The sequence below is a fragment of the Ambystoma mexicanum genome, chromosome 14, assembly GCF_040938575.1.
Source record: "Ambystoma mexicanum isolate Mex_15411 chromosome 14, UKY_AmexF1_1, whole genome shotgun sequence".
In the NCBI taxonomy this organism is placed as follows: Eukaryota; Metazoa; Chordata; class Amphibia; order Caudata; family Ambystomatidae; genus Ambystoma; species Ambystoma mexicanum.
In genome coordinates, this window is record NC_090940.1 from 423,616,690 (window position 1) to 423,760,868 (window position 144,179).

A 144,179-nucleotide genomic window follows, 5' to 3' on the forward strand; every position below is an offset into this window, starting at 1 on the left:
TTGTTCTCTTTAAGGTACTGCAACGCCTCTCTAACTTTGGTTAAGTCCACTCAGTATTGCCAAATTGTTTTGTCTTTTGTAGGTACACCATTTACCAGGATACTCAAAGATTTGTGTATTGGCTTTGCACTCGTAGAGTGTGTACATTTTCTTTCAGATTTAACGGTAAATAAACTACTTTACACAAATGCCTTTGAGTAATTCGGTGGGAGGTAATTATGCAGTTTTTGGTTGAAGACGTATTCATTCTTGAAATGGGTGCACTGTTGTATTATAATGCTCTCATACAAATTAAGCTGCTGCAGTGTGTTTGGCACTGGAAACAGTTCCAAATTATTACTAATTGCACGTGAAGGCCTTTGGTTATTGTTAAGTTTTTAAGTGCAGTATGTGCACAGTATGGAGGTGTTGGTAATGTCGTACTTGTTTTCTGCAAGAAGGTACAGAGCTAATTGAAATCATTGGGATTCCTCATTGCCTTTTATTTTCTGAATTATATCAATAGTTTTGGTGCTCTTTTTATAGAAAGTTCTATGACAACACACACATACTTGGTTTGGCATTTCAGCAGAACTGCTTTTGAACGTTTGTATTTCTTTTGTGTACGTGTGATGTAAAAAGTTGATAGTTTCACTTTTGTCAGGATTGTTGGCTGACAATGTTGCAGTCGGTAAGTGCTCTTCAGATTCACAGTATTTCTTTAGGATGTGCTCAATTTCATCCCGCACTTGTTTGGCTGTACTGTGTAGGAGAACATCATTTAAATGTTGGAGTGCTAAAGCTGGAGTTCTTGCATAGTACAGTTTGTAGACTAGATCTCTGATTGTTGAATGGTGGGTTGCTAACATTTTAATATGGTGGAAGGTGCTTTTGCAAGATGCTCCACAAATGCAGGCTAAGGAATGTTTGCATATTGCAGTGTACTTGCATTTTTCTTTTGTTGGTGCCTTTGACATACTGATTGAGGAATTGCTGCACATTTTTGATTAGGCATGGACGAATGTTGCACATTGATGTGCAAGAACATTTGTTGGTGAGGCGTGTTGGTTTGGTGGATTGCAGGGTGCCATCTAAGTTTGATGGGGATATTTGTGAAAGAAGTGTTTCTTCTTCCATTATGGTATTGACTATCTTTTCATATCCTCGTCCACTCTGATGTAAGGCAATTTGGTTAGTTAGTTGTTATTTGTAGGATTCTTCATTGAAGTATGGCTCTGTGTTGGTGGTGTGACTCCACTCACCTGTACATATGTGGCCAAAGGTATCTATGGTGACATTGTGTTTGTTTTGTAGTACTGCTTGTAATTTACAATCTTTTTAGTGGTTTCATTCTCTTTAAAGTTACTATAAACAATTTCCGCTTCACACTTATAGCAGTGTCTACAAGAGCTTTTACGATGACTTTTCTGTGGTAGGTTTTGAGGGTTGAGCAGGATTTCTGTCCTCTACTTGCAAGGTTGTGAAGGGCTCTGTGGTGGAAATTTGTTTGTAAAATTAGTTTTTTTGAAGGATTGCTTGTGATTACACTACTATTTGTACGTGCACTTTTAGAAGTAGTCTGCGTTGGACTGTATTTTGTGGTTTCCTGTACATTCTCACATTTTGCCTTATTACCTACACTGTCTTTACTGATAGATGGATTTGTTTTCCTTAATGCCTGAATTAACTCTTCTCCTGAACCTTGCTGTTTACGTTCAGATTGCAGTGGATGGGTACTTTCTGTGTTTGTAGGTTGCGTGGCTCTCTTTCTGCGTTGCTTTCTACAGAATTGCCATTTGGTAGGCATTGTGTAGTAGCTGTTGCGAAGAAAGGGAAGTGTTGGTGTGCACATTATCACATGCATATGTGTACAATGTGCGTCAGTCGGTGAATGGAGGATAGGCAGCTATTTAAGTAGAGTGTGTGGCTGATTGAGGAATTGCTGCAAATATTTGATTAGGCATGGGTGAATGTTGCACATTGATGTGCAAGGCCATTTGTAGGTGAGGCGTGTTGGTTTGGTGGATTGGAGAGTGCCATCTAAGTTTGATGGGGATATTTGTGAAATAAGTGTTTCTTCTTCCATTATGGTATTGGCTATCTTTTCATATCCTCGTCCACTCTGATGTAAGGCAATTTGGTTAGTTAGTTGTTATTTGTAGGATTCTTCATTGAAGCATGGCTCTGTGTTGGTGGTGTGACACCACTGACCTGTGCATATGTGGCCAAAGGTATCTATGGTGACATTGCATTTGTTTCGTAGTGCTGCTTGTAATTTACCAATTAATTTTATTAGGGTTTCATTCTCTTTAAAATTACTATAAACAATTTCCGCTTCACACTTATAGCAGTGTCTACAAGAGCTTCTAGGATGACTTTTCTGCAGTAGGTTTTGAGGGTTGAGCGTGATTTCTGTCCTCTACTTGTAAGGTTGTGAAGAACTCTGTGGTGGAACATTTCTTGTAAAATTCGTTTTTTTAATGCTTGCTTGTGATTACACTACTATTTGTACGTGTTCTTTTAGGAGCAGTCTGCGTTGGACTGTATTTTGTGGTTTCCTGTACATTCTCACATTTTGCCTGATCTCCTACACTGTTTTTACTGATAGATGGATTAGTTTTCCTTAATGCCTGAATTAACTCTTCTCCTGAACCTTTCTTTTTACGTTCAGATTGCAGTGGATGTGTACTTTCTGTGTTTGAAGGTGGCATGGCTCTCTTTATGCGTTGCTTTCTATGGAATTGCCGTTTAGTAGGCATTGTGTAGTAGCTGTTGGCGAAGAAAGGGAAGTGTGGGTGTGCACATTTTCACATGCATATGTGTACAATGTCCGTCAGTGGGTGAATGGGAGGGTAGGCAGCTATTTTTTTTAAAACTGTTTTTATTAACTTTTACAATGCAATCAAGACATAAGACCCAGAGGGAACATAAAAAACAATTAGAAAAAACACTTAGCAATGCTCCATTAAGGGACAACAAACCCTCCACCCCTCCCCTTCCAGATTATACATTCATGTAACAATAACGCGTCAATATACCCTTACCGTAACAAAAGTCTCACAATCCATAATACCCTCCCACTATAACGGATAAAGCCCCATAAAACAAACCCACACCAAAATTTAGCCCCTAGCCAGTCTTTGGGGCCGAAGACCCCTGACGTGATGCAGGAGTATCCTCCATGTTATCTTGCGGCAATGAGGCGTTCTCACAGTTCAATTCACTAGACATGTAGCTCCTGAAGGCCAGCCAATAGTCCCTAGGTCTGCTATTAGGGGGAAGTGTTTGATTGTACAGCGTCTCCCTCCGTTCACATATCGACATAGAATTCACCCAAAGTGTAGGAGCCGTAACCGCACCCCATGTGTGTGCCACTAATGTTCTAGTGACAACAGAGGCCATGCCAACCAGGCGTTTATCACTATATGATTGTAATTCCACCAACGTCAGCAACCAGGTTTCAGGAGTGAATGGAATCGGGTCCTCCACCATCCCCTCCATAACTTCTGCAATGGCCACCCCAAAGGATTGAATATGAGAACAGGACCAGGCCACATGGTAGAAATCAGCTGGGGTTTGTTGATATCGCTTGAAGCCCGTGGACCTAAGTGGGAACAGTTTGTGTAGAGAAAAAGGAGAATAGTACAGTTGATGTAGAAATTTAAAATGGATCAGACGAAATGTATTATTAACGGAGATCATTTTTGTCTGAGCAAGTATGGAACGCCATTGGGCCTCTGACAAAGAACGTGCCATACTGTCTTCCCATTTGACCCTGTATTGAGACAAGGAAGGGGACACAAGCAATCGAGCCAAGCAATACAGGGAAGAGATCGCTTTTCCAAGGGGTGTCAGGGCAACGACGTACTCCAATATTGGGGAAACCACAGGGGTGTTTGGGAAGTCGGGCCACCTTGATTTCAATACCTGCCGGAGGCGGAAGTACAGCAGCAAACTGACCGGGGACCATTCGCCCATGGCCTTAAGATCTTCACATGTTATAAATTTGCCAAGCGGTGCCACGTCCCCTAATGTGTAGATTTGCAACTTCTGAAAATGTTGAATAAAGATGTGCTCATACGTAAGAGGAATCCCACGGACCCTATGCCATCATGGGAGAGTACCACAGACCCAACCCGGCCCATTTCGCTAATTGCTCCCAAGCCTTGAGCGTGATCTCTAGGGGTTGGACCTACGCCCTCAAGTGCCGCTTGCGAGCGGCCCGTAAGTAACCTCTAAGGTCGTCAGTTTGAGCGATCGACCTTTCGAGGTGTGAATGAGGAAAATTATTCATAGGGGACCACCACCAGATTGAATATTGGATCTGGGCTACCAGATAATAAAGGACAAAATTGGGGACCTCCAGACCCCCTTGAGCATACAGAGAGCACATTGTGTGCAAAGAGATGCAGAGTCGTTTCCCTGCCCAAATCAACCTAGACATCAGTGACTTTATGCGGTTCTAGAAGGAAACGGGGGGGCTTAATCAGAACTTTATTGAAGATGTATAATAGTTTCAGTAAAATAACCATTTTGGATAAAGAGATGCGGGCCGCTTGGGAAATAGGGAGCCGTGTCCGTGTGTCTACTCTGTGCTCCAGGTGTTGCAGGGCTGTGATACAGTTCTCCTCAAGTATGTAGGAGAAGTGGACACTCTTATAACCAGATAGCGGATTCCCTGTGGACACCAAGCGAAGGCTTCCCCCACATCTTGCGGGGCGACCCCTGCCGTGAACGGAGCACCTCAGATTTAGACCAGTTTATTTGTAAGCCAGACAGAGCACCAAATGTGGTTATCTCCTCCATCACGGGTCGTAAATTGGTCCAAGAGTGTTTTATGTATAATAACATATCATCCGTGTAGAGGGAGATGACAGATACATGTGAACTAATTAGTACTCCACGTTGAGAGTGAAATTCTCTCAGGGCACAAGCCACAGGTTCAATGGCCAAGGCAAATAAAAGGGGGGAAAAGGGGCAACCCTGCCTAGAGCCTCTAGTTGGATAAATAGGATCTGATTGAATTCCATTTGTATACACCAGGGCTCGTGGGTCTGAGTAGAAAAGCTGGATCTGGCGAAGAAACGTGGTACCTACGCCAGTGTGTCAGAGGACCTCAAACAGAAAAGGCCATTCAACGGAATCGAACGCCTTCTCCACGTCCAAAGCTACCACCGCCACAGGAACGTCCGGGTTCACATTATGTATCAGGGTAAATAATCTTTGCAGATTATTTTGAGTAGATCGTCCTGGAATGAATCCCGCCTGATCTGGGAGGACCAGAGAGGGCATATGGGGAAGGAGCCTATCCGCGAGCAACTTTGCAAAGATTTTATTGTCAGTATTTATCAGTGACAAGGGGCAATAAAATGAGCATTTTTTAGGGTCTTTATGAGGCTTCAGCAACACCGTGACCAAGGCTGTCTAAGTGGATTCCGGAAGAACCGCAGAAGAAGCCGCCTCTTCGAACATATTACATAAATGGGAGATAAGCAGATCAGGGAAAGCCTTGTATAGTTTGGCCGTAATCCCGTCTGTTCCCGGGGCCTTACCATTTGGGAGTGACTTTGTCACTTTACAGAGTTCATCCTACATAGCGGGATCGTTAAGGAGCACCCCAATCTCCAAGTCCAGCCATCCCAGAGCGATTCTATCGAGGTACTGGGATGATATCGATATCATCATGCCCCGGCGTACTATGGTCAGTATACAACTTCTCGTAATATTGGCAAAATACCCCATTTAGCTCCACAGCGTCCCAGGTAGGCCCTCCCACCGGGGATCCACTTCTAGTATAGGTTCTAAGTGATTCTCCTGTCTAATAGTCCAAGCCAGGGTTTTACTCGGACGATCCCCTTCCCCATATCTCACCGCCATAATGGGGTCGCCCAAAAATCTCTCCTCCCCATCCATTAGAGAGCGAATTTCCCTTCTTTTCGCCGACAGGTCGGCTAGCAGCGAGGGGGAGTTCGTCCTTTCCTGAAGGAGCTCCATATTTTTAATTTCTTTCTCTGTAAGGGCGATTGCTCTGCGGATACTTTTCAGGACCCCTACCTCTCGCGACAAGCACCAACCCCGCAAAAACACCTTAAAAGTTTCCCATACAACGCCTGGACTAGGGACCGATTCTGCATTCAGCTGGAAAAATTCCACAATGGCCTGGCGCAGATCCTCCCGAGATGCTGTGTCTTCCAGAACCCGAGCCCGAAACCTCCATCGGAGTTGCTTGGGAGGGGATGGTGGGCCCTTAAATTTCACTAGCACTGGGGAGTGATCTGATACGGTACGGGGAGAATCACCGCCCCCTCCGCCACACGTGACAGTTCTAGAGACAAGTGGACATAATCAATCCTGAAGGAACTCCCATGTACATTAGAGTGAAAGGTGAATTCCTGAGTAACAGGGTGGTGCCTACGCCAAATATTGAACAGGGAGTAATCTGATGCAATGGATTGCCAATTTTGGGCTGCACGGGAGGGAGGCCTCTGGGCCGGTGTAAATCTATCTAATATTGAAGAAAGGGCTAAGTTAAAATCTCCCACCCAAACCACCTCATACCCCGGGAATGTTCGTAGGTGTTCCGAACATGCTTGAAAGAAATCGGGAGAGTTATAGGACCATAAACGTTTATGACTTGGGGATAGGGGTGTTTTAGGCTTTCCGCTTGGCACCCAGGTAGGTGCACCCACACATGTGAGGTATCGTTTCCATCGGGACACCTGTAGGAACGCAGGATGGTAGGCCATGTGTTGTTGGCTGCGTGTTTCGGTGGTTGAGCTGAGTGAAATGTGCGGAAATTGGGGTTTTTTTGCCACATTTCGGATATTGCCGGGGTTTCTAGGTAATCAATTCTGGGCTGATTTGCGCAAGTCAGACCTCTGCGGATTCCCACGGATGTCCTCTTTTTGGAAATGCATGGGGTTCCTTCTTTTCCTTGGTGGCTTGGACACCCTAGGCCCATATCTGTATGGTGTGCCCATCTGTAAAAATCGTGAAATTCAGCTGTCGGAAAAGACTTGGGGTTAAGGACGTTTTAGTCTTTCCCCTTGGTGCCCAGGTATGTGCACCCACACATGTGAGGTACCGTTTTCATCAGGACACCTGAGGTAACAAAGGACGGTAGGCCATGTGTTGTTGGCGGCATGTTTTGGTGGGTGAGCCGAGTGAAATGTGCAGAAATTGTTTTTTTTGCCACGTTTTGGACATTGCGGGGGTTTCTGGGTAATAAATTCTGAACCGATTTGCGCAAGTCAAACCTCTGCGGAATCCCACGGATGTCCTCTTTTTGGAAATGCATGGGGTTCCCTGTTTTCCTTGGTGGCTTGATCACCCTAGGCCCATATCTGTATGGTGTGCCTGTCTGGAAAAATTGTGAAATTCAGCTGTCAGAAAAGACTTGGGGTTTGTTTGTTTATTTTATTTGTATAGCGCTCCAGACCCATGGGTAGATGTGCGCATAAAGAGTTCAGTTGCAGGAATGAGGCATGCATTATACATGATGCAACAATTACAAATTATAGCAATTTACATTATTTACAAAACTTCAGCAGGTTCATAGGAGATTCAGAGGTGATCGCTACTCTTTGGTCAGTAGCCAGCGAATAACCTGTTTCCTAAAGATTGGGAAGGACTCAATGGTTTTGATATTGAGGGTAGGGAGTTCCAGAGAAGTGAGGCAATCACTGTGAAACTGGAGCCGCCTGCTCTATTTAATGTGAATCTAGGCACTACCAAGCATAAGGAGTTGGATGACCTGGTGATTCAGGGAGCGGATTTCATAGTGAATTTGTTGGTGAGATATGGTGGGGCTAGGTTGTTTAAGGCTTTGTAGGTGAGGCAGATGGTTTTGAGGTCCATTTTTTGTTGTATTGAAAGCCATTTGCATGCTTTCCTAGTTGTGGAAATGTGCTCTCGTCTTGGGATGTTGATTGCTGCGCGCAATGCGTTATTCTGGAGAACTTGGAGTTTGTTAATTATTGATTGGTTGGCACCTAGGTATAGGCTGTTACAATAGTCCAGTTTGGACTGTATGAGTGCTCTGGCAAGTGTGAGGCAGCTATGGGGCGAGAGGAAAGGTCTGCAGGCTCTTATCAGTTTGCCAGTGTAGGCGGTGGTTGATGCGGTCATATTAGTTTGTTTGGTGAGGTTGGTGTTGGCATCAAAGTAAAAGCCTAGGGTTTTCACACTATTAACAATGGGGATGGTGTTACCGTCGATAATAATGTTTTTGTAGTGAGGACTGAGTTTGGACAGGTTGCTAGGAGAGCCGACTAGGCGAAGCTCTGTCTTCTCATCATTTAGACAGAGGCCGTGCGTGACCATCCATGCCTGAATGATGGAGAAGATTTCATTGATTCGGTGGCGTCTGTGTTGTAGTTGTCTGAGATAGTGAGGAGTATCTGGGTGTCGTCTGCATAGTTAGTGTAGGTGACACCCAGACGGTCCAGTTTGTCGAATAGTGGCTTTGTAAATATGTTGTACAAAGTCGGGGAGACACAAGAGCCTTGTGGGACTCCGCATGTGATAGGGATGGGGTCTGCTGCTGATGTGGTGGAGAAGACTCTCATGGTTCTGTTTGCTAGGAAGGATTGTATCCAGGAGGTGGCTAGGGGGAGAAATGTGCTGCGCTAGATAAGTGGCTGCAAAGGATTTCGTGATCGACTAAATCGAAGGCTGCCGAGAGGTCTAGTAGGAGTAGGATAGTGGCCTTGCATTTGTCTTTAATTTCATCAATCTAGCTTTGGAGGTCCACAAGGGCAGTTTCTGTGCCATGTAGAGGTCTGAAGCCAGATTGATCTATACCTAGGAGTTGGTTGGATTCTAGATGCTCCTGGATTTGGAGGTAAGCGACATTGTCCAATATTTTTAGCAGGAATGGGACAGTTGTGATGTGTCTATAGTTAGTGGGTATGACTGGGTCGAGTGATTGTTTTTTTAGCAGGGGGAGAACCCAGGATAGTTTTAGGTTGCTAGGGACTGAGTTATTAGCGAAGGAGAGGTTGATAAGTTTAGTGATAAAAGGGGAGAGGTCTCTGGCTGCATCTTTTATTATCTGGGCGGGACAGCTGTCCCCTTTGCAATTGGATGGTTTTAAGGAGGAGATGATTTTTTGGACTTCTGTAGTAGTGACTTTTTTAAAGGCGAAGCCTGTATTAAGATCGGTGGGTGAGGATGAGCTTGGGCTGGTAGACTTACTACTAAAGAGTTGTTGGCATTTGTCCTCAATTTTAGTTTGGAGTCCTATGATTTTGGAGTTAAGGGCGTTCTGGATGCTGATACACCAAGGCTTGTCTTTTATGCAGTTGTCTGCGGGTGGATTTGGGTTTTCTAGTTCCTTTAGAATTTTGAAGAGTTCTTTAGTGGAAGAGCCTGCCTGATCTATCCTGACGTTGTAAGCGTCTTTTTTGGTGCGAATTATCTCCTTTTTGTATAGGGCCGATGTATTCCTGAGGTTGGATTTGTTTTCCACTGATGGGTTAGTTTTCCATATGAGTTCTAGTTTAGCTTTCTGTTTCCTGAGTAGTTTAAGTTCTGGGGTGTACCACAAATTTAAATGGGCTATTGGTTTACTTTTGCGTAGTTTCAGGGGGGCAATGGTATCGATGGCATTGGCCATGGACTTGTTGAAGGTGTCAACCAGTAGGTTTAGTTAGTGTTTTAGGCTTTCCCCTTGGTGCCTGTTAGGCCAAAGGGCTACACTCAGAAGTGGTGGCTTGACACGTTGTGAAGCAATTGAGCCTTTCTGACAATATACCCCAAATAACAATGGGGATCCTGGGAGACTCTCTGCCAGACATTAGTCCTGGTTACAAAAGCCTTACCCAGAGTCTTTAGCTCACTATCTTTCATAGAGGAGAAACATCCCAAACATATCAGTCTCTGTCCTGCCCTGGGGCAGTCCAGCACCGAAATGCTAGGCAATTCTCCTCTGAACAAGAGTACCAACAGCAACCCCAGACACGTGTTTCAGTCTGGCTGAACCTCATCAATAGGGTGTAGCTGTGCCTCTCTAAGAATAGTGAGCAAGGGGTCCACGTCTGGATTCCCCTAGTAACTTAGGCTTGGATGACCTGGTAGATGGCATTGATGGCGAGAGAGTCAGCTGTGTAGTCACCTGAGATTGGGATTAGTATCTGGGTGTCGTCAGCGTAATTGGTGTAGGTGACACCCAGATAGTCCAAAATATCAAATAGGGGTTTTGTGAACAAACTATACAACGTGGGTGAGACACAAGATCCTTGTGGCACACCGCAGGAGACAGGTGAAGGTGGGGCGGCTGCTAGTGGAGAGAACACGCGCATTGATCTATTGTCTAAGAAGGAACTAATCCAAGTTGTAGCTTTGTCGGAGAAATGTGCGGCTGATTTAAGGTGGTGACATAGTATTCAGTGATTGACAAGATCAAAGGCCGCAGAGAGGTCCAAGAGGAGTAGGAGAGCAAGTTTGCCCTTGTCTTTTAAATCTTCGATATGTGTTTTAAGATCTATAAGGGCAGTTTCAGTGCCATGGCGTGGCCGAAACCCAGATTGCCTGAGTCCCAAAAGTTTGTTGGATTCAAAGTAATCTTGAATTTGTAAGTATGCGGCTCGGTCAAAGATTTTTAGTAGAAACAGGACCGTGGTGATGGGCCTGTAGTTTGTAGGTATGCTAGCGTCCAGAGTTGTTTTTTCAGGAGGGGTATAAACCATGCATCCTTTAGGTTGTCAGGTACAATCCCAGAACTAAAGGAAAAGTTGATGAGCGTGGTGATGAATGGCGCTAGATCATGAGCTGCTTCCTTGATAATGGGCGGCGGGCAGAGGTCGCCTTGACAATGGGAGGGTTTAAGGCTAACGATGATCTTATCCACACCAGTAATGGAGAGTGGAGAGAAGCTAAAGGGCGTCAGAGAATCAGGGATGGAGTGGTTTAGAATAGGGAGAGGGTTAGGTTGTAGGTTGGATTGTAGACTAGTTTGTTTATTGTTCATTTTGATTTGGAGAGAAGCAATCTTGCCAAGGAGAGCCTCTTGGAATTTGGTGCACCAAGTACTATCTTTTGTGCAAGTGTCTGGTGCCATGACAGGAGTTTCAAGTTCTTTTAGGATTCTGAAAAATTCTTTGGTGTTGGATTTGGCTTGTTCGATGCGTTTGTTATAAGTGTCTTTTTTTGCCTGGAATATGGCTTCCTTGTAATTAAGGGTGGCAAGGAAGAGGCAAGATTTGTTAGCTGCGGACTGATTGCTTTTCCAGTGTGATTCTGCAATTCGTTTTTCTTTGCGCAGGGTTCTGAGCTTGGGTGTGAACCAAGAATTGAGGTGGGCTCGAGGTTTAGGTTTTCTCAATTTGGATGGGGCGATGGTGTCTAAAGCTTTTTGCATAGCAAGGTTAAAGGTGTCAAACAGAGCAGTGGGGTCAGAGCATGTACGATCCTTATCATTGAGCACTGGAAGGATAAGAGGGAGAAGTCTGTCACAGGTAATGTCACATTTATTACGTGTGGCGATAGCAGGTGCAATAATTGGAGTAAGGCGGATAGGTCTGGACAGAATGTTAAAGGTAATTAAGTTGTGGTCAGTCCACGCACATGGTTGGTAGGAGATAATATTGATGGGGCAGTTGTGAACAGCTAGCCAGTCAAGGATTCTACCCTTAGCGTGTGTGGGTTGGTTGGTATGCTGTGTGAATCCTGCATTCGTGAGCATGTGATCGATAGTCCTGGCCGCAGTGTCATTGGGATCCGTAAGGCCAAGGTTAAAATCCCCTAGTATCAAGATTTGGGAGTTAGTATTAGTATTGTGGGTGATGATGTTAGAGAGGTCCTCAGCGAAGGTGGATAGTGGGCCTGGTGGCCGGTAAAGTAGATGGAAAGTGATGGTGTGGTTAGGGGTGACGGCTAATTTGGCTGTTAGTGCTTGCATAGAGGAAATTTGATGCACAGAATAAAGGTGGAAGTTGCGTTTTTATAGATGATGGCAATACCACCCCCTTTGGACTGGTTTGAGTTGCGATCATGTCTGATAATGTTGTAACCTAGAGGAATGGCAAGAGAGAGTAGTGGGCCAGAGGCAGCATGAAGCCAAGTTTCGGTGATAGCCATGAAGTCAAGGTCGAGAGTTAGGATGAGGTTGGCCACTTCTAGAGCGTGTGCAGTGAGTGATCTGATATTGATTAACACTGCCTTAATATTGCTGGTATCAGGGAGGTTGGAGTGTGATGTGGGTGAATGTGGTAGGGGTGTGGGCGAGGTGGTAGTCTGAGGGTATTTGTTGAGACGCACATGGTGGTGGGAGGCATGAGTGAGTCGTGAGCCAAGTCTGGCATTTCTCATGGTGATGGAGCATGGTATGTTAGGTGTAGGTCTGGATGCAAAGTGTTGGAGCCATAAGGCAGGGTTATTAAGGTATGGGTTAGTGTGGTGAGCGATGGAAGGCATAGTTATGGTGTTGTGAAGGTAATGGTGTAGTATGGAGTCGGTGGTGTAGTTGAGTACGGGCCCACCAGTGTAGAATGTGAGGTAGAGTAAGATAAGCAGTATTAGTGCAAATAGATTAGAGAGGGGAGTCTGAGGCGAGTGAGTGGCTAATAAGTTGCTAAGGGGGAGCATATTGGCATAACACAGGCCTAGGTAATACAGATGGCAAGATTCCTGATGTTGGGTAATTAGACAGCGTAAGTATTGTTCGATAGTGGCATTTGCCCTCTGTGTCTGCCCATCAGTTTCGGGATGATAAGCAGTGGAATAACGTCCATCAATACCCAAGGCAGTGACAAGATGATGCCAGAAACGTGAGGTGAACTGTGAACCTCAATCTGTGATGATGATTTCTGGTAAGCTAAAGCGACGAAATACATGATGTAAGAACAAGTCCGCTAGGACCGGAGCGGAAGGTTGGCCTTGACAAGGTATGAACAAAGCCATTTTAGAAATGTAGTCTATGACTACCCATATGGTATCACAACCCATGACAAGGGGTAATTCAACCACAAAGTCCATGGATATCATAGCCCAAGGTTTCTTCTGAATAGGCATGGGTTGCATCAAACCCATAGGCTTGGAAGTAGTACCTTTGCACTGGGCACAAATCGAGCAGTTCCTGATGTAATCCGACACATCCTTAGTCATAGAAGGCCAAAATGCCCATTGTTTTAATTGTTCAAGGGTTTTGCGCCATCCAAGATGTGCTGCCATTAAGGCATCATGACTCCACCAAAGGGCTAATAATCGGGTCTCGGGAGTAGGGATGTAAAGTTGCCCTTGTACATAGGGAAAGGAATGTAGGATTTCCATATCATAATCATGGAGTTCAGGAGGATTAGTAGCCGCCCAGTCATGGTTTTCAGGGAGGAATCAAGAGTACAGGAACAGATGAAATGAGAAGGCTGTAATACCTTCTCTTCCCAGGAACGTGACTGGTCATCTCCGTACAATCTGGACAGGACATCCACCTTGGAATGCAAACTTCTGGGACGGTAGGTGATTTGAAAATTGTACATTGAGAAGAATTCATGCCAACATGTATGACGGGCTGTGGTACAGCGTACAGACTTGAGAGCGAGAAGATTATGGTGGTCAGTATATACCTGTACCGGGACAGCAGTGCCCAACAGATGATGTCTCCAAACCAGGAAAGCATTGCGCACTGCTAGCAGCTCATGTTCACTGATAGTATAGTTCATCTCATATTTGGTAAGTTTTCTTGAATGATAGGCCACTGGATGAAGAAGTCCCGTGTCCTCATATAAATGGCAAAGAATAGCACTGACAGCCTGATCAGAAGCATCAGCTTCTACAACATAAGGTCGTGCCTAGTCAGGATGCTGGAGCACCGGGGCCTAAGTAAAGGCTGATTTAAGCGTGTCGAACGCCTCTTGAGCCTGATCCATCCAAATAAAATAACTCTTGGAGCTAGTTGGAGTCGTCAAAGGAGCTGCGATAGCTGAAAAGGAACGGATGAACCGTCTGTAGAACTTAGCAAACCCCAAAAAGGATTGAAGAGATTTCACAGACGTAGGGACAGGCCAATCCAAAATCGCTCTAACCTTGATATTGCTCATTTTGACACCCTCACTGGTGATGTCGTAGCCCAAGAATTCCACTTGATCAGTGTGAAATACACATTTTTCCAATTTAGCATAGAGGTTGTATTCCCGCAATCTCTGTAGGACAGTAGAGACGTGCTGGACATGTTCTTTGTAGGTAGGGGAATAAATGAGAATGTCATCAAGATAGAAAACCATGAAGCGATCCAGTAAGTCCTTGAACACATCATTAATGAAATACTGGAAAGTAGCTGAGGCATTACATAGGCCGAATGGTATGACCAAATATTCAAAAAGACCATACTTGGTCTTGAAGGCTGTCTTCCATTCGTCACCTTTTCTGATCCTCACCAGATTATAGGCTCCTCTTAAATCCACCTTGGTGAAATACTTGAATGAACCGAGTTGATCCAACAGAACTGACATCAAAGGAATGGGGTACTGGTTCCGAACTGTGATAGTATTCAGTTCCCTATAATCAATACAGGGGTGTATGTCTCCCTCTTTTTTAGGAACAACCTGGAAGGACGGATGAATCCCGTACTTAGTGCTTGATCCAAGGACTTCTTGAGAATGGCATCCTCTTTTTGCACAAGCGAGTAGATTCTGCCAGAAGGAATTTTAGCTTCTGCCACTAACTCGACCGGGCAATCATAGGGACGATGCAGAGGTAATCTTTCCACTGCCTTCTTGTCAAAAACATCCCTGAAAGAATCATACTCCTTAGGGAGGACCATTGTCGTGATAGCCCTGATAATTGAGGCTGCATCTAGGATCATGGAACTGGGATTCCCTTGTTCAGCATTAGCGGTATGACAAGACTCTTGACAAAAAACAGAGGCAAAATCCACAGAGCGTGATACCCAATCAATGACCGGGCTGTGTTTAGTCAACCAAGGGAGACCCAGTACGAGTTTAAACTGTGGAGCAGAAATGACGCAAAACTGATGATCTCGGAATGCATGGCACCAAATGATAGTACGAGATCAATGGTTTGTTCAGTTACCAGACAAGATATCAGAGCAGTGCCGTCCACTGCATTGACTAATTCTGGTATGTTTTTTGGAAGCAGTGGTATGGTATGGTCAAGAGCAAATTGGGCATCCACATAATTTCCTGTGGCACCTGAATCAAGAATGAGCTCAACTGACCAGGGTTCTTTTGAAGGATAGGACAAGGTAGCCAAAACAGAGAAGGGAACCGAAGCTCTAGGGCCCATAACGACTTGACTCTACAAAGGGACCCCTTCTATTGTCGAGCTTTGGCGTTTCCCGCCTTCTTAGTTTTCTTGGGAAAGAATTTCAGGAAGTGTTCAGATGACCCACAGTAGAAGCATAGATGGTTTGGTCTACGGTGTTCCCTTTCTATGGGGGTAAGCGGGCCTCTTATGGCACCGATTTGCATTGGTTCTGATGTCGAGGCAGGGGTTAGCATAGGAGGAACAGATGGGGGTGTTCTTTTTTCCCCTTTTCGTCTGCCTTGCGGGCGTCTATTTGCAGTACAAGGTCAACCAACTCAGGAAACCCTGTAGGTACAAGAGGTATTGTTGCTAAGACGTCTTTCATATTCTCCGAAAGACCCTTGTAGAACATTGCTGCTTTCTTTTCATCCGGCCAGTCAGTCTCAGCTACTATCTGATTGAACTTTTCCAGATAACCCAAAAGCGAAGACTCTCCTTGTAATTCCAAATCCGTAGCCTGTGACTTATATCGAGTATCAAAGACACGTGTCATGGCTGTAATCAGTGCTTCACTGTCATAAAGTAGCGGATGACTTTGTTCCAGTAGAGGATTGGCCCATACTGCAGCAGTGCTACCTAGGTTCAACAAAACGAATGCTGCCTTTGTGGTGGCATCAGGAAAAGACGTGGGTCTACACAAGAAATATAACCGTCACTGATTGATAAAGGTTCAAAAGGTTTTAGGGTGCCCTAAGAACCTCTCTGGAAGGGCCAACGGAAATTGTGCTGCAATGTAGACAGGGCCTGACTCAGTTCCAGGTTGAGCCCTTCCTGCAGCAGAATCCGAACCGGAGGTTGATGCTCCAGCCTCTGATTGCAAGCCAGCATGTAACTCATTAATACGACGTTGTGTAGCATCATGTGCTGCTGTCATATCGGCCCTAAGGTCTGCCACCACTTGGGATAAAGCCGTCAGATGATCAGCGGCTTCTTCCATTTTATAAGGCTTCTGAATATGTTATGCCCAAGGGATAAACTCAGAAGTGATGGCTTGACACGTCGTGAAGCAATCGAGTCTTTCTGACAATATACACCTCAAGAGTACAAAAGGACAGATTGAGGTGAGTATTGCCTGAAAATATTTGGTACACCCTGGTACCCACACAGCTGGCTGCAAAAAGAAAAACCAAGGATTAATGTATTGTTCAGAGCACCAAGAAAACTAAACAGTAATTGAAATTGTTACTCACAATCAAGGAATGAGTGGTTTGACTACTGTATTCCAAGCTAGTTTGATAAGTAACCCTGAGAAAATAGAAGCAGAAATTACTGAAGGAAAACAAAGTAAGAAAGAACTAACACTGATGCAGTAGCCTGCTTACCAATAGAAGAATTTTATGTGCCTTGGGGTTTTCTTGTAGGAATATTGCAGCAGTATGAATGTTAGTTCCGGAATAACAATGTTGATCTATTCCCGCCGGCACGAGGACGCCTTAACACAAGTACTTGATCCTTGCGCCATTGCGCCAATGTCCCCAGAGTTCTTTGAAGGAAATCCGTGACAATCCAATAAACGTTCCGAGTTGGCAACAGGTAGGAGGAGCCTGGCAGGGGTAAGCGTTCACAGTCCAGTAAGCGTTTCGAGTCGGCAACAGGTAAGGGCAGAGCAACAGGGAGAACCGTGACAATCCAGTAGGTGTTCCGAGTCGGCAACAGGTAGGTGAAGCCTAACGGCAGTAAGCGTTTACAGTCCAATAAGCGTTCCGAGTCGGCAACAGGTAAGGGAAGTGCAAGAGGGAGAACCGTGACAATCCAGTAAGCGTTCCGTGTCAATCAGGTAAACAATGCAGAAAAGAATCAGAAGACGAAGCAAGGGTAGCCGAAATACAGATCAAGAGTTCAAGACCAGGAATCAAGGTAATTAAAGATGTAATGAAGCTTTCAGAACAAATTCAGAAGCAGCGCCGTGCAGAGTAGGCAGAGTTTATATTAGGAACAGCTGACTGCACGCACAACGCGCCGCCGTAATCCAGGAGGCAAACATCTATGCAGTGGAAGCCAGGTAAGGGAAGTGCAAGAGGGAGAACCGTGACAGTCCAGTAAGCGTTCCGTGTCAATCAGGTAAACAATGCAGAACAGAATCAGGAGACGAAGCAAGGGTAGCCGAAATACAGATCAAGAGTTCAAGACCAAGAATCAAGGTAATTAAAGATGTAATGAAGCTTTCAGAACAAATTCAGAAGCAGCACTGTGCAGAGTAGGCAGAGTTTATATTAGGAACAGATGACTGCACGCACAACGCGCCACCGTAATCCAGGAGGCAAACATCTATGCAGTGGAAGCCAGAGTTTCCACTGCAACCCATAGCGTTCTCTGAAGGAACGCAAACTTCTAGATGAATGTGTTTTCTGAGGGCTTAGGAATGGATGTTTGAGTCCCCAATTATCAGGAATAGAGGCAGATATACTGGAGGCATGGGGAGGTTTCTTTTTGTGTGTACCTAATCAAAGACGTGATGAGGAAGAGCGGAATGGAACCCTGATAGTGCCCAGGTAGGTGCATCCACACATGTGAGGTACCGTTTTCATCGGGACACCTGTGAAAATGTAGGACGGTAGGCCATGTGTTGTTGGCGGCGTGTTTCAGTGGGTGAGCCGAGTGAAATGTGTGCAAATTGGGTTTTTTTCGCCACATTTTGGACTTTGCCAGGGTTTCTGGGTAATAAATTCTGGGCCGATTTGCGCAAGTCAGACCTCTGCAGATTCCCACGGATGTCCTCTTTTCAGAAATGCATGGGGTTCCCTGTTTTCCTTGGTGGCTTGGACACCCCAGGCCCATATCTGTATGATGTGCCTGTTTGAAAAAATTGTGAAATTCAGCTGTCGGAAAAGACTTGGGGTTAGGGGTGTTTTAGGCTTTCCCCTTGGCACCCAGGTAGGTGCACCCACACATGTGAGGTATCGTTTTCATCGGGACATGTGTGGGAACGTGGGAAGGTATGGCATTTGTTGTGTTTGTGTGGTTTTCATAACGTTTCGACCCATTTGCTGGTGCCCTTTGTCACACAGCCCTTTCATTTCCCAAATGTGCCGTACATTTAGTCGCTGCTTTAGGCACCATACACTTTTTTGACTGCCACAAGTCACCTACCCTTGAAAAGGTCTGCCTGTGCTCTTTCAAAAAATGTATGCTTGCCATTCCTCATCACATTGATTTTCCTGATTTACACATTCTAAGTACGTCTGTTCAGGCCGTAAGCATAAAACTCCTGTGTACCATGGCTCAGTATTTGGCTTGTGGTATTGCTTGTTTTGTGAAACACTACAAAAAATGTGCGCTTTCCTAACTGCAAGTCAGGGGAATGTAGCGGAGCATTGTTTTTCTCAAAATTCATAGAAGCCATTGCCGTACTAAGCCAACCATGTCCACCACATACCTTTTTTTTCAGTCATTTTCACGCTTTTTCCCCAAACTATGGCATTTTCCCCAACCTAGTTGTTGCCCAAACTGTGCAATTCACCCCTTCCTAAACTTGGAATTTTGTCTGCTTTTCAGAAATGTATGCCTTTCTGTCCTCCAATTCGGCTTTCCTACCCTTTTCTTCCATTCTGTCCACGCATGTCCAATTGGCAAAAATGGCCACAATCACCTAACTCTCACAAAACAGTTGATAACCACATCAAAATAATTTATTTTGATTTCCACTCAACCTGTTCTTGAAAGCCAGGAAATTGGGGAATTCAGCACAGCACACCATTTATTCCTAGCTCTTACAAGGAAAAAACCACAGGCTCCTTTGCACATCATTTTATTGTCATTTTTTGTAAAAACACAAAATATTCGCCCTTTATGGTTATTTTCTCTGACCCCCTACAGCAACCTAGGATTCCTGGGTGGCGTTACGACCGCCTACATGTGGGAAAAAAAGGGGCCAAATTTGGCTGAGATATCTCTTGTAACAAAAAGTTACAAGGCATTGAATGGCGACATACCGAAATCACCAAAAAAGGCTATGGCACTGGGGGGGAACCCCATGACAATTAAAGGTTTAAAGGGGGCCCTCGGTCTAGGCACAGTTGTCAGACCACACGGTCAACCCATTACAGGTCACGCAACCGATACCCCTATGCACTTTGTTACACTTTCTGTATTCTTCTGGCTCGTGCCCATACAGGTTTCTGTCACACTGCGACCCTGGAAGCTGTGGAAAAGATGGAGGTTCGGCAATTAGCCTCCTTCAATCTCTCTTTGACGGATCAGCCTTCCGGCGTCCAGCCAGATAAATAGTAGCCATGCCCCCTGCTCGTAGCGTTGCAACTTTCCAGTTACTGACACTCGAGCTGCTCACCTGTTACTCAGTGGATCTCTATACTTCACCTCCTTGCTTCTCCGCTAACTTTCCCTTTTTGTTCCGCTCTGCCCTCCCTGGACTCTGTTTACTCTTTCTTTCCTCCTTAGTCCTGTTGGTGAGACTGCTACTCCGAGCCTCTGTTCCTTTCATCATCGGAGCCGGCTCTGTCAGATCCTCCTCCTCCTCTTTGCGGGTACTTTGTATATATTTCACAGTCACAGTGACGGCCCCTCTCGGCAGGCGTTTATCGGCGTCAAGAGTCTCATCTGTTTGGGGACGTTTTGTTCCAGCTATTTTAACTCCATTTTCCGCTTCGTTTCCCCATTCTATTCACTTGAAATACAGAGCGTTTGTGTTTTTCATTTATTTTCTCCCTCTCTCTCTCCCCCCCCAATTCTCCCGTGCTTTGCTCTCCGAGCACCTACGTTGTACTTCAGACCCCTTTTGGTGACCATACTGGTTGGCTTATCTTTTTTCCCGCATTCCAGTCCTTCTGGTACATACTTATTCACTGTCTCTCGTTTCACTACACTGACCTACAGCTCTAAGTCAGTTGATCAGTTGATCCAGTCTTCCTCTACTTAGATCTTGATTCTGACCCCTGATTTGTCCTCAGCTCCACGTACATCCAGCCACTGTTGCTTACCTCCATACGAGCTCCTGGAGGGTACTGCATCCTTCACATACCATACAGCGGCACAGGGTTTTTCTGCCTATTAAGGCGTTTTCCCTGTTTGGGGGCTGGCTCCTCTAGATACCCCTTTGGCTGTGTCTCTGTTACGGTCAGGGTGGCCTTTGGAGGGGCTTGTCCCTACCTTCATGATAGGAAGAAGGAGAAAAAGAATAAGAAGAAAGAATCAGAGGACGAGGAAGACTCCAGGAAGACAAGAAGAAGAAAGAAGACAGGTCCTCCAGACAGAACCTCTGAGGTCTCAGGTGAGGAGAGCCCAGGGGAGGAGTTCTCTGAAACTGACTGTTTCCTCTTAACCTGCAGTTCTTTGAACTGCTGTAGCTTTTGCCAATACTTATTTTCTCAACCCATACCCTTTTTGGTATTCTCTTGGCTTTGCCAAAAGTTGTGTCTCAAACAATTAATTCCGTGGTATTTACTACTTGCATCACCTTGCTTTCACTTCGTTCACAAGTGCTCATAACTTGCTTTTGCTCTGTCAGCATTCAAAAGTGCTTACAATGTCTTTCAGTTTGTTCAGTATTCAAAATTACTTGTTTTGGCATTCCAAAGTGCTTATAACAACTTGCAGCTTGTTCAGTATTCAAAGGCAATTGTTTCGGCATTCAAAAGTGCTTATTACAACTTTCAGTTTGTTCGGCATTCAAAAGTGCTTATTTCCAGTCACCAGAGCGCCCCGGTATGAGTGTTTCTCTGTTTTCACTCACCGGTTGCATACAGCAGCTCCCTTGGGTTTCTCTCCACTCTCTGCTCTTCTTCCTGGATTTTAATAGCTCTGCTCTTCCCTTGAGGCAGCCACAGAGAGCACCGGCTGCTGTCCCGGAGTCCTTTGGCGACTAGAAGTCTTTGGTGCACCAAAGCTCCTGCTGCGCGCACCTAAAAGGGAGGGCAGCAGGATTTCCAGACCCTCTCATGGCCAGCCTTGGCCTCAGCGTCTCTTTCTCTCCTGCTCGACAAGGATCCTCTCCAGCCTGCTGCGGCTCTTCAGCTCTCTTCTTTCACTCCAGGCCGTGTCTCTCCTTGTGTGGAGCAGCCCGCATTTTTATACACCTGGAAGTTGTTAAATGACTGCAGGTGTGGGTCATTGAGTGCAATTGCCTGACCATTTTGAAACCTATTAGCTGGGCATGCCTAACTATTCCAACTGAAATCCTCCATAGCCCTCTTCCTCGTCTCAGAACCAGAGTGGTGTTTGGGGAGGTTTGAATTAAAAAAAAAAGTGCATAACTGTGTTGTCTCTTCCTTGTTTTGGTACTTGACTGATGTGTGAATGTATTAACAAGATAAAACTGATTTATATTTGTCTTACCCAAATGAGGCTGTGTCCTCCTAGTTGATCCCTTCCTCGTCCCAGTGTTTTATGGGGGATCTTTTGTCGAGAAGAAAGGGGAAAGGGCTGACAGCCTACAAAGGCTTGAGGGATAGAGGGTTCATTCTGAAAAGGGAAAGGAGTATACTATGTCTCCTCACTCCCCAAGTTCCTTCCACCAAGGTGATCCTCCACTGCATATCCACCCCCAGGGTCGGGATTTAAAAGCGATGGCCTTTCCCTGGGCACCTGAGAAGAGGATCCAGCGGGAAACGACTCAATGAAACTTTCAGGTTCTTCAGACACCCCATATCACCCCCCTGATCAGGACATTGATCACTTCAAATTGCCTTTTCACAAACCGCACTGGGGTATTTTGCAGTACGTAGAGGAGCCGGGGGAGTGCCAGCTTCTTCAGCAAATTAACTCTCCCCAATAACGTCACCAGGAGTGTTGTGTGAGGAATCCGAGGGCGTCCTAACTTCTCTTCCTAAGTTATCCTACTCCCACGTGGCCACAATTTATATTGCTAATACGAGAAATCAGACCACAGTCCCCAACTTTTTCTCCATTTACCCATTGGCCAAATTAACCTTCCGTTCCAGACAAATCCGTTTGGGGTTGGTCCCAACCTCCTGTTCCTTGTGCGGCAAGCTGGAGTCATAGGGGAAGGGTATGTGAGGATTCTGCGTCCAAACCCACTTCTCTTCCTAATTTATCCTCCTCCCAGGTGGCCAGGGAAAGGCCATCACTTTTAGATCCTGACCCTCGTGGTGGATATGCGAGAGAGGATCACTTGAGCAGGGGAGACTTGGGGAGAGAGGAGGAAGACCCCACAAAAGAGACATGTATCCCCCATTTCCCTTTTATAGGGAGGACAAAATCCCCCAGGCCTTTATAGGATATTGTCAGACTCATCCCTATTTTCCTAATGACAGTCATACATACACCACTTTGGTACTGGGAGGAGGAAGAGGACAACATGAACAGCATGGAGAAGGGACTGCAGCCAGAAAACTGAGCGGTCTAGTTGACAGAAGAACAATCAGCCTGTGGGGACTTTAAAAGAAAACCCCAACACATGGGAAGGTAGTGAAGGGGGTGTGGCAGAAAGTAGCTTGAGGAGCCTGAGCCACAACCAGTGGTGCGAGAGAAGGCAACCGATGGACCGGATAGTGCAGAGCTGGGGCAGCAGAAGCAAGGCGCGGTGTAGGTCAGAGAGCCCAGCAGATCTGCCGGTGCGACGTAGACGGAAGCTCGAGGGTCTGTAAGAGACCACTCCAGTTGTTGACAGCCTACCGGTTTGGACGCAGCAAAGCCGCCGAACGCCAAATCCATGTGAGACTGGAGACTCCCAAAACCGCTGTAGGCACAACCCGGGTGAGTCCACCTAGTGAAGGGGGCCAAGACACGGAAAGGGGGTGGTTGAGCCCCCATAGATTGTGGAACTATCAAATCCTATATGTTTTGAATTCCGACCTGACAATAAAAAGCATTGTGGAACCCGTAGTGGGAAGAGAAAAGCATTGTGAACCAAATAAGTGGCAAGAGAAAGTGCAGGCAAACCAGTGTGGGCCAAAATCATTAGAAAGCACTGTGAAACAACTGTTGGCCAAACCCAGATGAATGTTGTGGAGGCCAGATTGAAACAGTAAGATTAAAGAACATTATGATGTTGGTGAAAAGGACACCAACCATGGGTACCGGTTGTGCGACCTGTAACGGGTGGACCTTGTGGTCCGACAACTACGCCTAGACCTGGTGAACACAACCACAGTTTGAACTACCTTATAGCCTGGGGAAAGGAACCCTCAGGCATTGAAATATGTGCTCTTGAAACCTGGGTCAACGGGAGAGGCTGGGGCACAACCCCTGCCTGTTGAATGTTGTAAGAGCCCTTTGTGAACTATATGTGAGAACATTAAACTTTGTGAATATAAAAGAACCTCTTCCTTTGAGTTAACTGAATAGTTTGAATCCTGGGTAAAGGAACCCCGAGACAATTTTGTGGAACTGGGTTGAACTTGGTGAAGGGAACCCTGAGGCCATTAGGTGGAACAGTCTTGAGTTGGGGAAGGGAGCTAAGGGCAAGCCAGGCGCTGGAAGAAGCTCGGAACTTTAGTTTGAACACTGTTTCTTTTGTTGCTGACAATCCTACACATTGTTTAACTTTAGTTGTCTGGAAAAGTATAGGTTTTGGAGACTGAAAGACTTTTAAGTTGAACTTACTCACTCAGACTATCCTTAGTTTATTTAGGTAGGGGAATCCCACCTAATTATCAGCCAAGTTAGGCCTCACACCCTCCTGACATATGAGTTAATAAAGAGCTTTTGTTTGAACTTTGAATCTGTTGTCTGTGTCCATTCAATGATGCCTTCACATATGGTGTCAGAAGTGGAATAGACTCAACTGATATACATTGGGGAATCCACAGGAGAACAAGATAGAGGAGAATGTATGTTCTTGATAGTCAAACACCCCTTGAGAGAAGAAATAACCATAGAGGTCCAAGGCTCAGGAGAGAGTGTCTAAGATCAAAAGGATAGTCATGATTCCAAGATGGCTGCCAGCACAGTGTAGACGTGCCGACGGCACTCTCCGGACCCCCGACAGGTGTGGGGTGCCCACCACCTCACTTAGAGGCTTCCAAAAGGGACCAAAAGACCCCCCACGATTTGGGGGAAGCGCATATGCCCAGGAGGAGGGGTGCAGCGCGGTGAAGGACCCAAGGAGGAAGACTTGCCCCGACCGACGAGCGCAGGCAAGGGAGCAAAGCGTCTAGCAAGGGCGGGAAGAGGAGCCGGCAACCAGATTGTAAGACGCCGGGGGGGTCTGGAGTGAAGACGTTACCGGCGGGAGGACGGGACCTGAGTACAGTCGGGACTTGAGGGCGCATTGGCATTGGATGGGATCCCCAGGCCGATCGCCCGCTAACAGTACAACGGGGCAGGTCTGGAGAAGGTCCGGAGGACCGAGTCGCAGAGCCTGAAGGACGCTCCGGCAGCAGATGCGGCCCCCGCGAGCCGCATAGCCCATCAGCGGAGTGACATCCTGCGGCAGGAGAGGGGGAGCACTAGTGGTGGAGGCGGCGTCTTCGGTCAGACAGGCGCCCCATCAGAGCGACGACCGGCAGCAGGAGGAGAGAGCCAGGAGCGGAGCGGCGGTACCCGGATAGCCGCAGCAGCAGCAGCAGGGGAAGCGGCGGCTGCGACCAGGGTGCAGCGGAAGGAGGAGAGCAGCGATTAGGAAGCTGCGGGAGAGGAGGCGGCCCGGGAAAACGATGGGGGAACCCATTAACATTTGGTGCATCCCGACTCGTCGAGGGATGGCTCCATGAGCAGAGGGCTGCCCGAGCTTCAGTGAGTGCTCACGGAGGACGGGAAGCACTCGGCAGGGAGGGGCCCGGTGGCGGCGACTCAGCTTGGGGAGGAAGGTACAGGATGTGAGAGACGGGCCTCAACGACCGGTGGGGGGTGTCTGTACTTCCGCTCCCTATATGGTGGAGGAGAGGCACAGGAGACCCCAGCCAAGATTCTCTATTCGGTAGCAATGGTCGAGCAATCAAGGCCTAGCTTCTCAGGAGGTGATGCAGGCTGGTTCTTAAGTACAGTGTATCCCCCAAGCCCCCACAAAGGAATATCCACACTCTGTATTGGTTAGAACACAGTCTTTATATAATCAAAAGTTAAGGTTATGTACATTTATCATGATAACTCACTTTGTACTCTGGCAAAATCTACAATGACAAATATTTACAATCCTAAAGTGGTACCACCCTAGATCTCATTGAAGTGCGTGAAGAATACTGTACAATATCCCACAGACCAATAGAGTGAAACCAGCAATAGAGAAAGGAGAGAAAATAGATGGTTGAGCAATAGGCAGAATACTGACCCCTACCACTAGGCACAGTTCTGTGTGGAGATCCCCCCACCTGGGCAACCTGTAAAGAAAGATATAGCTCCAGCCCAGTCCATGTATTGCTCTGCAAGTCTTATTCTCTCCTATAATGTTTTTACCCCCCCAATGTACCTGGTGGAGTCGAGCTCCTCGGAGAGGTGTCGACAAACGTCGAGGGACTCGCTGTTCGGCGACGGGGAATCGACGGCCCTTCTTGAATGCCTTCCCTTTCAAGCGGGAGGCACGGGGCGTCGAACGTCCATCGACAAACGAGGTAGAACGATGTCGAAGAAGCGGCAGCTTCGTCCGAGCGGTGCTCGTCGGCGTCGGGGCGTCGGCGTCCTGCAAGGCGGAGGTGTGCGGGGCACCTCGATGACAATAGTTCTGGACCGCAAAGATTGTAGAGACGGAAGCCCAGCAAGGGCGTCGAGTCGTCCGAGTCTTTGAGGTCGTCGGGTGGCGGGAAACCCACCGGCAGGTTTCTCCTCGGCGCGTTGGTCGGCCTCGACTTTCTCCGGCAGGATAAGCGGTCGACGATGTGGTCGAGAGAGTCCTTCGATTGAATGTTCTTAGGCAAAGGAGCGGACGGCTCCGGTCATCGGCGGCACGGCGTCAAGTGGTTCCCACGGCTGGGCAACACAACTTCGACGGGCCTCCAGCGGTTTCACAAACCTGCGAACCCTGGTCGACGGCAATGGACTTCGACGGCGTCGATGTCCAGGTGCTTCACTTCGATCTCCTCAGCGGTCCCGTCTCGGGTCGACAGCCTTTCGAGGGTCTGTCTTCCAGGGCGCTTCGGCGAAGATGGAGCGGTGCTCAATGGTCCCTCGGAGCACGGGAAGAGGGCGCCTTACCAGGTCCTCTCTCGGGTCAGCCCTCGACGATCTCGTCAGCCTTCGGATCGGTCGAAGCAAATGCCACAGCAAGTCTTCTTCTTCCAGCTGGACGTCGAGGATCAGCAGTTCCAGTTATTCGTAGAGTGGAGACTCAGCTCCCTGGCTGCTTCAGGAGCACAATGGTCGCTTCTCAACCAAAGGTCCCTTCTGAACACTTTTCCAGTGGTGAGAGGTCCCCAGATATACTATCCTCTCTCTCATCCACGCTGCTGGCACACACTCAGCAGCCAATCATACTGCAGGGCATTCATGCAGTCAGTCAGCCAATCAGGCACACAGTGCATTCAGGCCACACTCCTCCCTTCCAGACACTCACAACAGGGAATGTGGATTGGGACAAGTACCCAGCCATTCAACACTACACACTGCATTCAGGCCAGTTTCGGGCAGGGCTGTCTCAGTCTTTGTCTCTCATGCCAGAAACCAGACAACCACAACAGGAAGTGTATATTGGTCACACACTCCATTCACCCAGGTCCCACCCACAGGAGGTACCCACAACATACAGTCACTGGGAAGGCTCCAGCCAGTCTAGCTGGGCCTTCACAACAATACCATACATGGAACTTCCACCCAACAGCCAGTCAGGGGGAAGGGACAGAGACAGGGCTTCCCAGGACTTTGGGAAAACAAGATAACAGGCAATAGAAAGCAAGAGGCCACAGGGGCCATCTTGTTTCCTATCAGGAATCAACAGATCCCAATGGCAGGGCCAGGGTATCCCAAAATGGAGGACACCCGGAGCACCTGTCAAATTCAGCACGGAGCTGCCACCAGCCCATACCCTGCTCTGGGGTCACCCACAGGTGCCCAAAAACATACACTAGGGGCACAGGGTTGTACCCCTACCCATGGGTGCCATAAGGGTATCCCATGGGTCTGTTCACCAAACCAAAAGAGAGAGCTGCACTGCCAGGAGTCCCACATGGACTCCGGGGCAGAAAACATAACAGAACACACGGTAAAAACAGAAAAAGGACAAGGATTCAGAGGCCCTGTCCCTCAGATGCATTTCCAGCATCACAGTCGCCCCCCCCAGACTGAGGTGGAGGGTGTCTAATCTCCCACGGGATAGACCCCCTCATCCAGACGGTCAACATACCTTCTGGAAAGGCCATCTGCATTATCGTGACTCTTCCCTGGTCTGTGCTCTATGGTGAAGTCTAGCCCTTGCAGGCTAATGGACCACCTGAGCAATTTCGGGTTCTCACCCTTCATCTGCATACGCCACTTCAGGGGCTTATGATCTGTTTGGACCTTGAAGGTAGACCCCGTAAGGTAGGGCCTAAAACGCCTAAGGCTCCAAACTATACTAAAACACTCCTTTTCAACAGTAGCCCACCTAAGTTCTCTACCCTTGAGTTGTCTACTGATGAATATGATAGGGTGTTCTCTCCCTTTGTCATCTAACTGGGACAAGACAGCTCCAATTCCGGTGTCGCAGGCATCCGTCTGGACGATAAAGGGTCGGCTGTAGTCAGGCGCACTCAACACAGGTGCCCTACACAGACTTTCTTTCAAGCCATCAAAGGCCCTCTGACAGTCTTCGGTCCAAGTAACCTCCCTAGGCTGCTTGGGTGACGTTAGAGCTGTCAGAGGTGCAGCTATGGTCCCATAGTCTGCCATGAAATTGCGATAGTACCCAGTGAGGCCCAAAAAGGCTCTCATCTGGGTTTGAGTAGTGGGAGTCTCCCAGTTCTGTACATCCTGTACTTTACTGGCGAGAGGTTGGATTTGACCCCCTCCTACCTCATGACCAAGATAGGTAACTTTCCCCTGAGCTATCTGGCACTTGGTGGCCTTGATAGTGAGGTTAGCCCTTTTCAAGGCCTGCAACACCCTATCCAGATGTGTCAAATGCTCTTCCCAGGTGGAACTATAGACGGCAATGTCGTCTAAGTAAGCCACACAAAAGGCTTCCAGCCCACTGAGCGCATGATTAACCAATCTCTGGAAGGTGGCAGGGGCATTCTTCAACCCAAAAGGCATGACCCTAAACTGGTAGAGTCCCTCAGGTGTTGAGAAGGCCGTCTTTTCCTTGGCATGGTCCGTCAGAGCTATTTGCCAATAGCCTGAAGTGAGGTCAAAGGTGCTCACAAACTTGGCAGCACCGATGGTGTCCACGAGCTCATCAGCCCTGGGCAATGGGTGCGCGTCAGTCTTGGTGACGGCATTGACTCCTCGGTAGTCCACACAGAACCTCCAATCCTTGGTACCCGCCTGGGAACTTGCCTTGGGGACAAGGACCACTGGACTGGACCAGGGACTGGTTGAGGGTTCAATAACACCCAGATCCAACATCTTGGCGACCTCAGCCTGGATGTGGTTCTTAACGGTATCTGACATACGGTAGCACCTGCTTTTGACAGGCACACTGTCACCAGTGTCAATTTCGTGCTTACACCACGGTGTAAGGCCTGGCTTCAGTGAAAACAGAGAGGCGTACTGTTGGAGCAAAGCCCTACAGGCCCTCTGTTGCTCGGTTGTCAAATCTGGAGAGAGATGTACTCCCTCCACTGAGCCATCCTGAGGGTTGCTATGCAGCAAATCAGGAAGGGGCTCACTCTCATCCTCTTCTTGCCCAGAAGCTAGCAAGAGACATGAGACTTCCGCTCGCCTGTGGAAAGGCTTGAGCCTGTTGACATGGAATAGCTGAGGGGCTACCCCAGGGGCTCCCATGTCAACCAGATAATTGACTTCGCCCATCTTGGAGATGATCCTGAAGGGTCCAGTCCACTTGTCTGCCAAAGCCATAGGCTTGGTAGGCTCCATCACAAGGATTTCCTGTCCCGGAGTCCAATCCACTTGCGAGGCTTTAAGGTCATGCCAGTGCTTATTCAATTCCTGGCTGGCCGTGAGATTTGCTGCTGCCTGACCCATCATCTGTGTCATCCTCCGTCTGAGGCCTAACACATAGTCCCCCACTTGCTTGGCGGGACCCGGAGGGGTGGCTTCCAAGCCTTCTCTGATCAAGGCGAGGGGCCCCCTTACGGGATGTCCAAAGAGTAACTCAAAGGGGCTGAAACCAACACCCTCTTGAGGTACCTCCCTGTAAGCAAACAGCAGGCATGGCAGGAGGAGATCCCATTTCCTCCTTAGGGGTTCTTCCAAAGCCCCTAGCATGCCCTTGAGAGTTTTATTAAATCTCTCAACCAGACCATTGGTCTGGGGGTGGTAAGAGGTGGAGAACTTGTAGGTTACCCCGCACTCTTTCCACATGGTTTTCATGTAACTCGACATGAAGTTAGATCCTCTGTCAGAGACAACCTCCTTGGGGAATCCAACACGGGTGAAAATGCCCAGGAGAGCCCGGGCAACCACCTTGGCCGTAACCGTCCGAAGGGGTATCGCCTCAGGGTACCTGGTGGCATGATCTACCAAGACCAGGATGAACCGATGTCCCCTGAAGTGGGAGGGTCAAGGGGACCGACGATGTCGATGCCCACCCTCTCAAATGGGGTGCCAACCACTGGCAACGGCTGCAGTGGGGCAATGACACTGCCTCCAGTCTTGCCAGACAACTGACAAGTTGGGCAGGTCCTGCAGTGGGACTCCACCTCTACTCCCATCCGTGGCCAGTAGAAATGGGCAGAGAGCCTCTGCTTAGTCTTCTTGGTCCCAAGATGACCAGCCAAGGGCACCTCATGCGCCAACTGCAGTAGGAAGGGCCTGTAAACCTGGGGTACCACCAACCTCTTGCGGGCACCAGGTTCAGACTTAGTGGGCTCTCTAACAAGCTCACCCTCCCAATAAATCCGGAAATTCCTAGGCACCTCTCCTTGTGCCTGGGCCAGGGCCTGTTTCCTCAGTCCCTCGAGAGAGTGGCACTCTCTCTGTCCCTTACAGAAGTCCGCCCGGGAGGGTCCCCCTTCAGCTAACAAGCATTGAAGGTCGGGATGATCCTCTGGGTTGAGAACCTCTCCCACAGGAGAGTCTTCTGCCTCTTCTCCCAAAGGAGTTGAGTCTGGGTTTTCCACTGGACCCAGCCCGTCCGGAGCATGGATCCCAATGGGTGCAGCAGGACGAGAAGGCGCTCCCTCCGCAGAGGTGGCCTTCTTGGTCTTCCTCCTTCTTGCCTTAGGCCTCGCCTTTGGCTCGGGTATCTGACCCACAGCCAGACCCGGTGTCACCTGTGATCTAGTGACGGCAGCAGCAGTCATGGGAAGACCATCCGAGATCAACCCCAACTCTACTAGATCATTCCCTAACAAAATGTTAGCAGGGACATTGTCCTGAACCAGGACAGGAAGCTTCGCTGTCTTGTCGCCAATCATGAGTGTGACTAAGGCTACAGGTGATAATTTGGGAGGCCCACCAGCTAACCTGGTGGTTTGCAGAGGAGCACCTTCATAGTCCTCTGGCCTGAGCAGGGTCCTGTCCACCACTGTCATGCTTGCCCCAGTGTCTCTCAAACCAGTAGAAGGCTGGCCATTCAAGAGGACACTTCTCAAAAATCTACGGGTGTTCTGTGGGATAGTCGCCAGTACTTCCGCATACTGGTCCCAGGCCCCAAGGGACAGTAAGGAAATCTCCACCGGAGCACCAAAGGTGATACCGGCAGAGGAGGGGAGGACAGTGGCCTCCACCTCAGACACGGGGTAAGGGTAGGTCAGGCTGACAGCCTGTACTCCAAGTGCCTTACCTTTACACTTGGGGTCACCCCTTTTGTGATCCAGAGCCCCACAGTCCCAACAAGCGCCAGGAGTGCGGGGTACGGTACTGGAACCACTGGGAGCCTGCTTTGCAGCAGGTGGACCACTACTCTTATTCCCACCCCCAGATGACTTATCCCCACTAGATTTTTGGGTCTTAGGAGAGGAAGGTTTTGGTTTACCCGACTGTGACTGCTTGGGGGACTCCTCAGCTTTCTGAGAGGCCCCCTTCTCTTTGTCCTTGTCCTTCCCACTGGAGTCCTTAGGGGACACCCGGTGGGAGACCCACTTGTCAGCCAACCTAGCCAGCTTAAAGGGGTCCAAAATGTTCTGGTCAGCCACATACTGACGCAGCTCTGGTGAACAGGCTTCAGAGAAATGCTAAAAAAACAAGAGGTGGGACAATTCAACAAAAGTCTTAACCTTGTATCCATCGATCCACCCCATCATGTTCATGTGCGCAGCACTCACCCAGTCAACCCAAGACATATTCTCCTTTTTCTTAAAATCCCTGAACCTTCTAAGGTATTGGGTAGGTGTCTTGCCGAACTTGGCAATCAAAGCAGACTTCATACACTCGTATTGACCCCTTTCTTCCACACTCAGCTTCAGAATACAGTCATACCCGGTTTGAGGCACTCTGCTTAACAAACACTTCGCCCAATCTCTTTTATCCACATCATGAATCTCACAAGCCATTTCAAACGCTTCAATCCATTGGAGGATATCCGAACCCTCCACAAATACACCAACCAAATCTTTCATAAACTTGGTGGCTGGGGACCTGACACTCTCACTGGATCTAGCTGAAGTCTCCACTCTAGCTTTCTCTAGCTGGATCCTCTGACATTCAGTGTCCTGGCTCTTGAGTTCAAGGTCCTTATTCTTGAGCTCCACTTGTTGAGCCAACTCCTCTTTCTTAAGCTCAGCATCTATTTCCAACTTGCGGTATTCAAAGGCCAATTTCATCCTTAATAACTCAAGCTCTAAGGAATTGCTGGAGTTTGGAACAGAGGCAGCAGGAATGGCGGCATTCCCAGAAACAGATTCAGCTGAAACCCCAGGGGCAGAGTCCTCATTGGTTGCATTCCCCCCCTCATCAAGAGTTTCACTATCAGTCTGGTAGTCCACCAGGGCAGCTATCAGCTCAGCCCTAGACTTATCCACAAAGTCTAACTCCCTAGCTTCACAAGCACTCTGGAGAGCCTCCAAGCTCATCCGAGTTAATTTGCCATTCGCAATAGACTCCATTGTTTGTAATGCAGTTTCCTTGTACACAACTAAACCTTAATTTAATAAAGGGCAAATATCCTTTGTAAGTGACACGGTTATACACTGATTCTTAAAACCATAAGCATCCCACCGCTTGCCACCAGTGTGAGAGACGGGCCTCAACGACCGGTGGGGGGTGTCTGTACTTCCGCTCCCTATATGGTGGAGGAGAGGCACAGGAGACCCCAGCCAAGATTCTCTATTCGGTAGCAATGGTCGAGCAATCAAGGCCTAGCTTCTCAGGAGGTGATGCAGGCTGGTTCTTAAGTACAGTGTATCCCCCAAGCCCCCACAAAGGAATATCCACACTCTGTATTGGTTAGAACACAGTCTTTATATAATCAAAAGTTAAGGTTATGTACATTTATCATGATAACTCACTTTGTACTCTGGCAAAATCTACAATGACAAATATTTACAATCCTAAAGTGGTACCACCCTAGATCTCATTGAAGTGCGTGAAGAATACTGTACAATATCACACAGACCAATAGAGTGAAACCAGCAATAGAGAAAGGAGAGAAAATAGATGGTTGAGCAATAGGCAGAATACTGACCCCTACCACTAGGCACAGTTCTGTGTGGAGATCCCCCCACCTGGGCAACCTGTAAAGAAAGATATAGCTCCAGCCCAGTCCATGTATTGCTCTGCAAGTCTTATTCTCTCCTATAATGTTTTTACCCCCCCAATGTACCTGGTGGAGTCGAGCTCCTCGGAGAGGCGTCGACAAACGTCGAGGGACTCGCTGTTCGGCGACAGGGAATCGACGGCCCTTCTTGAATGCCTTCCCTTTCAAGCGGGAGGCACGGGGCGTCGAACGTCCGTCGACAAACGAGGTAGAACGATGTCGAAGAGGCGGCAGCTTCGTCCGAGCGGTGCTCGTCGGCGTCGGCGTCCTGCAAGGCGGAGGTGTGCGGGGCACCTCGATGACAATAGTTCTGGACCGCAAAGATTGTAGAGACGGAAGCCCAGCAAGGGCGTCGAGTCGTCCGAGTCTTTGAGGTCGTCGGGTGGCGGGAAACCCACCGGCAGGTTTCTCCTCGGCGCGTTGGTCGGCCTCGACTTTCTCCGGCAGGATAAGCGGTCGACGATGCGGTCGAGAGAGTCCTTCGATTGAATGTTCTTAGGCAAAGGAGCGGACGGCTCCGGTCGTCGGCGGCACGGCCTCAAGTGGTTCCCACGGCTGGGCAACACAACTTCGACGGGCCTCCAGCGGTTTCACAAACCTGCGAACCCTGGTCGACGGCAATGGACTTCGACGGCGTCGATGTCCGGGTGCTTCACTTCGATCTCCTCAGCGGTCCCGTCTCGGGTCGACAGCCTTTCGAGGGTCTGTCTTCCAGGGCGCTTCGGCAAAGATGGAGCGGTGCTCGATGGTCCCTCGGAGCACGGGAAGAGGGCGCCTTACCAGGTCCTCTCTCGGGTCAGCCCTCGACGATCTCGTCAGCTTTCGGATCGGTCGAAGCAAATGCCACAGCAAGTCTTCTTCTTCCAGCTGGACGTCGAGGATCAGCAGTTCCAGTTACTCGTAGAGTGGAGACTCAGCTCCCTGGCTGCTTCAGGAGCACAATGGTCCCTTCTCAACCAAAGGTCCCTTCTGAACACTTTTCCAGTGGTGAGAGGTCCCCAGATATACTATCCTCTCTCTCATCCACGCTGCTGGCACACACTCAGCAGCCAATCATACTGCAGGGCATTCATCCAGTCAGTCAGCCAATCAGGCACACAGTGCATTCAGGCCACACTCCTCCCTTCCAGACACTCACAACAGGGAATGTGGATTGGGACAAGTACCCAGCCATTCAACACTACACACTGCATTCAGGCCAGTTTCGGGCAGGGCTGTCTCAGTCTTTGTCTCTCATGCCAAAAACCAGACAACCACAACAGGAAGTGTATATTGGTCACACACTCCATTCGCCCAGGTCCCACCCACAGGAGGTACCCACAACATACAGTCACTGGGAAGGCTCCAGCCAGTCTAGCTGGGCCTTCACAACAATACCATACATGGAACTTCCACCCAACAGCCAGTCAGGGGGAAGGGACAGAGACAGGGCTTCCCAGGACTTTGGGAAAACAAGATAACAGGCAATAGAAAGCAAGAGCCACAGGGGCCATGTTGTTTCCTATCAGGAATCAACAGATCCCAATGACAGGGCCAGGGTATCCCAAAATGGAGGACACCCGGAGCACCTGTCAAATTCAGCACGGAGCTGCCACCAGCCCATACCCTGCTCTGGGGTCACCCACAGGTGCCCAAAAACATACACTAGGGGCACAGGGTTGTACCCCTACCCATGGGTGCCATAAGGGTATCCCATGGGTCTGTTCACCAAACCAAAAGAGAGAGCTGCACTGCCAGGAGTCCCACATGGACTCCGGGGCAGAAAACATAACAGAACACACGGTAAAAACAGAAAAAGGACAAGGATTCAGAGGCCCTGTCCCTCAGATGCATTTCCAGCATCACACAGGACGCTGCCTCTGGACCCCCAACCTGGAACAAGAAAGGGGAGGCACACCGCAGGAAGAGAGGGGGCTTGAGCCCATTGGCTGGATGACCCTCCCTGTTGGGTCCAGCAGTGGTACCCCGGACCCCTACGCCTGATGACTGAATGAGGGGGTGCAGACCCAAACCCACCTGTGAGTGGTCACCCGAGAGCGTCATTTGGCAGGGTGAGTTGGTCTTACCCACAATAGGCAGTGGTTCATGCCATTACTCCCTCAGGGACATAATCATTCTACGGAATACTGCACATATGTGAGACCGAGGCTGAGGCATGAGAGGAGCTGCAAGAAGGGCCACTCCGGCAAGTGAAGCGCACTAGGAGAGGAAAGAGCAGGCATAAGAGGCCCATTGGGAGTGGCTGGTTAAAGGGGACATATCGGTGGCCTAGCCTCATAGCTGGCGGTGCGCAGCAGGATTAGAGAGAAGCGTGCCAACCCCGGAGCCACCCAGGGAAGAGACAGTTTGGTGTAGAGAAACGGGAGTTTGGAGATACTTTGGGGAGAATGGCTACGAAATCCAAAGTAAAAGGGAGTAAACTAGCCCAACAACCAGGAGAAGCCTTGGGCACCCTCCACGCAATGTGGCCTGCACAGACCTCGAAAGATGGGGCCAGGAGCAGCCAGGAAGAGACTGGAGAGGGCACTGCTCCTGGGAACTCGGAAGACTCGACCCTCATGTCGAGGCAAGAATTTCTAGGGGAACTGCACGCCCTGCAAGCTAATCTAGCCAAAACATTTCGGGAGCAATTCAAGCTTATGCGGGCCGATTTAAACGAAGCCCTGGGCGAGATCAGACATGAGATGCAGTAATTAGGGGAGAGGATGGACGTCCTTGAAAAGGGCCTTCAGAAAGTGGACAAGGACACTATGGCCAACAGTGAGGCTATTGAGAGACTAGACATAGCAACTCGGAATCTGGAGATTCAGATGGAGGATATGGAAAATAGATCCTGAAGGATCAATATTAGGGTGAAAATGTTACCAGAATCTGTACCAGATAAAGACCTAAAAATGGTTATCCAAGAGATCTTTGCAGATATCCTGGATGAAGAAAGCCCAGAGATGATTGAGTTAGATAGAGTCCACAGAACAGGGCGGATGGCTAAAGGGCAAACAGCAAGGCCTCGAGACGTGCTGGCTGCTTTTGCCAGATACGCGCAGAAGGAAGCAGTCCTCAGAGCGGCAACGAAGCGGGAACCCATTATGTTTAAAGGGCAGCAGATAGCACTATTCCAAGACCTGGCGGGTAGCACACTCATAAAGAGGAGACAGATGGGCCCAGTGCTCAAAATATTAAATGAGAAGGGCATCCGTTATAAATGGACCTTTCCCTTTGGCCTGATCTTCGAGTGGGAGGGGCATCAGAAAAGGATCACTTCGGTACAGGAGGGAGCGGATTTGCTTCAAATAGAGATGGCAGAGACCCCCACAGGCTCAGAGATACAAGGAACGAGCAGCCGGGCCAGGCCAAGACCATGGGAGTGGAAGACAGTCGGGGAGAAAAGAAGAAAAGGAACAAAAGAGGGAGGAACGCCACAAAAAGAGAAGTCCAGAGAAGAAGCAAAGGAGACATAAACAGGCCTCAGACACGAAATAGTGATAGAAGGGGTGGTGGGCCTATAAAAGGAGAGATGGGGGTGTGGGGGTGCTGGGGTGGCAAACATTTTGGGAACGGAAAGGGCAGGAATGCCCGAGTTAGGAGTGGTGGGTAGGTGAGAGGGAATCATCTACCCGGGGGGGGTTTTGGGGGGATGGTGGGACGGAGGGGAAGGGGCATCGGAATCGGGGCAACGAGACACTCAACAAAGGGGAGGGCAAAAGGGCTGTGGCGAGGAACATGGGATACACAATAGGGGGTAATCCTTCAAGTGGATAACACATAATGTAAGGGGGCTGAACACCCCCCTCAAGAGGAAAAAGCTGGAGCACTTTACAAGGAAAGAGGGGCCAGATGTTATGGGGCTGCAGGAAACGCATCTTTTGTACAAAGGTCAGGGGCGGTTGAAGCTTCGTGGTTTCGACCAGATTCTGCATGCCTCCAGTCAAAGCAAATCGAAGCTACAAGAATAAGTCGGCTTCAGAGTCTGGGAGGTAATAAGGGACAAGGAGGAGAGGTATATAGTGGTGAAGGGGAAGTACCAGGATATCCCCTATACGATAGCAGTCGTGTACGCTCCAAACTCTGGATAGGAACAGTTTTTGCAGCGAGTTTTGAAGGTGCTGGAAGAGCAACCCTGGGGTCAGATAGTACTGATGGGAGACCTTAACATTGCCTGGGATAGAGAGCGGGATAGGACCGGAGGACAGGTAAGAGGGGGGGAGCAGTTATGTCGATGGACCTGAAGGATAGAATTGACAGGATGGGCTTAAGAGACACATGGAGGAAGCTGAAGGGGGAGGAGGAAGGTCACACTTTCTTATCGGGGGTCCATGGGTCTCAGTCGAGAATCAACTATATCTGGGTCTCTGTGGGGCCAGTGGGCAGAATTCGGGAGGTTAGCACGAGACCGATAGGGACTGCGGACCACAAAACGGTATCAATTATTTTGTATTTTGGACATGGGTTGTAGGGACAAGGGAGTCTGGGACTGGAAATACCTGAGGTCCATCCTAAGTGACCCGGAGATTCGGGGGAAATCGAGGAGAAGATTAAGATTTTCTTTGCTATTAATAGGAAGGAGGATACTCGGGAAGAAGTAAGATGGGATGCCTTCAAGGCCACCCTTAGGGGAGATCTCATAGCGGTAGCCGCTCACCGAGCAAAGCAAATGAAGGCACTAGAAACGCAACTTGAAGCAGAGGTAGAGTCAGCCAGGCAGAATGTGGGAACAACCCCATCTAGGAAGGCTATGAGGGAATACAGAAGAGCAGTAGGACAGCCAGAGATTCTCCGAACTAAAAAAGCAGAAGGGGCTCTGTTAGCAGTACGGCAGAAATATTACGCAAAGGCGAACAAAGCAGACGCACTTCTGGCACGCCTACTTAGGGGGGCAAGATCGAGAAATGCAATTACGGTGCTAAAAACCGGCTCAGGAGAGCGGATCACAAGGGCCGGGGAGTTTCAGGAAGTACTGGCAGAGTACTACGAGTCCCTGTATACGTCTCAGAATCCTCAGGGTAAGCTGCAAGATGAGTTCTTAGGGAAGGTGCAGTTACCGAACATCGGGAGGGAGGCCCGAGAGATCCTTAATCAGGAAATTACTGAGGAGGAAGTGCGAGGGGTAATTAGGGCTTTACCGGCAAACAAGGCCCTGGGCCCAGATGGATATACTGCTGCCTTTTACAAGATGTTTATCTCACAGCTGGCTCCGCACCTGACTTCGCTGTTTAATAAGTTTCGGCAGACAGGCAGGATTGCTCCATCCATGGAGGAAGCTACACTAACCCTTATACTTAAGCCAAATAAAGACCCAGAGGAAAAAACGTCCTATAGACCTATAGCATTAATAAATATTGATGCTAAGATATTCACAAAGATTCTCGCAAATAGACTTGAAGCTTACCTCCCAAAACCGATACACCCCGACCAAGCAGGTTTCGTATGGGGCAGGCAAACATCAGATAATATCAGGCGGGTGGCCCACCTAGTAGAAAAAGCGCAGAAAACGAACACTCCCGCAGGCCTTTTGGCCCTTGATGCAGAAAAGGCATTTAACCGTGTGGAGTGGTCCTTTCTGTTCTGGGTTATGCAAAAAATGGGATTTGGAGGGGAATTCTTGACTATGGTGCAAGCTAACTACCAGGCCCCTTCCATTAGGTTAGTGGTGAATTGAACAGCGTCACGATCTGTACGTTTGCAGAGGGGAACGAAACAAGGTCGCCCGCTATCGCCTATACTATATGCGATATACCTGGAGCCTCTTTTACAGGCAATAAGGGAGGCGGAGGAGATACAGGGCATCCCCTTTGGAGGAGAGCAACAGAAGGTTTTAGCGTTTGCTGACGATATGTTACTTGCTCTAACGTCACCGACCGCTTCAATTCAAGCAAGCACAAACCTGTTGTGGAAGTTCAGAGAGGTCTCAGGGTTAAAGATTAATGCTAATAAATCCAAAATCTTAAACTTAACGCTGAAGGCTCAGGAGCGCGACAGGTTGAGGGCAAGCACTCCTTTTATTTGGAGCCCGGGAGGGGTGAGGTACCTAGGGATAAATATTACAGCAAACCTGGCCGGTTGGTACATGGCCAATTACCCTTCACTTCTGAAGGAATTCAAGAGAGACTATCAGAAATGGAGAGGTCATAGGGTATCATGGTTAGGGCGGATCGCCGCGGTCAAGATGGTCACACTCCCGCGACTGTGGTACTTCTTCCAGGCAATTCCTCAGCCGGTCCCACCAGGTTTTTTTAAAGAACTGGGAACACTGACCAATGGATTCCTATGGGAAGGGAAAAGGGCCAGGGTGAGCAACCGCTTGCTTATGGCACCCAGGGGGGGGCTGGCATTACCAAATTTTAGGCAATATTACGAAGGGGCACAATTACGGGTTATTAGGGAATGGTTGAAGGGGGACGAGGGTACCCAAGATAAGCTGTGGGTGAAGATGGATAGGGCGGTGGCTCATCGCGACCTGGCGGAGGTTTTATGGTTGCCAAAACCGCATAGACCTAGGCATCTCTATGAGAGCTCCATAATTAAACTTATGGCGGACATACGGGATAGATTAGTGGGAATCACGTTGTTTCCGTCGCCCTTCACTCCTATTTTTGGAAAAAGGGATTTCACACCGGGATTGGAGAAGGGTGCATTTAGGCATTGGCAGGAGGGGGGTTGCAGGAAATTGAGTGATATGTTTCGAAGCGGGGAAGTATTATCTTTTGAGGACTGTAAGCAGGAATTTGCAATACACGAAGGAGAGAGATTAAGGAATGCACAAATACGGCATTGGGTGCTACAACCATGGATCAGAACAGTGCTACTAGAGGGCCGACAAACTTTGAAAGCTTCCTTCTGACTAATGACGGAACAAAGAGTTTAATATCCAATCTATATAAGACTTTGGATGGTGGGAGTGCAGAACATCAATGGGCGTATATGCAGAAATGGGACCAGGTCCTGGGGAGGGAATTTGATTGGACGGAATGGAAGAGGTTGTGGAGGAAAATAACTAAGTTGGTGAAAGCCGCCCAACTGCAAACAGCATGGTACAAGATATTGGTTGGGTGGCATTATACACCGGCCCGTCTCCAGAAGATGTATCCGGGAACCTCAGGGAGGTGCTGGAGGGGCTGTGGGTTGATAGGCACAGCAGAACATATCTGGTGGGACTGCCCCAAAATCAAACCATTCTGGAGAGGGGTGCGGGCGGCACAGGAGCAGGCCTTTGGTCTGGGAGATGGAAGAACACCGGCGCAGATCCTCTTAGGCGTCAGGGGCACCACTTGGGTGGGGGAACCTAGGGCGAGGGAGAAAGCGAAAGTGATACTAACGTTGGCAGCTATGATGTTAACAGCCCAAAGATGGAAATGTCCGGACACCCCCATGATCCAAGACTGGCTACGAAAGATCTGGGAAATAGTGGCCTTGGAATGGGCAACATATGACATGGATAATAAGATGCAGAACTTTGCCATGGAGTGGGGGGAAATAATGACTTTTCTCAAGGATGACCTCAGGGTGATGTGGTGCCCGCAGCGCCTGAGATTGTTAGATTTACAATAAACGGGGAGGGTGGGCCTGGAAAGACTGAGTATCATGAAACGAATGACCGATGCCTCGGTGGAGTGTGGGGAGGGTTTGTGGGGGGAATGTTTTCACAATGTTGTAAAATTCAATAAAGAGAGTTTTCAACAACAAAAAAAAGGATAGTCACATTGCGCAGTCATATACCAACTAAATCTCAAAATCTAACATTCGCCTCACAAGTCCTTCTTGACACCTTAATGCTTGCCACTTGCCATTTAAAGTCAGGGGATCAGATCCTGATACATATTCCATAATCTCCTGGAAATGTGAAAGCACGTGCCCTAAACCTGGATTCCTTAAAGCAGCAATTAACTGGTTTACCCTCAAAACCCCTCACTAATAAGTTGGTGAAGGTAACAAGTAGGGAAAAGAGAAACCTTAAACTCAAAGAAGAGGAAGTGACTCCTACTCTAAGAAAGAGGAGGAATTAGAGTTATTTTCCCTTTCCGACTCTGAGGAAACATTAACTCCTGATATCATGGCCTCGATGGATGACATATTGGCCCAATTGGCAGCGCATTAAATGCAAGCTTAGGACCAGCTCCAAAGGGGATTTGCGCGTTTAATTGCTGCTCAAGAAAGGCCCCATATTCCTCAGGATGTTCTACAACCGTATAGGGAAGGCGAGGACTTGGTACATTTCTTTCAAACTTTTGAGAGGTTAGCTACTCAATTCGATTGGACAGATTAATTAAAACAATGCTATCTCAGGCCTTTTTTGAAAGGGGAATTACAAACTTCATATCAACTATGGCATCTCTGAGGAACAGCTACCTTTCCCGAAATTAAAGAGGGTCTTCTCCAGAGAGTAGGTGCAACAAGCAACTTTTATCGACACTGATTTAGAAGTCTCAAGTTGAACCCTGGAGAAAGCCCAGTAGAATTAGGAGAAAAAGTGAAAAATACACTGTCCTTGTGGCTGGGAAAAATACCTTTGCAGGAAGTACTAGAAACCTTAAATATAGAACAATTTATTAACTCTTTACCCTATTTCCTTCAAAAAGCAGTCTTGCAACTTAATAATCCCACGTTAACGTTGGCTACAGAAATAGCTCAAATTTATTTTGATGCTAATAATAATTTTCATCTACTACACAGGTTAGAAGAGAAAAGAGAAAACAAAGGGTCCCATCGCCAGAATTTCCAACCAAGAGAAAAAACAACCTTCCCAATAGAGCCACAGACTTTCACATAGGAGATAAAGAATAATTTGAAAAAAGATTAGAAACCAGAATGCGGGAAGAAACGAGGAAAGAGGAAAGTAAACCAAGTAAATCAATTACTCCTCTCTGTGTTTCATGTAAAGAGCCAGGACATCTAGCTAAAAACTGTCCTCAAAATAAGACGGAAGCACCCTTGGAGATCGGGTGCATGATAGGAGAAGAGTGGGAAGATCCATACACATGTGATGAAATTGAAAGCCAAATTAATTGTTTTTGGAGTATATCCACTAAATCGACTCCTGAACCAGCACTAGTGAATGGGGTACAGTACAGGCACTTGTAGACTCAGGTAGTAAACAAACAGCAGTCCGAGCAGATCGTGTTCAGTCTGAGAAACTACAAGATGCTCCATTAATACAAATTATTGTGTCCATGGAGAGCATAAAATGTACCCGAAAGTCAAGGTCCCCATTCAGATACAGGGTATTCACATGAGCTTACCCTCAGCGGTAATCCCTGCTTTGTCCAAGGAAGTAATCATTGGCACTGATTTTCCACAGTTTACATCGCTACTACGAGAAATCAGACCACAGTCCCCAACATTTTCTCCATTTACCCACTCGTAAGAATAACTTTTTGTTCTCGACAAATCAGTTTGGGATTGGTCCCAACCTTCTGTTCCTTGTGTGGCAGGCCTGAGTCATAGGGGAAGGTAATGTGAGGAATCTGAGTCCGTCCTCACTTCTCGTCCTAAGTTATCCTCCTCCCAGGTGGCCAGCGAAAGGCCATCGCTTTTGCATCTGGGGGTGGATATGCGAGGCAGAATCACTTGGGCAGGGGAGACTTGGGGAGAGAGGAGGAGGACCCCACAGATGAGACATGGCATGCCCCATTTCCCTTTTATAGGGAGGACAACATCCCTCAGGCGTTTATAGGATATTGTCAAACTCATCCCTATTTTCCCAATGACAGTCATACATGCATACACCACTTTGGTACTGGGATGAAGAAGAGTACCAAACACCACTTTGGTACTGAGACGAGAAAGAGGACAACACGAAGAACGAAGAAAGGACTGCAGCTAGAAAACTTAGCAGTCTAGTTGTCAGAAGAACAATCAGCCTGGCAGGGACTTTAAAATCCCCAACACCTGGGAAGGTAGTGAAGTGGGTGTGGCAGAAGCCGGCTGGAGGAGCCAGAGCCACAACTGGTGGTGCAAGAGAAGGCAAGCGGTGTACTGAAGGATCAGAGAGTGCAGAGCAGGAGTAGCAAAAGGAAGGAAGGTGCGGTGCAGGTCGGAGAGCCCAGCAGATCCGCCGGTGCGACATAGACGGAAGCAGGAGGCCCTTCACGAGACCGCTTGAGTCGCTGACAGCCTATCGGTCAGGACACAGCGAAGAAGCCGAACGTCAGCACACCAGAGACGCGAGATGCCACACCACAGATAATTAAATCCGTGTGAGACTGGAGACTCGTAGGACCGCCGTAGGCACAACCGGGTGAGTCCACCTAGTGAGTAGGGCCTGGACACGGCAGGGGGGCGGTCGAGCATGCATAGATTGTTGAACTATCAAATCCTGTTTGTTTTGAATACTGAAATGAAAGTGAAAAGCATTGTGGAACAAGTAGTGGCAAGAGCCAGTGAAAAGCATTGTGGAACCAGTAGTGGCAAAAGCCTATGAAAAGCATTGTGAAACCAGTAGCGGGCAGAGAAAAGCATTGTGAAACAAATAAGTGGCAAGAGCCAGTGAAAGTGCTGGGGAACCAGTGTGGGCCAAAATCAGTGGAAAGCATTGTAAAATAAAGGTGGGCCAAACCTAGATGATTGTTGTGGAAGCCAGATTTAAACAGTAAGATTAAAGAACATTATGACGTTGGTGAAAAGGGCACCAACCAGGGGTACTGGTCGCATGACCTGTAAAGGGTGGACTGTGTGGTCCGACAACTGCGGTTAGACCGAGTGAACCCCAGCACAGTTTGAAGGTTCTTGAAGCCTGGGGAAGGGAACCCTCAGGCATTGAAACTTGCCCTTCTGAAAACTGCGTGAGCGGGAGGGGCTGGGGCGCACCCCATATGTATTTGTATTTGTATTTGTTTTATTTATAACGTGCAAAGCATTAGGCCCGGAGGCAACAGGGTGCAATTTGTACAAAGTTACAATAATGCATATAAACAGACATTAACAGAATACTAACAGTGTTTCTATCTACATACATTACAGTAATTACAGTGCCGCTATGCATAACAGTAGATATACCCCTAGGGTGTACAGAGAATAGTAACGGAGGTCAGCGGGCCAGAGTATGTAAGTCAAGGGCGCAGAGCATGCCTTAGTGCTGGTCAAAAAGCCAAGATTTGGTTTTGGCCTTGAATGTGTTGAATGAGTCTTCAGCTCTGATTGTAGCAGGGAGGGAGTTCCATAGCTTAGAGGCTAGGACAGGGGAAGCTGGTGCCCCCCGCCTTTTGAAGTTTAAACCTAAGTATCGATAGACAGTGGGTCTGGGCAGTTCTTAGAGGTCGGGAGGTCGAGTGGCGAGACATCCAACTGCAGAGGTAGATAGGGGCCTTGTTAGCCAAGCTTTTGTGCGTGAGGGCAAGTGTTTTTAGTGAGATTCTCTGCTTGACAGGTAGCCACTTTAGGTTGGTTCTGGATTCTGAAATGTGGTGGTTGCGGGGGATGTTTAGGGCAGCTCGAATGGCATTGTTTTGTGTTGTTTGGAGTTTATTCAGGTTCTGTCGGCGAGTATCTAAGTAAAGAGCTTTACAATAATCAATTCTGGCCATAATGAGAGTTCTAGCAAGTGTGACACTGTTACGGGTGGCAAGGAACTGTCTGCAAGCTGCAATAAGTTTAAACGTGTATGCAGAGGCAGATCTGACTGCATTTATTTGTCGAGATAAGGATAGGGTGGCGTCAAGGTAAAAACCTAACGTTTTAGTATCTTTCGAGACTCGTATGGTATTACCGTATATGGTAAATGACTGGCAGCTCTAGTTTGCTCAGGCATTGTGAGGTGCCCAGGATGAGGAGCTCCGTCTTGTCGTCATAACTGGTGTTTGGCCATCCAGGCTTGGATGACCAGGTAGACGTTGTTAAGGGCCTTGGTGTCAGCTATATAATCACCTGTGATGGGAATGAGTATCTGGGTGTCATCCGCATAGTTGGTGTATGAGACACCCAGATAGTCAAGCACATCAAAGAGTGGTTTCGTGAAAATGTTATAAAGTGTAGGTGACACGCAAGATCCCTGAGGTACGCCGCAGTGAATAGGGGGGGGTCCGTGTCTGCGGATGGGGCAAAGACCCTCATGGATCTGTTGCTCAAAAAGGATTTGATCCAGGCCGCAGCAGATGACGAGAAGTTGGCAGCAGAGTGGAGGTGCCTGCATATGATCTGGTGGTTGACCAAATCAAATGTGGGCAGAGAGGTTGAGGAGTAGTAGCATTGCTAGTTTACCCTTGTCCTTCAATACCTCAATTTGGGTTTTTAGGTCTATTAAAGCAGTTTCCGTCCCGTGTCTGGGATGAAATCCGGATTGTCGTAGACCTAGCAGATTGTTAGATTCCAAGTAATCTTGGATCTGAAGGTATGCTGCGCGGTCTAAAATCTTAAGCAAAAATGGTACCGTGGTGATAGGTCGGAAGTTAGTAGCTATGCTTGGGTCTAGGGATGGTTTTTTGAGCAGTGGGATCACCCAAGCGTCCTTAAGGTTGTCCGGGGCAATACGTGCTTTAAAGGAGGAGTTGATGAAGGCAGTAATGAATGGGGCCAAATCATGTGCAGAGTCCTTAATGATGGGAGCTGGGCAAGGGTCACCTTGACAGTTGGATGGTTTAATTCTCAGGATGATATTTTCTACCTCGGTAACGGTGAGCGGTGAGAAGGCAAATGGTTTGGTGTTAGCAGTGTCTAGAGGGAGGGCCCTAGCGGGGGAGAGTGAGCGGTTGTCGAGCTTCAGACTGTCCTGCTTGTCTTTAATTTTAGATCGTAGTGTGGAGATTTTTTTCAGTAAGGCTGCTTGAATGTTAGCACACCATTTACTATCTTTCGTGCAAGTGTCTGGGGGGAGACTGGAGTTTCTAGCTCTTTTAGGATTCTGAAGAGTTCCTTTGTATTCCAATCAGCTTGCAGAATACGATTGTTAAGAGACTCTTTTTTTGCAGTGATGATAGCATCTTTGTAGGTGAGTGAGGCAAGAAGGAAACCATCTTTATGCTCACCAGAAGGGTGGCTTTTCCAGCGATTTTCAGCACAGGGTTTAGCTTTGCGGAGCATTCTTAACTGTGGGGTGAACCATGAATTAAGATGTGCTCGTGGTTTGGCCTTCCTAAGTTTAATGGGTGCTATGGAGTCTATGGCCGTGAGCATAGTTTGCTTATAGGTGTCTGCTAGGGAGGTGGGATCAGAGCAGGTGTTGGTGGCCGCATTGAGGGAAGGGAGTAACAGAGGGAGGAGTTTCTCCTTAGTTATGTCCTTTTTACTTCTAGTAGGGAGTGCTGGGGCTATCAGTGTTGGGGCTCGTGGGGTTGCTTAAATATTAAAAGTTATGATATGATGGTCAGACCATGCCTGTTGAATGCTGGCAGAACCCTTTGTGAACTATATGTGAGAACATTAAACCTGGTGAAGGTAAAATAACCTCTTCCTTGAGTTAACTTAATAGTTTAAATCTTGGGGAAGGAAACTGCAAGACTATTTTGTGGAACTGTGTTGAACTTCGGGAAGGGATTCCCAAGACCATTTTGTAGAGCTGTGTTGAACTTGGGGAAGGGAACACCAAGACATTTTGTGGAATGGTGTTGAACTTGAAGAAGGGCACCCCAAGACCATTTGGTGGAACTGTCTTCACTTGGGGAAGGGAGCCAAGGGCAAGCCAGGAACTGGAAGAAGCTCAGAACATTAGTTGGAACACTATTTCTTCTGTTGCTGACATCCCTACACATTGTTTAACTTTAGTTGTGAGGGCAAGAGTAGGTTTTGGACACAGACAGACTTAAGTTGAATTTACTGACTCAGACTATCCTTAGTTTATTTAGGTAGTAAAATCTCACCTCAGTATCGGGAAAGTTAGGCCTTACAGCCTCCTGACATTTGAGTTAGTAAAGAGCATTCATTTGAACTTTGAATCTGTTGTCTGTGTCCACTGAATGATGCCCTCACAGATTCCTAATGTTTGACATCTTCTCGTAACCGGTTGATCACTTGGTACAGGTTGTGCTCTACAAATGTCCCCATTTTCAGGTGTATCCATATCCCTGGGTATTTGAAGCCCTCCATTTCCACCCGAAGGGGGCAGCCTTTTGGCACTGCCTCTCCCCTTCTCCCCCCAACTGGCATGACCACTCATTTTTCCCAGTTTATCTTTAACCCACAATACCAGCAAAACTCCTGTGGTAACCCGATGGTTCGCGGGCATAATCGGTTGGTGTCCCCCAGGTATATCAAGAGATCGTACGCGTATAAAGATATCTTGTCTTCCCATCCCCTGGCCAACAAAAGCCCTGCATTGAGCTGTCTGTCCTAAGGGCCTGTGCTAAGAGCTCGATCGCCATGAGAAACAAGAGGGGCAACAGTGGGCATCCCTGGAGGGGTCCCTTCTGCAGCAGACATGCCCTAGACCTATGGACCGCTAACCCGCACCCAGGCCTTTGGGCACGTGTATAGCAACCACACCCACCTCATATATTTGGGTCCCATTCCCATCTTACCCATCCCTGCCCAGAGGAACCCCCACCACACCCAGTCAAAAGTTTTTTCTGAGTCCAATGCCATGACCACATGGGGCCCTTCTAACGACTCACAGAGTGCCAACGCATTATGTAGCCTCCCCAGGTTAATCCGGGTAGCCCTCCCTAGTACGAATCCACACTAGTCCGGATGTATTTACTTATTATCCAGCCGGAGCACCCTATTGACTAAGACCTTTGCCAAGAGTTTGGCCTCCACGTTTAACAATGGGATTGGTCGATAGGCTGGGCATTCGTTCAGAGGTTTACCTTTATTTGGATGATGACTATGTTGGCCCTCCTCAGATCTTCCAAGATCTCCCCCTCTCTTGACTTTTCTGGAACATCTCCAGCATGGGGTCGCTCACCTTGTCACACACACACACCACCAGAACTTTGTAGGGAACCCATTCGAGACAGGGGACTTCCCTGCCTGCAACCCATGCATTGTCCGCAGAATGTCCTCCTTTGTTATGTCTGAATCTAGGTCCAGGTACTCCTGTTCCCCAAATATGGCAATTCTATTTTGACCAGGTACCGTCAATATCCCTGGCTGAGGGCCCTGGGACCTCCACATAGAGGGATTGGTAATACTCTGCAAAGACACAGCAATATCCTCCCCTTCCGTGTACTTTCCCGTCTTATCTAGTATGCCCCATACCCATCTCACCCCCTCCTCTCTCCTCTCGAGCCATGCCAGCATCAGCCCCCTTTTATTCCCTGGATCATAGGTTTGCGCCCGTTTGGCCAGATAAGCCTCCCGGGCCTGGACCATCACCTGTTTTTTAAATCCCCCTTCCAGCCTAGCAAGGGCATGTTTTGTCGCAGCCGTTGGTGCCTGGTCGTGGCTCCTTTGGGCCTCCTCCATTGCTTCCACTTTTTCCCATAGCTTAACCGTTCTTGCAGCCTTTTGAGCTCCAAACGCACCTTTGGCTGCCCCTCTTATCACCGCCGTGTATGCTTCCCAAAGCGTAATTCTATCTACTGTGCCTCTATTCAGGGTAAAGTACTCTTCAGTGCCTCCCAAAAATGCCTCTCTAATCTTCTCGTCGCCCATATAGTACGTGTTTAGCCTCCATTCTCCCCTCCCGGCTTTGGACCTCCCTTCTAGCTGGATTCACAATGGGGCATGATCTGACAGACCCCTGGGCAGGTATCGCGCCTAAATAACCCTACCGAGTGCTGTGCAGGGCAGTAGCAAATAGTTCAGTCGTGACTGGGTCTCATGGGCCCCCGAATAGTAGAAAAAGTGTTGCAGATCTGGGTGCAGTTATCGCCACGCATTCCATAACCCTGTTGCTGCCAGGAACGATGCAAGTTTAGTATTGGACTCGCCCCTCTGTGGTGTCACTCCCCGTGATCTTCTATCTAGGTTCCTGTCCAGGATGTCATTCACCAAGATAATTAATGGTTTTCAATTTCAGATGGGCCACTTGGAGGATCGAATTCATTAAGATGGGGAACATCACTACCCAAAATCATTTGAGTGGGAAGGTCAGGTATTACTGCCGCTAAAACCGATGTTTCCTTCCCCATTATGGTAACATCAAGTTTGGTCAAGGGATGTCCTTTAGCCTGACCGTGAACACAACCTACATTTCTTTGTCCTAATACTTGCCATGTTGGAGGAAGAATTGACATTTTCACAGCAGACCCTTTACTTCCTGTGTCCAATTGGGCCCATATTGTCTTCCCCTGGATTATTGCTGGGAGTCGATAATTATTTTTCTCCCCTGCACAAAGCATTACATCGGATTTCTCCACAGAACTGGTTCTTTCAGAATGAAAAGAGATGGCACTTTCACTGGGAAACTCAAACTTTTCTTCTTCTCTTCTTCCTTTTTGGGCCTATGGCATGGCCACAGGCCCCCAGAACACAAAAACCACACCATCTAGTGATGGGGGCAATGGGTCACTTGACTCACTTATGTCCCTTTGGGACCTATAAAAACAGGGGCCCTGGCTGGACCCAGTCCTGGCGCCTTTGGCGCCAGGCTCATATAGAGATATGAGCAGGAACACTTTATTTCCGTACAGGAGTGCTTTTATTTTACAAAAACATTTCAGGAGCTGAAAGCCTTTATTCCAGAGAACATCCTCATGTGCTGACACATCGGGTGTGGCTCTCTAGGCCTGGTCTTCATGTGCTGACTCATCGGGTGTGGCCGGGTGTGGCAGGCAGGCTGAACCTGGTGGGCGTGGCTTCAGGAGCTCAGCTATATAAGCTGCTCTATCCTTAAGGCTGGTGCTTCGCGTTACTGTGCACTCGCGTGCAGCGTGACACTCACCGCCGCTTGGACCAGTTTACTTAGCTTTGAAACCAGGCGTTCTCCTGCATACTCACCTCCAGGAAACCGGTGCTTCATCGCTTCATCTGCAGACTCATCTCCTGACATCCAGTGATCTTGATCCCGATGCCGCAGCACTGCACTCCGCATCCACGAACTCGGACCCTGTGAAGAAGAAGAAAGACCAGGTTAGAACATCCGCCCTAGGGCCGCGCCACATTTGAACCCCTGCACTCCCCTGCAGCTTCGTTCCTCATTCCCTCCGGCTTTCGCCTCGAGCTCCACAGCTTCTGCCGGGCCGGCAACATCTTCTGCAAGGGAAGAAAGCAAAAGAGCAAACATCAAAAGAGGAACGGACAGCAATACAAGACAAACTACAATGCAACAAAAACAGATGAAGAAAGACAAAGGAAAACAGGAACACTTACCTGCAGTATAGTGGCTTAGTTGCAACAGGACTGGACTACAAAGTACAAGGGACCAGTGAAGGAACTCGGTCCAGATTATACAAGCGCCCCTGCCAGAAGCAGCAGGATAGAGTGCTCGCCAAAACTAATCAACAGGAGCAGCCCGAGCAGCATCTCCTTTTACCACCAGTCACCACATAAGCGCAGAGGGCGAAATCAGACCCGAGCGACCTCACCCCCGGGAGGGCTGCAACCGTGCCCCAACACCTACGCAGAGACCAGGTGTGCGTAACAGCGTGTGGAAGATGTAAGGGACATTGGCGGATGGAGTGTTCAAAACTCCAAAGCTAAAGCACTCCCAAATCTATAGAAGTATTCTCTGCGAAATCTTAATCTCCAAAGTATGAAGTGTCAAGGTTTTCATGCATTTTAAATAAAGACTCCGGAGATGTATTTGTGACTGAGTGCAATATATCATGGGATTTATTTTGTTTGAAAATAAATGTATTAGATGGTTGATAATCCCTGACTTCACTCTCTTGGATGTAAGCGTGGCAATTTATGGTGGTATCTTTCATAAAATTATCAATTTTACCTGGGCTCCATGAGTGTTCTAATTGCTCATATTTTGGTTTACCAATGTTTGTTCAGGATTAAAACAGGTCATCATATTATGTGATTCTTCCTCCTCTTTATCAGTAAACTTACAATTAGATTAATTTACCAAACAAGAGGGAAAATGTTTTCCTGATGTACTGTTAAGGGCATTATTTTGAAATCTATCCCTGTTCCATGCCTCCCAAGCAAAATCATATATCGATCCTAGCCTACTCTTTCACCTTTGTGTATTTCACGGGGATTTATTCAAGTGTTCAGGAGCATACACTTTAGTTCATGGCCACAAGAAACTAAGGGACATATTTTCAATCATGTTACTTGCATGGGCATAATGTAGGCAGATGGGCGAACAGGAAACTCTATTACCAATTATAGAGAAATTAAGAGTTATCCTTCCCCGGGATCACATATTTTTGAGGAAAGAAAGGTGGTAATTGTTACCTTCTACCGGTTGTCTCACAGGACTGATGGCTTGTCCTAAGAGTTATTAAACATTTAAGGAATACATTAATCTGGAGAGGACAATGATTATTAGGGCCCTCCCTTAATATTCCTGCTCCCCTAATAAAAATGGGGTTAAAATTAATTTCTTGGGGATTCCAAGATGGCCACTCAGAGGGGGAAGACGTGCTAAACACAGCTCGCCCCCGGCCCGCTACTAAAGGTGAATAAAAAGCTACATTGGCCTCCCCGCCCCGTGAACGGGCACACTGGGAATGCGGGAAACCCTCACTGCAGCAGAAGCGGCCTAGGCACTGCAGTGAAGGAGACCGCCAAGGGGCGGAGAAGGAGCAGAGTGTGCGGTGGCCCATCAAGCATGCGACACAGCCGGGCCCACCAGAAACAGAGGCAGAGTGCTTTGTACACTATCGGGGAATCGGCAAGGTGGGTCAGCGATGGCCCTGAGAGAGCCTCCTACCTCCGAGAAGAAGAGCTGCCCTGGACACAGCCATTGGAAGTGCCAGTGGCAGGCAACGTTGCAGCGTGATGCATGGTATGCCCTCCGGCGGCATGGAAAGCCTGGTGGGGGATGCAGCTTCCCCAGGACTTCTGAGGTGGTAGGCCCCAATTGCACACAGCAGTATGGTCGGAGTGCAGCAACCACCATGCCCCATCTGAACCACACTACCCACAGCAGCGCAAGGGTAGTTAGGAGGAGCATTGCAGCAAGCATTGGAGCAGCCTGGGAGGGTGCCAGTTCAAAGGTGGCACACACTGATAGGTGAGGAGTGGTGAGTGGGACCCCGGCTACAACAAATGAAGGGGAGCCCAGAGGGAGGGGCCCCTTGCCGGAGCCTGTGGTGTGCCCACGGCCCAACAGCAAGGAGGAAGGCCCCTAATACAGAGACAGCTTTGAAGAGCAGAAGCAGTGTCGGTCCCACTGATTCCTAGTTAGGAGGTGCCTTCCAGGGAACACGTGGCACTCGGTGTCAGAGTAGAAAACAGCCCCCAGGTGGCGGTGTACTAGGGGCCCAGGCAGCTCTAGAGTCCAGACCTCACCCACAAGAGAACTCCCCAAGCCCAGTGGGAGAATGCTACTTAATGTGGGGCTGTAGGTACCACCTACGCAGCCGTGACACTGACAGGGGCCAACTGTGAGCGACAAGTTAAGTGATGTGGGGGCCAGCTCACTTCAGCTTTCGGAGGGGTGGGCCCCTATACTGAGGTGCACAGAGCCTGAGCAATGGCAGAGGTGCACATGTCTAAAAACAAGGATAAGGGAAGAAACAAGCAGACCCCCAGCTCACCCAATGGTGGCCTCCCAGGGGGCAGAGGGCACTCTGAGCATGTGTTGGCAACTGGACTAACTGAAGGCCCTGAAGCACACATCGCCCCCAGACGGGAATGTAGGAAGCAGGACCTCACCATCGTTGTGCTCCATGACGGTCAACAAGTAAGATTTGGAGTAGTGTCTAGCAGACCTCCAGACGCAGATCACAGAGTCCTTTCAAGAACAATTCTCCTCCTTAAAGTTGTATCTAAAAGGAGCAGTGCAGGAGATCAAGGGGGAGCTCACGAAAGCGGGGGACGAGTGGACACGAATGTACAAGCCCTTCACGATTTGACAGAGAACTCCAGAAAAACTGATGAAGCACTAGATCAACTAGCACGGCTATTGCACAACCTGGAACTTCAGTGTGAGGACCTCGAGAACAGGTCGCATCACTCAAACATATGTCTTAAGAATGTCCAAGAGGAGGTTGTGGATAGAGACCTCCAAATGACAGTACAAACTTTCTTCGCAGAGTTTCTCCTGGAGTTCCCCCCGGATGGGGTCCAACTAGACAGAATTCATAGAGTTGGCCCCACAAGAACAGTCCTGGGCGCCCGCCAGAGAGATGTCCTGGCCACATTTGCATCCTATGGTCAAAAAGAAGAATTGTTGAAAGCGGCCCGTACGGCCACCTCCTTGAAAATCAACGGGACCTTTGGTCCACTCTTCCAAGACATGGCATAATCCACGTTGCTTAAGAGGAGACTGATGGGGCCGGTAGTCAAAATCCCCAACCAGGAGAAGATCTGATACAAGTGAACATTCTCGTTTGGCTTGTTGTTCACATGGAAAGGGAAGCAAAGCAGGGTAACATCTTGTGAGGAAGGCTTAAGCGTGGTCTCGCCCAAGGGCGGTGAAGGGGCACCAGCCACAAAGGTCAGGAGTCTCAGCTCTCAGACGAGGCAGCAATGGGAATGGTCGACAGTGGTGAGAGAGAATAAATGGCCTTGTGCGCTGAAAAGGCTGCACCAAGTTTAAGGACACAGTGAGGGAGAGGCTGTGAAGTCAGACCCGGGCTGGTAGTGGCCTTAGGGACAGTTGGCTATGTGGGGGGAGGGGATAGTAGAATGGAGATCCCAGGGTCTCTGCTTGGGCAAGTGCAGCATGGAACACACTTGGGGGATCCGGGTGGAGGAGGCACTAGCTGGAAGGGGTGGGGAGCTAGCCTTTGGTGAGTTTGTTCTCTTGGAATACTAAGGGGAGGAGTAGCGATGTCTCTCCCTGGTTCTTGGTCCCAGGTTGTTTTGCGGTACATGGTCGGGGGTTCAGCCCAGGGTTGTCTCTAGGACCCATGGACCGGCCTGGGCTGTTATTAAGGGAGGGGGAGGGTTGGGGATCAGGAGGGAGTGGGGGTCTACAGTGCACTCGGATTCGATCTTAGTGATGGAAACCAGGAGGGTGAACAGTGGGAAGAGGGCTGCCGGGGGGCAGCGTCCACGCATCAGTCTGAACATATGTGGTGGGCAGACAGACTTTGGTGGTCTTCCAGCGGTGACAAGAAGCGTGGTCCTGGGGGTGGGGAGGACAGAGGGAGGAGGCGGGAGGAATGAATGTTATGTTTAAAGTCCTCACATATAGCATTAGCGGAGTGAATTCCCCGGTAAAACTCTGCAAGGTGGATCAGTTCTTGAGGCGGGAGAAACCAGACTTTCTCACGCTCCAAGAAACCGACAACCGAAAGAGTGACAAATTGAGGCTCTGACTTCATATGTATCCACATGTTTTTCAGGCTAACACCATTGACAAAGCAACGGGGGTCCTAATTGCCTTCAAGAATATCCCCAAATTGGTGGTCATAGACTCAAGGGGCAATAAACGGGAGCAACCTCTTTTCGTCAAATTCTGCATCAATACTGCCACATTCGCCTTGGCGATGGTGTACATGTCGAATTCCGGGCAAGATGGGTTTCTAAAAGTGATACTGGCTAAGCTTGAGGGTTATGTCATATTGATCGGAGACCTTAATATGGCCTGGGTGCCAGGGGAGGATCGTAGTGGTACAGGGCAAACAACAGGGCACAACATCCAGGAAGCTCAAAGAGAGGTTTACAGGGTTTGGGCTGGTGGATGTCTGGAGCATGTGCAGGGGTGCAGAAGCGGGACACATGTACCACTCACACAAGCAAAGGACTACATTTGGGTGTCGGCTCACCTAGCGGGGAGAATCTGGGAGGTATCCCTGGGCACTATAGCATTGTCTGACCATGCTCGACTGGGCACGATCGTCAATATGTCCCAAGCCCAGAGGAGGGTCTGGCAATGGTCCCTCCCAGAATGGATTCTCACGGTTTCAAATGACCACCTAAAATGATATTTAAAGCACTGATAGGCCAACAACTTAGCCCTCAACTCAATTCAGACGTACCTATAGAGCTTTACTTTTGTTTTGTTTGGGTTTCCAGCCAGCTCCCCAGTTGACAACACAATGTTTACAAGCAGCTCTCTACAGATTTGACCCCATTGATCCAATGCTCTACAAATCCCTTTGCCCAGCATGGAATTAAGGAGGACAAAGAAGGATGCCGATGGGGAACCTGGATGTTAGCAAATATTTGTAATAGTCCCCACTCAATATAAGTCTGCAATGGGAGTTGGCCAAGTTCATGGAGAATTCCCGCATGGGGAACCGCTTGTGGGAGGTGCAGGACCTTCTTCCACATTAGTGCTTCCAACTTGTCCCAGGGAATACTCCTATTATAGGTTTGCACACCAAAAATGTACCTTGGGATAATTTTTTGCCTATATAGTTTGATTAGTGCAAGTGCAGGTCCCTCACTATGCCAGTTTTCCCTCCTTTGGAATAATTGCAGAACTTGGATATTAATAGTTCACTATTTCCATATTCTGCCCATTAAAAAACCATTTGAATTTTTTCCACTTAGAACAGCCAACATTCAGGACCAAAACATTTGATTTAACAGCGTTAACTGTGAGGTCCAAGTTCCCCAAGAAACAGCAATGCCATGCATGTCCTGTTGCAAGCCAATTCGGGTCATAATACAAATAACTATATCATCTGCATAATTTAGATATTGTAATTTTACTAATCCCAGCACCGGGGGGGTTAGTTCGTACCGTTTCTCAACATAACGCCATATCCTTCATGTAAAAATTAAACAGAAAAGATGTAAGGATGCACCCTTGTGTTGTAACCCTTGGTTGGTTTCAATCCAGACCGTCGGACCCACAAGCATCTAATCTAATTCTCATCTTCATCCCTATTTGGAGGGCTTCTAGAATACTGATCGAAGGACAAGGACAATGACACCCATTTGCATTTAGCTTTTCCTAGAGAACTGTCCTCTTGACATGGTCAAAGGCTTTGCTTATATCCAGGAAAGCCAGAAAAGCCGGTCGTCCTTGGTCTTTCACCTGGGCAGCCAGGAGGCATAGAACAAAACTATTTAGCGCTGTCCCCATCCCCTTCTTAAAGCCTGACTGACATGGATCCAGGTTGTTCGAACCTGCAGCCCAGACTTGCAGTTCTTTCAGGAGTACCCAGGCAAATATTTTATTTGTGGAGTCCAACAAAGATATTGGGAGGTACTGTAGAGGCGACAGGTGATCTCCCCCTCTACCCCCCTTGAAAATTAGGACTATCAATGCTTGGCATCCACACTCTGTTTGTATCCACCAGTTGTTAGGCCAACCTCCAGTGTTGACTTAATGTTGGTATATATATATCAATATGCACAAAACTGGTGCAAAAGGCACCCTACTGATGCACTCCGTCGGCTCGCAAATCCAAGGTGCGGTTAAGAAATCAACACAATGTAGATTCCGGAACAAGATTCTTTAATAATTCCTCCCCATGTCCAGGGATGATAAAATAAAGCAAAGAAATGACATGTGCTAGTAGCTTGTTCACATATACATAAATGTTCTTTTGCAGATACATCATGCCATATGAGTTTTATCATTGTCCAACAGGATGGAATAGACAGTAAAGTAAGTAGCTGATGAGTGTAATAGTATATTTGTAGCTACTAAGACACAAGAGAACATTTGTCTGACAGAGTATTGCTGGTTTGTGTTCACTGAGAGTAATTGGTCAATATAAGCATGTGGCCAAAGATCAAATTTGAATTGTGGCTGAATTAAAGGGCTATTGTGGTCAAGCTGATCAAGAATCCAGCTGGCTGAGTAAAAACGTTGGTTGTGAGGGTATAGAGTTTGAAACCCTTGTAGCTGCGTGTTGGGTAAGATTTTCACACAGGTCAGGAGGATTTTCATTATGAAAAATCTTCCTGACCTGTGTCAACCCCAGAACGTTTTGCTTGAACTTTGTAACTATTTTACCTTGCCCCTGTGTGAAGGGGAATCTTTTCCCCCTCTCACCTAGTCTTTTACTCTTTTTATGGGTGACCTTTTTATGTCTCTCCATAGAGTATGGTTGGAGTTATAGTTTCCAATACGTTTTGGGTTTAGGCTGAGTTGCCCCTTTGGGCTCCCCTGTTAATTTCTTTCATGTACTTGGATGAACTACTGTTTCCAAGTAGTAAAGAGGGATTTTCTTCCCCTTTACATTTTGTATGAGTGAGCCAGCACACCCACCTTATGTGGAGTGCTGAGGAGATACAATGTATCCCTTTTCTTATTTACCTGGTAAAATTCTGTTAGAATTGCGAGTTTACATGAATGGGGGGTGGCAGTGCTTTTACCTTTATGACTGTTTAGTCTTTATTACTCATGGGCTGTTAATTCAGCTTCGGTAATACACAGAAGGGCCAGCTTTTTGCTAACATTGTGAGCTCCTTTTTTCGCCATTCTTGTGTGCTTGCTGTTTTTGAGGTCTTCCCCTGCCATTCTAGGTGGGAACAAACTTTGTGGAGGTTTTGTCTTTGGCAGGAATCCTTTGGATCCCCTGCCCAGGCTCCAGAGTGTCTGAGAAGGCAGGAAGCGAGGGATGGGTCCAAAACTCTGGAGCCCTGTGCCTTTCACCTTGCCTGAAAGGAGCCAACTCCCAGTGGGGGGCTGACTGTCCTGAGTGGACAGCCAGACCGCCGCAAGCTGTAAAATGCAGGGAAGAGAATGCAGAAGTTGGGCTGTAGTTCCTGTTAAATACTCCAAAACTGGAAGCTGCTGACAAGTCTGCTCTCTGGATTATCGAAGCTCCTAGTGAAGGTCCTCCTCACGCGCGTCAGTGACTTTGCATCAGAAAGAAATATACTAGCAAAGGAACAGTTTGGATTTCGAAAAGGAGCATTCTAATTGTACTTGGTTATTTATAACATGCTTAATACCCAGAGGTTTCTAAGCGCGGACCCGGGGATCAAACTTGTGTTGCTCTGCATTGTCTTGCTTCCAAGGCAGACGCGTTATCCCTGAGCTATCCTCCCGAGACATGCAATGACCCATCCGCTGCTGAGAGTGGTGGACACCATCAGCCCTAGACTCAACATCAACAAGTCCACAGGAATCGTCTTCTTGGATGTCACCAAAGCATTCAACTGAGTCTGGCACAAGGGACTGCTGCACAAGTTGATCAGCATGGGAATTCTGAACTACCTGGTGAAGACGATTGAAAGCTACCTGAGAGACTGCACCTTCCATATTATCATGCGGTCTGAGATGTCCTCATCACATCCCATCCAAGCAGGCATGCCACAGAAATGGAACCTCGGACCCTTCCTGTTCAACATCTCCACCAATGGCATCCCAACATATCTCAACAAGACGGACTGCCACTGTATGCAGGCGATGTTACAGTCATCTCCCAGTCGTTCAGCAAAAACAAAGTGGCGAAGAACCTGCAAGCTTCATTGGATGCCATTTCGATGTGGTAAAGAGATTGGCGGATAGAACTCCATACCAGCAAGACAACAGCCCTGCTGTTCATCAGAAAGAAGATCAAGGAGCCCCCGCACATCAGCCTCAACTTGGAGACCATCATGAGGGAGACCAGAAGGCGCTACCTCGGTGTGACAGCAAACTTAACTGAAGAAGCCATATCGAGAATACTTACCAGAAGGCATCAGGAAAGATGGTGTTGCTGTACCCATTCCTGAAGACCAAGTCCTTGCCCCTCCGGACAAAGATCAACATCTAAAAGGCATTAAATCAGACGTACCCTGGCATGGATGACCTGCCATGAACGACACTGGAAGAGTCTTTAGATAGTCCGGAACAAGTCCCTGCAGATAGCGTCTGGAGCTCCACTCTTCACAAGGATAGCTGACCTTCACAGAGAACTGGACATCGTGATGTTGGACAAACATCTAGAGAAGCTGAGCAAGAACTTCTGCCAAGTACGGGATCAGAACCTGAGCCCTCTGATCAGAAGACTCACTGCCACAACTGCAAACCCTTTCGACCGCTACCCGAGGCCCATCATGGCAAAGACCTTGTGAAACTAGCCTTACTGTGACAAGTCTGCACAGACTTTGAAGAAATCCAACCCACAACTACTATCTCAACCCGAGAAGATGGAGTAATGAGGCTCAAGCTTCAGTATCCATTAACCACTGCTGATGGATAAAATCTATCAGCAAGAAGAAGAAAGAAGCACTGCTGACAAGTTGACCACTGGAGCTGAAATGGAAGAGGAAGAAACAACAGCCGTAGGGATTTCCAGTGACCGGAGAGCCTGCTAGGTAACCAGAGCCTGCTGCCACCCTTCCTTCCAAGCAAACTGGGGATCCTAAAAAGAAGGACCCCAACCCTGAGCCTGGTGAGACCCACTAGACTCACAAAGACCTGCATTTTGAGCCATCCCTTGGCGTGCTGCAAACTTGCCGGGTTGCAATACCCCAATACCCTGGGGCCTCAAGCCATTACGTGGTGCACAGTCTTTCAAATCCTGAATCGTGCTGAAACCTTGGTGGCATCCTGCTGGACTTCTAGAGACTTGATTTGAATCCTTAAAGTCCCCTCACCAGAGTGCTGGACCAGATAAGCGACGAGAATCTGACTGGCAATATTCAGTCTTCTCCTGGCTCCTGGAAAAGGGTGCCAAAACCACAAAACTGCATCCAGCCACGAAGGAACCCTTGCCTGGAGTCTTCCCCATTGATCCCTGCTGCAGATCCTGAAGACGTCCAGCTGCAAACTCCTCTTCTGTGCTGAGGTACTGTGTTGGCTGGGGAATTACTTACCTGAAGTCGTTTGTGATTCATGCAACGCTTGGGTGATTCATGTGATTGGAAGGCCTCTATTCCAGTTCTCCCAGGCCCACTGCTGGAATCCCAACAATGTGGACCTAGGTCAAAATACCTTTGGTGCGGGTTTGCACACCCTTAATCTAGCACACAGACTATATAGACATTCAATGTGAAGCGTTTATATCTCTTGTAAACAGACTTCTATTTTAATCTTAAGGTTCCAAATCATACACTCCAAACGATTCTTAGTTTTTCATAAAACACCAGCTGTATTATTAGCGCCAATTTTTCTGGACTGCAAAGTGCAGCCTTTGACAAGAAAAGTTACAGATCCCAATGCATTTCGGACCTTTGGCCCATCTTCAGGACCAGTAGCTCTGAACATTATACACACAATTATATGTGCAGTCACCCGGACCAAATATTTACAGGAAACCAAAAATAACCGTTATTCCAACAATTCACAAACAATAGCCAATAGTGATATTCAATGGCAATTAATGGCCACCCATGGTATTCAATGGCAATTAAAGTACACCACCCCGTGACATAGGTGAAAAAAAGAAAACATTCATTACCATTCCCAACATGTCATAAAATAAAAATACAATCAACCCATGGTATCATGGTTCGAAACATCATAACCAAGGCCATTTCCATTGAATCCAACAAGAATAACGCATTCACAATATCATAGCACAGTTTTGGCCATGTAAAAAAACACCAAAATAAAAAGATAATGTAATCATAAAGAATTAATAAAAAAATTGCAGTGTCAAGTACACCCACAGACAGTAACAAAGACAAAGAAAAATAAGAAAGGGAAAAAAGGATTGAAACAAAAAGTTAGTGAAAGATCAAAATCTGAATTCGCACAAATTGTAGTTACTAGTGCAACTCATTACTAGTTTTGAACCTGCTGAACAACATCACAGTATGGTAGTCATGGTTCTTGTACCAAAGCTAGGCCAACATAATAGATTCATGGAACCCCGACTTGGGGTCCAGATTCATACCTGGTTGTTGATAATGTGAGAAACGTGTGTCCCCATGACAGAAGATGCCGGGCATCTAGCCTACAACGCAACGCGTGTTTCAAGTACGGCGAATAACAATGTCGATGAGCAAATTCTAGAGAGAAGTACGCGTGCGTTACGTAAGAAACTGTTTAATGTCAGAGTGAGCTGTACTAACATAGGGCTTATGTAGTCTAACATTACTAGTATACCGATGCCAGTGTCCCCAGACAGCATGGTCTATGCGTCTCTTCAAACTCGCTTGCAATATTACATTAGAGGAAAGGCCATAAATACTACTCTCACGTGACTACACAGGATGCTCACTGTTTCCTGTGCATGTAACAGTCGCCGAAATGTAAAGGTGTATAACGACCTGATTAGGTCATTGTGTGTGAAAGTATTTATGTTCCCCTAAAGCTTTTCTAAGGGACGGAGTGGTTGGGGTACCAAATAGTTTAGACTCCTTGTGCATAACGTTCTGGTTTGATGTGATTCTATACTGTCTAATTCTGCATACTTTCTCATCCAATGCTGTCGGAAGAGTTTCGTGTATATATATATATATACTTCTTCATCACAGCAATGCTGCTGTTTCTTAGGGAGGAAGGATGCCTTTAGCTGATGTGATTTTCAGATAAGTACAACTTTTGCTAAAGATATATAATGTGTAGTGCATTGGTAATCGTTGCATACCAATACACGTTGGCGTTGTGTAAGGGAAATGTTGAAGGTGGACGTTCCTACCTCAATATAAAATCTATTTCCACACTGTCCACGAGGCATAGGTCTTACTGTTAAGTGTGTACTGATTCTGGGACATCGCTGCACACCAATACGTGTTGGCATTCTGTAAGGGAAATGTTGAAGTTGGACGTTCCTACATCAATATAAAATCTATTTCCACACTGTCCAATAGGCATATAATGTACTGTTAAGTGTGTACTGATTCCGGGACATGTCACCGTGCTGCACGCCCGCATATATTGTCATGTGGCATTCTTCGCAAGGTGTATACTGTTTAGGAAAAGACCCTTGCTAAAGGGAAGTTATGGTTACGTTGGCCTACTGAAAATTTGTGACATTCAGCACAACATTTTTTTATTAACAAGACGTTATATTTAAATTGACCTACTAAAACACGTAAAATTCACTCAAAAAAAACTTTGTTAAGGGGACGTATGGTTAAGTTGCACTACTAAAAACCTATACAATTCACTAAAAACTCTTTACAAATGTGCCATTATGGTCCAAAGTAAAACCGAAAAACCCCTGAAATTCACCAGTTATGGTAGGCTAAGGAACCATACCTGCCCTCACCAATGTGCACTGCTAACACTAACACCCAGGACCTGAAAGATGGCATCACAGATGTCATTGATGACTTCACTGATGATATCACATGTGTAGCCCCTTTGTTTTTGTTCACTGCCATATATATATATATATATTTCAGTAAAAAAACGTTGTTAAGGGCTGTTAAGTTCAAAGTAAAACCGAAAAACCCTTGACATTCGCTAATTATGGTAAGCTAAGCAACCATAACTCATACCACTGTCGAGGATGGCACTCTGTCAAGAGTAGCACAGGGCACCCAGGTAGGTTTTGGGTGGCTGTGCTGATGTAAGGTGACAGATAATCACATACAGCAGGAAGCTCAACAAGAAAGAAGAATAGGCAACAGTAGCTGCGAACAAAAAGGGGCAGGGAATACAAAGGTACAAACAGACTGGAAAAGAGTGTTCCACGGACCTTTGGAAACTCCAGCCTTCTGCACAGATTGCTATAACAGGGGCCCACTCTGTATGCTCATGGCTGGGAACAACAGCAGTGGATGTCTGTACCTGAACCCTAAAGCACGAACAAGGCAACAGTACTTCACAAGACTGAAGCCTGTACGGGTCCAGCAGGAACCAAACAATGACGCGAAGTACAACACTGAAAACGCGACAAGGGAAGGGGCAGGGTTGCCTGCCGGAAACCAACAGTCAAGTTCTGTACAAAGGATTTACATAAGACACACGTGAAGACAAGAACAGAAATATCCAGGGAAAAGGAAGTCAAAGAGAACAAGGTTAAGAACAGAATCCGGAAGAAAGGAAGGGCAGCAACCTAGTATCTAACTGTAGGGAATGGTGACCGGAAACCGTACACGGAAAAGTAGAACAGTAACTCAGGGCTGGAAAGACAAGAGAAAGCTAGCAGAAGGAAAAGAAGGAAACAGTATAACGGAAATGGATAGCGTAAGGTGAGGACAGAAGACTCAAGGAAGAGAAGGACAGGGACCAAGAACAGGGGTTGCGAACAAGGAAGAGAGCAAGGGAGCAGTAGCCAGGGGGGGCTGCAAACAAGGAAGCAGGGCTGCAGTAACGGATGGCACAAGGTGCAGGCAAACTGTTGTGGACTGCAGCGGGCTGTAGTAGGCTGCAAGGCAGGGAGTCCAGAGGAGCCGGACAGAGAGCTGTAGTAGGCTGCAGTAACGGATGGCACAAGGTGCAGGCAAACTGTTGTGGACTGCAGAGGACTGTAGTAGGCTGCAAGGCAGGGAGTCCAGAGGAGCCGGACAGAGATCTGTAGTAGGCTGCAGACAGAGAGCCTAGAGGAGCAGGGCAGCAAGGAACGAGCCCAGAGGAGCAGGGCAGCGAGGCAGGGAGCCCAGAGTACCTGTTACACTCACCTGGCTCCCACAGGGGCGTCGATCTGAACTGGACAGCTGCGGTCTCCACCAATGTGACGCATAGTGCCGAGATGACGGACTGGACTGGCCCACCTAGCTTCGTTTGCTTGGCCCGTAGGAATATTCTTCTGATGGTTTGGAAAGATGAGCTCTCCATCCTGCATTGAGCGCAGGGGCGCGTAGATAACCAGTTGCTTCACTGGCTCGAAGGAATTGGTGAGTTCCAGAACAATATTGACTCTGAGATTCCCGGCAAGACGCTGTAAGTATGTAGTTCGTAAGAGTTCAAATGTCTGACTTTCACTCTTGTCCGATTCCTTGCAGGTTGCAGCTTGACCCTAGCGAAGAGTTCCTCGTGGCAACCGGTAATATTCAGGTAAGGATTTGTATTATCCAACACAGTTCGATAAAATAATGTCAATATGTAACCTGTTGCTTCCTCCCTTATTCAGGCGCTGAGAGAAAGTATGAAGTCTCGGGGAATAATGCCTCCGGCGGTAAAATCAGATAAGTATTGTGGTGAGGTGGTTTCCCCTTGTTTGTCCCTTTGTTTCACCTTGCTGTCCTTTTGTTTCCCCTTAGGGGCCGGGGTTCGGCGAGGATGCAGTGGAAGCCGCGCCGACCCGTGAAGAGGAATAGTTCCCCCGGTGGTAAAATCAGGTAAGTCTATGGGGGGTAACTATATTGCCTATGTGTATTCCTTTGGCTCACCTTGCTGTTCTTGTCTTCCCCTTAGGTGCCGGAGTGCGGCGGGAACATGCAGAAGGATGCCGATGGAATGTGAAGATGCTGCGAAGGCCGGTGAGTTCAGCGCGGCGTTGCAGCAGGCGAGGCGACGCGCATAAAATAACTTCTTTCTTCCAGCTCGAAGGCGCGATGGATCGGGAATTCAGGTAAGGATCAAAGGTATTGGTTGTTCTAACCTTTTCTCCTTCTTTCTCCCTTTTTCTAGGAGCTCCAGGCTCGAGGCGGGTGTGGCAGAAGACTGGAGGCAGACTTGCAGGCACGGTGAGCGTTACGCTGCTGGATGCAGAATAATGCAAAGCGTGTGCTGCTCTTCGGGCGTGGTTTAAATAGCCTCCAAAGTAGTCCCAGGTAAGTATTCCTCCCCAGCCCCACCCGAGTAAAAAAATAGTCCCTAGGTAAAGTAGACCCTTCCAAGCCTCTTTTGGCTTGGAGCTCTTGCAGCATGGTCTGCATCAGGTAAGTTTTGTAGCATGGTCTGCATCAGGTAAGTTTTAATCTATGAGCCTGGCGCCTATGGCGCCAGGACTGACTCTCCATATGAGCCTGGCACCATAGACGCCAGGACTGCACCCAAATAGCCCCTAGCAGGGGTTGTTGGGCTTGCTTGGAATCACTTGATGCCTGCTTCTGGGGTTGCTGGACTTGGTCTGGGTCCCCGGGGGTAGGCATCATGACAGTACCAGGGCTGAAGGCAGTGGAGTGTAGCAGGCTGCAAGGCAGGGAGCCCAGAGGAGCAGGGCTGTAGGCAGGGGAGTGTAGCAGGCTGCAAGGCAGGGAGCCCAGAGGAGCAGGGCACTGATCAGAAGCAGGATAATACGGCAACAGGAACAGCATACAATCCGTGGCTCAAGGCAAAAAGGGGCTGGGAGAACTCTTGATGCAAGAGACTGAGCTCCTGCAGGCAGCTGCTTAAATATAGCCCTGCCCTGTACTTAGGCAGGCTAATTGGCAGCACCTGGAGCAGCACACCTGAAGGTAATCTGCCTCCTCCCTCTCTGGTCCTGAGAAGGTGGAAGCAGCACTGATTGCTAGGTCTTCTGGGGATTGTGGTTCCGATACTGATGAATGGGATAGCCAGGAATTAATAACTGTAGCCAGGTGCATTATGGTACATGTAGTTAGCTGAATTAAATGAGAAAGTACCAAAGTCGTGCAAATGGAAATTAAGGACAAAAGTGTGAATAGGGGTTGTTCAAATAGTATTATGAAGATAAATGAGTTCCAAATAGTCCATGATGGCTGCCAATGTGTGTGCCAGTGGCACAGGCATGACAACCACCTACGTGCATTGCTAAGACTAACACCCAGGACATCAAAGATGACATCACAAATGTCATTGATGACATCACTGATGACATCACATGTGCATATACTTTTCATAAAAAGTCTGCACAAGGGAGTTTTATTATAATGTTGATAAAAAACGTGAAGGCTCATTGGAATAGATGACATGAGCTATGTGGTGCATTAAGCAATGCATTGACATAAATAGCATTCTTTACAGTACAATAATGTACTCATGTACAGACATAAGCATTGTGTGCAGCATACATGATGTAGGTGCACTATTCATAATCTTCCCATGTTAAATAGTGAAAGGGTGACTGCTTTCTTATTACACTTTTGTGTACTGTGCAACATGTTATAAGTAGCTAATAAAACTCACTTCCTATATAATTTCATTATTAGGTACAAAACACAAAGACACAACAATAAATACAAAAATGAGTATATACAGTTAAAGTGAAGTATGCAAAAAAGCAGCAGTCGAGCCAGAAATTGTTCATAACCTACCTGATTATTTTTATGCAACAAAATGATTGTTCTGCTTCAAACCTACTACTTCCCTATGAATAACTGTCACTTGTGCTGACTGCACGTTAAAGTGAGTGGCCCTCATTACGACCCTGGCGGATTTTTACCGCCATCGACGGACTTTCCGGCCATGGCGTAAAGTCCGTTTACGCCATGGCGGATGGTGGACTTACCGCCCCATTCCGAGGTCGGCGGGGCGGTAAGTCCCCATTGACCCATTTACCCTTCCCCATTCCCATTTCGGCCCCATAGGGTATAATGGGAGTGGGGAAGGAGTTAATTACGCCACCGTAAATTACGGTGGCGTAATTAACACCAAGGTCCCATAGCGCCATGGATTTTTACGCCCGCAAAAAGCGGGCGGAAAAATGACCATGGCGCTATGGGAACTCGTAGTTGGCGGTAAGGGGTCGGCGCAGCTAACGCTGGCGCAAACCCCTTACCGCCAGGGTCCTAATGAGGCCCAGTAATGCGAATACAAATATGAGCATATCCACAGAAAGTACAGTAATAAAAAAAAACAGCAGACCACTAAGAAAGTGTTGATAACCTTAATGATTGTCTTCATACACAGAAAGCATTGGTATCTTTCAAGTGCGTATTCTCCCTATGTATATGTTTAATATGCTGAGACTGAACCCCAAATGAATTACTGTAAAAACATATTTAATGTATATGTCTACAAATGTAGTACTTTTCGATTATTTTGTTCCTAATTATTACTGGCCAAGATATATCACTAAAGGAAAAAAGATGGAGCCAGACATGTGATGTCATCAGTGATGTCATCAATGACATTTGTGATGTCATCTTTGATGTCCTGGGTGTTAGTCTTAGCAATGCACGTAGGTGGTACGTTATGGTTGCTTAGCTTACCATAACTAGCGAATGTCAAGGGTTTGTCGGTTTTACTTTGAACCATAACATCCCTTTTTTTTACTGAAATATATATATATGGCAGTGAACAAAAACAAAGGGGTTACACATGTGATATCATCAGTGAAGTCATCAATGACATTTGTGATGCCATCTTTCAGGTCCTGGGTGTTAGTGATAGCAGTGCACAGTGGTGAGGGCAGGTATGGTTGCTTAGCCTACCATAACTGGTGAATTTCAGGGGTTTTTAGGTTTTACTTTGAACCATAATGGCACATTGTAAAGTGTTTTCAGTGAATTGCATAGGTTTTCAGTAGTGCAACTTAACCATAACGTCCCCTTAACAAAGTTTTCTTTGAGTGTATATTCAATGAAAAAACTTTGTTAAAGGGACATTGTGGTTAAGTTGCACTAATAAAAACCTATGAAATTCAATTAAAAAACGTTGTTAAGGGGACATTATGGTTAAGTTGCACTGGTATAAACCTATGAAATTCAATGAAAAACCGTTGTTAAAGGGACGTTATGCTTAAAAGTAAAACCGTAAAACACCTGAAATTCGCCAGTTATGGTAAGATAAGCAACCATAACTCGCGCCACCACTATGCACTGCTCAGACTAACACCCAGGACATCAAAGATGACAACACAAATGTCATTGATGAGATCACTGATGAGATCACTGATGACATCACATGTGTATTTACTTTTCATGAAAAGTCTGTACAAGGGGTTCTCACTGTAATGTTGATATAAAAGTGTCAAGGGTCATTGGAATAAATATCATGGGGTACGTAGTGCATTAAGCAATGCAGTGATACAAATAGCATTCTATTATAAGTTCTTTAGTATACTAAGATACTCATGTAGAAACATAGGCATTGTGTGGAGCATACATGATGGAGGTGCAATATTAATAATCTTGCCATATTGAATGGTAAAATGGCAAATGCATTCTTATTAGAGTGTTGCGTACTGTGAAACATTTAATAAGTAGCTAATAAAACCCAGTTAGTACATAGTTGCAATATTGCAAACAAAACAGAAACAGACAACACCACATAGAAATATGAGCATATACTGGGAACATGAAGTAAACAAAAAAACAGCAGTATTACCAGACAATCTTCATAACCTAACTGATTATCTTCATGCACAGAAATGATTGCTCTGCTTTAAAGCTATTACTTCCCTATCATATAATGTGACTGGACCCTAAGGAAAGTAGTGTGAATATGAACATATCCAGGGAAAGTACAGTAATACAAAAAATAGCAGAACTATACAAAAGTGATGATAACCTTACTGGTCATCTTCATACATACAAAGCATTGCTGTATTGCAAGTCTGTGTTTTCCCCTATGTATATGTTTCATATGCTGTGGGTGAACCCCAAGTGAATTACTGTAAGAGCATATTTGAAGTATAAGTCTACAAATATAGTACTCTTTGTATTTTTAGTTCCTGACTGTTACTGGCCTACATATGTCAGTAAAGGAAAAAAGAGGGATCCAGACATGTGATGTCATCAGTGATGCCATCAATGACATTTGTGATGTCATCTTTGATGTCCTGGGTGTTAGTCTTAGCAGTTGTGCTGGGTGATAGTCTTAGCAGTGCACAGTGGTGGCACGAGTTATGGTTGCTTAGTGATATAAACTAAGTCTCCTTCGCCAATCAAGAACACCAGAAGGTAAGTAGTTTACATGTAGGTTTATTCTCTTAGTTATTAAGTAGAGAAGGCACTGGGACATCCATCTAGCCCAGCAGCCTAGGTCCAACTGGCACCAGTAGAACCCTGCACACCAAACATACATCAACATTCCACCAGAGTCCCAGTGACATCACCACACCAACACTCCACCTAGAGTGTTAGTGACATCACCACCATCACAACACTCATAGCCATAATCAATCACAGCACAGATTATGACACTTAGCTTACCATAACTGGCGAATTTCAGGGGTTTTTCGGTTTTACTTGTAAGCATAGCATCACTTTAACAATGATTTTTCATTGAATTTCATAGGTTTTTACCAGTGCAACGTAACCATAACGTCCCTTTAACAAAGATCTTTCAGTGAATTTCAAAGGTTTTATTAGTGCAACTTAACCATAATGTCCCTTTAACAAAGTTTTTTCAGTGAATTTCATGGGTTTTTACCAAGGCATGCTTTTTTCCTACAACTTACTAATATCATACTTATCCAATATAGAAATATTTGTGTCCAATTTACAAAGTGTCACCTTAAAACTCTACCATTTCCCACCTTCTAGAATCATTTTTAAAACTTCTATACACTTTTTACAACTATTTCAACTAGTTTTGCATCCGTAGACGTCTACGAACATCTGCCTTCATTGCGGACATTCCAGACAATGCCACATGACCATACGCTGATGACGTGTCCGAGAACCCGTCTGCACTTCACGATAACATATGTGCTTCGCGGAGAGTTCGGAACTGCATTTTCTACTGATCTAGGAACTTTCAACTTCAAAATGTCCATTGCACAGCTCCAACACCTATTCCTACTCCTTATCCATCTAGTACACAGTACATACTTTTAGCAAAACTGCTATTTATTTTAAAATGGCATCAGCTAATGCCACCACCACTGCTGTAATCAAGGAGCATGGGAAACACTGCCCCCTACCTTAGAAATAAAGTACGTGCAACATTTTGCCCTGTCCACCTACCACTCCATATTAGTGTTTGGTGCCTCTTACCTCCTTTCCCTCCCCACCTTTCGTTCTTAGATCTCCTGCCAAAAAAAAGATACATCCAAAAACAACAAAAGAAATGTTCCTTTAGGAACCACCTTTCACAGTTAAAAATAGAACTAAAAAAAACATATAGACTCCATCTACTTTATATTTCTCAGTAAAGTACATAGACTCAATAAGATTTTTCAACATTTCCATTTGCATTTTGTGTTATGCTAATGGGAATATTGTGGCGTTCATCCTCCGTTCCAGGGACTGGAACAGTGGATACCGGCCCGGCAGGCCAAGTTATCAGCCCTTGCGAAGCGAGGGTGGATAACAAGGTCTCTGGACCATTATCCCCCCATTCCAGCACCTGTAATGGAGGATAAAGGCCATTAGCACCCTAGGTTCCCAAAGCGGCAACCCGGGGTGCTAAAAAAAAAAGGATTTTTCTTCTTCCTACACTGTCACGCCTGCAGCATCCCGGTGTAGGAAGGAAAATCCATTCCAAGATGGCCATCATGGAAAGGGAAGGCAGAGCCCTTCTTCGCTTTCCATGGCAGCCTGCAGAAGGCAAAAAAAGACCTCTATGACCATATTACCACAAGCACATTTTTCTTCCATTTCAAATCTATCCCAATTTCGAATAACTTTACTGCAAAGCCAGTCCCAGGTGGACATGGCCACTTTAGCCCCATGTTTTGTCCCTTGTGGTCATGGCCAGTAGCCAGAATGTCCGGATCATGACCTTATTCCATGACCCGGACAATCTGGCCACTGCACATGGCCACAGGCTACACCTCGATCACCAAAGGTATATCACTATTTTTTGTACATACATTATGACACTTGTCAAAAAATAAAACACGGGCACATTTGCAAAACCATGCTTTCAGGTCCTTCTCAATGCTCCTTGCGCAAGTTTGCTGGTAATCCAGCCATGTTTTATTTTTCCAAAAGTGTCAAATGTATGCACATACAATCGTCATATAACCTAGCCCCCACTTGACAAAATCCATTCAAAACATTTATATCTAGGTCTATAATCTTTTTGCAAACCTTTGTGTATATTCGTCCAATGGCACCTTATTTATAAGCCTTTACATTATGTTGGGACCCCCCCTCTAATTTTGCCCCCTCTTGACAGAATCCCACCAAACTTTGCAAACTCATTTGGGATTAGGTCGGAAATATAATTGCAAAATTTCATGCAGTTTCATTACGTGGTCCCAAAGTTATAATCCATCTAAGAATTGCTTTTCACCAACCCTGTAATGCAGAGGTGTTCACAAACTTCTCAGGACTGTTTGCGAACATCTGAACTGTTCGCAGACTTTTGCGGCAAAAACACCAATTTTTTTGCTTCTTCCAGTCGTATTCCATCCCATCCTCATCACCCCTCACCTCCCCAGCGATTATTTGATAATTTTGACAAGTGCAATGTTGTATTTTTTAATATGTTTTTACAGCGATGTCCGCGGACACCGGCCAATGTCCGCGGACACCGGCCAATGTCCGCAAATCCAAGATGGCGGCCGTTTCCAAAAATCTGACGCACCTCACGCTTCACTCCAACCAATCAGCGAACACGTTGTATGTCCGCGGACATGCCGCAAGTCTATTAGCCAATCGGTGTCCTGTCCGCGGAGCGAACAGGGAAGTGTGTCCGCGAAGCAGACATAGATATCACACATTTTTTTGCCTTTCATTTTGGTTGTTTAAAAAAAAACTACTGGATGGATTTATACCAAATTAAAAATTAACAAAAGCATGCTTTCGGGACCAAGCCGCCGCTCCTGCTTGGTGAAAATCCATCCAGCAGTTTGGGCGGTAGGCGTGAGCAAAGTTTTTTCCCATTATGTATATGGAAAAAAAATAATTTTGGGACCCCCCCTATAACTTTGCCCCCCCTTGACCAAACCTCACCAAACTTTGCAAAAATAACTATATGGCCCACTCTCAATTATTTTGCAAAGTTTGGTGAGGATTCGTCCAGGGGGAGCAAAGTTATAAGCCGCCCAAAAAGTGCTCTTCCTATGGGTTTAGCAACTTAACCATAACTACATGGCCGCTGCTACCGCAGGCCATGTAATATATATATTAACAGTATCTATTAAAACGCGACACCATTCAGTCTTATTTTTAAAATATCATTAAACACAGTATTCCCTAGTCATATATATATATATATATATATATATATATATATATATATATATATATAGCTATGACTAGGGAATACTGTGTTTAATGATATTTTAAAAATGAGACTGAATGGTGTTGTGTTCTAATAGATACTGTTAGCGCCTGAAGCTGATACATCAAATAGTAAGGACAAGATTCGAAAAGAAGAATGAAAACGGAAAAAACAAACACATACCTCGTAGTGAACTGCTGTGAACAATTTACACATATCCAATAATAAACTGAATTTAAAAACAGTTGGATACATGTTCTACAACATTATCCCAAACTCGGTCATTGTAAATATACCATAGTGCTCTCAGTCAGTTGGCTGAAAGATAACATTATAGAAAGGATAGAATATATATGCAAACCAAATCACAAAAAGTAATAGGATCTTATATGCAAATAGGTGTACACAGAATCAAACTCATAGAAAGCAATGTAAATTAAGTTCTTCACTCATGCCATTAGGCACTAAGGATTCCAGTCTGTGAACCCAGAGCGCCTCTCTTTGCGCTCTTCTTGCAATGTTGCCTCGAAATTCCTTTGTGTCTAGAACCACCAGAACCTGGAATCTCAACTGTGCAACATTATGACTGTGTTCAAAAAGATATCATGCCACCAATGAATGTTGGTTGTTTGTTCTTATACATGACTTATGTTCATTCCATCTTATCTTCACCCTTCGTTTGGTTTCACCCATGTAGTACATGGCACACGGACACCTAATACAATAAATGACATTTTCCAAAGTACAGGTGGCAACATTTCTTAATTGTATGGGTTCGCCTTACGGGGATGGAAGACATACGGACCCTTGGTCACACTGTTACAATTGCCACAGCTGAGGCATGGATACGTGCCTTTCTTGCCTGTTCTGTTGCTCATAGGCATCCTATCTCTCATACTTCCAAGCATATATCTTAGATTTTCACTCCTCTGATACACAAACACTGGTGGTTCAGGGAACACAACTTGTGTTCTAGCATAATTCCTCAACATATCCCAATGCTTATTGACAATCTGTTTAACTTTGCTGCTCTGAAGACAAAACTTAGACACAAACACCAATGGTGGAGTAGTCTTTTTTGGACTCATTTGAAGTAGAGTCGCTCTGGACTGGCTGGTAGTTTTCTCCACAGACATGTCTAAGTCTTTCGTTGGGTAGCCTCTATCTCTGAATTTCTTGACCAATTTGTTAAATTCAATCTGACACTCATCTGGGTCACTGACCATTCTTTTGATCCTTAACAATTGCCCCCATATGGCACATTTTTGAACGTGTTATGGGGGTGGAAACTCATCCGATGAAGGAGGTTATTTCTGTCCGTTTATATGTTATTATTGGTAACTTTCACTTCAATGTCTAAAAAGTGTACATTGGGTATCCCGATTTCAGCTGTAAATTGGATGTGCAGATCAATCTCATTTATGAATGTGAGAAAGTCTTGCAGAGTGTCGGTGGTGCCGTGCCAGACGGCAAATATATCATCAATGTACCTGACCCATTTTGTTAGATACTTATACTAAATCAGGTGCTTGATGTGGGTGGTTTCAAATCTGTGCATAAAGCTGTTGGCATACACCAGCGCCATGCTAGCGCCCATGGAGGATCCTGATGTTTGAATGTAGTATTGTTTTTGGTATTTCAAATATGAGTTCTGTGTGATAAATTCGAATATGATCACAATACATTTTTTATTTGCTCCTATGGCATCAGTTTGTAAAAGTAGCCATTCTACTGCCTCCTGGCCTAAATCATGTGGGATACTAGTATATAAGCTACACATATCAAGTGTGAACAAGATATCATCATTCGTAAGTTGGATGGTTTCAAGAATTTGCAGAAAATGCGTAATGTCCTTAATATATGTCGATGTGGCTTGTACTAGGGGTTGAAGAAAATGGTCTATGTAACTGCCTAATGGTTGAAGTAGCCCCCCTGCTGCCACTACTATAGGTCTCCCTGGAGGATCAACCAATCTTTTATGTACCTTTGGGAGAAGATAGAACGTGGGTATTATGGGGTGTGTTTTCGTGAGGTATGCCTTGGTGCTGGAGCAGATCAGCAACAAGAATCTGACTGGCAATATTCAGTCTTCTCCTGGCTCCTGAAAAGGGTGCCAAGACCACAAAACTGCATCCAGCCATGAAGAAACCCTTGCCTGGAGTCTTCCCCATTGATCCCTGCTGCAAATTTTCTGTGTCACTATACAATGTTAATCAAACCATTGATGTACAAAGAAAACAAGGGAACCAACACGCCTCCCCGCCTCACACCTTTGCTGATGTTAAATGGTTGGGTAAATTCTCCCTCTTGGTCCCATCTAACAACAGCAGAGTTACCCAATGTATACAAATATAATTATTTGTAAGAGGCTGGGTAGTATTGACAATTGGTCCACAGTTTATAGCGCAGCACTGTATCAAATGCAGTTTGGCGATCAATAAATGCCAGGTAAAGTGTACATATTGTGGGGAATCTAGCAATGTCATCACTCCCTCACCAGGGAAATGCTCTTACCATATGGCCAGGGAAGGGCAACCGCTACCTTATTCTGACCCTGGGGGTGGCTGCCTGAGGGAGGACCATATGAGGGAGACAACCTTCATGGGAGGGAAGAAGACGCACTGGCAGGAACATGGTATTCCCAGTCCCACTCAGGTTATAACACTGACCCCTTGAATTCTCAAATCTGAATGGCATTTTTATGATATTGATCCAGTCCATCCACTTTGCACTGACAGTAGGGCTCTTTCCTACACTTTTTGCAAAACAACTGAGACGAGGAAGAGCACAAGAGCAATGCAGAGCACTGAAACTGCAGAACTAGATATGCTCTCTAGCGGTTGAATGGATCCAATAGGTGCCAGAACATATAAAATCCTGGAACCACAAGGAAAATGGCAAAACACTACACCCCATGCATGACGGGAAGCAAGGAAGAAGTCAGCTGTAGCAGGGAGTATGAGAGCTCCAACCGGTGCCGTCATAAGAAGCTCAGAGGTTGAAGGTATGCCACATAAAGGCCTGCAGCAGACGCTGTGGAGTGGAGGCCAAGGCATAGCAGGCACCAGACAGTGGATGGGACACCAACAGAAGGAGGAGGTGCCCCGCTCGAGAAAACAAAGCCGTCACAAGAGACCATTGAGCCCAGAGAAGGCAATTGGGACACAGGGGCTCTTTGCAGCGTATACCACATGCCGAAAAGAGACAGTGATATTCACAGGGCAATCCTGAGCAAGGGTGCTGTGACGCTGAGCGCATTGCAGAGTGAAACAAATTAAAGGGGGTTGAAGACCCAGTGGCTGAATGAGTCAGACTGTTAAATGTGGAGGAAGCCTTGGCAGGAGAGTATACCAGGCAAGTGATTGCAAGTCTGGGACCCACACCCAATTGCGAATAAACTGTGAGAGTCAAGAAGAGGAAAGACCCCCTTGACTGGAAAGTTGAATACATTATGAAAAACAAAGAGAGGATGATAACTGCTTGACTGTGTGAAATCCAGGGGAAGGGAGCCATACCCCCTGACTGGAAAACTGAATATTTTAGGAAAGAGATCTTTCGTTGTGAACTGTAAAGAGCCTGAGAAACTCAGGGGAAAGGGACCTCCTCCTGACGATTGGGGAACTTTGATTATTTTTTTATTTTTGCACCTTTTGGAACTTTGTGTTGGAACTTTGCAAAAAGTGACAGAAGGCCAGTTAAAAGACTATCACTTTGCACTTTATTTTGAGTTTAGCATGTAAAGGTCAGGTTAGGCATTTCGACACAGGACGGAGAACTCTTTACATTTGGACAGTCTGACACCAACTCCCCTTTAGTTAGTTGAGGCAGGGGAACCCCTTGTAGTTATTGGGCAAGATAGGTCTTTCTCCAGCCCTCTTTTTTCTTTAATAAAAGTGCATCGCAAAAATCACAATGCCCCTATGTCTGAGTCTTACTCCTGATTCCTTACAGTATCTTTAGATGCACAAATGTATATTTGAGCCATCAATAGCATAAACATTTCTGCCTTCCCCCTTTCCTTTATGTGTTACGTGCAGTCAGTCAAAATACCTTTGGACATTTCACCATAAAAAATGTAAGACCAATACAGTACAATATAAATACAGGACAATGCGAGAGTAAATGTTGCAATACTATAAACTAAAATAAAATAAAAAATACAATTCCCAAGCTCAAATTAAATAATAGAAATTCAGATCATGACACAGGAAATGTGAGATATTTTGTTCTCTTAGCAAACACTGTCCTGACAAAATGTGTAATAGATTGTGAGGTTCCTTGTTCACATACATTGAGTAGGTGAAACAAGCCCAATCAGTACTGCTTCAAATACCCAAATATTAGAGCTGGGGTAACAGGATTGTATTAACTTTCAATCACATAAAAGGGCAAAACAAGAAAAAGGCAACAATGGGCTAGGGACTTTAGGACAAAAAGGCCAAAGACTTGACTCCAATCTCGTCTAGTTTCCATTTGAAAGTGGCCATATTTAAACCTAAGCAACTGAATCAAAGTTTATACTCGACATGAGATGACAAAAGTGAATTGGATCTCGGAACAATAATTAATATCATTGTGCATTTTATTTAATGATTTTTCTAATCACTGGTTTCTTAATATGCATGTTCATGAGACAGTGAAAGGGATCTGGTAAGAGAATAACTTTTCATAGCTCAGACTTGAAATGTCGGATACAGATTTATGAATAAAGCCTGATCGCTGGAACAAAGGTCTTTAATCAGGAGTTGAGAAAGACAACTTTTGGATTAGCTAATGCTTCTAGAAAAAAGAAAACTGGTATGGCCAAAAACTGGTGTGACACATGAACAAGACAGCGTTCTTTATGACTAGCAAAGTTTGGGGTGGACAAAGGCAAGGCGAGTAGCCAATTTTCAAAAGAGTTTTGAGCAATTTGTACCATCCATCCAATCTTACTGAAGCCCCAGGCTTCAGCCCCATACAACACCACAAAAAGAGCTTTTGCCTCATAGACCTTGAGCATCAAATTGATGGGCCAGAGTTTAAAGCTACGAGCAGAATACCCCTAATTGCTTACTTCATATAGCAAGATTGTTTGATGCTTGAAATGTGGCAGCAAAGCTCATTCCTAGATAGTCCAAATCTTTGCCAGGATGGCAGGTTAAACCGAGGAGAAGGGCAGCGAGACCAGAGAAGACGACAAGGAGGGAGTTACCCTTGCCCTTTTCAAGAAAGGATTGCAACTTTCAAGATGCCTCAAGGAAAAGAAAGATAAGACCAGGAATTATAGCTGACGAACAGTGTAGAGTGTGTCAAAGGTATATAGGGCCCTCCCGCATTGATCGCAAGGCGGGCTGAAGTGATTGCCACCGTGGTACTGTCCTTGACTCTGATAGCAAAGCCATTGAGTTCAGCACAGCTGGTGAGTCGGGAGAAACTGATAGCAGACCGGACTGTGTTATGCTCAAGGTTGCAAGCGGCAACTTTGTAGGAACAAAGAACTTGTGTGCGAATGAAATTTATGAAACCAAAATAGGTACCAGATACAGAATGGTGCGGCGCCACATTTCGGTTTCAAAGGTCTCTGTTTGGTACCCCCAGAGCATATAAATATTGAATGGTGAAACCAAAGTGATCCTGCAGCGGACTAAGTTGAATCCTGTGCACAATCGAAAGTCTTCGGTTTCCTACAAAATTGGTCTGAGCCTGGAAGAGGGGGACTAATTGTTTAAAAGGAGATCTGAGCGCAGAAGAGGGGGATCCAGGCTGAACAGTAAAACTCACCCGTGAAGATATTGTTGTGGCAAATGTGATTCCGACTGAAGGATGTTTACGAATTAAAGTTGGTCCGAACCCAACTGAGGGAGGCTAATTGTGAAAGAAGGATCTGAGCCCGGCCAAGGAGGATCCAGGGCGAAGAGTAAATCTCCCGACTTGAATATTTGGAAAGGAACTTTTCTTTGTTGTTTCTGGTACATCAGGCCCTCTGAAGCAAGAGACTTTGAACAAAAGAGACTTTCGCATAGAAGGCCTTGATGTAGGTAAAAGGAACTGTGACCATGTGCCGAAGAAGCCCAAGAGTGTGTTGTGCTTGAGTGACCCACCTTCTCACATGATAAAAACATGGGAAGGGAGGCCAACGGCCTAAAAATCCTGACTTATCATTTTGTGAACATTTCTTTCTTTTTGTGAATATTATCCCACACTATTCTGTAGCATAGCAGTAAGGATCAGCAATAGTTTTTTTTAGTATAAGTCCTTTTTATTTGACTAGACTCCACTAGGACTATTATTTGATGGTTGTAGCTTGCTCCCTCTTAGATTTAGGTTTAAATTGGCGTTTTTTACACCCCTGATTAAGTTCAATAAACACCCTTGAACTGTGATCACTTGTGTCTGTTTTACTTTGAAACCATGGCTTCCTTACAGATATGAGCAATGTTCCCTCTAAGTCGTGCGCATGTGCGCTTATCCAGCTTCCTTCCGGGTGCGACTCAGAAGAGTTTTAGCAGCACACACAGATAATTCCTACTTATTCCAAAAGATTCAATAAGGCACAAGTACCTACATTTTGTTTTCTCTAAAAATAAAGCTAAATTATACTAACTAGTCTTGATATTCTGGTCTAGACTATTACCATTACCCTTACTCTACTATGCAAATGTGACCTTAAAAACCATAAAAATAGAATACACCCACAAGATGTTAAAAACTAATATGAAAAAGTGCCTTCATGAAAAGAAGATCTAACTAAGATATATCTGCACACATTAACCAAATTATCTTCCCTGTGCACCCATGATTCATATTCTTGAGTCCAGCATATGTATGCATTATGACTCCAACTTCCGCCCCAGGCCACATTAAGCTATTACTGGACAACATTTACTCTACCTACCTTGGCCTGCGAAAGGTTATCAGACTTTTACCTGCATCCACCTGTTGTATGTTTGTTATAGTATAAATAACGGTAATGCACTAGAAATTCTGTTACTAACGGTGCCTTAGAAAAAGCATCACACAAGCTATGTAACCCAACTATCAGCTCAAATATCGATTCTGACTGCAAGTAAGCAGGTTACCTGGATGTGTAACTTCATCTCATGTCTTCTATTCTTTGTACATATGCACACACGCACTTTGAAGTGGCCCCTTTGCAAGTTAACACATTACAAAACTCAAATATTAATTTACCCTCTAAAGATTGTGAGCAGGTAAATGTCATGCTCAATGCTACTACTTTAGCATTGCTAACAGTACCCTATAAGTGGAGAGCGAAATTGTAATATTTACTTGGCCTGCAAAACTGAATTAAGTATGAAACATGCCTGGTATTATTCTTATATAGCATTAGGATAAGGGCTATTTAGACAGCTAGGATGCTTTTCACACAATTTGCATCCTTTCCAGGTTTTCTGATTTCCATTGGTCATAGACCTTCAGAAATTATATGGCAACTCAGTGGTATACAAAAACGGTTCCACTGAGCACTTGTATTATTCTACCCAACAATATAAGGGTGGGGTAGGTTGCAAACACTCTTGGATAAACTTCAAAATAATTATGCACAAGCGTGTTCCATGACATTTTCTTAAACTGCACATAATATCATGGAGAGGCTTTAAATATGCCTTGCTTGCAAAGCCTTTTGGGAATGCAAATATATCAGTGAGTGTTTTACTACTACAATCCCTCAGTTCTTATAGAGCCCTGTGTCAGACGCGTACCGGAAAGTGGCCCGGAAGTGGCAGTTAGGCTGGGAGGTACTGCTGCAGCTTGCTGTGTTCGTGCTGCTCAAGTGTAAAGCTTCATTCATCCAAGGTTTGCTATCCTGTGGCATTGCCTCATTGCTGGATTTGGACTCTAATGGACCTTAATGCACCTGTAATTTCAACATTTCATGTGCTAATGCACCTTTATTTTGCTCTTTACTAGATACTGCTGCCCCGCCCCCAAATCCTGTGCTCTATTACAAATAGAGCTATCCGCGCACACCAGGAAGTGGCAGTTAGGCAGCTAGCTGTTTGTTGTGAGTTGTCCGTATTACTCTCTCCATCTACGTCTCTATCTACGTAACCACTATTCCTGTATGGACTTTAATGTTGGGTTCCTAACTTTCAGGTGAAGCAATCAGAAAGCGGTGTTCGCTGTATATACAACTCTGTCCTAGTGCCAGCGACAACTCGAATTTGTGCATATCCCTGTTTTAACCTCGCTCAATCTTATCCGCGAGACTAACTATACTCTGGCACTGGCCCGTCTCTCCCTTTTTATTGAGAATAGTTTGGTAAATGGGTTGTGTTCCGAGTTGATACAACCTGCAAATCCACCGCCCATTGTCTCTGTGACCGCGAGTGTGAATTGCGCTGTGTTCGCTTTTCCAGTAGTTCACACTTTCGTGGCACGCGACTGCATCTACAAGTCTGACACCTTTGTGTAAATAGTTTTATGACACAAATGGTAAATTGACTTCCATTAATCATCTAGGTCTTCTCTGACTAGTTACACAGTGATATAACAAGGCCAAGAGTTGGGTGGCAGTGAACACACCAGAGAGTGGGTTGTGTGATAAAAAAACATTTTAAAAAGGGGGGAATTTGCTACTTACTGCTTTCATTTTGTTGTTCAACATGGATGGAGGCCTTAGAAGTGGTCGCGTTTGTTGCGAGACTTCCACAACTTGCTGTACAGGCTCAGACCCTGTAATGCAGGGTGCAGATCCCGCTGGTGTCAGTACAAGGAAGCTTGAGTCACCACCTGATGATTCTACTGCATTAACTAAAGAAGTGAGCACCATGCAGGCAGCTCATAGAGGTAACCCAGTTACAAATCTCACCTACCAAGAGATGCATTGTCTCGCGAACCCACTGTTGTGGATAAAAAATGGAGCTCTAATCATGTAGACCACCGAGGTGACTTGTCCTCCAAATTAATTTATCACGAGATGGCATTCTCCTGTGTCCGTGACCAAATACACACTCCCAACAATGAGATTTGCGAGATGAAATCATTATCTCTCCATGAAGTCCATGATATGGACTTCTCCATTCACCATAGTTTCCATAATCACCAGAACAATTTGTTTAATACCTCTCTCCTACCCAATGAGGCTTAAGGACTTGCCAACCCTGTATCCGATGTGTCAATATTGGCGAAGGCTGTAATGGCAGAATTAAGCAAAAGGATTCACCTTTCGCTTGGTCCTTCCACTCCAGCGGCGCCCACCTTAACCACCATGGAAGATATACCCTACAAAACAAACTGCACACTGCAGTTGCTCTACCAGGACCCCCACCACAAATCCTCAATTACCCAAGGCCAGTTCCCCCAAATAACTATGCACCTAACTCCATCTATTGCAGATATGCACAAAGTGCCAATTATCATGAGCCCCAACAATCTCCAACTAGAGAAGACTTCAGACACTCAAATGAAGATCACCATGCTTATGCCTCTACGGCAAACACAAACTAGTCCTACGACCTCAATAATCCAGATTCCTTTACATTTCCATTTCTCACACGCATTCTGAACCTTTTGGATAAAGGTCACGAAACAACTCACTATGAAATCAGGGACATAAAACTGTCCATGTCAGATATACTGGCCAAACTTAATAAGATTGAAGATTTTGTATTTGCACAAGAAACTATGTTTGTTATGAACTTATCTAAATCTCCTGCCTCAAATAAGCCATATAAAACCTCTCGATTGTGCCAAACAATTAATGTAGGTATCAACTCGACCCCTAAACAAACTATTGGCAACAAAGATTCAGCAAAGTTGAAAAACTTGTCATATGCACAAGCTGTTAACAAGTGCCCCCCAAACGCCAGAAATGTAGATGGTGCAGTGCTATCTGACATACGGTCTGGTGTCCATGACAACTCAGCGAAAATCCTTAATATTGAAACTCAGCTTAAAATCCTTCGTGACATCACGGGCAAAACTTGCAACTGCTGTGTGTTATCGCAGACTAACGCAATAGAATCTGATTCCATAATTGACCACCCAAATAGCCCTACTGCACTCACTAATATCATTGATCAAGCTGACAAGATGAGTGCAGGTTGTCTTGTTTCTTCTGTCAAAGCTGTTCAAACTGCAGAAGCAAAGACTCCTACTCACTTTCTCTCACAAAGGGCTAAACGCCTTGAAAATAGAGCTTTGACGAGAAGGATTACTAGATTAAAGCACAAATATCCATGAATGAAGAAATCCAAAAATCTAAATGCACCTAAAATTAATTGACATAGTTCCCATATAAAAAGTCTCTGTAACATCACTAGTGCGGATGTGATGCTGGATCTCAACCAGCTGAACGAGGAGAGTAGATCACTGCTGCAACTCAAAGACGAAGAACCCGGCACTAAAGCAAGAGCTGACTTGACGAAGAATACAAAAATAAATAAAACAACGAATACAAAGAAATCTGGGCTTGTTGTTGATGGGGACATTGGGGATTTAAGTGACCTTCGCTCAATTGACTCCCTAAAGGTACCCCTTAACTTAATGACAGGATCAAAAGCCATTAAGCAAACACATTTATCAAGCTTTTTTCCAGTCATAAACAAGAAAAATGTGCATGCTGTGAACTCTGATTCAACTTCACTGAACTCCACCACTAAGCAAACGAGTCCCTCGCCCAAACCAGCCTCTCTGAGCAAGGATGCCTTACCACTTGTAGCTTTATCTGCTATTAAGACGAATGCATTGGCATCTACAAATGACACTAATGTGTGGCAATCTTCCAATGAGCCCTCCACTGCTGAAATAATAGCTTTAGTTGAGACTGATCCTAATAGATTTTCCTCTGACACCACCAACACAATGGGATGGATAAGTGACTACAAAATTAGTGGCAGGCGCAGACTTAATCGTTCTTATATTCTTCATGCTTTTAATCAGATACCTGCACTCAGAATCTTGAATTCTGAGTACATTGACTGGATAACGTTATCCCACATCAATAACAATAGAATGATATGCAAATTTCACTTGGCTATAATCTTTAAATTGCTATGAGAGTATTGGGCTGACTTATTACAAATTGGTCTAAAACCACATCTGTTTACATCAAGTGAGCAATCTGCTGCGTTCATAGATACACATGATCCTAAAACGGAGGGGAACATCACGTCCTCCAGCAATATCACTCAAATTAGTAATAATGAGGCTATAATGTCACAGCTTGCCTCTCCTCAGTAATAAAGGATTTGTCATAGGTAGAATCCTTAATGAAAGATCTGCTAACAGCTAAGACTGTTAATTCTAAACCGTAGCCTCAATGTAATTACATTTGTTTCATGGAACTCATGTGGACACACCAACCTCACCTCCTGGGTCAACTCAATGTCCAATGTCCAAGTAACCTTGGGAGACCTTTCGGTGGTCTAGCCATTTTAGTTAACAATAACCTGCATGCCCTATCACACAAAGTCATGGCATTTGAAGATATTTTGCCAATTGAACTCATCCTTCAAGGTGCGAGCAACGCTTGTTATCTAATAATTTGTACATATTGGAATCCTGCTAGGAAATCTCAAGATTCGATAATTGCGCAATTATATAACCTACTTGAAGACTCCTTTATGCGCAATTCTGACTTTAAGATTGTGATAGGCGGTGACTTCAACTCCATCTGTATTGATCTGCTATCTCAGTCCTCTTCCAAAGTAGCCTTTAACAGTGACTCTCAGTCTACACTGAGAGGACATAGATGGAACACATTCCTAGCAGAATGGGATATTCATTTTGCTGCAAAAGCCTCAAATGCACACACATTCACTTGGCATAGAGGGTCCAGTTATTTATTTATTTATTGCATTTATTATACGCCCAAACCCGGGGGTGTCACAGCGTAGTTAGACATCTTTGCATAAACAGTTATAATCAATACTTTTACAAATGGCAGCATAGGGTTAACAATACATAACAGTCAGATAATGGCAACAGATAGGCAGGCTGGTGTACCAAGAGCAATGAAATAGGCTGCCAATGGCAGTGGGGGAAGTTACCTGATCCTATCTTTGCAGAGAAGGGCGGGGACGGGTGCAGCAGCCTATAATTGGTTGAATAGCCATGTTTTTAGGGACTTCTTGAAACATAGGTGAGAGGGGTCATTTCTAGTGTGTATTGGGAGTGTGTTCCACATTTTTGTAACCATTAATGGAAAGTTGCTTCCCCCAGCTCTGGAACATTTGTAGCATGGGGCAGAGATGTGCATTTTTGTTTGATCTAAGTACTCTTGGAGTCTTGTTCAAGGTGACAGTGTTGTTGAGATATGTAGGTGCCTTCTTGTCAAGACCTTTATGGGTGACACAGAGTGATTTAAATATGGTTCTAGCTTTTAAGGGTAGCCAGTGTGCTTCCCAACTAGTAGTGGAGATGTGGTCTGATTTTCTTAGTCCAAGTGCTCCTCGCAGAGCTTTATTTTGCAGCAATTGCAATTTGGCCAAGTTGGTGTTTGAGGTACTTAGTAGAAGAACATTACAGTAGTCTAACTTCGATACAATGAGAGCCCGGGCTAGGGTGGTGCAGGTATGCGGTGTGAGGAATTGATGACTTAATGCAATCAGTTTGGATGTGTTGGATGTGGCCAAGGATAGTGCATTAACATGTTTAGTCATTGTTAAGTTTGTATTTAGGTAGACACCTAGTGTTTTCACCTGCTTTAGGACTGGAATGGGGGCTCCATCAATATTGATTGCTGAGTAGTCAGAGTGGAGGGCATTGATTTTGGCTGGGGAGCCCACAATGAGTATCTCAGTTTTCTCTGCGTTGAGGCAGAGACTATTGAGCGCCATCCAGTTTTGAATTATTGCATAGATTTTATTGATCATAGTTGTATCCTGGTCATAGTTACCAGTGATAGGGATGAGGATCTGGGTGTCGTCAGCGAAATTCATATAAATGATACCGATGGCATCCAGAGCAGCAAATAATAGCTTAGTGCACGCATTGCATAGCGTAGGCGACAAACAGGATCCTTGCGGGACTCCTAGTGGTAGTGGAATGGGGTCAGCGGGCCCCCTTGCCGATGGAGACTCAGGATGTTCGATCAGCAAGGAAGGAGTTGACCCAGGAGATGGCTTCTTGTGAGAACTGGAAATCCTTAGCTAGTGTGGCACATAATGCAGCAGACAAGTCTAATAGCAGTAGAATGCATAGTTTGCCAGCGTCTCTTATGGAATCCATCTGGATTTCAAGGTCCACAAGTGCTGTTTTGGTGCTGTGATTGGGCCGAAAACCAGATTGTCGAGCTCCTAGGAGGTGGTTTTGTTCAAGGTGAGATTGAATTTGAGAATAGGCTATTATATCGAAGGGGACAGTAGATATGGGGCGACAGTTCGTAGGGACTCTCGCATCCAGCAATGGTTTTTTAGAAGCGGGCTCACCGATGCTTCCTTGATGCTGGTAGGGACGGTGTTTATGATGAAAGAGGCATTAACAAATTAGGTAATGATGGGTGTGAGTGTAGGGGCGCACAACTTTACTAGGTGTGCTGGGAAGCTGTCTCCTTTACAATTGGAGGGTTTTAGTTTGGAGATAGTGTCCAACACTTGGTCTTGGCTTACTGGGGTGCATTGGGTATTGGTGTAATCATTAGTTAGGACAATGGTAGGTGAGGGTGTGTTTTTGTTAGCCAATAGCTTTCTTTTGGTGGCGATTTTGACTTGAAGCAATTGGATTTTTGATGCTATAGCATTCTGTATGGTTGTACAGCATGCTTTACTCGAGTTGAACTGCGTGGAGGCTGGGATTCTCCAATTCTCTAAGTATTGTAAAGAGCTCTTTGGAGTTTGAGGCAGCATTGTTGATATGTGTGTTCAAGGCATTAGCTTTATGTGCTATAATAGCTGCTTTGTATATTTGGCTTGCTTTTAAGAATGCATTGGCGGTGTCAGTAGTATGGTTTTTTTTATGGATGTGTTCCAAGGACCTTTTATTATGCCTGAGTAGCACAAGTTTGTCATTGAACCAATAATTTGAGCGTTTGTCTGGGCGTCATGTTTTAGTTGTAAGTGAGGCTAAGGAGTCAATGGTAGTTGTTAGGCATTTATGATAGATGTCTGCAAGGCAGCTGGGGTTGTCGGTTGAAAGGGTGATGGCTTCTTCCAGAATGGGGGTGAGGCTGTCTGCTGTCAGTTTCTGAATGTTTCTTGTCTCAACTGTGTCCATTGTAATAAGTGTGGGGTGGCATTTCCCATTGCTGGAAAGAGTAAAACTAATAAGATTGTGTTCTGTCCAGTCAACTTGTGCAATGGAGCCTGTTGGGATAGGAGTATTTAGTGTGAGTATCCATAATACTCTGCCCTTATTGTGAGTGGGCGCATTGACTAGCTAAAAGCACTTCATATTTGTGAGCGAGGCATGAAGGGCATTAGCTTTGTGGTCATGTTTATCGTTGAAACCTAAGTTAAGGTCACCAAGGATTATGAACTTGGTGTTGGGTTTGAGGTGGGGGGTAAGGAGTAGTGGGATATTCGATTCAGGGTGGTTGTTATTATTGGGTGCTCTGTTGATAACCAGTATGTTGAAAGCAGTTTTCGGGTTCATTGTGAATTTAACAAGTAGTTTGTATCCTTCTATTAAATCAAGTGGGCAAGATCTAAGTTGCAGGTTAGTTTTGGCTATTATAGCCACTCCACCTCCCTGTGCATCAAGTCTATCGGTCCTTGTAATGTTGAATCCTGGTGGGATGGCCAGCGCTAATAGGGGGCCTGAGGCTTGGTGCAACCAGGTTTCAGTTACAACTAGTAGATCCAACTGTTGGTCTAGAATAAGATCATGGGTCTCAATGGCATGAGCTCCAAGTGAGCGTACATTTAGAAGTGCACCTTTAAAGCAAAGAGGAGGCTCTGGAATGGGGGAGGGACTGTGGACTGAGACTGTAAGGTCATAGGTAGGGTGCGTTGTACAGGTGCAGTATTGTATTGCAATATTAATTTGTTAGGTTGAGGTGCGGGATTGCCGGGATTGTTTTTTTTGTTTTTGGAAGGACTAGGTGTACAAAGCTTTTGCGTTTGTGGGAGACAGAAGGCATTTAAGGTAAGACTAGCAGGATCGTGGTGGTAGGTGTGTGCTCGTAATCTATCTAACCTAGCAGTTCCCCGGATGGGACACATAGTAATGGGGAAGGCTAGCGAGGGTCTGGAGCTAGGTGTTATGTAACGTCTCCAAGGTTATTTGGGGTGGTGTAGCAGTCTGAGTTTGGTGCGGTTTTGCTGGAGGCGTCTGTAGTAATCACAGATTTGCTGCTACTGTTGGCGCCCTGAGTGCTCCTCTGGGCCAGAGTGAATTGAAATGGGGAGATTTGTGGCAGAAACGGAGTGGGACAGCAGATGGGATGGTGGCGGTGGCAACCCAGTCTGGCGAGGCCATTGACCAATGGGATAATGGGATGTATGCACTTTGTGAGTAGGGTATGGCATCATCTATATAAATTGGAATGGGCTCATATTGGCAAGAGGCAGAGCTAGGTGAGTCCGACACGGAGTGAGTTACAGTAGTAACGTTGGCAAGATGCAATTGGTCTCACGTTAGGCAGGCAACACAGTACATGTAATGGGAGCAGTGCGAGTAATAAACATTGGCTATATGCAAAACACTGGGCAGAATATTCTTGGCACAATAGTATAAACAACTAGATGCAAAAACTTAGCATGATAAATAATGGCGTAATCAAAAAGTGGCGCTCAGAATATTTTAAGCAATGGAATGCAAGGTGTATCATTAAGGTACGAACATATAGATCTGTAACACTGGTAAGGTAAGTACATTAAGATTTAGTGCAGTGGCCAAATGCTTTTTCAAGATGATGGATTGTGCAACGTACATACAAAGACAAAAGGTGGCAAGACAGATGCTCGTATTCTCGAGTCAGCGGGCCGCTTCACTACGCAACGGTGGTGTGCACAACATGTACATGTCTGTGTGTGCTAAACATCATGTTTCTATTGCAGGTAAGGGCGAGTCCTTGAAATTGCGGGGAGTAACGTAGGGTAGGTCCTCATGTGACTTGGTGTCTCGTTAGCGAAATATGTTGGCCCAAAGTCATGATGAGGGATGGGCTTACTGCTGTGCAGCTGCGAGTTAGGAGGTGGTAGTTTTCTGCTGTGGTTAGAAGACTGGTCTGGTCGGATGTACAAATTGCTAGTTCGGACAAGAGGTTCAAACACAGTGCAGTTTCTTGGGCTACTGCAGCAGCAATAAGAAGAGTTGTGGAGTGTAACAATCAACGATCATGAGATTATTGATTATGAGGTAGAATGCAAAGTTGACAGTGGCAGCAATAGGTGGGCGGCATTCGGAGTGGAACATCAGAGAGCGCCTTGACCGTAATGTCGCCATTTTAGGTAAGTACGGCAGAAACAGTGTGGAAGGGGAGGGGATCAACAGATAAGCACTGTACTGGCCAAGGCACGGAATATTTATATAAAGGCCGATGGGAGACATTGGGCTACTGGCCGAAGAGCGAGGAGGTCAGAGCTTACTCGTATATAGATTATTTTGGTTACTCCTATATAGATTATTTTGGTATTTCCAGTAATCTTGTTGCCTTGTGTGAGGAGGTAACTACAATGAATCCTGGTCTGGGAGATCACTTAGTCATCCAAAATAATATTAAAATGATGTGCTCAACACATGACATGATGCCGGCCTTAGGACTTCTAGACATTGATCGACCTCTGATATCTGTTCATTGAAATTTGGCACTATGGCCCTCATTACAAGTCAGGCGGTGGACCATGGTGCTATTAGCACCATGGTCTATGCCGGATTCCGCCATGGTGGATGGCGGAATTACCGCCCCATTCCAAGGTGAGTGGGGCGGTAATTCCCCATTCACCATTTGCCCTTCCCCATTCCCATTTTTGCCCCATAGGGCATAATGGGGATGGGGAAGGCGCTAATTACGGCACCGTAAATTACGGTGCCGTAATTAGCACCAAGGTCGCTTAGCGCCTTGGACTTTAACGCCTGCAAAAAGCAGGCGTTAAAGTGTGAATCAGGCGTTAAGGGTTAACAGCGCCGACGACGCCGTTAAACCCTTAACGCCTGACTTGTAATGAGGGCCTATGTCACAGACTGACCACCATGATTAGTAATGAAATCATACTTGGCACAGACAAGCTCAATCATGGTATGAATTTACACCAAGTAGAGGAATTGAATAGTTCAACGATATCCCTTTTACTGGACAAGTTAGTGAAACATAAGTTCAAGGATATACGACACAAGCATACATTCAATATGAATGTTATCCTAAAACACCACAAAAATTAAAAGCAGAGAGATTTGGCTGCTCTAAATTTATCTTGTCCCGCTTATTTAAACTCCAAAAAGCTGATTTGTCACTCGTACACCAACAAGATCAAATCGCTCAAACATAACTTGTACATTGAGGGCAACCAAAAGATGATTCTGAACATATGTAAACATAACAAGATATCGATCTGGGCAGCTATGAGAAATTCCACCTCGAATTCATCCACTAAAATGAATACGTCCATATCTGCAGAATCTTGGTTTGTTTACATGAAGACAAAACATCTGAAAGGGGCAGGAAAACTCTAGCCTCTGGACCAGAGTATTATAATTGCATAGAACAACCGAAAAAGATTGTCCAGAGAAACAAATCAATTTGAAAAAATGTGTATCAAAATTTATTGAAAGTGATACCAACAATTTAAACAATGGTGAGTCAATCACAAATAATTAAACACTGATCACTTTAATACAGCAAAACAGCAGCAACCATATGCCTAAAGTCGGCGATAAACCCTACAGGGATGTGATCTTTTGCACTTTTCCTTCCGATCCACCCTGACAATAGATTATTTATTAATGAATTCTATTAATTATGAATATAAAAATTATGTCTGTTTGATGGGGACTAGTCATGAATTCCTTCTCCCCACAGGCTTTTAGCATGAGTCCTTTGTCTTTTAAGCTTTTGGATGTATGTCATGGTATGTTGAGTTGGGTTTGAATGAGTGCACTATGAATGGCAAGTATGTGTGACAATGTTTTGCTGACTTTAGGCATATGGTTGCTGCTGTTTTGCTGTATTAAAGTGATCAGTGTTTAATTATTTGTGATTTACTCACCATTGTTTAAATTGTTGGTATCACTTTCAATACATTTTGATACACATTTTTTCAAATTGATTTGTTTCTCTGGACAAGCTTTTTCTGTTGTTTACATGAAGCACAAATTTCAGATGCCATCCGCGTATAAAAAAAGTGTCATTTGCGAGGGGGCGTGGCTGAGCGGTACGCCATGCGGACGTGCCTGCTATGAGCTCCATAATCAGGCGCCCGAACTTTGTCCTATATATGCCCTAACACCCGAATTTTTGCCTGATTTCTGCTGTATGAAGTTGTGACATACCGCGGCACCTCTGAAAGGAGAGCAGCGACGTCTGATACCCGGTGGAGCCGATATTTTACTCCGAAACCATCCTGGCGGCAGGAGGCAAAAATGGCAGCAAGTGAAGGCGTCTGATGCCGGATGGAGGTGCCTCCATCGCGGAGGAGTGCCTGAGCAGCCTGCCGGCACCCCCCAGCGCGACGGACCCTGTCGTTTATGCAGAGGAGAGGGGGCGGATGATCTGGAGCTCCCTGCGGGCTTGCTGTGACTCGCTGGGGCTCGCCGCGCGCGCGGGACTCCTGCCGCCCTGGGAGAGGAGACCCAGAGGAGGGAGACTGGGAGTTCTGCGGGGGCCCCGGGCACGCTGTCTGGCCTCGGAATCCGCCGTTCTGCGTCTGGAGCCCTCGTTCCCTGGCGGGCGGTCCCGTGTCCCTGAGGGACCTTCGGCGCCGAACGTTGGGGCGGAGTGACTGAGGTCATGCTCCCGAGAGGCTGCAAATCGGTGAGTTTGGGGCTCTGGAGAATACCCCTCATGCCCGCTGCGCTTTTGAATGCTGCGGCAGCCCTGTGCGGGCTGTGGTGGTGCAGTCAGATTAGAGGCCCCCACTTGCTCACAGAGCTCTGCTCGCCGGCCTGAGTTGTTGTGGTGGCCTCGGCCATTGGGGAGCAATCGGCAAGACCGAATGAGAAATAAGAGGACTGACCTGGGGATTGGAATGTTATAACACCTAAAGAGATAGCCCGCCTGCTTGGGAGAGGAAGAGTGGGTGATTGGGTCAGCTGGAGGGGGAAAAGATTGAGAGAGCAATTGGGGCGATACTGCTTCAAAACTTTGCACAGCCCGGAAGGAGACAAGTTGGCCTGAGAGTATCTGTTACCCCACCGCACTCTGTACCTCAAGCGGAGGCTCCCTCCATATTTCCCGATGGAAGGAAGCTCGCCCTCCCACTCCCCACTACTGAGGTGGCTAGCTCTCTGTCACTGAGATTGAGGGGACTTCCAACCGGTGCATGCCCTGGCAATGCCTAAATCAGCTGGTAAGTGGAAAACACAGGGTATTCAAGCTTTCTTAGCTCCGCAAACGACACTTCAAGGACTCTTTGGCCCGTTCGCTAGCAAACCTGACAACGCATCTTACAGGCCTGGAAACTAGGGATAACGAACCGGAAAATGTGGCATGCGAGCATACACACGACGTCGAGGTGCTGACCGAGAGAGGTGCATCGAAGATCATTTAGAGGAGATCTGGGCAAAACAAGCAGAACTTGAAAATAGGTCAAGAAGAAACAATGTCAGTCTCAGGGGTGTTCCGTGAAATCAGGAGTTGCCTGATTACATAGAGGCGCTGTTTAGATCCATCCTGGACATCCCCTCATCCGAGGAACTTCTGCTAGACAGGACTCACCGTGTCTACTCCTCTACTCAACTTAAAAGAAACATTCTCCAAGATGTCCTTACTTGTGTGCACTTTTTTCAGCAGAAGGAAAAGATCACGGCGGCTGCCAGAGGCTCCTCTACAATACAATTCCGAGGCGCGACGCTCCAGCTCTTTCATGATCTCTCTCCATACACACTGCCAACAGAAGACGGCTACGCAATGTAACGGCCTGGCTGAGATCTAAACAGATCCGTTATCGCTGGGGATATCCCTGTAAATTACTCTTTGACTTTCAGAATCAACATTATATGATCTCATCGGAGGAAGCCAATGCCTTGATGGTGGAAGCGACTGGGCCAAATACCACAGTCCCTTGCTCCCAGGCCTTGACTGAGTTAACTTTTGCCCCCTCGCCAAGAGACAAGCGAAGGACGCCCCGTGGCTGGCGCCATCTAGAATCGACCTCTCAACAGGACAAGGGAGTCATGAAGAGTGTAGAGGATCGGGTCTCTGCTGAGATCTCCTTGGAGGCAGAGTGGGATAACTTGGCGAATGGTTGACTCAGAAACTCTGCTGAAGTAGGCTCTCTGCTGTGGCGAACAGAGGGGGTCTTACCCTTCACTTCTCCTTTAGTTTACAGCCTTGGATTCCTCCTTCGAGGGACCCCTTTTGCGGCTAGACATATTTGAGAGCTCTGATTGGCATGTTGGCCTACAAGTTTGACGTGATTGCAATTCCCCGCCTGCATTTCTGGGCACGCTGGCTTTTTGGAGTGCCTGGTGTTTAATTACAGGTAGAATGGGTGGTTAAAATTCAGTTTACTTTGCAGTTTCGGGCGCCTGTGCGGATTGCGTCCAAAATGTTTATTACTGGGAAAAAATTAACTGGGGTCTTAAGCATGAACAGATTCTTATGGTTGTTACTTACTTTAATTTGGTATACTTATGTATTTGTGTTGAATTTCTTTATTGTTTATTCATCTGTTTCCTTTCCCCTCACGGTCCTGATAGATCTATTCCATGACCTTACTCGTCACATGCCACATATGCCCTGCGCTACGCTGCTAGGGGTGCTGAGAAGATGTTTGGTCTCCCCAAGCTGTAATATAAGTCACAAAGAGATGTAATGGCTGCGACTGATTACTCTGACACCGGGAGAGGGGATGGTGCCGCCACACGTTACGAGCGTCACACTGAACGTACAAGGTTTAAATTCTCCCTTAAAGCGCAAAGCGTTATTTCATAGATTGGCTACTTTACAGACAACGCTTCTATTTCGGCAAGAGACCCACTTATGTCCTGTGGATGAACCACGTCTTAATAATAAACTCTATCCCACAAAGTTCTTTGCTTCCAGTGGGCTTAAAAAACAAGGTGTCGCCACCCTGGTTCGCAAAGGTACCCGGTGTAAGACTCTAGAGGTGGTCCGAGACGAAGAGGGGAGATTCCTACTAGTTGTGGCGCTATTGGACGGGCACAAAGTCACATTGGTCTCAATATATGCTCCAAACGTTAAACAAGATCTATTCTTTGCAAAATTATCTAAAGCCCTGTTTGACCATGCAGATGGGGAAATTCTCCTCGGGGGAGAGTGTAATGCTGTTATAAATCCTCTGGTAGATAAAACCCTGCCCCCATCGTCGACAGAAAATAACAACTTTCGGGCCCTTACTACACTACTGCAGGATCACTCCCTTATTGAGATCTGGCGTTATTGTCATCAAAATGAACAAGACTATACTTACTTCTCGGCGGTACACAGGGGTTTCTCTAGGTTACATATGTTTCTTATTTCTGATTCTCTGGTACCTTTGGTGGTGACAGTGGAGATCATGCCGGAGGCTCTCTCTGATCATGCACCTGTGAGGCTCATGTTCTCACCATTCCGTGCGGCCCGCCTCGGAAGCCCCCCTGGAGGCTGAATGATTTTTTACTAGAAGATCCGCTCACACATAAGAGAAACCTTGGAATCTTATTTCAGGGAGAATGATACGGGAGACGTGAATTTCGGGACTCTCTGGGATGCAGCCAAGGCGGTTATCAGGGGGCATCTCATTGAACAGGCAGTCCAGAGGGGGAAGGCTAGGAAGGCGCTGCAAACGCAGCTAGAAGAAGAAGCTCACAGACTTGAAGAGATACATAAAACAAAAGGTTCCCGACGTTCCCCAAGAGACATGCGAGTAATGAAGAAGGCGTTGGAGGCGCATCACATGGGTAGGGTGGCTTACTCCATGATGCTCACCAAACAATATTTTTACTCGAAAGGGAATAAGGCGAACAAACTCCTTGCTGCCAAATTAAAAAAGCAGAATAGACAAAATAGAATAGACACGTGGAGAGATGAGTCTGGGCAGTGTATCTATTCGGAGGAGGGTAAACTCCAGATCATTGAAAAATTCTTTATCGATCAGGCCACCCCCCACCTAGGGAATTCACAGATTTCTAAAGACTTCTTGACTAAAGCAAATCTTCCACAACTTCTGCAAGCTTTGCAAGAGTCTTTAGAAGCCCCAATAACCACACAAGAAGTTGAATTGGCTATCAAGACCCTCCCCTTGGGTAAAGCTCCGGGCCCAGACGGATTTACCAATAAATTTTATAGACTCTTCTCGCCCGAGCTTACACCTCGCCTCACAGAATTATTTAATGATCTGTGGGAAACTGGTTCGGTCACTCGATCCATGGCAGCCTCCTCTACTACTCTAATCTTAAAACCCGGGAAAGACCCAACAGAGTGTACCTCATAACGCCCTATAGCTTTGCTTAATACAGATGCGAAATTATTTAGCAAAATCATAGCCTAGCGCTTAGGGGAGGTTCTCCCAACTATCATAGACAAGGACCAGACCGGATTCATCCTTGGGTGCTCAGCACATGATAATATCCGTAGGGCGATAGATTTGATTTCCCTTGCCTCCACTATCCCGATCCCTTCGTCCCTCCTGTCCCTTGACGCCCATAGGGCATTTGATAGCATGGCCTGGGACTACTTGAACTTGGTGCTGAAGGCCTTTGGATTCGGCTAGAAATTCTCCAAACTAATCCTTTCAAATTTTCAGATTCCTTCAACCCAAATTCGAATGAACTCACATTGGTCAGCCCAAATTCCACTGGGTAAAGGGACTAGGCAGGGGTGCCCCCTATCCCCGTTGGTGTTCGCCCTTGCTATCGAACCCCTGGCTCAACATATCCGTCTTCACCTGAAGATCAAGGGCTTTTTTCCGTTGATTCCGTCGGGAATCAATGTCACAAAGTCACGCTATACGCGGATGACATCCTCTGCTTTTTTAAAGAAGCCCGAACCTCTCTCCCTCCCCTCATAGACCTCCTTGCCCAATTCTGGAAGATTTCAGGATTCACAATAAATATGGCCAAATCAATGGGTTTGAATCTGACTGAAACTTCTGAGACCCTGAGGTATCTGCAAAGTGCCTACTCCCTCAAGTGGAAGAATACCTCCATTAGGTATCTCGGAATACAGCTCACCCCGACCTTTTTGGGTCTGCTGAAGGCCAAAGTCCCTACACTTTTCAAAGAAGCCAAAGAATCCCTAGGGAGATGGTCACTACAGGAAATATCTTGGCTGGGGCGAATAAGTGCTATTAAAATGGTTTTACTCCCCAGGATTCTATATGCATTCCAGACGCTTCCTGTGGTGATCCCTGACTGAGACCTCTTGGGGCTGCAGAGGGAAATACGTTGCTTTATCTGGAAGTATAAAACTCCCTGTATCCAACATAAGCTCTTGACCCGCGGTAGACTGACGGGTGGGCTGGGTCTCCCTTCAATTGTTAGATACTACCGTGCCTCCCAGTTGGCCGCCATGCTGAGGTGGTCTCACCCAAAAGAACCCCCTAGATGGCAAGATATCGAACAACATTGACTGAGATACACCTGGATCATCTAGCCTTTATCCCTCGAGAAGCACATATCCACAGAGGATCCCTTCTCCCCTCCACAAAAACTCTCAGCGCATGGGATAGATCCTGTGCCCAATGAGGGTTAACGCCTGGTCTAGGTCCAGTGTCCCCTGTACTGCGAAATCCAGCCTTTACTCCTGGGCTTCAACCGAACTCTTTTCTCCTATGGTCGAAAGAGAAACCCTTGAGATTGGAGATCTTTATGAGGACAACTCCCCCCTAACCTTCGACCAGTGCAAAGCGAAATTCAATCTTCCAGAGACAGAAAGGTATAGATACATCCAGCTCCGCCACTGGATAACTCATCCAGAGGTAAAAAAGGAAGCCACTAGATCCCCCACGGGATTAGAGATGACGATGATGGAAGGTCAACTCACCCGTAGGGTGGCTGCATGTTATCGCCTTTTGGAGGAAGATGCCCCAGGGGAGGAGAAAATGCCCTATATGTTGGCTTGGGAAAGGGACCTGGGAATGGAAATTGCTCAGGAGTCTTGGCAACGGATATGAGGTAGGGCTCACAAGGTCTCTAGATGTACAACTGTTAGGGAGTGCGCGCTTACAATATGCTTTCGTTGGTACTTTTCCCTGCAGAAATACATGCGATTAATCCCGATTATCCCGACACCTGCTGGCACGGATTTGAGGCGCGAGGGGACTTGGGCCATTTATGGTGGTACTGCCCAATTATCCAGTCTTTCTGGCTGGAGGTTAGATCCAAGATTAAAGACATCACTGGTACTCTCCTCCCCATGGACCTGTTGATATAGTTATTGGGAGATACTCCGGATGATGGTTCTTACCCGCAGTCAGGCCCCAGAGCAGAACTGATAACCCAATTGCTTTTGGCAGCTCGTCTCACCCATGCCAGATTTTGGAAAGACATTGGGGGCCCTCATATAGCATATTGGTGGGTTAAGATCTGGGAATTGCTGGGTTTCGAAAAGTTAATGGCCACACTGGAAGGCAAGACTGCTAAATTCTCAAGAATTTGGGGATCTTTTCTGGAATATGCTGCCCAGAGGGTGCATATGTTCTTTCAACCCAGACTGATCAAATATCTTCTGAAGCCTCAATGGATTTCCAACACGGACATTGTGCATCACCCAGATGGCTACCTGAACTAAGGCGGGGAGGGGGTTTATGGAACTTAATTCTATGCTTTCTGCTTATGGACATTATGGACCGGAGCGACCCTTTTTTTTTATTTTATTCTATTTATTTATTTATTTTTGTTTTGTTTTGTCTGTTTCTTGCTCTTCCGCCTACCAGTGTTTAGGTATAGATGAATCCTTTCACAAGGCGCCAGTTGTTGATGAATTATATGGTTTGATGAATTGTATAATGATGAAAATGGAATATCGATAGGTTGATCATTTGTAACTGTTTTTAACTCTCTTCTATATTCATTTGTTAGATGAATTCATGATTACACGATATTTCAATAAAAAATATTTTGTCAAAAAAAAAAAGTGTCATTTGCAAACCCGATTAGGTCAGTTACAGACTCTTGTCCTTGGTCTGTGGAAGATTCGAAACGGGCCATTTCTAAATTAAAATACTCCAAAGCTGCAGGCCCCTTTGGAATTCCAGCTTGTATTGTGAAACATGATCGCTTCCTGTGGGCCGCTATCCTAAAATTAAATATGACAACATCTATCTTTCAAACAGAGTCTTGGCTCACTTTGATCATTATTCCAAGCTTTAAAAAGGGCAATCCCTCAGGTCCCGCTAACTTTCGCCCAATAGCCCTTATGGATTCTTCTGCAAAGGTGTTTGCCATCTTAATGTTAAGTGAAACAGAAAGACACATGCAGGACCACGACATTCTTTCACGCCATCAGGTGGGCTTTAGAAAAAAATGGGAACTGCGTTAAATGGGACTATTTTGTCTCACCTGTTAGAACTTCACAAACAGTCTAATACTGGTCCAGTGTACATGGCATCACTGGACATGTCGGCAGCATTTGATTGCGTAATTCGCAATCACTTGTGGACCAAACGGACCAAGTTTGCTTTTCTCCACAGACTATTTTCATGATTTCTAGGCTCCTCTCTAACACCAAGTACAGGGTGAGGATTAATGATGATGGGGCATTAACGAAGGCTATCCCAACCTTTGTAGGGGTTAAACAAGGGTGCAATCTGGCCTCTATGCTTTTTAACTTGTATATCTGTGATTTAGACGACATATGGCAACACAACCATATTTTTGAAGTCCGGCTTGGTAAGCTTTGTCTACTATGTATCCAAGTCTTCAAATAATTTTGCCAATAAAGGTGGGAAATTCACCTTGACATACACCTCCGATGTAGTCACAGGTACTTGAGGCTGTCCCTCGGAATCTGAATCAAACTCTTCCAAGTCCCATATGTCTGCCTGACTATCTCTAAAAAATGGAAAGAGAACAGATTTCTGAACATTCACTTTAAAACCAGAGATCACGGATTCCAAGATGGCCGCCTGCAGGGGGTAGACGTGTCGGCGGGGCTCTCCTGCACTCTGAAGCTGGGAAAGGCCCACCACCCGGCATTTGGGCAGAAATCTGCGAGGCAGGCACCTTGGGGAAGCAGTTGCGCACCTGACAATCTGCGGGGTGTAGATTACGGCTTGGCGGATTCCCCTCCATGGCGGCTGCAGCGACAGAGTAATGGCGTTGGCAGCTGGAGGTGAAGAGGGACGCATCGACCCTGCTGCATGGTGCTTTGTCTCTATCCTGAGCCGGAGGCAAAGGGGTCCGAGGAGAGGAGTGCGGCGACCGGGTGGCCGCCGGTGGAGCTGCGGGACTCGCTGTGGAGGAGGAGCGCTATTGAAGTTCCCGGTGGGGCGGGCAGTGAGTGGGTGGTGACAGCTCGCGGGCTGCGGGTCCCTCCGGCAGGTGAGGAGCGTCGCAGGCGGGGATCGCCCGGTGAGCCGTGCGGCCAGTGCCACAGAGGCCTGTTTGGCGCAGAGGAGGAGGCGGGTGGTGTCAAGCCCGCCTCCATACGAGGAGTGAGAACTGTCCCCACGGGAGGCGGAGCAGCGGCGGGCACCCGCGGGAGCGAGTGCCGGAGGCCGCCATAGAGGAGGCAGGGGGAGGAGGACACGTCGTCTCTCACGGAGCTGGTAGTAAACGGGCCCGATCCCGGAGAGACACTGTGCTAGCGCTGCTGCGGGCTGAAGAGAGGAGTCAGTCGCTGCAGCTAAATGCCATTGGAACCTCTACCCTGGCAGTTGCCTTGATGGATTACGTCCTCGTGGGGATTGATTACCACTGTCTCCTAGGACTGTGCAGGCAGTTGCCGCAGCGGGGAGATGGACAGAGTATCAGTCGGTGAAGCTGGGGAGAGCTCTGGTTGACAGCTGGGAGGAGGAGACCAGGAGACCCAGATGAGGGTGTGGCCCTTGCTGCACTACAAAAAACTTATACTGACGGCTCCCAGCACCTCTCAGTACCTAAGGCATACACTAGGAGGCACAATACAGCACGGGGGCCTTATTGCTTACAGGAGAGGCCCTGTTAAAGAGTGCGGGGGCAGAGCGTGTCCTCCCACTGCCAGGAATCTTTGGAGGAGTGCACGGCTGAGCAGGCAGCGAGGAAGGTATTGAACCATCGGAGAGGACAGTGGGAAGGCCGCGGTGAGGGAGAGGACTCTTGAAAGACCCTTGGGTGGTGGGGTGCCCGGTGGGGCGGTGAATCGCCAACGACGGAGTCGGTGGACCGCACGGACAAAAGGTGTGCTGATATGTCGTCCAAAAATAAGGGAAAGTGTGGAAGAGTGCCGCAGACTCTGGGAGACAGCCCGGGCACCCTTCCCACTATTTGGCCGATACATGAGATAAGGGAAGTGGCTAAAACTACGAAGGAGGGCCCAGAAGGAGGAGACTCAACACTCAAATGGGAGAACCCGATCACGATGCTAAGGCAGGACCTCAAAGGGGAGATGCTCACCCTGCAGACAAGTCTAACTAAAACGTTCCAAGAACAATTTCAACTGATACGGGCAGACCTCAACTCGGCCTTGGGGGAAATAAAGCAAGAGTTGCGACAGCAGGGGGAGCGGACTGATCTCCTGGAAAGGGGCATGCAGGAATTGGACAAAGAGGTGACAGTCAATAGCGAAGCGATTGATCGGCTTGATACAGCCACGCAAAACTTGGAGATCCAAATGGAAGACATGGAGAACAGGTCTCGGAGGATTAATATAAGGGTCAAAATGCTGCCGGAAACCGTCCATGACAAAGATCTGAAAGGTGTGGCTCAATCTATCTTTGCAGAGATCTTGGGAGTCTCCCCCCCTGATCAGATATAGATCTCGATCGCATCCACAGAGTGGGCAGAGGTGGCAAGGAGTCAGGGTCGAGAGCTAGGGATGTTTTGGCGGTGTTTACTAGGTATGCTCAAAAGGAGGCAGTTCTCAGGGAAGCAAGAAAACACAAACCAATAATGTTTAATGAGCATCGCATCGCACTATTCCAGGACCTAGCAAGCAGCACTCTGACAAAGCAGCGCCAAATGGGACCGGTGCTCAAAGCACTCAACGACAGAGGGATTAAATACAGGTGGACCTTCCCAATCGGTTTGTTGTTTGAGTGGGAGGGGGTGTCGAGACGGGTAACCACACTGCGGGAAGGGGCAAGTGTTTTGCAACTGGACTTGGACGACGCCCCAGTGGCTATGGAAAGCAAACCTTGGCGACTAGACCAGAGCCGAAGCCATGGTCCTGGACAACAGTAGGAGAGAAGGGGAGCAAAGCGGAGCAGTATGTCATCTAAGGAAAGGAATAAGGCACGCCCCGGGGGGAGGGGTCAGGATGCACAGGAGAAGTCTTAAATCACAATGTGCTACAAGGGTGGTGGGCCACTATAGGGAGTATTTGGCAGGGAGGGGGCACCCATCTGCGAATCAGAAAGGGTGGGTATACCCATAGAGGGGGAAACGGGGGGAGTGGGAAGAGCAAACCCTTCTGGATGGGGGGAGAGGGGGATGAGGGAAGGGAGGGATGGGGTTGGGGGGAGGGAGAGCAGCTGAGGTGCTCCACCGGGCCAGGACAAGGGAGTTGGGGGGACTCCTTAACGGTGAGAAATACATAAGGGAGCTAGGGGAGGGGCTAGGGGGTTTTGCCTTTTACATGCCCCCTCAGGAGGGGAAATGGGGGGATCTAGGCGCCATGAGGTTATGGACGGGTCAACCAACTTTCAAGTGGTTAACACATAATGTGAGGGGACTTAATACCCCACTCAAGAGAAAGAAACTAGAGCAATTCACCAGGAAAGAGAACCCGTATGTCCTGGGTCTGCAGGAAACACATCTTAGACGAAGAGACCAGGGGCGTTTGAAACTGCGGGGGTTTGATCAGATCCTGCACGCGTCAGGGGAGGGTAGGTCCGGGGGGGGTGGCCCTGGCTATTAGAAATTCAGTGGACTTCAGGGTAATGGAAACTATACGGGATAAGGAGGGTTGTGTCATGATCTCTGCTTCCAAAAGGTCAGGGTTTTCCCAACTCCCTTGGAAGCAGATCCATAACCCAGGTTCCGAGGGCCAACCAGTCCCAATTGGGACCTTTTGGACCCAGTCCTGGCGCCAGTGGCACCAGGCTCATAAATGTGCCCAGTCCCAGCGCTGGAAGCGCCGGGCTCATGATGCTTGGGTGGACTTACCTGCAGCAGACCATGCTGCTTACTTGCCTGCCAGCTGAGCCTCTGATCCTCTTCTGTTTGGAACTACTTTTCCTGTTGGGTGGGGCAGGAGCCACTCCCTAGATTCAGAACACTGGAACTCTTCTGGAAAGCAGGAACTCTTTTCTTACCTAGGCGTGGCTGTGGAAGGAGACACCTAAGCACTACAGGAGGCTATTTAAACCACACCCGGTGGATGAATCTTGCTTTGCGTTATTCTGCATCCTCTGCAGCAGAACGCTCATCGTGTCTTCTGCATCGGATCCTGGGCCTAAGGAAAAAGGCTTACCATCCTGAATCCAGTCTTCAGCAACACCTATAAAGACAAGAAAGAACAGGTTAGCATTCCGGCATCTGAAAGACAAAGGCTTACCTACTCTTCGTGCGCTCCGGAGGTCTTCACACTGCATTCCCGCATCTGAAAGACAAAAGCTTACCGACTCTTCGCACGCTCCGGAGGCCTTCGGCGCTGCATCCTGCATCTGAAAGACAAAACAAGGTGCGTTTAAAGACATTGGGGAACTTTGATACTCACGTGCCATTACTCCTTTCCACATCAACCCCAGTGGGTATTCCGGCACCCTGCAGCCGCTCCGAACTCGTACCTGCAAAATAAAAGACAGTTAGAGCGCATCGTGAAGCAGGCAACAAGCGCTTACTTACGTGCTTCCAAGCGCTTTTATTCATCATACGGACTCCATCTTCAACTCACTTCAGCCCGTCATCCGCCATCGCCGGAACCTGCAAAACAAGAGACATCATTGCTAAAGACTTTAAAGACAATAGAATACTCGAAACTTACCGTTCGTGCAGTAAACGACGGACAGCAGTCCTCTGAAGTCAAGAGGCCTGCGCTACCGATCCAGTGAAGAAACTGGTTACAGCACCCTGCCCCGAGGCAGATGGAGAGCTCGGCATTCACTTACCTAAGGTGAGAGCGTTAACCTTTGGGGGTCTACAGGAGAGCAAAAAAGGGAAGAGATAGGGACACCCCAATAACCCCAGTTCATTAATCCCATATTTTCTGTCTGCAGACATCTTACTCTTGAAGTCAGGCATACAGTGCACAGAGGTCCAGCCCAAAGAGCCAACCGGGTGCTACACATCACCTTTGAAGATACGGTAGTTGCCCAGTCAAGACCGGCGCCTCTGCGAGAATCAGGTGAGCGTTACAGAACGCAAAGCCTACCGCAAAACTCTCGCCCAGGCGCTATGGAAACCTCGGATACTGACCATCTAGCCCGGTTACTTGGGGAACTAAGGGCAGAAGTGCATGCAGCTCGTCAGGAAACGAATGCTCTAAGAAGGGAACTAATTATTTCCAAGGAGAGAACAGACGGTCTTGCTAGACAATTGCTACAGTCACAAGCCGGACAAACCCCGTTACCCGCATCAGGGGCAAATCTTCCTTCAACATCCTCTATGAATCCAGTGCAGATCAACCTACCTGGGAATGTACCTCTGGCTCCGCCCGAACGATTTTCTGGTGACCCAAAGAGGTTTGCAGTATTTATCAATCAGTGCCGGTTGCACTTCTTATGCCGGCCAGCAGCCTTTCCAACTGATCAAGCTAAAGTAGCTTTTGTACTTTCGTACCTTAGTGGCAATGCGGCAGACTGGTCGATCCCTCTAGTTAATCAAGATGATCCGGTTCTCCATGATTTTCAAGCCTTTCAGCTTAGTATGGAAAAACTGTTCGCAAGACATTCACAGGGGCAGGCCTTGGACAATGAGCTTCTTTCGTTGCGACAGGGTAATCAAGACCTTTTGGCTTATATTGCATCTTTCAATAGACTAATAGTGGAAACTCAATGGCCTGAGGACAAAAGGATTACGCTGTTTTACAGAGGTCTATGTGGAGAGCTCAAAGACGTTTTAGCCCAAGTAGTGAATCCCCCACAAGACTGTTCGGATTATATAGACTTGGTCGTTCAAATAGATCATAGACTGCAGAACAGTAAGGCCGACCGTTCCAAGTTTGATGCTCGAGTATTTTCCAAACCGCCAACTCCTTCCAAAGGAGTAGACTCCGGGGAACCCATGCAAATCGGGGGTCTGAAAGGTCCTCTAACACAAAAGGAGCGGGAAAGGAGAAAACAGTTGCAATTATGCCTATATTGCGGAAACTCAGGGCACTTTCTTCGAGACTGTCCGGTGAAACCTGCCAAGAAGGCAGTAGGAGCTGCAGTTACCAAAGTTACAAACTCTGAGCAGGGAAACGACCTCGCCCGACAAGAATAGAGGTCCTCTTGCCGAGCGTGAAAACCAGTTCCGTGACCTCGCATTTCGTGATACCTATGGTCCTCATTAGCCCTGATAATCCGGATCGATTACATGCAATTGAAGCTTACGTCGACAGCGGTGCCATCGGCAATTATGTGGATCATGAAATGGTTTTGAGGATGAATCTAACTCTTTGTCCCAAGGCTGTAAAGGACGTCATTACTACAGTGGATGGTACGGAGATAGCCTCCGGGCCAGTAACGCATACCACTCAAGAGGTGACGCTAGTAAGTCAAGATGGACACCATGAGAAGATCGTGTTCGATGTGATCAAGGCCCCTCAGTTTCAGATTATTCTAGGAATACCTTGGTTAGAGAAACACAATCCTCTGATCGATTGGCGAGCAAGAACGGTCCAGTTTCCAGAATGTGTCTCTACTTGTCACCCTCCACCTGGTGTTGCACTGGCAGCAATTTCTTCAGAGACTCCCCAGTTACCTCCCGAATACCTTGAATACCAAGATGTTTTCCGGAAGGATCAGGCTAACACTCTACCTCCTCATAGGTCTTATGACTGCCAGATAGACCTGATACCTGGATCTACTCCTCCTTGTAGTAGAATTTATGCCCTCACCGAGCCTGAGAACCTTCACCTTCGACAATACCTGGATCAATACCTGGCGAATGGGTTTATTCGTCCTTCCAAGTCCCCTGCTTCTTCAGCTTTGTTCTTCGTTCCAAAAAAGGAAGGAGACCTTAGAACTTGTATCGATTATCGATCCCTGAACTCTTGGACCAAGTCAGAAAAGCATGCATATATACAAAGCTGGATCTTAGAGGAGCTTACCACTTGGTACGAGTAAAAGAGGGCGATGAATGGAAGACTGCCTTCCGCACCAAGTATGGGCTATTTGAATATCAGGTCATGCCCTTCGGACTTTGCAATGCCCTGGCCGCCTTTCAATATTTTATGAACGATTTCCTCAGAGAGCTCATAGATGTGTGTGTTGTTGTTTACATTGACGACATCCTCGTTTATTCTTCATCGGAATCTGAACATCGGAAACACGTGAAAATGGTCCTCGAAAGATTGCGTCAACACAAACTTTTCGCTAAGTTGGAAAAATGTGTTTTCAACGTGACTGAAGTTGAATTCTTGGGATTCATATTATCACCTGGTGGAGTACGTATGGATTCAAAGAAGGTCGATGCAGTTCTCAAATGGCCATCACCATCCTCCGTAAAAGGTGTGCAAAGCATGTTAGGCTTCGCTAACTTTTACCGCAGGTTTATCCCCGAATTCTCTCGAATAGTCCAGCCCATCACTGCCTTGTTAAAGAAAAACAAACGTTTTGAATGGTCTACCGAGGCGGAACAAGCTTTCCAGGATTTGAAGACTAAATTTATCTCTGCACCAATCTTAAAACACCCTCGCCCCGAACTCCCCTACATCGTGGAAACTGATGCTTCAAGCCTTGCCATGGGGGCAGTTCTATCACAAAAGGACCCGGTAACCAATCAGTTGCATCCCGTGGCATTTTGGTCCCGCAAATTCTCGCCTCCTGAAATCAATTACACGATTACTGACAAGGAACTTCTGGCTATCAAGTCTGCCTTTAAGGCTTGGCGGCATTATCTGCTGGGGGCCCGACACACCGTTACTGTGATTACGGATCACCGAAACCTGCAATATTTGAAAACCGCAAAAGCCCAATCCTCTAGACAACTCCGTTGGGCATTATTCTTTGCCGAGTTTGACTTCATAATTACCTATCGACCTGGTACAAAGAACGGTAAAACTGATAACCTTTCTCGGATGGGAGTGGAAGAACACTTGATCAACCCTAAACCTGTACCAATCATTCCCGAACAAAGAATTCTGGGTGTAATCGCCACAGAATCCATAGAGGAAGTTAAGGATAAAGCCAGGCAACTTGTAACTCCAGCAGACATACAGAATTGGCATCTGCAGGGAAAGGACTTTGCAGTAAAGGACAACTTATTGTATTTCCAAGAACGATTATACATACCCAGCACAGATTTACAGAAAAAAGTAATCTCCTGTTATCACGATTCTTTAATGGAAGGTCATCCCGGTATGGCCAAGACCTCAGAAAAGATCAAGCGCTACTTCTGGTGGCCGTCTTGGAAAAAAGATATCAGAGACTTTATAATGTCTTGTGGAGTATGCGCCCAAAACAAGAGTCAAAAGGAAAGACCAGCAGGCCTCTTACGCCCTATTGACATCCCACCTCGCCCTTGGCATACGCTTTCTATGGACTTCATCACCGATCTACCTCCATGCTCCGGATACAATACGATTCTAGTAATCGTGGACTTATTCTCCAAGATGGCGCATTTCATTCCGCTCAAAGGCTTGCCAACAGCAGCAACTCTGGCCCGAGAATTTCTCGAAAACATCGTCCGACTACACGGTTTTCCTTCGGTTCTAATTTCGGATCGAGGTAGTCAATTTATTTCTCATTTTTGGCGAAGTTGCTGTCGGTCGGCTCAAATTGATGTGAGACTATCGACCAGTCACCACCCTCAGACCGACGGACAAACCGAGAGGACCAATCAAACTCTGGAACAGTATTTATGCTGCATGCTGCAACAAACTGAAAAAACTTGGAAAGACATCCTTTGGATAGCCGAATATGCCTACAATAACTCTGTCCATTCGGGAACTGGGAAAACACCGTTTTTTCTTTTGTACGGCAGTCACCCTCGAACCTCGGAGTTGGATCCCCTCCAAGATCTTGAAACACCAGCAGTAGACTACCTGCATTCTACAATCACCCAAGCCTTTAAGGAAGCTGTTTCTCACCTTCAAAGGGCTAAAGAACAATACAAGAAAGGAGCAGATCAACATCGGAAGGAAGCCCCTCAATATCAAGTAGGGGACCAAGTCTGGTTATCCACCAAATATCTACCTCTAAAAGGGCCACGCACATTCAATCCAAGATACCTTGGTCCCTATTCCATCACTACCATAATAAACCCAGTAGCGGTCAAGTTGGACTTGCCCCCTCACATGAAGATACATCCGGTCTTCCACGTCTCTCTATTAAAACCCGTGCAACCTCAAACCCGACTAACTAAATCTCCAAAACCCATCCTAGTTGATGGAGAACTCGAGTTTGAAGTCAAAAGCATTCTGGACTCCAAGATCTCCAAATCTAAACTATTTTACCTAATTGACTGGAAAGGCTACGGCCCCCAACAGAGATCCTGGGAACCTGCTGAATATGTCCACGCTCCTCGCCTAATCAAAAGATTTCACCGAACATTTCCTGACAAGCCAAAACCCCCGGAGAAGCCCGGTTTGGGAGGGGCCTTGAGGGGAGGTACTGTCATGATCTCTGCTTCCAAAAGGTCAGGGTTTTCCCAACTCCCTTGGAAGCAGATCCATAACCCAGGTTCCGAGGGCCAATCAGTCCCAATTGGGACCTTTTGGACCCAGTCCTGGCGCCAGTGGCACCAGGCTCATAAATGTGCCCAGTCCCAGCGCTGGAAGCGCCGGGCTCATGATGCTTGGGTGGACTTACCTGCAGCAGACCATGCTGCTTACTTGCCTGCCAGCTGAGCCTCTGATCCTCTTCTGTTTGGAACTACTTTTCCTGTTGGGTGGGGCAGGAGCCACTCCCTAGATTCAGAACACTGGAACTCTTCTGGAAAGCAGGAACTCTTTTCTTACCTAGGCGTGGCTGTGGAAGGAGACACCTAAGCACTACAGGAGGCTATTTAAACCACACCCGGTGGATGAATCTTGCTTTGCGTTATTCTGCATCCTCTGCAGCAGAACGCTCATCGTGTCTTCTGCATCGGATCCTGGGCCTAAGGAAAAAGGCTTACCATCCTGAATCCAGTCTTCAGCAACACCTATAAAGACAAGAAAGAACAGGTTAGCATTCCGGCATCTGAAAGACAAAGGCTTACCTACTCTTCGTGCGCTCCGGAGGTCTTCACACTGCATTCCCGCATCTGAAAGACAAAAGCTTACCGACTCTTCGCACGCTCCGGAGGCCTTCGGCGCTGCATCCTGCATCTGAAAGACAAAACAAGGTGCGTTTAAAGACATTGGGGAACTTTGATACTCACGTGCCATTACTCCTTTCCACATCAACCCCAGTGGGTATTCCGGCACCCTGCAGCCGCTCCGAACTCGTACCTGCAAAATAAAAGACAGTTAGAGCGCATTGTGAAGCAGGCAACAAGCGCTTACTTACGTGCTTCCAAGCGCTTTTATTCATCATACGGACTCCATCTTCAACTCACTTCAGCCCGTCATCCGCCATCGCCGGAACCTGCAAAACAAGAGACATCATTGCTAAAGACTTTAAAGACAATAGAATTACTCGAAACTTACCGTTCGTGCAGTAAACGACGGACAGCAGTCCTCTGAAGTCAAGAGGCCTGCGCTACCGATCCAGTGAAGAAACTGGTTACAGCACCCTGCCCCGAGGCAGATGGAGAGCTCGGCATTCACTTATCTAAGGTGAGAGCGTTAACCTTTGGGGGTCTACAGGAGAGCAAAAAAGGGAAGAGATAGGGACACCCCAATAACCCCAGTTCATTAATCCCATATTTTCTGTCTGCAGACATCTTACTCTTGAAGTCAGGCATACAGTGCACAGAGGTCCAGCCCAAAGAGCCAACCGGGTGCTACACATCACCTTTGAAGATACGGTAGTTGCCCAGTCAAGACCGGCGCCTCTGCGAGAATCAGGTGAGCGTTACAGGTTGTTATATCATAGTTAAAGGGAAGTACCATGATAGTCCGTATACCTTGGCAGTGGCGTACGCCCCAAACTCAGGCCAGGAGCAGTTCTTGAAGCGGATCCTGGGACGGTTGGAAAATAAGGCCTGGGGGCTGATAGTCCTGATGGGGGACCTGAATATAGCCTGGGAGAGGGAACGGGATAGGTCAGGGCGTCCCGTGAAAGGAGGTGGAGCTGTGATGTCGGCAGACCTTAAAGAAAGAGTGCACAGCGCGGGATTGAGAGATGTGTGGCGAGAACTGAAAGGGGGTGAAGAGGGCTTTACCTTTCTGTCCGGGGTTCACGGTTCCCAATCTAGGATCGACTACATTTGGGTAACGTTGAGTTTGGTGGGTCGGATCTGGGAGGCAGCGACGGGCCCCACTGGCATTGCTGACCATAATGTAGTCTCCATGAGGATGGATCCAGGGTATCGGGAAAGAGGGGTGTGGATGTGGAAATACCCGGGATATCTTCTCAGAGACCCGGTAATTAGGCAAGAGGTGGAAGAAAAGATTAGGAATTTCTTTGAGATCAATGTACGGGGAGAAACAAGGGAGGAGACAAGGTGGGATGCTTTTAAGGCTACGTTGTGGGGGGAACTAATTGCGGCAGCGAAGTGCAGAGAGAAGCAAATGAGGGCATTGGAGAGGCAGCTGGAAGAGGAGGTCGAGACAGCGAGACGTAAGGCGGGGCAACCCCGACTACGGCTTCCATGAGGGAGTATCGTAGGGCATTAGGTCAACTGGAGCTCCTCCGAACCAAAAAAGCCGAAGGGGCTCTGCTTAGTGTTCGCCAAAGGTTTTATACGAAAGCGAACAAAGCAGATTCTCTCCTCGCTCATCTGCTAAGGGGAGCGACTGCTAGGAATGCGATCACAGCTCTAAAATCAGGATTGGGGGAACGGGTGACAAGAGCGGAGGAGATAAGGGAAGAGCTAGTTAAATTCTATGAGTCGCTCTATGCATCACAGCATCCCCAGGAACGGAGGCAAGTAAAGTTCTTAGACAGGGTGGAACTGGGGAAAATTGGCGAGGGGGCATCGGAATTTCTCGACAAGTAGATCACAGAGGAGGAGGTGAGGAGGGTGATAAGAGATTTACCCTTCAACAAGGACCCGGGTCCAGATGGGTACACCGTGGCTTTTTACAAAACTTTTGCTTCTCAGTTAATTCCTCACCTGACTTACCTCTTCAACACCTTTAGGCAAATGGGGAAGATCACCCCCTCTATGGAAGAGGCCAGGCTAACCCTAATTTTGAAGCCCGACAAGGACCCTGAAGAGAAAACCTCTTATAGGCCCATAGCGTTAATTAATATTGATGCCAAGATGTTTACAAAAGTCTTGGCGAACAGGCTAGAGGGTTATCTTCCAGACCTGATCCACCCGGACCAGGCGGGTTTTATAAGAGGCCGACAGACGGCAGATAACATCAGAAGAGTGTCTCATTTGGTGGAAAAGGCACATAGAACGGACACTCCCGCGGTCCTCCTATCTTTAGACGCAGAAAAGGCGTTTGACCGCGTGGAGCGGTCCTTTCTATTTAGGGTTATGCAGAAGATGGGAATAGGTGGGGGGTTCCTGCGTCTAGTTCAAGCCAACTACCAGAATCCTACTATGAGGATAGCAGTTAATGGGGTTATGTCTAGGTCCTTTAAACTTAGTAGAGGCACAAAGTAGGGTTGCCCCCTGTCACCTATGCTTTATGCAATTTACTTGGAGCCTCTCCTACAGGCTATGAGGGAGATGGAGGAGATAAAGGGCATACCATTTGGGGGGGCGGAACATAAGGTAGCAGCGTTTGCGGATTTCATGTTATTGTCACTAACAGTGCCGATTGAATCCATTCCCGCAAGCCAAAACATTCTAGAGGAATTTGGGAAAGCGTCTGGTCTCAAGATCAATTTTAGTAAATCAGAGCTCTTGAACCTGACCTTAAAGACAGGGGACCGAGAGTTAGTGAGGGCAGCGTCTCCATTTAAATGGAGCACAGAGGGAATCAAAATCTAGGGGTGAAAATTACCCCAACTCTTGCAGGGTGGTATCAGGCTAACTACCCACCGCTCCTAAGGGACATCAAACGGGTCTATCGGAGATGGAGGGGCCTGAGGGTGTCATGGCTGGGCAGGATGGCTGCGATCAAAATGGTAACACCCCCCCACTTACTATACCTTTTCCAAGCGATACCTCAGGCAGTGCTGGCTTCTTTAAGGAGCTGGGAGTTTTCACTAGAGAATTTCTGTGGGAAGGAAAAAAAGCGCGTGTCAGTAGCCAACTGTTGATGGGTCCCAGAGGAGAGGGGGGACTCGCTTTGCCAAATTTTTAACAATACTATGAGGCCACCCAATTGCGAGTAATCAGGGAATGGCTCCGGGAGGGGGAGGCTACGCACGACAAAAAATGGGTGGCAATGGATAGAGCTGTAGCACATCGCAACCTAGCGGAGGTTTTATGGCTTCCAAGGCATCTTAGGCCTAAACATGTGTACGAGAGCACCATTACAAAACTGATGGCGGAGAACTGGGACAAGTTGGTGAGAACAAAGGGAATTATGACCTTTCCCTCCCCATTCACACCCCTGTTTCGTAACAGAGATTAACCCCTGGGTTGGAGATGGGGTCATTCAAGCAATGGCAAGAGGGGGGCTGCAAGCGTTTGGGTGACATGTTTAGGGGGGACAGAATTCTCTCATTTGAGGAGTGTAAGAGGGAGTTTGGGATTAAGGAGGAGGAAAGACTACGCTACGCGCAGATTCGCCATTGGTCCTGAACCCTGCAATCAAGCAGGCAGCAATAAGGGGAATGACACGGTTTGAGAGATTCCTGTCAACTAACGATGGGTCTAAGGGCCTGATATCTAACCTATATAAAATCTTGAACGAGGCATGTACCAGGGGCCAGTGGCCGTATATGCGGAGGTGGGAACAGATCCTGGGAAGGGCAATTGAGAGGGAAGAGTGGGAGAGGTTGTGGAGGAGAATCCAGAGGTTGGTCAAAGCGCCTGCACTACAGGAAATGTGGTAAAAGGTCCTGTTTGGGTGGCATTACACACCTATCTGCCTTCGGGAGATATACCCTGCCACCTCTGGTATCTGTTGGCGGGAATGCGGAATGGAGGGTACGGCACAACACATCTGGTGGTCGTGTCCAGAAAATAGGCCCTTTTGGCAGGAAGTGGAGAAAGTACAGGATCAGGCATACGGAATGGGAAATAATAGATCCCCTGAGGCGGTTCTTCTGGGACTTAGACGGGACACCTTGGAAGGGCAACCTAGATCTCGGGAAAAGGCAAGAGCAATTCTCATACTTGCGGCTATGACTGTTGTAGCGCAGAGTTGGAAGAGTAAGATGGTTCCCTTGATGCAGGACCTGCTGCAGAAACTTTGGGAAATTGTGGCGCTTGAGTGGGCAACATACCCTATGCATAACAATATTCAATCTTTCACAGGGGACTGGGAGGAGACCCTGGATTTCCTTAGGGATGACTTCCGAATTGGGTGGCGCCCGCAACGCTTGCGTTTGTTAGACCTGCAATGAACACGGGCGACCGGTCCATGGAGATAATGGACTAAGGACTAAGTCAGACTGCTCTCAGGGGAGGGTTGGGAGGGGGGTAGGGGAAGTTGGGGAGTGTAATTGTTTTGTATGTAGGGGCAAGCGATCCATGGAAGTAATGGACCAAGGACATAGGCAGCTGCTTCCAGGGGGGGTGGGTTGTTGTGGGAGTTGGGAAATGTATTTCTTGTTGAAAATTAATAAGAAATTTAAAAAAAAAACAGAGATCACTCCATATCTCTCAACCACCAGCCAGGGTCCCCTGAGATGAAGCATCATGTCATCAGCGTAATTCCCAACTTAAATTCCCTATCTCCTATATGCATGCCCCTTATCCCAGTATTCTGCCAAATACATTCTGCTAAAGGTTCCAAAGAAAAAACAAAAAGGAGGGGAGAAAGCGAGCACCCCTGCCTAGTCCCCCTTCGCAAGTCAAATTCCTTTCTCCCATTAGCCACAGTCAGAGCTTTGGGATCCGCATACAGGGCAGTGATGGATTGAAAACATTTTCAACAAACTCAAATCTTCCCAATACCTGAAATAAAAAGTCCCAATTCACCCGATCGAAAGTCTTCTACGCGTCGAGCGCCAATAAAATGGAATCCCCCCATTCCCTCCAACATGATTCAACAAATTAAGCTTCTGAGGGTATCCACCCCCTATCTGCCAGGGATAAAGCCAACCTAGTCTGGATGTCTCCGTTTTGGAAGTAAACCCTCAAGTATGGACGCAAGCGCCCTTGTAAACATATTTGCATCTACATTTAAAAGGAATATTGATTTGTACGATGCATTCTCTAGGGTCTCTACCACCAATTATGTATAACTGTAATCAGTGCCCTCCCAAATGTCAGCAAAGCCAACCCTTTCTCCAAAACATGGTTGAATAACTCAAAAACGGTGTTCCACTTTCCCCAAAGCCCTACTCTTCTGATGGCTTGTTGTAAAACAGAAATAAGAAACCCTGTCACTAGGGACTTCAAGTCCCATAATTCTCTAAGTACTTGGATGAGGAAGATGACTGAAGAGGGGCAGTATTATAGGAGTGGTCCGTTCACTAATGCAAATTACCCACACCTGAGGGGGACTGGGAGGCTTAAAAGTCCCCCTCAGGTGCAGGCATTTAGTAGTGGGAGAGAATTCAAAAGCAGCATCAGGAAGCAGAAGCAGTGTGGTTTATGCCGAAAGTCCAAACTGCTGGAGGAGAGAGAAGACACCAGAACCATTGCGTGGCAGAGAGCAATTGTCGGTCCTGAAAGCGTTGTTGCCTCTCAAATCCTGAATTGCGAGGTCACGCAGCATGAACTTTTTAGAGCAGGATATTTGCCCTCTGGCGACCTAATCTGCAGAAGCTGCACGGCGGGAAGCAAAGACGAGGGAAGTTTTGCCTTCCCAGAGGCTGTCTCAGGTGGCTGACATGTACCCGAGGGCCTCAAGGTCTCTGGTGGCTGGCATGCACCAGATAACCTCAGGAACAACAAAGTCTGCACTGTCAGGTCGTGTGGGCAGCGGTGAACTAAAAGAAGAGTTTTGCTGCATAATGAGAAGCCAAATGAAGAAAAATCCTGCAAGCGGTGAGAAGAGGAGACCACCTCTTACACTGCGAGTTCACAGCCTGTAACCATAGAGTGCTCCTTCGGTGTACGCATATGCAAGTAAAGTGTTCGGCAACTGAGACAGGTCAAGTCTGCAGAACAACAGCAACAGTCACCCAGTCACTGCCTCTCCTCCTCCTGCTACACACCCTACCATGCTCAAATAGTTCTTCTTGTACCACACAATAGATCGTCAAGCCTTATGGGTTAATGCATACTGAGGTGTCTTCAATCGCCCCTTCCAGGCTGTAGGCGGGGGCATTTGTGTCCCACTGTCTCAGTTAACCTCTGCATAGACCTTCACACGTGACTTTGCTTGGCACTCTGCATGTGGCTGGTTCCACTGGTCTTGTGCTGTATTGCATGTTAGTGTAAAGAGATGACTATTTACATACATAATCTGAAAAAAGGTAGAAAAAGTACTCCACAGAAGAGTGACACTGTGCAGGAAAATACACACATTTATTAACTCCACACAGCTAGGCAAAAAGCAATTCAGGCAGTCCTGCAGGCTGAACTGATTGAAAAAGTCTCAAATCCCGCCCACTACAGTTACAACTTTTATAAGGAAACACCACAACATTTCCATAACACGTTAGTTACATCTTGGGGCAGGTCAAAAGAAATGATTGCTGAAATATCCTGAGGCCTTATAGTGGTACATTGTCAGCACAGGCTTGATATTCTTGCCAAATAAGCAGAGGTCAATCTTGGCAGTTGAACCTGTCGTGTAGCCGACAAGCTCTTTCTGCCATTATACCCTTCAGAGGGACTCAGAAATACCCCCTGAAGGATCTATTAACCAAAAGATGGATGGACGCCACAGGAACCGCCAGCCCGCAAAGGAAGTAACAATTAGAAACAGCCAATTGACAGTAATAACCCAATACAGGAAGTCATAACAAGGTAATACCTGCAAAGCTAGCAAGAATCAGTAAGAGGAACCGTGAGACGTCTAACCTAAAAGAACACCAACAATTAGACACTAGTCACGGATATGGCTAAAGTACTGAATGAAGCGTAACATGGAACACTCTTACCATCTGTATGTTTCTTGCAGGAAGAAAAATAAAGGGGTAGAGCTGCACTATAGTCCCTGATCCTTCAGGTATTATACAGCAAAAAAATATATATTGGATCAGTAGAACGGGTTGACTCTGGCAAGATTTAGAACATATCACATTTTATTTCAATTACTTCATTACAAAAATGTATTTGATTTTATAAGTACTCTTAAAATTCAACAATTCATACCCTCATTCATAACCTAATACACTACCCATTCAGACATTTCAATCTAAAAAACACACCATGTTATACCCTACACTCAGTCTTTTGCAGAGCATCCACTATTTTTCATTAACATATTCAACAGTGACCCAGTCCATAATATCAGGTGTCATTATATAGCTGGTGTGATGTTCAACCAGATGTCTTGTTTGTAGAAAAAACGTCGACACGTGTTTCGGTCAGAGACCTTCTTCAGGACGTCGGGCAAGGAGACAATGCTCCGCCCTATTCTTAGCTTGTATGGGCCAGAATTCAATCTAAAAACAATATATAAAGCCAGAATGTCAACCCTATTTCTTTCAAAAGGTGACGAGTTATTGTCACATTGTGTCAAAGTTAAATAAAGACAGAAGCCTTACTCACCCCCAAGATGGAATTCTTAGGATCGTGAAAAGGACCAAAGGAATTAATCCTCCACTGGCCTCGGTATATATATCGAGCCTGAGGAACCAACACACAACAAAACAAAACAAAACACTTAATATATTGGCCAGAGCCAGACTTATAACTGTATATATGTCAAATAGAAGTGATACAGAAAAACACTTGCATACACCCGAGGGCAAAAAAGGCACTCTATGCGGGACCTGCACGTTTGTGAAAGCAGGACATACACTAGTGTACTGGAGTCACTAGATCCTCCATGGACCCCCCGACAACTGTAACAAAAAAACACAAACAGAGCCGAGTTACCCCCCATCAATCAAAAAATATCACTCCGTTCTCTCATAAAAATCACCATAATGGTATCCCCCTCTGTTTCCAACAACATGCTAACAGTACCGTCACCATCATCACCATCGCGTACTCATCATGTGCTTCAACACAACATGTGATGCCTATAGGTCATGCTCATTCAAGGTTACCCATTTGTCATATAAAAAGTAAAAAGTAAAAGGTAAACCATAGTACCCCAAACCAATATTATATACAGTGGGTCTCGCCCGAGTGCACACACCTTCCAGATGAAATTCACTGGACCGTTACTCCCCTGTTGCCCCCACGATATACAAACGTGCAGACACGGTATGAATTCCGTGTTGTTGACACTACGTATACCCTAAACGTGCTACCGTCACCTCGACCGTACCTTCATAATTACTAATGTAGATTCATCTCTTACCTTGGTCCTATCGGTCCAATCTCAACCGAGACCCAGCAATCGCCTAATCCGAACGGCGTTGAACTCACGCATAGCCGCCGACTCTACCAAAGTCGATGGACATAGACAGAGGACTATATGACTATGCATTATATGAATAATATTGAAGTTAATTTTTGCTGCACAGACAATTCCTTTGTACAGCTGATGCTAAACAGTGTTTTTGGATGTTGGAAAACATATATGGAAGGAGACAAGCTAGATTGGTGTTTACTGGCATATATCAAAAAAGACATGGATGTAATGACTATGTAGTCTCTCTCTCTGTTTTTCCATTTTGTTTTTCCAGTTTGTTTTTCCATTTTGTTTTTCCAATTTGTTTTTCCAAACTGTTTGTATGATGCCTAAATATGCAATTTCTAGAACTGTATAGACACTTTGCTAAACATAAGAGTATGGTCTCTGAAGAAACATGTATATCTATGCTAATGCATGGGCATATTCAGAATGGTGGAGAGGTCCGTTGTAGGGCCTGGATATAGACACATTTGTGTAACAGGTTTGACCTGCTAGGTGTATCAAGTCATGATCTCAGCGAAGCACCCAGTTCCTAAAATCAGGCTGTGCTGTAAAGGGAAATGGGCTCTGTGCGCCAGACCCCCAAGAGAGTTTTTTTACGTTTTTATATTTTTTTTACGTTTTTTACATTTGTTTACGTTTTAGTTTTTTTAGTTTTTGTAGTTCGTTTAGTCTGTTTAAATATTGTTTTGTTGCCGTGAACAGAATCGCAGAGGGGCGACCACAGAAAGATCCTCTGTCTACACTATTGGACGTATGTGTTCGAATGGCCCCGTAGGAAGATATACACCTGTTCTTGCAGTATACGTTTAATCGCGTCCAGTCTCTTTATTAATGGATGGGCCAGGCTGTGCCTTGGTGGATTCAGTCCCTTATTTGTGTTCCCCAGTGAGGATATTAGATAGTCCTCTGTCTATGTCCATCGACTTTGGTAGAGTCGGCGGCTATGCGTGAGTTCAACGCCGTTCGGATTAGGCGATTGCTGGGTCTCGGTTGAGATTGGACCGATAGGACCAAGGTAAGAGATGAATCTACATTAGTAATTATGAAGGTACGGTCGAGGTGACGGTAGCACGTTTAGGGTATACGTAGTGTCAACAACACGGAATTCATACCGTGTCTGCACGTTTGTATATCGTGGGGGCAACAGGGGAGTAACGGTCCAGTGAATTTCATCTGGAAGGTGTGTGCACTCGGGCGAGACCCACTGTATATAATATTGGTTTGGGGTACTATGGTTTACCTTTTACTTTTTACTTTTTATATGACAAATGGGTAACCTTGAATGAGCATGACCTATAGGCATCACATGTTGTGTTGAAGCACATGATGAGTACGCGATGGTGATGATGGTGACGGTACTGTTAGCATGTTGTTGGAAACAGAGGAGGATACCATTATGGTGATTTTTATGAGAGAACGGAGTGATATTTTTTGATTGATGGGGGGTAACTCGGCTCTGTTTGTGTTTGTTTTGTTACAGTTGTCGGGGGGTCCATGGAGGATCTAGTGACTCCAGTACACTAGTGCATGTCCTGCTTTCACAAACATGCAGGTCCCACATAGAGTGCCTTTTTTGCCCTCGGGTGTATGTAAGTGTTTTTCTGTATCACTTCTATTTGACATATATGCAGTTATAAGTCTGGCTCTGGCCAATATATTAAGTGTTTTGTTTTGTTGTGTGTTGGTTCCACAGGCTCGATATATATACCGAGGCCATTGGAGGATTAATTCCTTTGTTCCTTTTCACGATCCTAAGAATTGCATCTTGGGGGTGAGTAAGGCTTCTGTCTTTATTTAACGTTGACACAATGTGACAATAACTCATCACCTTTTGAAAGAAATAGGGTTGACATTCTGGATTTATATATTGTTTTTAGATTGAATTCTGGCCCATACAAGCTAAGAATAGGGCAGAGCATTGTCTCCTTGCCCGACGTCCTGAAGAAGGTCTCTTACCGAAACACGTGTCGACGTTTTTTCTACAAACAAGACATCTGGTTGAACATCACACCAGCTATATAATGACACCTGATATTATGGACTGGGTCACTGTTGAATATGTTAATGAAAAATAGTGGATGCTCTGCAAAAGACTGAGTGTAGGGTATAACATGGTGTGTTTTTTTAGATTGAAATGTCTGAATGGGTAGTGTATTAGGTTATGAATGAGGGTATGAATTGTTGAATTTTAAGAGTACTTATGAAATCAAATACATTTTTGTAATGAAGTAATTGAAATAAAATGTGGTATGTTATAAATCTTGCCAGAGTCAACCCGTTCTACTGATCCAATATATATTTTTTTGCTGTTTCTTGCAGGGTCATGAAGAAAAAGGAAAATGGAAATCCAAGGTAAGTCTGTAAAACCCTAACACCCGGCCGGCACGAGGACGCCTGTTATTCACAATCCCAGTGTCCATGAAAAAGGAGTTCAGTGATCCACCTACCCACCGCCGACACGAGGACGCCTAATCAGCAGCACGAAGCGTCTCTAGTTCAGCATGCCGGGAGGAAGCGAAGTCTGCGGTAAGCACAATGCAGGTAAGGAAGGAACCAGGGAGAGGCAGCAGCAGGTCGATGAGTAGTCCGTGGGTCAAAACCTAGTAGATGAGCATATGACAGAATCACAAAGCAGAGGAAGGTCAATGAGCGGTCCGAGGTAAAAAATAGGTACAAAGCCGGAAGACAGAAAGGGGCAATCCAAAGGAATCCAGTAAGCAAGCCTAGGTCACAAGAATACAAAAATCCAGAAGCGCAAAAGCAAAGGCAATAGAATACAAATTCAGAAGCGAAGCGCCAAGTTTGAACGGTCCATTAATACTCCAAACACCGGTCACGTGATCCGCCACAACTGGGCTCAACGTGAAAAGACACGTGATCCCAACAACGCAGAGCGTCTGCGTTGCCATGGCAACCCCCAGTGCTTTTTGGAATGACTGAAATCGCACCTTATGAGTAAGGGTACGCCTATCGTAGGGAGGTGCTAGATTTCCCTGATGGTTAAGGCGGATATGTGTGGAAACAGCAGGTGTAACAGCACTTGCTACTTGGCACTGGGCTCCGGACTGGTTCAGATCCCAGATCCCTTTACGTTTCCTGACATACATACAATGCTTATCCTTCATTCTGCAAACACATTGCCTGGAACAAAACCCTTTAACATCATAAACATTCCCCTACATCACATCACTATGCTGACCAGCAGAAAACCTCTTTGCTCTAATAGGCTGGCATAGTCCAACATACAAATAGATACACAGCTACAAATTAATTTGGACCCTGTGTTTTGCTTGAAAAGCGCGAGGCGAGCAAAGCCATGAGTATTGCAGTTTTTTCCTCCCGATTGGCACCCGGCCCTTCGCCCCACAGCCCCTGCCAGTCCTCCCCATCTTTTCTCTTGCAGTGTGTCAACTTAGCTCTCAAAATACCCAACACCACCATGCTGGAAAGTGAATTTACTAGATTTAATTCATTTTTGGCCACCTAATCTTGCTTGAGCTTCCAGGTGCCAAGCACAGTGGCCTTCCAGATATTGCATGAAAAAAATCTTCCCCTTACAACATTAATTTAGCATCACATGTTATCCTGACCTTCACTACTCAGTTTTAAAAAATTTAAAAAACACAGGTAAAATGAAGCCTCCAGCCACTTAGTATGGGCTGGCTAGGATAATGCTTTTCCCAACTGTGGCCCACAGGAACATGGCCGAACTGTGGACTCCTATTTTACTCCTGCCATTACCTCTGGCTGAAAGCCCTAATCATGCTCCAGGTATACTTATAAAAATAAACAAAACACAAAACCCTATGTGCATATGTGCCCAAATAACTCTGCCACATATGCTCTAAAAAATGAAAACGAAACCCAATTATTGCTCCATTATTCTTCACAATCACTGTGCTCTCACACCCCTATTTCACGGCCTAGCCAGACTCTTGCAGGTGGAGAATGGTGAAAGACAGCCCTGGCGTAATACATTCAAAGACAAAGTGGAAATGGACCAAAGCGGTTAAATAAACGTCCCTCCACTGTGCGGGTAATCTCCAATGCAGAGAGGTAAATGTAGAGTCCATGAGAGTGGGGCACGTGCAGGAATGCAAAAAAGCACACAACAGGGAGTTAGGTAGGTGGTACGCAAATAAAATAAATAGCACATCTCAGGCTAACCACGAACACCCCACCTCCTATTCCCTAGACGAGAGCCCAAACCTTCACCTGGTGCCTGTGGAATGATTTCCATTGGCCCCCTGCAAAAGTCTCTGCAACCTTTCGCAGGCCGCTCCGCTCTATCGACTCATACAGTGTTAGTCTGTGCACACCGACTCTCTGATGGGGCTCCGTGTGTTTTTCTTCGGACGGATGTATGGCCGGGCTCATCTGTGGCGCTGAAAGATTCCAGATCCTATACAGCTGAAAGGAGCCAATGCATAGGGTGTTCCTTAAAGATTCACCAATTTAAATCACAACTAGGGGTTTCTCATTAAAACGAGGGATCGTTTGGGGAGCTGAGCGTTCAGGCAGCCATTACTTAGGCACCCCCTGGTGGTCTTCACAGTTCTTTTCAGGTAATCTTATCTCACATGCTGGAATCTTCAGTTTCCATAATGTTTTTGGTTGTGCCATCCAATTCCCTTAGAATACACATCCCATCCGTTCTTCCTTTCAGAGGCAGTTAGATATCATGTGGAGTAGGCTCATTAAATCCCAGACGAGCAGTAAAGCCTGGGAATAAGTACTGTGAAGATTTTGAGTAGGGCTAGGAGTAATGAAGATGACCATAAAGTGACCCAAGTATTACCTCAACACCCCTCTTCCTCATCCCAGTACTTGGAGAATACCAACTTTACTTGTTGACCTGTCCTAGAACAAGCCTCACCAACCTCTTGGTGCTTTGCACACCATCCACCACCATTTGCTTATAAGAGTCAACATAAGACTGAAAGAGCCAGTCAGTCACAGCATTCAAAACCCCAGTCCCAAAAGCATGAGTCTCTGGTCTATGTGAATTCAATCAGGTCTTTGGGTCAGCCCAAATGGCCACCCTACAAATATCTGGAATGCAGCCCCCCTTTATGCTTCTGCCCATGATTTTGCCATAGCCCTCATCGACTTCCTGTGAACCCTTAGGTGGAGCTGAGGGTGGGGTAACAACCAGACCCAGAAGATTCATATGCAAGTGATGGCTTCTCTAAGATGGATGCAAACTGTGGGAACTGAGGTCTTAAACCCAGGGCCTGACACCGGAAGTCACAAAGAAGCTATCTGCACTGCAGACTTAAGACCTTTTCCGATAAATCGAAACTCTTCTATGAACATCCACCTTCTTCCAGTTAACCTCTTCAGAGCGATTGGGGGCTAGGAAAAAGGGACAGAAAAACAATTTTTCAGGACATGTGAAATGCCAAGCAACCATACGGAGAAAGGACAGGTCAGAATGGAGAAATAGTGGATCTGACTCGATAATCAGATGAGGTTGCCTTACAAGTGCACATATTTCCCCTCATTTTATCGCAGAAGTGAAGGTTACCAAAAACACTGCTTTAAGGGTCAGACATTCCAGGGAACCATCTTCCAGAGAATCAAATGGAGAGGTTTGCAAAGCTCTCAGCATGCAAGGCAGATCCCAGGAAGGAAGTCAACATACTGATGCAGGCCTCGCTATAGAAAAACACCTCAGCAGCATGTTGACCAAGGTGAGGGCATCCTAGTCCCCTGCTCCAATGTCCCTGGATGTGTAGATTGCTGCCTATTGGGCCCTCAAGGTAAAGGCAGTCAACTGCATATTAAACCTCTTCTGTAAAAGCTGGAGGTTGCAGGATATAGGAATTTGGAAATGGGAGAGCCCCTTCTTAATACACCAAACCTGGAAGTTGTCCCAATGCCGGTCGTAAGCCTTTAGGGTCAAAGGTCTTGTCATTCTGAATGGGGATAGCTACCTCCTGGGAGAAGACCCTAATCCGCAAACTCTCACCTATATCTTCCAGACCTCCCAGAGAAGGTTCTTTGGCACTAACCACCATCCCCTTTTGCCCCAGAACCTGGATCAAGAGGATTGGGTGGCTGGGAAGGATGGAGAAACAGAATGGTACCATCAGGATCACCTCTGCCAGAGTTCATGATTTTCAGCACCACTTTTGGAATCATGGGGAGAGGTGGGAAGGCATATAAGAGACCCTTTTGCTAAACTGCTGACATTGCATCATATTCCCTGGTACCAAGGGAGGGGAACTTTGAGTAGAAGTGAGGTACTTTGGCTTTCATCAGGGAGGCAGATCTACACTGGGGGCTACAAACTTCTCGCAAATCACTTCTCCAGCAGTTCCCATTCATTTTGTGTGTTGAGGGGATCTGGGGGTGGGGCTGGAGGTCACACTGCACAACCTGGCCATCACTAACATGTCTAGTCCACTGATGGTAACAGCCTTCCATGACAAGGGGTTTGATTGTGCCCAAGCTCCAACTTTCTGAGTCAGGAACCCCATGGCTTTGGAGCAGTAGCCATCCAACCCCCTGCCTGTTGACATAAGAGACCATGGTAATGTTGTCTGTACTCAATACCAATGCTTAACATTTGAGGCATGGAGAGAATTGTAGAGCACAAGTGGCAAATGCCTATTCCCTCCAACTGGCAGAACGGGATGCCTCTTATACTGTGAGATGTTCTTGGCGCATTTGATTCTCTATCCTGGCCCTCTATCATGGCCCTCCATCCTGTTCCGCTGGCAACTGTGGTCAGAATATTCAGGAGGGAGTGGTTTAGGAAACCACTGCAAGAGACGTCTTCATTGTAATCACCATTGTAACTGTAGTCTCAATGTTGTAGGGGCTGCAATCAATGCCACAAAGTCCTAGGATACCTCTTTCCAGTGACTGAAGGTGTAGCAACAACAGCTTCATATGGAGGAAAGCTTAAGAAATTATGTATATACAGAGAGCCATGTAACCCTGATCCCTTAGGATTTCCCTTGCAGCACTGCTCACATAGGACAGTAAGTCCCACAGTGTGCTCTGGCGATTCACTGATCTGCCTTCTGGCAGCATCACTCTCCCTGCTCCAGATCAGAACTTTGTTCCAAAATGCAGGTCAGGACCATCTGCTGTGTCAGCAACTCTCTTGATTGGGCTTTGATTAACAAATTGTCCAATTACGGGAAATATTGGCACTTCTGCGATGACAGGAGGCTATGAATTGGACCCAGGACTTGTGAAGATCAGAGGTACACACTTCAGACCAAAAGGGAAGGATCTGAACTGGAAGTGGTCCGTGCCTACACAAAACCCCAGGAAATGTTGGTATGATTTCCAGATGGAAACATGGACGTATGCACCCTGAAGATCCATGGACACCCGAAAGTACTTGTCTTGAATCGGGAATAATCCTCTGAATCTGTCAACAATGCCCTTTTTTACCCACATAGGGATACCCTGCCCCAGCTCCCAGAGCTGGTAGATGCGCCCCCATGACAGCTCTGAATCTGCACCTTCACTGCAGTCCCCCCTTCGATCGATCAATTGATTAGCAATCTTCAATTGAAAATGCATCAGTCTTCCGTATTAGCCGGTCGTACTGAAAAAACTACCCGTGTATCACATTCACTCATTTCAGAGGTTGGGCCCATGCCTTCTTATCTTTTCCTTTACCCTCCTCCCCACCATCAACTATAGACATTATGTGGCTTGTTCTTCTCTTACTAACATTTTAGTTCTTTATAATCAGTTCGCCTGCACAGAAGTTGATAAGCACCAGGACGAGCATGGGGACAGTCACTTTAAATATCGCTGCCAAACACGCGGGCACCCAAGCGAACAGTGAATCCAGCCAACTGTCCTGTGTGATGGTATGCGTCTCTTTTGTCATCTTTTTGTGGAGTGCACATTTCCTCAATGGCCTCAGTCGGGGTCCCATTGGCCACACTATTGGCAGAGATTGCTATGCAGCAGCTGCTTCCTATTTTGTGATGGACTCCTCCCTTCATTGCTGTGAGCATGTCCAAAACAAATCTGTTCTGAAGTGCTACCAATCGTACCAAACAAAGTGCTTCCCTTACTGCATTCAGGCCATTTTCAGTCGAGTTGGAAAGCTGTAGCACTTGATATTTTGTAATCTGGAGCCACTTGGCATTAGTGGCTGCTTGTGCTCCAGGCAGCAGTAGTGACGCAAAAAAACCAGAAGATTTGGTGAACAATTTAAAGTGGTGAGGGATTGAGTCCAGACCTTGTGATGATTCCTCCGACAGGTCGTTACTACTTCACCTCCTCCAGCTTTTTGTGGGCTCCTGCACTTCTGGTGCCCTTTGTTTGCAATAACACCGGGTGGTCATTGAAGGGCATTAAATATGCTTGAGGCACAACCAATGCAGGGCTATGGAGCGTGACAAGGGAGCACACTCCTCCCCAGTATGGAGGCAGCTGGGTATATGCTTTTGACCCGCAAACCCACCAATGGTCCGTCACTGCTGCAGTACCATTCTGCAGTGCCGGCATGCTCATCGTCTTCACGCAGCCATTGTTGACCCCCAAGACTGTTGACCCCCCATAGCCCTAAAACAAAAAGAAAATCATCTAAGAGGCTTATGTGAACTGGTTAATGTCTCATCTATCCAAGTCAAAGCATGTATGCATGTATGTGCTTGTTCCACACTGCCTAACAACTCATTTATTTTTGCTGCCACATCCTCCTCAAATCCCACTATCTCCTCTGCACAACACTGTACCATCTCCTCTGCCCATTTTCCATGGTAAAACACAGACTACCGTCTTCTCATCAAGGGTCTGGTGTGGCACCATGGAATACCATGTCCTGTAGAATTTTTGCAGTGCACTCTGTTGTGGGTTGTAAACAACTGCTCTTCCCGTTCTCGCCCCCTTAGTTACATATTCTAATATTATATGCTTAGTGGCTTTTTTTCTGAAATTCTTTCCAGCTGTATATAATTATCTGCGTACACCTCTTCCCCTTCATCTATCTAGTTGCAGATACCATCCGCCCCTGAAAAAGGCCACTAGTTCTACACAAAGACAGGTGCATTATGCATCCCTCCTCCCCTGCGGTTACCTCTTACGCACAAATTGTCTGGGTGTCCCTGTGACATGTGGGATTAGAGAGCACACATAGCAGGTGCCATTAGCCCTCTCTCACCCCACACATTTAATTTCCTCATGCCACATGTTTTCGGATGCCATGTCCTGCCCCCCCAAATTGTGTCATGAAACTTGTCTATGTTAAATATACTCTTTTTAGCGCTTGTAGTTTTCTCGTTTTCTTTTTACATGCCGCCTGACTCTTTTTGCAATAAAAACCAGAGAATAGAAACAAAGTTAAATGGTAGTTGACTAAAACTCCCCATCAAGTTGGTCCTCTCTCCTTTTCTCCAGAGGGGGCGATGCGGTTGTCTCTGCGAATGTCCCATATGTGGATCCATGTACGCCGGTCTGTATTTTTTACTGCTATAGGTGTTGCATAGACTACTTGGTGGAGCCCATTAAACCTAGGCCTCCTCAATTTTGGCCCAAAATTGTGTATGAACATTTTCTCTCCTGGGTAGAGGGGCACAGCTTGTGGAAAAGTGTCCTCTTTGTGTGCACTTGTGGGCGTTCTTTTGTTGGCCGGTCAGCTTGATCATGGGTGCACCCGATGAGTTCAGTCAGACATACGTTGAATTCCTCTCCCAAAACCGGCGCAGTTGTATTAGCATCTCACATTGTACAGGCAGGGGAGGGAGGCACATGCATTCTCCTGCTCGTAACAATTTCATGCAGAGTCAAATGATGATCTGCAGCGGGTGAGTTACATAATACAAAAAGCACTAAAGGAAGGCAATAAAGCCAGTCTTTGCTCAAAGTTGTTAAGCAGGTCATTTAGTCACTCAACCATGCCATTCACTTGTGGGCAGTACACTGCGCAGAGGTGGTGCTTTATCTTCAGGAGGTTTGCGACCTCCTTGAACAGGTCATTGGCAAAGTGTTTCCCATTGTCTGACCTCAGTTGGTCACATTTCTGCCCATCTTGAAAATACCTCCCAGACCAAATATGTTGCCGCCGACTTTGCGTCGTTGTAAGCACAGGACCCCACTTCAAACCAACGTGAGAAAGGACAGACAATGACAATCATATACCTGTAGGAGGCACATCTATCTTGCATGTTGACATAATCAATATACAAGTGCTGGAAGGCCTTCTTCAGTCATGGTAATGTTACTATTATTGTTTTCAATGTGTGTCATCCCAGAAACCTTTGACATGTCAATTCAGCCACCAATTCCTGGATCCTTGGAACAAACCATATTTCACTTATTTCTGCCGCCACGTGTTCCTTTGACACATGGGCGGGAAAGAGGAGCTGCTCCAATGCTACAGACAACTATTCCTGGGCATTACTGGTTTCCCTGTGCTATTCTGTCTCTACACCAAGTCAGTAAGAGGGAGAGAGCACCCCCTTTGTACACATAGGTCCTTTTGCTCCTGGGCTGCATCCCCCTGTAGGTCAATTATCGGTAAAATGGGCAGCGCGTTAAAATGCTCTGTATCCTCAAAGCGCTTATACTTTTTCCCCCCTGCAATCATCATGGGTAGCCTGCCCTTTGCGCCTGGGTACAACCTAATGGTCCCTTCAAGCAGGTAGGCCACTTCTTTGGCTGCTTTGTCAGCCATGTCATTTCCTTGGGAGTTGAAGTGCTGTGCACACTTCATTATCAATTCCTCCACAGGGAGTATTCATGCTTCAATCAGTTGCATGTTGGACTGGAGGCCCATCATACCTCCTGACCCCCCCCCCTTCTTTCCCCCTTGGTCAACCCTGAGTGTACAGTGGAGGTAACATAAGCAGTCTGAGAAAATGTTAGCCACATGTCCTTCGGACAATCCTAGTGCACTTATTAGGGACACTAGCTCCACTGCCTGTGCTGAATAGTGTGATGGCAACAGCATTCGGGAGGCAATACAGAATTCCCCATGCATGTGGCATACCACTGTGCCTGCATTCCATGTTGAAATCTATAGTTGAGGATCCATCAACAAAAAACATCTCCTCCCTATATTTCCTCTTCTGTCACGGATGGCACTCTATTAAGAGTGGCACAGGACACCCAGGAAGGGTTTGGGTGGTTGTGCCAAAGTAAAGTGGACAGAATAGTACACACAGAGCTGAAAGAAAAGAGAACGAAGAGTAGGCAAGTGTAGCAAGGAAAAAGATACAGAATGGATTCCCTCTTGGGGTGTATGCAGATATAGGAAAAGAGTATTCCACGGACCTTAGGAAAACTCTAGCCTTCTGCACAGTTTGCTATAACAGAGGCCCACGCTGTTTGCTCATGACTTGGAACAACAGCTATGGGTGTCTGTAATGCAGAAACGAGACAAGGGAAGGGGCAGAGGTTGTCTGACGGAAACTAACAGACAAGCTCTGTACAAGGGGTCTACAAACAGTACAAGAGAAGACACTAACAGACAAATCCAGGGAAAAGGAAGTCGAATAGCAAACTAGAAGAAGGAAATGAAAGGAAAGCTGTATAACAGGATTGGATAGGGATAAAGAAACAGAGGGTTGAAAACAAGGAAGAAAGCAAGGGAGCAGCAGTCAGGAAACAGGGGAACTGCAATAACTGAAAGTAAATAATGTAGGTAAACTGTTGTGGATAGCAGAGGACGGTAGGGTACAAGGTTGAAAGCTCAAAGAAGCAAGGAAGCAATGAGCAAGCCCAAAAGGAGCTGGGCTGTAAGGAAGGAAGCCCAGAGGGAAAAGGCTTAGGACAGCGGAGTGAAACAGGCTGCACGGCAAGGAGCCCAGAAAGGCCGGGCAGCAAGGAGTGAGCCCAGAGGAGCAGGGCCGCTGATTGTAGAAGGCTGCAGAGGACTGTAGAAGGCTGCTAGACTGGAAGCCCAGCGGACAAAGACTGTAGGTTGAAGGCAGCGAAGCGTGATCGGCTGCAAGGCAGGAGCCTGGAAGGCAAGGGTGGAAGGTAGCAGCGGAGTGTGATCGGCTGCAGGGCAGGAGCCTGGAAGGCAAGGGCGGAAGGTTGCAGCGGAGCGTGATCAGCTGCAAGGCCGGAGCCTGGAAGGCAATGGCGGAAGGTAGCAGCGGAGCGTGATCGGCTGCAAGGCAGGAGCCTGGAAGGCAAGGGCGGAAGGTAGCAGCGGAGCGTGATCGGCTGCGAGGCTGGAGCCTGGAAGGCAATGGCGGAAGGTAGCAGTTGAGCGTGATTGGCTAGAAGGCAAGGGCGGAAGGTAGCAGCGGAGCGTGATCGGCTGCAAGGCTGGATCCAAAGCAGGGGTAAGGAGGAACCGCATACAAAGATCCGTAGCACGAAGCAAAAAGGTGCTGGAAGGACTCTCAATGCAAGAGACTGAGCCCCTGCAGGCAGCAGCTTTTATACCGCCCTGCCCAGCGGCAGGCTAATTGGTTGCACCTGGCTCAGCACACCTGCAGACAATCGGCCACCTCCCTCTCTGTTCCTGAGCTGGTGGAAGCAGAGCAAATCGCTAGGGCGTCTGGGGATTGAAGTTCCGATGAAGATAAATAGGAATAGTCAGGAATAGATGGTTATAGAAAAGTGCATTATGGTAAGTGTAGTTTGTTGGAAAAAATAGAAAAGCACCAAAGTCTCGCAAATGGGGAATAAGGTCCATATTGATCGCCAATGTATGCGCCCATGGCGCAGGCATGACATCTTCCTTAACCTGGATGTTCCCTTCCATCTAGTCCATATAAGATGCACAGTCAAGGACATACTCTCCTGACGTGGCTGGTTATGCTATGAATGTGGCTGGGTTGACCACACAACACCAGACAAACTCAATGACTGGGTTTGTCAGTATAATCTGATAATCCAAAGCCTCTGTGTGGTCAGAGTGGATTTTGATTTTTTCCAATGTGGCAAGGTACAAAACTACTGGACACCCCATCGTAATCATTGCTACATTTTCTATGGCAAACACTGCAGCCGCAAGCACCTGCTCACAGGGGAAGTGACCCTCTATCACGGTCTAAGAGACTGCTGTAGTAGGCCAGAAGCTTGTACCCCTGTAAGGACTGCCATCATCACTGTTCCAGCTGAACGGGAGAACAGATAGAACTTTTCCTTGTAATTGGATGTTGCCAACACTGGCGCATGGGCCAGTGCCTCTTGCAGTACAGCAACATTCATCTCAGAGGTCCATTTTATGGGACCCTTAGCCTTCTGTTCTTCTTTGAGTGCTTGAAGGAGAGACATGGTGAATGTGGAGTAATCAAACACTCATGCTCTGCAATAATTTCACAATCCCATGAATTGCTGCATCTCCTTCACTGTGTGGGTTCCCGTTTATTGCCTCAACTCTTTCCGGTGTTATCTTCCACCCCTCGGTTGAGATTATCTTTCCCAGGTAAACCACTTCTTACTGGCAATACTGTTACTTTTCCTTGTAACCCTTTGTCTGCCAGCAATGTTAAGAGAATGCTAGTCTGCCCTGCGCTGTTCTTCCATCTCACTGCATTACAACAGATCATTCACATACTGTATTACTGTGCTTTGCATTTGCAAGTTGGTCAAATCCATTTGGATCACCCTGTTGAATATACTGGGTAATTCGCAGTACCCCTGTGGTAATCTTTTGTGCTCAAATCAGACACCCCTATAGGCAAACGCTGCAAGGTACCTGGAATCGGGGTGTAGTGGTATGGAGAAGGCATTCTTAAGGTCAATTACCATAAAATATTTTGCCTTCAATGGGATGTTTCACAGTATTGTGACTGGATTAGGCACAAGTGGGAATTCAGCCTCTAGCACATTGTTTAAGGGGCAGAGGTCCTGTATGAATGTCCACGATCCTTCCTTTGCTTTCTTGATGAGGTATATGGGTGTATTGCATGGGGACGTGAAAGTGTGTATTATGCCTTGTTGCCATAATGCTAGAAGCGTGGCGAATATGCACTTGTCTGCTTCACACAACAGTGGGTACTGCTTTGCTATGGGCAACAATGCTCCCTCTTAATTTTATTCTGACAGCCCCTGCTCCTTTTGGCACTCCCACATCATGGGGCCCTGTTGTCCACAATTTCTCCGGGAGCTTCTTTGAATCTTCCTGCGTGTAGCCAGCCTGTTTTCGCACTACCTGTGTCACCTGTGGTACACACCTTACTAGCACTCGTATGGGGCAGGGGATGTGCAGTTGGAACACTATTTCCCCCCTCTTCCTCTTGATCTGCAAAAACTGTATGTCAGTCACATCCGTTTTTGTCAGTGTGGGGACAATACATAGTACTGTAAACCATTCTATGTCATCCGCATCTGTCCCACATAGTATCACCATGTCCTTTCAGGTAATCACTTCTTCTAGATGCAGAAATGTGTGTGCCTGGGGCAATTACCTTGTGGAAATAGGGCCTGAACAGGAATTCTGAAGCCAGTCAAAATGTCTTCCCTTTTATTCCCGGGACACACACTAGTAATATTTCGACCCCATATAGGAATAGCTCGGGGTACATGGGTTGTCCACGCAATGCCTGTATGATGGCCAACACCCTGGTGGAGTGCACGCCAGGGGTTGAGCACACCATTCCCTTCTCTGTAATCGAAATTATTGCATTTAGCTTGCTCAGTAGGTTCCTTCCTAGTATGTTTATGGGGGTACAGCAAAGACACTACAATAATAATAATTACACATAATTACACAATGTGTTATGTGCCTATCTTTAAAGGTAAATCCTTTTTACTGGAACCATGACAACAGCCACAGAGAAGCCCTGCATGTCCATAACTTTGTTTTACAATGGGGAATCCCCTCTCCTTTATACAAGACTTGGTGGCCCCGTATCTATCAGGAAAGAGAATTCTTTCAGTCCTATCTCCACTACCTCAGGTTCCTCTTCAGGGTTTTCAGTTACTATTAGGACTAGACACACACTTTCTGTGGGTACTCCTATTTGGGCACTATATTTTTCGGGAAAGGATTGCCTCCTAGTACAGTAACTCCTGTGTAGTGGGGTACCACATTCTGGCCCAATAATGTATTGTCCCCATGTGTCTGTGCAGGTGCTTGTAATACATTCTGGGGTGTCACTGTGATGCCTACCTGTGCTGCTTAGGCGAAAGACTATGTCTGCGGGGGCTGAGGTTGCACCTGCTGCTGTTGAAACTGGTGGGGCTGTGCCGGCTATGTGGTTTGGAACAGTTATTGTGCTAGTTGGTATACTTGCTGCCCAAACGGGCAAATATGTGCGTGCAAAATGTCCCTGGTTACCGCATATAAAACACGGTCTAATAAACCTAAATCCTGCACCTCTGCACCTGGCCCCTCCATGAATACCCTCTTCCTTGCAGATAATACCCTGTGGGATGGTACACCCCCCCTTGTGAATAAACCCCAGGCTGCTGGACCCCCCCCCATTGTGGGGAGTACTGTGGTTGCACGTATCCCCTTTGATGGAGTGTGCTGCCTCCCGGAAACCCCCACTGTTGGGCAGAGGGCCACTGCTGCAGCATCTGGGATAAGCATTGCCCCTTCAATCAACAACTTTGCCAGCTTCTTCTGTACCAGTTTGTTCTCTGCCTTTGCAGCATTATTTTCCGTCTGTCCCTCAGATCCCTTGCTTCCTCTTACAATAGTGTACTATGTTTGCCTGTATTTCTGGCCACCCCTTTGTGTCTCTATCCCTGCTATTTTGTCTAGGGAAGCCTGCACGTCTGATGGAAGGCCCTTGACCAACATATGGTCAAATACAGGTATGCATTCGTCCCAGGGTTTCCATATCTCTAATGCCCAAGGCTCCTGAACCGGTTGTATATACTCTGCATGGTCCTCATCCGGTTTTCTCTTACGGGCCAGTGCAGCCCCCAGATCCGAACTGTCACTGTACACTTGCCTCCCTTCATCCTCTGCTTTTGTCCCCTCCCCCTTTCTTTATCCACTGTGCAAAGTTTATCATCCTCCCTGCTGGCCTCCCTCTCCTCTTCATCTGAGACAACAATGAAGTTGTCCTACATTTCCATATCCTCCTCCCGTTTATCGGAGTCTTTGTTATCCACTTTAAATGTTATCATCCCCGACATCCACTCTCGTCCATCTCTGGTGTCCCACGCCGCTCATTTGCCTTTCTCCTCACCTCCTTCTCTATGACCCTCTCTGCCTCACTAAACAAAGTGTCCACCTGTTGTCTCATGCTCGTTTATATTTCCACCATATGCTCTCCCTTGTCCAGTCTTTTCCCCTGTCTGCTCCCCCTGCTGCTCTTCCCCTTTCCCCCGACCCCACCTCCCCTATCTGGGGACACACGCCATGGGTTGGTATATCCTGCTATTATATTATAGGCTATTAGCGCCATGACTAGCACCAATACCGGTACCGCCACCGATGTGACGGTATGGGGACTTACCGGTCCATTCCTAGCTTTGTGGGACCGGTAAGTCCCCGTTTTAAAAAGCCATTCCCCATTCCCATTTGAGCCCCCATAGGGCTCAATAGGAAGGGGGAAGGCGGCTATAACGGTATCCCTTTGTGGGTCCCGTCCTTAACGCCTGCTTTTAGAAGGACCCGCAAAGGGACCTCGGAATAGGGCGCAAAGGAATTACTGGCACCAGTGTCATTACTGGTGCCCGGTATCCCTTTGCGCCCAGGTCGTAATGACCCCCAATGTGTTCTATAGCTTTACTGTCAAATGTTCCCCTCCCTGGACATGCATGAAAGCACTGGCCTGCAGTGTCCTGACCGACTGGAAATGACATTTTAATATAGTATCACGATATTAGGGCAACTTATCACACATATGATCTAGGGGACTGTCTCTGAACACCATTACCCCCCATTTATGTGTTCCCTCCTTAAGTTGCAAAAAATTCTCTCCCCTTCTATATCCCAATAGCAACTCCCCTCTTTTCAAATCACCCTTATCCCATTCACACTTACCCTTACTTCACCTGCTCCCCACTCACACCATCATTCCCATTCACGTCTAAAGTATCTGTACTTACCTTTCCTTTTGCCACCCTATTCAGTCACTATCCCACTCAACAGGCCCGCCCATTCACACCTACCATGCATGTCGGCCCTCTTAGTGTGGAGACGCCAGACCATGCCCCACCTCCGAGCTAGTGTCCACTGCTACAGTGCCAAGTGTACATTTATATACATGTTACTTTTGGTATCGACCCATCCACCTCGGCCAGCTCCACACAAAACAAATACTAACCCCCCCCAAAACTTTGCCACAACGAACATATATATTACACAGCCCACAGTATTGGCTGTGTAGTTATGGTTAAGTTGCTAATCCTATAGGAAGAGCACTTTTTGGGCGGCTTATAACTTCGCTCCCCCTGGACGAATTCTCAGCAAACTTTGCAAAATAATGTATATGGCCCACTCTGAATTGTTTTCCAAATTGTGATGAGGTTTGGTCCGGGGGGCAAAGTTATAGGGGAGGTCCCAAAATGTCTATTTTCCCATAGACCTAACAGGAAAACACTTTGCACACACCTACAGCTCAAACCGCTGGACGGATTTCCACCAAATTAGTGGCAGGAGCGGCGGCTTGGTCCCGAAAGCGTGCTTTTGTTAATTTGGTGTAAATCCATCCAGTAGTTTTTTTTTTTAAATGACCAAAATGTAAGGCAAAAATGTAGTGATATCTATATACGCTCCGCGGACACGCTTCCCTGTTCGCTCTGCGGACAGGACACCGATTGGCTAATCGGCTTGTGTCATGTTCGCGGGCATACGTGTTCGCTTATTGGCTGGGGTGAGGCGTGAGGTGCGTCACATTGTTTCGATGCGCCAGCCATCTTGGATCCGCCGACAGTGCAGCAGGGAAAAGAGGCAAAATGCAATTTTGGGGAGTGTGTTGGTGTGCAGAAGTGCTTGGGGAGGGTTGGGGAGTAAGAGATAGGTCAAATACTGTATTTGTTTAGGTGGCAGGTGCCCCTGAACGTGTTCGCCATGTCTGCGGTCTTTGCGGCTGTTCAAGGTAACACACACAAATGGTTTGGTACTTCAGCGGAGGTACTTTTAAACTTTAGTATTTCTTTTTTGTATGTTTTTAATAGAAGGTTGCTATTTGTACAGTAGTTGCTAGTTTGTTTTAAAGCTAATACATTTTGTAAGTGGCTTTTACGTCCAAAATATTTTCTCTGGATATGCTCTATTTCTTCAAGTAGTTGTTTGACTGTACCATGTAGAAGATTGTTATTTAAATTGACTAGTGCTAAAGCAGGACTTTTAGCATAGTAGAGTTTATGGACCACATTTTTATAGTTGAATGATGTGTTGATATCATTTTGATATGATGGAAGGTGCTTTTGCAAATAGGTCCTGAAATGCAGGCTAGTGAATGTCCTTGTAGTCCTGTGCATTTGCGCACTGGACAGGCATCCATATTTTGTAGTAGTTTCATTTTGAATTTGTCTTTGCTTTTTACATACTGATTGAGGAAGTTGCGTAAATATTTTTTGGCAATGTTACACATTGATGTGCACAGTCATTTGTAGACTGGATGGTTTGATTTATTAGAATGGAGAGGTGATACTGAGTTTTCTGGGGATATTTTTGTGAGCAGAGTTTCTTGTTCCATAATGGTGTTATTAAGTTTTTCATACCCTCGTCCACTGCTATGTATGGCAATTGGGTTTTTTTGCTTTTGTTTATATGCTTCTTCATTAAAATATGATTCTGTGCTCGTGGTGCGACTGCATTCACCTCCACGGATGTTTAAAGGAGCTATTTTTGTTGATATTCAGTTTATTGAGAAGTGTTTTTTGTAATTTAGAGGAGGATTACACTGTCAAGGAGAGCTTTTAGGATTACTTTTCTACGGTAGGTTTTAAGGGTTGTCCATGATTTTTTACCTGTTTTTATAAGGTTTTGAAGGACTCTGTGGCAGAACATTCTTTGTAAAATATTTTTTTTGGTATTGGTTAGTTGCTACTTTATCAAGATTTATAGGTGCAGCGTTAGCAGTAGTGGTAGTTAATCACTTTTTGTTTCGTTTTACATTTTGATAGAGGGAAAGTTTCTGTACTGTTTTGTTTTGCGTAGTGACTGTATTAGCTGTTTTGTTTGAACTTTTTGTACAAAATCTGCTAGAGATGGATGATTATTTTGGACACTTATTTTGATTTGCTCTACTTCTGCGTTGCTTTCTACAGAGTTGCTTTTTGGTAGGCATTCTTTGGGGTTTGTTGGAGAAAAAAAGAAAGTGTGGGTTGGGCTGTTGTACAGTGTATGCGTGCTTTGTGCATGAGTGTCTGAGTATGATGGTAAGGATGATTGTGGAGGTGTGTGATTATATATCAAGCTATATCAAGTTGGGAAGGTTATTCTTGTATTTGTGCGTTATTATACTGGGCTTGAGATGACAATATAAAGTATGTAACTGGTAAGGGGAAGCACTAATATTACATCTAATGGGAAAAGTACACTTCTTTGTTCTACAATACTAAAATGCTAGTGTGTTTGAATTACAGTTAGAACATTATGTTAGTATTGTACTTACTTTTTTGTATGAAAAGAGTAGGTTTCTTCGAAGTCGTTGTTCATACTTCAGACGCTGCTGCTTTTCAGGAGAGTGGTCTTCACTGCAATCATAAAAGAAATAAGTTAGTGAATATGTGTGTTTATAGCACTTTTGTTAATGTAGACATTGTTTTTTTTGTTTTTGTAGTAGTAGTGTTTTCTTACAGCTGAGCATAGCATGCATATGCACTTGCCTTTGCCTATGTGCATCCTGTATATTTTATTTAGAATCTGTTAGTTGAATATGTTTTACAAATGAGTAGAATAGTAAACGTATAGAGCACACTTGTTTTTTTTAATGTTATGTTATTGGATGGTAAGAGTTAGAAGAAATAATCATATGCATTTTTTGCTATTTTTACAGGGTAAATGGCAGAGATTGTACAGAAAAGCATGCAATGTATGCATTTGGGAAGGTGTGGGAAATAAAGGAGTAGGATTTCATATAGAGGCAGTGGTGGTGTTTGAGCTGGGAGCGTTTGTAATGATGTTGTCTGTGTATGCGCTTGAATGAAGACGCATGTGCTCATCCTGGCTGCGTGTAATTTTATAATACACTGGACAATCTTTTTCATAATTATACTGTTATTTCTCCCATCTTTTAATATGAAATAAAAAAATGTAGATAGCTGTGTGAGTAAACAAAAATTTGGAGAGGAGACAGGTTTGCAATTGACACTTCATCATAGCAGATGGGAGAAATGACAGTAAATTCATTTTGCAGTTTATACATGGTAAGTGGCAGTTACTCTGTTTATATGTATTCCTAGAAGAGCTGTACATGTACTATGTAGAAAATATTCATACCTGTAGTCTGTGTTCATGCATGTGGATGTGCATGAATCTGCAAGTAGAGATATTGGGCAGTTTTATAGTAGTCGTTGCTGTAGGTCTGTTGCAGTGACAGCTGAATTGTACTGAGAGTGACCAATAGTACATCTAAAGTGCTGTTGTGTGATGATAGAGTTAGATGTAGAGTTCTTGGATGTGATTGGTGGATGATTGTGTGACTGTTTCCAATGAGGAAATGGTGCAGAGAGTAAAGTGGCAAGGGTAGAAGGGCTGCCTCAGTGTTACGCGCCCCTTGGACACCGCGGGTGTCCGTGGGCAGGGCGTGCCGCATCTGGGGTTTCTCAGCAAATGCAGCATGGAAAGGGGACTGTAGGGATCAGCCAATAAGATGTTGAGGTTGTGGTTTGTGTTGAATGAGGCTGTGTGTAGTGAAGATGGTAGAGGTGGAGAAAATCACTGTGTTGGTAGTTGGAGATATGTTTGTGCATGGTTTGGAGTAGTATGCTAAATGTAGGAATGTAGCCAACAATTTCGATTTTAAAGGAGTGGAGGTGGTGTGGAGCACTGTGCCTGGATTTAATGTGCAGGGCATTGTTCAAGTTTCTGGAGATATGGGCAGGGTAAACATTCTACATGTAGTTGTTTTGCACTGTGGTGCTTTGTATTTGGGGTATGTCTCTGCCGGTAAAACGTAATTTCATCGCCGGATGTTTTTTAAAGCGGGTGGAGGTTTGGGGGGTAATCCCCCCAACAAAAAAAAGAAAAAATGTGATGAGTTTTTTCGAAAAAAAAAACCTGCGGTAAAAAATCCAGTGAAAAAACATCCCACGATGAAATGACATGGAAACATCCCTGCCCTACGTTTTTGACAGATTTGGGATATTTGGTTCAGGCAGTAATGAAAATACTTCCAAATGTCAAGGTTATTTTTTCTGGTTTAGTACCTAGGGCAATATGGGACAATAGTTTTGTTTTTTGTCCTCAGCAGGTGGAAAGAAGAGGATGTAGGGTGCTGTTTATTGAGGTAGGTCACAGAACTTCTCAATCTCTGTTTTACAGTAAAGTTGGTATCATTATATTTGACCCATCCACACTTCTTTTCTATATATGCAGTGTAGTGACATGCATTGGTTGTTGCTTCTGCGTGGTAGATTATACCTAGTGTTGTGAAGGTTTTCTTACGAAGTGATAGTTTACTATGTGTAAATCCAGTTAGCTTGCAGATGTTTTTGGTACCATCTGCATTCTAACGTGAAAGCATTACTATTATGTATTTACTATGTGTCTATATTTATAAGGTAGCAAGACGCCCACACCGTTCATCTTGCTAGTGACCGAAAGTGGGATAGTACAAACACACGTGTGCAAATTATAGGCCTCTAATATATAACTGCGGTCATTGGTGTCAGGGTCCGCGGCGTGGCCGAGGGGGTGGCAGCAGGGTTTGCTCGGACATTCTCATAGAAGCACATTTTGTCAGGGGTCGACACTTGCTCCTTTCAAAAATGTTTATGTGATTTGCCATGTGACGAGTGTTAGGGAGAATTCTCTGTTTAGGCTGAATTTCCTAACCTAGTGAGTCCCCCAGCAGCTTTGCTGGATTTCTGGAGTTTGTTTTTTCCATCCTGCCAAGAGTGAGACTCTTTTTCTCCCACTCTTGGACATGAATGTGTGTAATTCCTTTGAATGTCAATGTGTTCTATGGGCTATGGGGTCTTTTACTCCATAGGGTCTCATATGTTTTTCTATGTGTGCTACACCGCACCCTCCGTGCAGTAGCACTGGGGCGTCCTAGCGGACCTCCATCATAGACTCCATACCCTGACTACTATCTCCCCGGGCATGTAAAGTCACCATTGGCTTTACTAGACCTAAATTTACTAACAGAACTAGTACAAACCATCCTATTGTGGACGTACTATTAGGGGTAATTCGATTACTCCTGGGTCTGTTATTCGAGGGGGCACTGTCCCGTCCCCCCTCGTCGAGTTTTGGCTGGTGGCAGTGGAAACTACTTGTTATATCCGACCCCGAATATAACCCTATGGGATTCTTCCCATTGTTGGAGATTAATACTTTTTCTCGTTAATCTCTAACATACCACCGGTTTACTTATCTTAAATAAGTCTATCGGATGGTATTTTCTGCCAGAACTCGGTTTTTAAAATGGCGTCTGTGTTCGTCTCTGTGACTCCTAAACCAAAGGTTGAGTCCTTTGTTCCACTTTTGGCGGGCTTCTGTACAGAGACCCTCCAAAGTGGTGCCATTCTGTCTGGGTTACCACAGGGGTGTGGGAGGGGGTTTAGGCACCCTGGACTGAGTTGCCTTGCCAACTCCAGTCGCACTCTGGTGTGATTGGCCCAAGTGGTGAGCCACCCCGCTCACCACTTAGCGCGTTTTGAGTGACAGCTAGGCTGAATGAATGGGGGTTTTCTGCATAAAAGCAGGGCTTTTGGGACTGGATGTTCAGAAGTCGCCACAGGACCTAAGAATCCGACGAGGGTAAAGCTGAGCCGACCTGCAACGACGACACCTCCAGTGGAGCCCTGCTGAACCGACTCACCACTTCCCGACGACAGAGGAGATCTCCCTGCCGGAGAGTCTCTTCCCCTGACTGGTGGGAACAACCAGTCGCCTTTGCTTTTTCTTCGCTCCAGGACGCAGTGGTCGAATTGCCCGTGCAGAGCACCTCGGCAACCGGATAGCCACTACCCCTGTACCGTGACCAAAAGGTGGTGCCTTCTGACGGAGCACTCTGCGGCTGGTCTCTTCCCTGGTGGTGCAACGATCTTCAACTTTCCTTCGACGACGAGATCATCTCTTCTCTTGGCAAAGACCCGACGTGCATCCACTACCAGGAACAACTGCCCCCGCCGGAGCGGTCTCTCCACAAACAAGGTACCGTCCGCCTGGCTTCCCTTTCTGCCGGATAGAGTGAGGTGTCTTAATCCTCGCCTTTCCATTGGGTCGCCTCCAAGCTTTCTTTAACTTGCTGTTCTGAACTGGTCCAAACTTTCCATAACAATTTGCGATAAAGACTCGAAGCGCATTTCCACTGAGACACTTTTTGGCACATATCGCCTTGCCTCTCTTCGAGTGGGCCTGGCCTCTGAACTTTGTGATCTGCAGTAGACCCTGCCTTATTTGCCTTGCATTTGTCCGTAAAGTATTGGTACCGAGTTGATTTCATAACCTGCCTTATTTTTCTCTCCCGTCCTAACGAATACTAGAGTGCCATCTAGGTTAAAGCATACAACTCTGTCTGCAAATAAGTGATGCCGGTGAACCTAGACTTGTCAAACTATTGTTAGGGGGATTGATCTTTTTCTTCGTATATGTAATTGTGATTGAAGTTGTTTGCCGTATTAGTGCGAGAGTGTTTTCCATAGATGTGTTGTTATAAATAAATACCTTTATATCTTTACACCGAAGCCTTGTCCCGTGTTTGCTTGTTCTACTGTGTAAATTGCCCTATATTGTATACTCCACATACTGTCTAACTCTTCTTGAGGGAAGTCTGACTGCTCAGCCACAGCTACCAAGTGAATCTGTGTGGTACAGACTGCTACCAAGTGGGTTTACTGCCAAACACCTGTAGTCCTAAACCTTTTGCAGTGGTCCCAGAGGGAACGGCACAGGTTTCCGCCTAACAACGAGGAGATGGGATGAGGTGACAGGTGGTGTGGCCTGACTGTGGGAGTCGCTGGGAGAGTGCGAAGTTCTCCAGAGGAACAAAATAAATCCATAGAAATGGCACCCACATTGGTGAATGGTAGCAAACAATTCATATGTTTTTCAAAAATATCCGTAATGCCACTGTGGTCTGATGGGCTATCGGCTTCCATTCTGAGGGAAGGTCAGGTCCGTTGAATTTTTGTTTCCTAGCTGAGCGAACCCATGCATGGTAGACAGTATAAGGTTCAATTGTTTTTTGAACTTGAAACAAAGGGAGGATTCCAAAAGGAATGCATGAAGGGAGGGATGTAATGATAATAAATATGATAATGTTCACCATTCAAAAATTGGACAAAGGAACATGTAATTTCATTTTATGAAAATCCGTTGAACTGAACGGAGTATCTGCATTACGCCAATAGAATGGAAATACTGAATATTATGCAAGTTTTACTTTGGACGATTTTATACACAAACTAGTCAAATTATCATCCAGTGACCATTATTGGTGGGTTACATTGTATTGTTTGTTGTGTGTGGCATATTGCAATGAAACACAATTACAACTTGTGTGTGTAGTTTGTTTTGTCCTGGGCACATGGGCAGTGTAGCATCGAGATGCATGTAGTCGAGTAGCGGGCTCCCCCAGGTTTAACAAACGTGTAATTCAACCCTAATATTTAGTTAAAATTCCATCTATGTGTTCTTCTTGGCTTTATCTTGTTCCCTGATTGCAGCGTCAGCCTCCGCATCCCATTTCGAGCTGACCATACTCCGTAGTAGTAACTTTTGATGCAAACTGAAGAGTACTTTGCACGTTGTTTTGTCAGAGTTCCCAATGTTTCACGTCTGTGTTTATCGATAGCTGTAACAGGGGGCCAAATTAATGGTTAAAAAGATAAACTCTAAGAAAAATCGGCTACTGAGACACATTTATCTTTTTTTAAACAGCTACATCTTGGCTTTCTGCGATTGTCATGGATTCCAGATACCAACTGACATTTTTTTTTAACCGTCAGCTACAGATACATGTGAATGGGTGGATCACAGTGATGCTTTTTTGGGACGATCGCCACGGGCCCATATGCCCTTATGCCATACCAGCGATAAGGAGCAACTTGACATCGTTTACAGTGGCCTAGCGCCATGTTCATGCCAAAGCCTTGCAATTCACAGTACGTCCAATGCGCTCGTTATACCCAAAAGGAACAGCCTGTGACTCACGATAAACATTTGTGGATAGAGAACGAAAAAAAAAATTACCCATTTGCTTGAATGTTCTCAGAGCGTTTATTGTGAAAATAAAAGTCCTTTACAAATTGTACAGTTTTGCTATTTCCTTTAAAAGTATGGTTTTATATTCAAAATTGGGACGCGCTGTGTTGTGAGAAGATGTGTGTTGATATTCCGGGTTCTGCGTCAAGTACCATTATCACGTCGGTGATGATTGGGTGCGTTTTACTACGCTGCATAGTAATGTCCTGGAGATAGGTGGAGAATATCACTAGGTTTGGTGCTGTCAGCCTCAGGGGCGGGGCATATGAATTAGTGCCGTCAGGGCAGTCCACCTTGGGCGATGCAGCAACGGATAAGATTATCACAAGATGGCTGCGCCCTGGTGCCTGATTCCGCATGTGTAAAAAAAAAAAAAAAAAAAGAAGAGGAAAATTACAGTAAGGTGCATAGGAAATGTTTATACAATCAATCAACGTATGCTTAGAAGCAAATGCCCGAACACTTGGGAAAATAGTATTTCTGTCATGATCTCTGCTTCCAAAAGATCAGGACTTGCCCGACTCCCTTGGAAGCAGACCCATAACCCCGGTTCCGAGTGCCAGCCAGTCCCAATTGGGACCTTTTGGACCCTGTCCTGGCGCCAGTGGCACCAGGCTCATAAAGATGCCCAGTCCCAGCGCTGGAAGCGCCGGGCTCATAATGCTTGGGTGGACTTACCTGCAGCAGACCATGCTGCTTACTTACCTGCCAGTTGAACCCCTGATCCTCTTCTGTTTGGGACTACTTTTCCTGTTGGGTGGGGCAGGAGCCACTCCCTTGGTTCAGAACACTGGAACTCTTCTGGAAAGCAGGAACTCTTTTCTTACCTAGGCGTGGCTGTGGAAGGAGACACCTAAGCACTACAGGAGGCTATTTAAACCACACCCGATGGATGAATCTTGCTTTGCGTTATGCTGCATTCTCTGCAGCAGAACGCTCATCGTGTCTTCTGCTTCTGATCCTGGGCCTAAGGGAACAAAGGCTAACCATCCTGGAATCCAGTCTTCAGCAGCACCTGTAAAGACAAAGAAAGAACAGGTTAGCACTACGGTCTTCAGTGGCAGCGCATCTCTTACCTGGTCCATCGGCTGTCACCAACGCCTCGCGCTGCATTCCGGCATCTGAAAGACAAAGGCTTACCTACTCTTCGCATGCTCCGGAGGTCTTCGCACTGCATTCCGGCATCTGAAAGACAAAAGCTTACCAGCTGTCAAGGGTATCGTGAATCTCCTCTTGATCCTGTAGGATCTCGGCCTCCCTTACTTCCCTTTCCTCCTCACCTCGTATTCCCCGGCGTAGATTCAGGGTCCGGTTTTCCTTAGGCTTGGCCTTCCCTTTTTTTTGTAGATGAGAACGGCCGAAGGAGGCCGCCACCGTGACACCCCAAGGGTGATCGGTGGTGACCCTCCGCGGCCGCGGAGTGAGGGGAAAAAGCCAGAGGCTGAAAAAACCCCAGAGGTCTGTAGAAGATGCGTCGGTAGTAGGAAGCACTTGACACTTGCAGGGCTGAGTAAACTGCTGGAGAAGGCACACTCCTTTCCAAAATTTGACAAACAGGTCTCCAAGGAGGAAACGCTGAGACCGGTAGGAATTCGGAAGTCCAAAGTGTCAGCAACAAGGTAAGCGGGCTAGGCAAGGCAAACCCGTAGTGTATTCCTGGGGGCTGTACACAGAAGGAGCCGATAACAAGAGAGGGCGAGTGGAGGAAGGTAAGTAAGAAAGGTGGAAGGGTAGACAAGGCGGAAAAGGCAATAATAGTAAACAAAGGCGGGCGGAAGGGGAGGTAAGGAACACGGGAAAGAAGCAATAGGAGGACGTAGTAAAGGTGGTAGGACGGGAAGGGAATGGAGAACGGGAGCGAGGAAAGGGGGAGAGGGAGGAAACCAGAATCGGAGCGAGCTCCGGAAGGTAACTGTAACAAACAATGCGGTAGCAGGGACACTAGCACGGAGAAAACAAGCAGCAGCCAAAACTGGAGCGTTGCAACGCACCCGAACACAGGAAGGGGCGGGCTATATCCTGTGTCGGGATACGTTGCAGAAAAGACTAGACCGCTGCACTGGGTAGAGGAAGCGTGATCGGAACACCCGTACGCCGCTTCCACCTATTCCAGAGCTTCCAGGCTCCCCGAGCCGTGACAGTATGCCCCCTCCTAAGGTCCACCCCTCCTGGCTTGCCAGGGTGACTACGATGGTATTTGCGTAGCAAGAGGGGCGAGTCCAGATGTCCTTTAGGTTCCCAGGAGTCTTCTGATCGTGGGTATCCTTTCCAGTGGACCAGATACTCTAGACGACCCTTATGGTAACGTGAATCGCATATCTGAGAGACTTCGAAGATGTCGGTCTTTGGACCTTTTGGCACAGGAGCGGCAGTCTTCCTACGAGACCATTTGTCCTCATGAAAGTCTTTAAGCTGAGAAGAGTGAAAAACGGGATGTATACGTTGTAATTGAGAGGGTAATTGCAAGCGGAAGGCCACTGGATTAATTTTCTGGGTTATCTTATAGGGCCCTATGTATCTGGGAGACAACTTGGAAGGGCGCACCCACCTTGGTAAATACTTGGTCGATAGCAGGACCTTGGAATCCACGTTCCATTCAGGAACTGATCTCCGATGTTTGTTTGCCTGGTAACGGTGTCTGTTTTGAGCTTCTTGGAGCCCTAGTTTGGCCTTACGATGAGCTTCTTGGAGGCTTTCCGCAATAGATTCTACAGAAGGGACTGTGGATTCAATGCCGGTCAAAGGATATAAGGCACGGGGATGGTAACCGTAGGTGCAGTAAAAGGGACTCATACCGAGGGCTGAATGACAAGAGTTGTTGTACGAGAATTCGGCCGTCGGCAACAGTTGAACCCAGTTATCTTGGCGTTGATTGACGAAACACCTTAGGTATTGCTCAAGTGTACCATTTAGACGTTCAGTCTGGCCGTTCGATTGGGGATGGTACCCGGATGTTAAAGCCCTCTCGATGCCTAGTCTTTCGCAGAGAGAGGACCAAAATCGGGAAGTATACTGGCTGCCACGATCAGAGATGATCTTAGTAGGAATCCCGTGCAGTTTGAAGATGTCTCTTAGGAACACCTCGGCCATACTTGACGCGGTTGGTATGCCTGGTAAGGGGGAAAAATGGGCCATTTTGGTGAATGAGTCAACGACAACCATGATACAGGTACAACCACTGGATTCAGGTAACTCTACGATGAAATCGGTAGAGACAGTGGTCCATGGACCGGTAGGGATAGAATCCGGTTCAAGCAGACCTAAAGGTCTTTGAGTGGAGGCTTTATTGCGGAGGCAGGTAATACATGACTGGACGTATAACCTGGCTTCTTCCCTTATTCGAGGCCAGAAGAAATAGCGTAATAGGAGTTCCTGAGTGTTATAGATGCCACGATGACCTGCCACCTTGGCGTCGTGGCACCAGGATAGAGCCTTTTCCCGGAGAGAAGGGGTTGGTAGATACAATCTCTTGTCCACAATG